The sequence below is a fragment of the Engraulis encrasicolus genome, chromosome 4, assembly GCF_034702125.1.
Source record: "Engraulis encrasicolus isolate BLACKSEA-1 chromosome 4, IST_EnEncr_1.0, whole genome shotgun sequence".
NCBI lineage: Eukaryota > Metazoa > Chordata > Actinopteri > Clupeiformes > Engraulidae > Engraulis > Engraulis encrasicolus.
Window position 1 is genome coordinate 1,355,001 of NC_085860.1, and position 132,500 is coordinate 1,487,500.

General features: G+C 44.3%; 6 protein-coding genes across 12 annotated transcripts in view; 5 read left to right on the forward strand and 1 right to left on the reverse strand.

The window, feature by feature from the left end:
- The first annotated feature begins 27,103 nt into the window (after positions 1-27,103).
- phf21ab (PHD finger protein 21Ab) lies at positions 27,104-60,871 on the forward strand. 5 transcript variants are annotated; one of them, XM_063196451.1, is made up of 19 exons: positions 27,104-27,560; positions 31,080-31,116; positions 34,460-34,558; positions 37,928-37,960; positions 38,104-38,169; positions 39,372-39,602; positions 40,039-40,338; positions 41,415-41,513; positions 43,887-44,045; positions 44,501-44,659; positions 47,467-47,577; positions 48,681-48,732; positions 49,083-49,162; positions 49,488-49,548; positions 50,732-50,913; positions 52,284-52,439; positions 53,003-53,078; positions 53,215-53,318; positions 53,712-60,871. In XM_063196451.1, exons 3-19 carry the CDS (start codon positions 34,502-34,504, stop codon positions 54,786-54,788), a joined length of 3,003 nt encoding a protein of 1,000 aa, XP_063052521.1. In that variant the 5' UTR covers positions 27,104-27,560; positions 31,080-31,116; positions 34,460-34,501; the 3' UTR covers positions 54,789-60,871. The 5 variants fall into 5 exon arrangements, with proteins under 5 accessions (XP_063052521.1, XP_063052520.1, XP_063052524.1 ...); XM_063196450.1 differs by lacking the exon at positions 27,104-27,560 and adding an exon at positions 27,637-27,825; XM_063196452.1 differs by lacking the exon at positions 27,104-27,560 and adding an exon at positions 27,832-28,122.
- A 500-nt stretch (positions 60,872-61,371) lies between these two features.
- prdm11 (PR domain containing 11) lies at positions 61,372-97,295 on the forward strand. Of its 2 annotated transcripts, XM_063196456.1 has the most exons (14): positions 61,372-61,610; positions 63,086-63,186; positions 68,179-68,267; positions 68,548-68,810; positions 69,645-69,709; positions 70,702-70,889; positions 74,829-75,515; positions 77,004-77,500; positions 78,751-79,033; positions 79,500-79,879; positions 80,322-80,510; positions 82,341-82,540; positions 90,110-90,416; positions 90,938-97,295. In XM_063196456.1, exons 2-14 carry the CDS (start codon positions 63,122-63,124, stop codon positions 91,250-91,252), a joined length of 3,528 nt encoding a protein of 1,175 aa, XP_063052526.1. In that variant the 5' UTR covers positions 61,372-61,610; positions 63,086-63,121; the 3' UTR covers positions 91,253-97,295. The 2 variants fall into 2 exon arrangements, with proteins under 2 accessions (XP_063052526.1, XP_063052527.1); XM_063196457.1 differs by lacking the exon at positions 74,829-75,515.
- Positions 97,296-100,706: 3,411 nt separating this feature from the next.
- Positions 100,707-105,653, forward strand: LOC134446630 (CD59 molecule (CD59 blood group)). The gene is made up of 3 exons (XM_063195936.1): positions 100,707-101,052; positions 102,637-102,741; positions 103,596-105,653. The coding sequence occupies exons 1-3, from the start codon at positions 100,995-100,997 to the stop codon at positions 103,793-103,795; spliced, it is 363 nt and encodes a 120-aa protein (XP_063052006.1). The 5' UTR covers positions 100,707-100,994; the 3' UTR covers positions 103,796-105,653.
- A 4,804-nt stretch (positions 105,654-110,457) lies between these two features.
- Positions 110,458-117,114, reverse strand: kcnj11l (potassium inwardly rectifying channel subfamily J member 11, like). 2 transcript variants are annotated; one of them, XM_063196459.1, is made up of 7 exons: positions 117,071-117,114; positions 116,485-116,905; positions 115,926-116,115; positions 114,257-114,490; positions 112,934-113,203; positions 112,380-112,587; positions 110,458-111,296 (listed from the first exon to the last, which is right to left on the reverse strand). In XM_063196459.1, the coding sequence occupies exons 3-7, from the start codon at positions 116,082-116,084 to the stop codon at positions 110,815-110,817; spliced, it is 1,353 nt and encodes a 450-aa protein (XP_063052529.1). In that variant the 5' UTR covers positions 116,085-116,115; positions 116,485-116,905; positions 117,071-117,114; the 3' UTR covers positions 110,458-110,814. The 2 variants fall into 2 exon arrangements, with proteins under 2 accessions (XP_063052529.1, XP_063052531.1); XM_063196461.1 differs by lacking the exon at positions 117,071-117,114 and having other exon boundaries at positions 116,490-116,713.
- Positions 117,115-117,209: 95 nt separating this feature from the next.
- Positions 117,210-119,437, forward strand: bet1l (Bet1 golgi vesicular membrane trafficking protein-like). The gene is made up of 4 exons (XM_063196462.1): positions 117,210-117,411; positions 117,688-117,773; positions 117,885-117,941; positions 118,035-119,437. The coding sequence occupies exons 1-4, from the start codon at positions 117,390-117,392 to the stop codon at positions 118,200-118,202; spliced, it is 333 nt and encodes a 110-aa protein (XP_063052532.1). The 5' UTR covers positions 117,210-117,389; the 3' UTR covers positions 118,203-119,437.
- Positions 119,435-132,500, forward strand: part of deaf1 (DEAF1 transcription factor) — a 22,196-nt gene continuing 9,130 nt past the window's right edge. Inside the window, exons 1-8 of the mRNA XM_063196458.1 lie at positions 119,435-120,474; positions 120,918-121,018; positions 124,872-125,001; positions 125,735-125,881; positions 126,641-126,780; positions 127,266-127,331; positions 128,126-128,173; positions 129,452-129,575. Coding sequence (XP_063052528.1) covers positions 120,273-120,474; positions 120,918-121,018; positions 124,872-125,001; positions 125,735-125,881; positions 126,641-126,780; positions 127,266-127,331; positions 128,126-128,173; positions 129,452-129,575 — 958 coding nt within the window. The 5' untranslated portion in view covers positions 119,435-120,272. The remainder of the gene's footprint in view (positions 120,475-120,917; positions 121,019-124,871; positions 125,002-125,734; positions 125,882-126,640; positions 126,781-127,265; positions 127,332-128,125; positions 128,174-129,451; positions 129,576-132,500) is intronic.

A 132,500-nucleotide genomic window follows, 5' to 3' on the forward strand; every position in this document is an offset into this window, starting at 1 on the left:
CGTGAAAACAATGTCCTTACCCGCTAGGTCACAAATGTCACAAGACAGCTGATCCTCATACAGGGAAGCATCAGGTCACACATGGAAACAAACTGATCTGAAACAAAGCAAGAAATAAAGTCTGCATCTCTGTTCTGCATCCTGTCCAAGAAATTGCTCATATGTAGCCCTGGTAAGATATGAGAAGAATACTTGGGATTTTTGTATCTGTGTTTGCATTGTCTAGTTTAACAGTACAGCCATATAAAAACCCCTTAAGACACTACCCCTGTTATAAATGAGCTGTTATGAGAATGGCAATGACCAAGTTGTAATGTATTACTAAAGGCCATGTGCACGGCCATAGTGTTGTAGTACTATGGTGCGTAGTTACGTTTTTTCAGTGACTATTACAACGTCTCAGTGGCGGGACGGTGTCTGGTAAGGGGCTATGCATAGCATTGGAAGTCTATGGTACCAAGTTAAACCTCATCACATGTACTGATAAACCACTTTAAAATGAATGGAAATTTCACCAGAGTGCCAAACGGCAATTTAATTCCGTCCATTCATCCCTTGTGGCTGGATGGGTGTTGAATTAGCACAGCAAAATTTGTTGAAGTTTCGGTTCTTTGCCCTTCATCAACAAAACAGCCCAACTGATCCGCAAACAGCTTTTTTCCTCCACATGAAGCAGATGTGGAAATGAATACACAGATCTGTCAGCTGGTCTTCTTCGCCCGGCTCGATATGGACATAAAACGCATGCGGGTCTGCCAGCTGAATCTGAGGCATCGGGAGAGTATTTATAGAGCGTCGGGATACTGCTGCTAAACCAGTGCAGTGCCTCAGAGAGCAGTAGGAGGAGGAGGAAGAGGAGGAAGAGGAAGAGGAAGGGTAGGGAGATGAGGAGGAGGAGGAGGAAGAGGAGGAGGAAGGGTAGGAGGAGGAGGAGGAGGAAGAGAAAGAGGAAGGGTAGGGAGATGAGGAGGAGGAGGAGGAGGAAGAGGAGGAGGAAGAGTAGGAGGAGGAGGAGGAAGAGGAAAGGTAGGGAGATGAGGAGCAAGAGGAGGAAGAGGAAGGGTAAGGAGATGAGGAGGAGGAGGAAGAGGAGGAGGAAGGGTAGGAGGAGGAGGAGGAAGGGTAGGGAGATGATGAGGAGGAGGAAGAGAAAGATGAGTAGGAGGAGGAGGAGGAGGAGGAAGGGTAGGGAGATGAGGAGGGGGAGGAGGAGGAGGAGGAAGAAGAGGGAGATGAGGAGGAGGAAGAGGAGGAGGGAGATGAGGAAGATGGAGATGAAGGGTAGGGAGATGAACAGAGGAGGAAGCTGAGGAGGAGGAGGAAGATGAGGAGGGGGAGGAGGAAGAGGAGGAGGAGGAGGAGGAGGAGGAGGAAGAAGAATTGGGAGGGAAAGTAATCTCATCGCCCCCTGCTGGCAACGTTCCAAGCCCCTGCAACAAATGAATGTTTTTTTTCTTTGAAAAATTACATCTCGGCCCTGACGACGAAGTAGAAGTAGTGGCAGTCATATTATAGGCATGTTGGCCCGTTTCATCGAATCAGGTGGTAAAAAGTTCGTTTTTTCACTGATCTGAACTGATTTTAATATTCTTTAAAAAGCTAATACAGAACTACACTGACTGGCATGTGTGACGTGTTTACTCCATGTAATTAGCATAGCCAAATTAGCATAGCCAAACATGAGCCAGAGAGGTGGTTACTCGTCACTACAGAAGCCATCATATCTACTAGAGAAGTTAAAACCAAACCAAAATGATCGCGTGTATATATGTGTAATAAGAAGACAATGTGGAACTCACAGGATTACAAGAATGTGAAGATATGCGAAGAACTTGCGTTCATTCGCGTTCATTTGTTTCTCTGTGTTGTCAACGAGGCGCGAAGCACAGCATGCTGGGAGCTGTAGTCCGTTTCCGACCAGATTTGCACAATTTCTATTTTTCTTAAAAGGGCAAAAAATGACTTAAGATTTTCACAGGTAGTAGTTCATCCTATTGCGTACGCTGAAAAATGTGTCTGGTGTTATAGGTCCTAATCATATCTTTGTGGGATTTTTTTTAAAACTCGTCTATGGGAGTTTCAATAGGATTACTCTGGTGTTTGGAACGTAACCGCTAGGATCGCTGTTTTCCACTTTCCCTCCCAATAGTAAAAGGATGGAGGAGGAAGTGGAGGAAGAGGAGGAGGAGAAAGATGAAGAGGAGGAAGAGGATGGGGAGTGAGACACAGAGGAAGATGAGAGAGAGGAAGAGGAAAAAATTGCCTGCTATAAGCTATTGTTTCCTACTTTGTGTGTACATGTGTGCACATTTATATTATATCATGTTATTAGTGTCCATGAGATTGCACATTCATATACATGTGTGTGTGTGTGTGTGTGTGTGTGTGTGTGTGTGTGTGTGTGTGTGTGTGTGTGTGTGTGTGTGTGTGTGTGTGTGTGTGTGTCTCCCCTAGTCCTCCTCCTATGTCCATTGGGGTCAGGGGGACAGTGACAGGCATTACCATGGCAACACCAGGCCCCGTGGGTCATTGCTGGCTATTTCCTGTCACCCTGGCAAGACTTCCTATTTTGGGGCCGTGCTCAGGGGCTACTCCCATGTCATGCGTCACCCACGCACCTGTCATGTCAACAGCCTTGATTGGCTTAAAGGTCTGTCCTGTGGCTATGATTGACAAGACTGACAGCCATAACCCACCCACCCCAGCAGACACACACCACACCCACAAACACACACACAGATACGTATGTACATGTGGGACACGCCCAGAGGCTGATGGACTGGATGGAGAAAATGAAGGTCCTGCCATGTGTACATACCTGAGTTCTCAACACACCTGATTTCACTAATTGGCTCATCTATCATGCTTTCAGATGAATGAATTAAGTGGGTTATTAGCTGGAACAAATTTGCGGCAAGATTGTTACGTTTTTTACAACCTGGAATGTCCCTGCATTCAGGTATCCAGGCCGCGCCCTCCTAGTGACGCAACACCTTCAGTGTTGCTTCTAGTCAGGGGTGTGTTTCTTGAAAGCGTAGTTGTTAGCCAGTTAGCAACTTGGGTAGTTGTCAATGGCAAATTGCATTGCAAACAACAAAGTAGCTAACATGGTTAACAACTATGGTTTCGAGAAATCACCCCCCAGGCCAGGAGCAATACAAATATTGTTTCTGAGCTCCAGAAAAATTGGGAACTCCTCCCACTTTGCTGGGAAGCAAACAACCAGTAGAAAACCGAGGGAGGTGGGTCAACCATGCCATTTGGGAAATTGTTATGCTCTTGGTCAGACCAAGTCTCTCTTTCAAATTCGGCAATGTTGCTCGTCCACATATCCACATAACCACATATCTGACGAGAGCCAAGTTACACTAGACCAGTCGTTCTCAATCTTCTTTGAACAAACGCCCCCTTGAGCTCGTCAAAAGTTTCCCAACACCCCCTTGAACTCATCATGAGCCTGTCCCCCCTCTCAGCTCTCTCCTTATCAACACCCCCAAATCAAAAATACTGAATCAGAGCAAGATATCGCGAAACACGCCCACTCAATGCAAAAGCGCGTGCTCAAGTTGGGTCTCCTAAGGGGCGTTGTCCCCTACTTCTTCTTCTCTTTTTGAGGTGTTTGCGCAAGACGTGTGCTACCGCCATCTACGGCGCTAAGGGGACTTCATTGATTCTCAACCTCAGGAAGGTCTCCTAACCGAAGGTGTCCTAAAGGGGCGTTCACCCGACATAAAGTGGATACCGGAAAAGAAACAAAATGACGCTTCTTGTTAGATCCACCTTCTTTGCCCAAATGGCTCCCCAACGACCCTTGGGGGGATGTAGAGCTATCATTGACAAACACACAACGCTAGACCCACAGATAGCATCTACGTATCTATCTACCTTATTACCATGGCAAGCCCGCTAACGTCGGCCATTTCAACATTTTTCATGCTACGACAGGTGTTTTGGTCTGCTAGTACCTGTTAGGTTGCCCATTGCCTTCCTGATTTCGATTTAACACTAGCAACTGCTACCAAAATAGTAATGGTGCCCCGGTGGATAATAAGGTGGATACTAGGCCACTGTTTGACCTCATCTCAGGTGAACCATGTGGTAGGCTGCTTCAGCACTGCAGTGACGGACAGGGAGCCTGATTCTGATTCTCTCCTACTCTCCTCCTCTTCCTCTTCCTCATTCTCATCCCCCATCCGCCTCACCTCTACTCTTTTCTGGCTAGCAGCCATGTGTGTGTGTGGATGTGTGTGTGTGTGTGAGTGTGTGTGTGGCTTGCGGCCGTGTGCAGATGGGAACTCCTGATGCTGAAGAGAAGCTGCCACGTGTGTGTGTGTGTGTGTGTGTGTGTGTGTGTGTGTGTGTGTGTGTGTGTGTGTGTGTGTGTGTGTGTGTGTGCCTGTGTGTGTGCACGGGTGTATGTGTGTGTGTGTGTGTGTGTGTGTGTGTGTGTGTGTGTGTGTGTGGGCTGTGCAGAAGTTGAACTTTTACTGCCTCTGATGCACGGCACAACTTATATAAAAAACACACGCACGCACACACACACACACGCTCGCACACAGCGCACTTCAGCTATCCTCCGACACACTCCGCACTAGGCCTTACATAAAGACGACACACACTACACTACACTACACACAAAGTAGAACTCTTATAGATGCCAAAACTTACATAAACACACACACACTCACAGTGGTACTCTTATAGATAACAATAGAACTTACATAAAGCATCAGTACACACACGCACGCACACGCACGCACGCACACGCACACACACACACACACACACACACACACACACACACACACACACACACACACACACACACACACACACACACAGGCCCAGAACAGAAGCTCCGTGAGGTGAAACACAGCATAGTTGAGTAAGCTGCCCTGGACAACAGTAGAGGGCATGCTCAATACTTTGCAGAGGTTCCTTATGCAGCTCTTAGTGCCAAAGTCAGCTTGCTAAATCGGAATCCAAAATGGTCTGTTGTTTCCTACACAACTGACTAGTGAAGAAAATAAATTTCCCTACATATTGTAGAGCCCTATGACGCGCATATTTCAATGATCAGCCAGTAAGTGTGCACCATGCTACAAGTAAAACTACAGGCACCTGTGACCTACAGAGGTCAGGTATTAGAGTTAAAGCAGACCGTTCTGAAACCCTGGATGTATGGGTTGGGGCAGGTGCACCAATAAAGGGGGCAAAGGGGTCAGTTGTCGTGGGCCCAGGAAAAAGAGAGGGCCCAGAATTGGGACCCTATTAAATTGTATATATAAAGAGGAGGGCCCGTTCAAATGATTTTGTCCCATACTTGGTCAAAGCTGTCAGTGACCCGGAGTTCGGGGGCATGGACAATCAGCGAACAGAGGTGAAAACATGACTTTGGCGTTGCCCATGCATCCGGGTCTGTTCATCAGCACTGGTCAGGCAGTTACATAAGTCACAATCACACAGCAGCAAGTAGTTAAAAATTATCTCAAGGGCGCTGGCCTCGGCTCAAATGGCTAAGGCACCCAAATTCAATTCCGGCCCGAGGTCGTTTTCCGATCCTCCCCCGTCTCTCTCTCCACCCGACCATTTGTGGTTCTCTCTCTACTATCCTATAAAATAATAAAGGCACAAAAGACCAAAAAAAACAGCCTAACGTGACAAACGATTCCGAATGCTGCAAGGTCAGTCATCTTCCACAAAAGAGAAATGACAGTGGCTAATCACGTGGCAGATGACGTAGCATTAGGTCAGGAATAATGTAACAGTGGGAGTGAATAACCAGCGCTCTCCTGCACAATCATCTATGGCGGCAGGCAGCGTGAAGAGCTCTTGAGCTCGGCTCCAAGAGCAGAAATAGCATTACAAAGTGTGTCTAGTGCTGAAACGACCTAATGAGTTTAGTGTTCAGAGCTCGAGGATAACAACAGCTCTTCGATTCACTCTCCTCTCTCATCAACCTCAGACTCAACTCAGAGGCTAATTCCCTAATGACTTAGTGGAACAGGGTCCTTAAATCTCTGGTGTTTTAGGCCGAGATGAGAGTCCCCGCTTGATCCCTTTGTGATTTAGAGGAAGATGATGATTCCTGAAATGTTTTTTCCTCGAATTTTCAGGAACCACTACCCGCCCACTACTCATAGGAAAACGGTGTTGCTCATTAGGCCTAGTGTATATTACAGTTTCTCATTTCTATACGATTCTGTGATCAATTGTTTCAAGGAGATCGAGTTGAGATAATCAGTTGAGCAATACTTGAGAAGAGGGATGAACAGAGGAAGAGTCTTCTCAACTCTAAATCATTTGTCTTAGTTATGACCTGTGTCTTTTAATTCTCTTGCTCCTAACGTGCCCTGAGTGAACACAAGAGTGAATGTCAGTTTTCCTATGGGCAGATTCTATTCTGCCCTGGGTGTGGAATGTAGTGTAGGTACTGTGAAGTTGGTCAACACTGCAGAAAAAGTATTGTTAAAAACCCTTTCATATGAAGGTTGGGTGTGTGTGTGTGTATTCATGTGTGCTGTAGATGCAGCATGCATGTGGTTTACTGTGTCACCAGGTGTGTGTGTGTGTGTGTGTGTGTGTGTGTGTGTGTGTGTGTGTGTGTGTGTGTGTGTGTGCGTGTGTGTACATGTGTGCGTGCTTGTGTGTGTGCGCATGTGTGTTTGTGTGTACTTGTGTGCATGCTCGTGTGTGTGCGCATGTGTGCGTGTGTGTGTGTGTGTGTGTGTGTGTGTGTGTGTGTGTGTGTGTGTGTGTGTGTGTGTGTGTGTGTGTGTGTGTGTGTGTGTGTTTGCGTGTGTGTTACCAGGTCTGTGTGTATATGCGTGCTGCTGGGCATGCAAAGAGCTCAGGAAGTGGAGGCCTGAGCTGTGTCTCCTTTCATGCGGACAGCTTTCATGTGTTGTGTTGCTGGGCCTTTTAAAACAAGGTGGGTGGGGGTGGGGTGGGGTAGTGACTGGCACTGTTTGAGGCTATATTCTGATGGATGGGGGGCAGGGGAGCGATAGGTGTGGTCTAGGCTTGTTTGAGACTATTCTGATGAGAGGGTGGGGAGGAGGGGCAGGGGTGTCTGGTCCTGTGTGAGGCTGTTTTCTGATGGGACAGAGGATCTGGTGCTTCCTAATCACCGTACGTCCCTTTGATCTTCCAGCAGCAGGTGTTTTCTGATCAGCAGGTGTGTGTGTGTATATGCGTGCGTGCGTGCGCGCGTGTGATGACTCATGTTGTCTCAAACAACCTACAGCTACTATACATCATCCGCATAGTAGACTAACTCCTCAACACTGCACTTTGTGATTATTAGCCATCTACCAACAGTTTAACAGCTACCTGCATACTGCCACAATCCACCATCTACATTTCCTGAAGCTCAGCACCATTAACCAGCTTCCTGGAAGCTTTGATAATAAGCCAATGGCGCAGTTCAGTGGAAAAAAACCCTTCTGGAATGAACACATCTTTGAGTGTCAGAGTCACTCTGTGATAAGCTGAATCAAACATCCCCAATATCACACCATGAACTAATAAAGCAAATTCATGCCAAAGTTTCTTCAAAGGTTTTTGATCAAAATCTCATTTTGTTCAAATGTCTCAATGTTCGAAACTAGGGATGTACTGAATACTGATTTTTTACGTTCTGCCAAATAGGCCAACTGAATCCACTGCTCATGGTTCAGCCCCATCCGAAACCGAATACCAAATCCTACTCCAATCACCGAAACCGAACCATGTCAACAAGGCAGAATCCGGCCGAATTCAAAACCGAATCTCAGATTCGGTATATCCCTAAGCAATGACTTAAAGTTTCTGCCAAATACCGAATCCACTGCTTAAGATTTAGCTGAACTCAAAACCTAATAACGATTCCTACTCTGATCACTGAAACCGAACCCTGTCAACAAGTCAGAAACCATATCTTGGATTCAGTACATCCCTTGAAACTTAGGCTACTGTACATGGAGTGAAATACAGGTATATGGCATAAACATTTTTCGAGCTGAAAATTTTGAGTGCTGTGCTGTGACGTTTGTGATCGAAACGATTCTTATGAGTGGCTAGATGTGAACAATGGGATCCGAGTCGTTGTTTTGAGCATGTGGCCTTCAAGTGAGTGAGTACTTCCAATTTGGGAAGACCACTAATGTCTCTGCCTCAAAGAGTGACAGGAACAGTCTTAAGAAAGAGGAGGACAGTCAATTGTTTAGGCAAAATGAGCCGGAGATGGCTTCTGAAATCCTATCTTCTTCACACTTAATGAAGATGTATAAAAAAGAAACTTTCAAATGAGCCAATTTTTGAATGGCTCTTTGAAAAGAACGAGTAACACAGTCACGTGTGGAAAAAGTTCAGAGTCCGGTATGAACACAGGCGGTTCGGAGATGAGCACTTTAGTGCCGAACATAACTGGTGCGGGCACGGGCACCGGCTCCGTTCTGGTCGGCCTGAAAGCCCTATCTGATTTGAATCCCATCAAAGAGCCATGAATCCCATCTCTACTGGATTGACCCTTATATATCTGCATGTATGCATGGTCACATACATCCACAGCTCTCTGGTGAAAATAGAGTCTTTGAACTGGCCAGATCCAGATAGATATACAGTATCTAAGCATCCCTGTGTGTGACGTGTGTGTGTGTGTGTGTGTGTGTGTGTGTGTGTGTGTGTGTGTGTGTGTGTGTGTGTGTGTGTGTGTGTGTGTGTGTGTGTGTGTGTGTGTGTGTGTGTGTGTGTGTGTGTGTGTGTGTGTGTGTGTGTGTGTGTGTGTGTGTGTGTGTGTGTGTGTAGACAGAGCAATGGGGTTGGGAGGGAAATTCAGTAATCACATTTCGGCATCCCAGATGGCCTGTAAATGATCACTATACATTTGTACAAAGCAAGATGATGTGGAAGACATGGGCCAGACTGATCTGCTTACCAACACCAGAACTTGCATGGCACAGGCCTCCTCATCACCACTGCCCTTTCATGTCAGCCGATCACATTCAAATGCTCTCTCACTTACTCTCTCGCTCTATCTCTCTTTCTCTCAATCTCTTTCTCTCTCTCTCTCTCTCTCTCTCTCTCTCACACACACACACACACTTTAGTTACACACACACCTACTTTAAAGACACTGATGAAAGGGTATGGAGAGATTTCCAGACCACACACACGCACGCGTGCACGCACGCACGCACACACACACACACACACATAAACGCGTGCACGTACACGCACACACACCAGGGCTTGATACTGGCACCAGTGTTTGCCCTTATTGTTTGTCCCTTTTTAAGTTCAAGAGAAAGCTCTGTTACTACTTTTTTTAAAATTTAATTCCAAGTACAAAGCTATGGACTCATCTTCTTGCTTTAGCACTTCATCTTCTGAGGCTAGATGTACATTGTGAAAAACCAATATCAAACTACAAGTAGAAATGCACTCAGAGAGTGCAGACCTCAGCCAAGGAAGCTGTTTGATAGAGTAAGAAACTGGAATGTCAAAATTCGCCCTATCCCACAATGGTGAAGAATCTTTAAAAAAAAAAAATCCTGGATCTGGATCGCGATCCAGATCACCACCAAAATGTAATCACTTGTTCCTTTGGTCATTTCCAATAACTCCACAAAATCTCATCAAAATTCGTTCATAATTTTTTGAGTTATCCTGCTGACAGACAAACAAACAGACAGACAAACCAACGCAAACCTTAACGGAGGTAATAATTAGCGTCAAGTAAAATATCTGAATGGCAAGTGACTCTGGAACACGCGCGCACGCACACGCACACGCACACGCACACACACACACACACACACACACACACACACACACACGCACACTCAATTGAAAGTACTGTATATTCTTCTTTATGTTGTCTGTTCTTTTATCACAGTACTAGGATCAGCTGGTTTGGTGACTAGTTTTACTTTACCATGGGCAAACCTATGGACAATTGCCTAGGGCCTCACTAAATGTGTTCCTTCACAGCAAACACCAACAAAAATACTTCACAAATGACTTTTGAGGGCTCCACATCTACGGTAGTCAATATTTCACCCAGGGCGCTCAAATGGCCAGAACCACCCTGGATTTCCCCATCTCCCCATAACATCTTGAGTTGGGCCTTAGGTGGAGTTCAGCAGAGTTGTAGATATAAAAGAGTTGCCCTAATCTTTGATCTTTGGTCACATGACGTTATGCTAGCCTTGAAGGTTCCGAGTAAACCCATCTCTGCCATGAGGAGTTTGGATTATCTGAATGTTTGATCCGATGGCTTTCAAACTCCCTGTGTCAGAGAGTCCAGCAGGTGAAGGTGGGCTCTACTCTCACTGACAAAACCATCACAAATACAGGCTCCCACGAAGGATGTGTTTTATCACCATTACTCTACATACTGTACACCAATAACTGCTGCAGCTCTTATCCCAGTCATAAAGTTTGCTGATGACTGACACCGCATTGGTCAGCCTGCTCAGAAGTCCAACCTCCTGCTCAACACCTCTAAGAGAAAAGAAATGTCCATTGACTTTAGAAAAGTCAAAGCAAACAACCCCACTGTCATCAAGGGGCAGACCATACAGTTTGTCACTGAGTGTAAATATTTGGGGATTATTCTGGACAACAAGCTTAGGTGGGAACAGCACACTGAGGCCATCCAAAAAAGGGGCAACAAAGGCTGCACTTAAAAAAAACAACAACAAAAACTGGTGTCTTTTGGTGTTAACCCCAGAATTAACTAAATGTTTCATAGTGCATTTGTGGGAAGTGTTTTTACATTTGCTATTATCTTTTGGTTTGGAAATGCTACAGTTGCACAAAAAGGAAGGCTAAGGAAAACAATAACAACTGCAACAAGCTGATTATGATTGACATAAAACTTAAGAGCTTCGAGATGATCTATACAGAACGCACACTAGGTAAAATGGACACGATTTTAGCAGATAACAGACCCTCTATTTTATACTTTTGAATTATTGCCATCAGGGAATAGATTTCACTACCCTGCTCTCTCCAAGAACAGAACCAAACAATCGTTTATTCCACAAGCATTAGCTTTTTTAATAAGCAAAAAAAACCCATCTTAATTTTGATTTTATTTTTAATCATGATTGTGCCTGAGCCTGCCTGAGCAGAGGAGCCATATTTTTATTTTATTATTTGTATTACTATTTTAGCCCATTCCATTCTATTGGGTATACATTTTTAACTTTTAAGGGTTTTATTCTTCTAAGGTTGTTTTTTTAATTTCCTCTTGCTGTTTGCACATTCCTCTAGTATATACTGTACTTTATGTAGGATAGGCCTACTTGGTGCTATTCACTTCCCCTAGCTAATGTACTTGCACAGCCAGCGTTGTTTTGCACACCATTGCATTTGGTCATTGTGTGATACCAGTGAAGTTGAAAGTTGAGTGGAACTGTTGAATAGTGTGTCCTGTCCTGCCTATTGTTATGTCATGTCTGTTATATCTGGGTGATCTTCGTTTTATCATGTCATATGCAATAAGTTACAACCTGCCTGGTGTTTGTCTTAATTGCTGAAAAAAAATCCCCATTGGGGACAATAAAGTTTCTAACTAACTAACTAATATGTTTGTGTTAGCATGGCTAGGTTACGTCTACTAATTGTACAAAATTGGCTGTGCTGCAATTGTCCTGACACAAGTTATCATTTAAGGTCAAGTAATTGAGTCCGTTCATGAACTTCATATCATCACCAGTGCCCTATTCCATTCTCCGCACAGTACACTGTGTACTGAGATGCAGTGCACTTTCCGCCCTCACGTAACAGCAAAATTTGAGGGTGAAGTGCCGGTCCAAACCACGTTCCGTCTGATACACTTCATGGAAATGATGGTTGTCGTGTGTCATCACAGTTAACCAACTGCCAATATACAATTAATCACAGAAGACAGTGTTTGGTGACATGTTTTTTAGCCCTGTCTCTTATACAGATGGCGATTGTCTTTGGAATCAAAACTAGGCAGTTATTATGGAGAGTGGGCAGTTTGACAGATCTGACACTCAACTATGTTGAGTGCGAAAAGTGTACATCAACTCCACACTTAAAAAAATGCCCGGTTTGAGGGCGTTATCCAGGTAGTTTACAGTACATTTCACCACCGCGATTAGAAATCTAACGCCCTGTGTACCCAAACACAGTGCGGAAAGGGTGGTACAAGTACGGAGATTGGAACAGGGCACAGGTCTCCTATGGGAATCCTCTCGATGCACTGCAGCCCACAAGGCTTTTTTGTCATTGGAAGAGTGTAAAAAGTGTACTGTATGTATAACTAGATATACTACTATACTATGTATCAACCTTATTAGGTACAGTCGAATAGCTGTTGTATAAACTACAGTATACAAGATGTACTAGTGTACTTCAGTAGTACTTCTATTTCTACTTTAGGGTATCCACTTCTGCCATTTTGTATAATATACGCCCACTGCCTGCCCTACAGCATCAAAACACAACCACTACACCCACCATAAGTTATCCATCCATGTTATAGGTTAGCCACCCTAGTACAAAATGTCAAACCCTGTCGGAGACCCAAGTGGTGTTTATGCTGACTAAAACTATGAAGAGAGTCTTATGACTGTGAAGACTGTCCGTATCATTTACCTGTGTCAATAGCCTTTTCAACATGGGTTCATACTGTAGTTCAGTGATGAGCAAACTGGATTCATTAGTTTAACACGGTGCCACATATTCCATGACCTGTTTTCACCTGTTCAATTCAACCAATTATCGCCTAGTTAAATTGGACAGGTGAAACCAGGGAATTTAGAATATGTGGCACTGGATTATATACTAATGAGTTCAGTTTACCCCTCACTGCTGTCGTTACTTATGGTGCTTCTCTGGGACATGTGAGGAGAAGCCATGAGATCCATCTCCTTCTAAATGAAAGGAGATATCTCCCTCTAGTGTCCAAAGACGTACTTCACTGATTCTTGAGAAAGCGGCTAAAACATGTCTCAGCAATAAACTGCCAATTCTGTTGAAAATAAACTAGATTTTCATGAACAAAATCAATCCAGGTAAAGACCCAGGGGTCTGTTACACAAATGTACAGTCGTTTGAAATATTTAAGTGTAATTTTATTACTTTTCATGGCTATAAACCTGCCCACACCCTGTAAAAACCGCTGTCCCAAGGACAGACGTCATCATTTCAATTGACTTCAAATGTAAAAATCACTGATATTATTGAATAATATCACCATGATGTGAAAGTCCATATTGAAGTGGTTCTGCAGATATGCGCATAATGCGTGCAAAGCAATATTTACTACTATTTTCTGATTGCTCAAAGTTTGTCCAGCATATTAGTCACCACCGTCAGATTTTTTTTAAAAGACAATAAAATCAGGTATGCACAAGGTCATTGTCCTTACTTAGGACCCCTTTTCAAACCTTTAGCTCTACTGAATACTTCACCATCACTGAAGCTCCTGTAAGTTTACTAATTTCTCCTCAATTTGTTAATTTGTTTGGACACGGGTACTGTCCCAACCATAAACTGTCAACACCGTTGGGGGTTTTAATAGTATTATGTTACATTAATTAATTATAATTATACTTATATTATATATGTTAATTATATATACTTTTTCAGAAGCGGCATTAAGCCCCTAAGAAACAGAGCGAAAACGAAGTGGCTAATGTGAGCAAAAAATGCATAATATGTAAAAGAGTGTTTTTTCTCACACCGTCAGATGTCACCACCGTCAGATTTTGTTCCGCTCATCATCTTGTTCCATATTTTACTAAATTGTGCTGGTTAATGAAACATTACCAGACATGTTAGTAATAATTGTGACCCAAACTTATACTCCAGCCTCCACTGAGGTGCATTTGGAGGGTTTTTTGTCACAAAACCTGACGGTGGTGACATCTGATGTAGTTCACAAAAAAGCATGTGTTTTACATGTTTTTGACAAGTTTTAAGAATATGCTTCCAATAAGTATCTACAATAATGTTGAATTGTAAAAGTAATTCACTTAAATACAGTAAACATATTTTTTTTTTACTTCTAATTCTGTCTGACGCTGGTGACAAAACCAAGAAAGAGCCCATTTTATGAAAAATGTAAAACATGGGGAGCTTGGCCAATAAATTAACTGCACAGCCAAGACCCTCATCTATGATAATACACCTCTATATTTTGGATTTGAACAACTTAAAACCTGTTTATGCCACATTTTCAATAATCTAGGCCTACTTCGTAGAGTATCTAACAAATGAAGAAAAAACACACGCACAAACATACTGTGCACACACTAAAATAAAGTGTTTATGCTAGATGTCATTGACTTGAGAGGGCTCTTTATTCTGCTAAATGTAGGTAATAATTAGGTCACTTTCACCACCTTCAGATTACTGTCACCACCGTCAGTTCTTAAGTCACCACCGTAAGAAGGAGTTTTGACAATTTTAAATTAATGTCCTTACAAAATTTTCCTTTGCGAGTTGTTGAATTATCAAAGTAATAGCAAATTTAAGCCTAAACGAATTTTTGTGAAATTACAAAAAATTGTTTGATCTATTTAGGCGTTAAGTAAGCATTGTCTGACAGCACATAATTTTAAATTAGAACACATGAAGCAGTATTAAAATAGAGTGAAAGTGAATTTTCAACATTTAAAGGCGTATTTGTGAACCAAAAAACACACACAATCACTTAAAAACTCCAGATACATATGCAACCAAATCAATACACTTTTTGTTGCTTTTAATTGTATCTGACGGTGTTGACAAAAAACAAGGTATGATCGGCGAAAAACCTGATTTCTGAAAAAAAATAAAAATGGGGAGATTGGCCTTGTGCATTTCTGAAAAGCCAAGACCTTTGTCTACGAGGATATACCATATTATTTTGTAATTCACTTCGTTTTTTTTCTTTCAAGATTACAACCTGTTTTAGCCACTTTTTCAAGAATCAGTGACTTACATCACATGGAGCCACACTAAGTTATATAGGCCTACTACCAAAGGTATATAGTTAACAGGATGATGAAGCACAAACTGCATCACCAATTCAACAAAGCGGGATCCATTCTGGTCTACAAACTGGGTGTGACTTTCCTATTGAACTCAATTTATTCCAAGCGCCCACTTGTCTTCTAAAGGGGCATATATAGCAGTCATAAGTACTGTATAACCGTCTCTTCCTTATCGATCGTCTCTGATACTATACTGCTCCATCTGTGTACTTCCACTGTGCTGATGAGCTAACCCAATGTGTGTATCAAATAAATCCCACTGTCTTTCACCCAACTACAGGTATGTCACAATAAGAAGAGTTTAGCCAGTTCAACAGAGTAACATTTGAGGAATTTGTTCATTACATACTGTACATACATAGCCTACTACCTACCTACCTATACCTACATACATACACATACATACATACATACATACATACATACATACATACATACATACATACATACATACATACATACATACATACATACATACATACATACATACATACATACATACAGTGATACCAATAAGCATTTGATCCCATCCCTTGCTGATTTGTTGGTTTGCCTACTAACAAAGACACGATCAGTCTGTAATTGTAATGGCAGGTGTATTAATGTGGAAAGACAGAATATAAAAAAGAAACTTTAGAGAATATATATATTATTAATCAATCAATCAAAATTACTTAGATAGCACATTATCATTATCATACATAATTGTCATTCAATGTGCTGATTAGAGAAAGGAGAAGAAAAAGAAACAATATCGTGTCATAGATAGATAATTAACTAACACCAAAGGCAGATGATAATAAAGCTGTTTTTAATTTGTTTTTAAAACAAGATACTGTTGGGACAGTTCTAATTTGGACAGGCACAACCAGTAGATGAGATTCTGAAGACCTAAGACATATATTAGGATGATAAGCTTATTGCTCAAGCATATATAAACCATCACAAGAGTTTTAAACTCAATTGTAAATCTCACTGGTAGCCAGTGCAATGACCTAAGCACTGCAGTGATGTGGTCTCTTTTCTTTAGTTTAATTGATGAATTAATTGATTAGGGTCATTTCACGTGAAATCAGACACTTTGGGACCCGACCGACCCGGATTTCAATCATACTTGGTGTGCCTTTTTAGTAGCAAGGTAGCACCCTAGAACTGCATTGGTTTGAATCTGACACTAATATTAAGGGAGAAACAGACTAGGAAAGGTTCACATGTGGGGGTAGGACACTATACATTCAGCCTTGAATATATCAGTCAGTGTTAGTCACAAAAAGATGCCTGTGGTGTTATTTGAAAGCTCTTTTCTGGCTCTACATATTACACAATCAGCTTGGAATACAACAACTCTCAGAATATGAATTATGATAAATTGAAATATTAAAAATGGAATATCTAAAAAAACTATATTTTAAAATGGCCAGTTCCTTGTCCAAACGTAGCCGGCAATGTCATTAGCAACACCTCAAATGCTGGTGTTCGGTTTTTTATTCATTTCAGAGAGAATTTGACTCACAAATATGGCATCATACAGACCACTTACTAATAATATGGTAATACCATAGTAGCATCACATGACAAAACAAAAACAAAACAAAAATGGTCAGTTTCCATGGTCCCAGGTTTCAGAAACTAAGGCAGATGTCCATTTATACACACCAAATGATGATATGTGAATGTTTGAACATTCCTTCTCTGTGTACCTGTGTCATCTTCCCTTTACCGTACTTTAAAGAGATAATCAATGGCTACACTCTCATTTTGTACTCTACCAGTGCATTTGAAGAAGCAGCTGTGTCTTTTGTAGATAATGTATAAGTGCGTCCCGTTGCAGTTACAGGTTCCACTACCAGAAGCACATCCTGATGATCCATGACAAGTCTATCTGGTCTGAATGGAAAAGTGAAGAATGGAGATGGTCCATGAGGATGCAGGAAGTTCAGTTTCACCTCTCCAGTGCTCGGCATACATTCCTCAACACATGCTAGCCACCAGTTGCCATCATATACAGCTACAACATACCCTTTGATGCTTGAAAATGTAACACATTCCTTTACTGAGCTCACTCTTTCAACTCTGCCTTCTCTGAAAGCTGAAAATGGCCTAACTTCCACTGTGTCCATTGACAATGGGCAGAAGCAGTGTAGTTTTTGAGTACCTGGAATAGTTCTTGCAGATTCCAACCTTTTCAACAGGTTCTCAGCTTCATGATGGTACATCTCTGTTGTGGCAAACTGGCAATGGATGTTCTTGAGAGAGATGCACCATCATGAAGCTGAGAACCTGTTGAAGAGGTTTGAATCTGCAAGAACTATTCCAGGTACTCAAAAACTACACAGCTTCTGCCCATTGTCAATGGACATTAGGCCATTTTCCGCATTCAGAGAAGGAGTTGAAAGAGTGAGCTCAGTAAAGGAATGTGTTACATGTTCAAGCATCAAAGGGTATGTTGTAGCTGTATATGATGGCAACTGGTGGCTAGCATGTGTTGAGGAATGTATGCTGAGCACTGGAGAGGTGAAACTGAACTTCCTGCATCCTCATGGACCATCTCCATCCTTCACTTTTCCCTTCAGACCAGATAGACTTGTCATGGATCATCAGGATGTGCTTCTGGTAGTGGAACCTAACTGCAACGGGACGTACTTATACATTATCTACAAAAGACACAGCTGCTTCTTCAAATGCACTGGTAGAGTACAAAATGAGAGTGTAGCCATTGATTATCTCTTTAAAGTACGGTAAAGGGAAGATGACACAGGTACACAGAGAAGGAATGTTCAAACATTCACATATCATCATTTGGTGTGTATAAATGGACATCTGCCTTAGTTTCTGAAACCTGGGACCATGGAAACTGACCATTTTTGTTTTGTTTTTGTTTTGTCATGTGATGCTACTATGGTATTACCATATTATTAGTAAGTGGTCTGTATGATGCCATATTTGTGAGTCAAATTCTCTCTGAAATGAATAAAGAACCGAACACCAGCATTTGAGGTGTTGCTAATGACATTGCCGGCTACGTTTGGACAAGGAACTGGCCATTTTAAAATATAGTTTTTTTAGATATTCAATTTTTAATTTTTCAATTTATCATAATGCATATTCTGAGAGTTGTTGTATTCCAAGCTGATTGTGTAATATGTAGAGCCAGAAAAGAGCTTTCAAACAATACCACAGGCATCTTTTTGTGACTAACACTGACTGATATATTCAAGGCTGAATGTATAGTGTCCTACCCTAAAATGTGAACCTTTCCTAGTCTGTTTCTCCCTTAATATTAGTGTCAGATTCAAACCAATGCAGTTCTGGGGTACTACCTTGCTACTAAAAAGGCACACCAAGTATGATTGAAATCCGGATCGGTCGGGTCCCAAAGCGTCTGATTTCACGTGAAATGACCCATTATTAATTTATTTCTATTTCATTGAGGAAAATAGGTGAGCTTATTTGATCCTCTGCCAACTGTTACAGGGATTAAAGCAAAAAAAAGTCATCTGACTGAACTTTTTTTACCGGTTAGGCACCCGATCGAGTATCACTCCGTAACCCAACGAAAACCAATGTAGCCAGGCTCTGCCCTCATAACGAAACATACACTGGTTTTATGCAAGGAACGGTGCCAGAGCCAACACTAGGCATAGGCAGACAGGGCAGTCGCCTAGAGCAGAATAGGCCTATGTCTTGAGGGCGCCAGTAAAACCAAAAAGTGCCACAAAATCAGAACTTCAACCAACATAAAACTTTACACTTCACATTAACAATGACTATTCATTATACACTCAGTAAGCCTATATACACACTCAGTATGAATGTACCTGTAGGTACTAGATCAGATGTGCTCAATCAGATGTAGGCCTACAATGCTATGTTTACAGATGCCAATTTCTAAATACAAGAAAAAGGAAAGAGGGAAAGGGGCAGGCCTAGGCCACCAGATTGACTAGAAATGGCCGAGAATGGAGGGATAATGGATACTATATCAGACTGCAACATTGAACTGCAATTTGGTTCATGTTTTGGTTATTTCCTCTTATATCTACCCATTATTTATGAATTGTTCACAACATTATGCAGAATGGATTCACAATGAGTGTTGCTTCAAAATGGTCTAGCTGATATCATAGAATTATTGAGTTGGAATTGCAATGCGTTGATACAGTGATCCCATTATGGGTTTTTTTAGTAGTAGGCTATATTTTTCTTTCCCATCAGGTGCGCATTGCTTGCAGTATTTCTGACATTTAAAAAAATAATGCACTGGTCGTAGCAATCAGAGGGAGAAAACTAGTTGTTGGTTATTTTGTATGTTTTTCACTATTTCATCCTGTAGTCTACCTCTTGTGTTCTACCGTTTTGAAAACCTATGGCTACCGGTACTTTTTTGCTTCTCGTGCCAGGCACACGCTTACCATTGATTTAAAAAACGTCCCCGATTCCTACACGCACTCGTGTTCTCTCCTACAAGCGGACACGACACAGTCACAGACATACGTCTATCGTTTAACAAAAGTAACACACTTTCCCAAGCTTGTCGCGCAACTTTCCACTCGAATCAAGACAAACCACCCACCCATCAGTCCTGAGTGCGCAGTGCGCAAATAACTGAACTGAAACGAAGCGTATAGTCCGAGAAGATGGGCACAGACGTTTAGCCACTCAAAAACAAGCACACACACAACTGTTGCTGCACACTACTCCAGCATCACACAGTAGCCTACAACAAGCCTTGAAAGTGAAAGAAACACCGAAACGGCATTTATTGACCATGAGTCCACCCATCAGAACACTGTTTCCCAGAGCAAGACGTGGCATAAAATATTGGCTCTGCCAGGGTTATCCTCCGTGACCCCTGTAAAATGCAACCCATTTTTAACTTATTTCTTAAATATATATCGGCAACAACAAAGTTAATAAGCTATGGTTACAAATGAGACTGTACATTATCCGTTGTCAGAAAGACAAATAGAGCTAGTTCTACACGTAGCCAGTCAAACGCCCTAAACTTTGAGGATGAAAGGCATGGCATATCCTAGCTAGCTGCCAATGATAGCCGTCCCATTAGAGCTATGAATAATGTTAGTAAAAAGTCACAATGCTTAAAAAGGCAACCCCTTCATGAAAAGGACATCATGCGCAGTCGAAGTAAACTATTCATTTTTTTCTAACTATCCGCCACGGCAGGTGCAATGATAATGGAAACATACGTGTCCTACCTTCTTCAAGCTATGCATTCCATGCATATGCATTATTAGCCCATATTGGAATATCAGTCCAACTCATTTAATGATTGTCATTTCATGGCACTTTAAACATAGTATTACACTTATTTTCTTTTCTGCCATCAGCAACAATGTTGGCTATTTGTTTTTTTTTAATCTCTCGCGCTGCGCCGCAACCGAATTGCTGACCGCTCGTGTACTTTTTTTTTGTTTTTTTTGGAACACGGAAGAAAAGGGGATGGCTCAAAACTACTGAGTGTAATCTGTTGTATGGCGCGTGTATAACTAAATCCGTACACCAAACACACCTCTCCTTCCCTTCTCATGACCAGGAGTGCTCTCGATTTGAGTTCAGTTGGAAAGTAAAAATTGTAAATTAATTGACATGAATTATAAAGACGGAAATCCGTCCAAACGAAAATCCAGTTGACGGAAATCCGTCATAGCGACGGAAAACTTTAATCCCTGCTGTTAACAGTTCCGGTCCCACAGATAGGCACTTCCAATCAACTTGTCATCTGTACATACTAACATGCATTGAACCAGCAGAATCAGTCCATAGTATGAGAGAATCAACCAGACTCTAACCTCACCAAACCAAAGACCAAAGAGCACACAGCAAATTCCAGAGTTAGAATAAACTATATGAGTGATAATCTTAACCAAGGGCGCCTGGAGCCGTACGGCCGTACGCACTGTGCGTACCTTCACCAGTGGAGGAAGTTTTTTTTTTTTTTTTAAATAAATATTACGCCTATTGTGTCTTCTATGAATGTTGTGACAATGCAACATATTATATGAGAAGAAGCAGCATAAAGCAAATTAAAGAGCAGAGACTATGGTTGGGCACCATTAATTTACAAAGGCAGATAGCCTGCTTTTTGCTTCTGTGCGTAAAACTCGCGCGCTCCTGAAAAAAAAGATACAGTAACAAGTTATAGTTCCATCAGCGGAATTCTAACTTGAGCGGCTACCTCCAGTCAGACATAGCCCACAAATTTAAGTCTAGTAGTTCTAGTTAGCAAAGACAGCTCTCCATTTCCCACTTGGAATAACACATAGCCTATGTCGTGGCGTCGCTGATGGCAGAAAAATCAAATAACCGAAGTTAATGTCTTGAAAGTGACAAGTTGCAATCGTAGCCAAAATCCAGTTGTCATGTGGGCTAGGAAGAAGGCATTGGATGGTAGCAGTACAGGTAGGCTAAGCTGTTTCATTCATCACTGAGCCCGCCGCGGCAAATATTATAGGGTACTTTGCTTCTGGTGTCATATTTAAAGTATTTTGGTTACCGTTCTGTGTATTGTGGCTTTCTACAGAGACGGTTTTAGGAGAGGTACGGAACTTTGCTTTGTAGCCTACTAGCTTCGGACGGCAGCACTGACAGCTGGTTTATACATTATGTTCGGGAAAGCATTCGTTCTAAAGCAATTCTGCATGTTTTGATGACATGCAGTTTGGGTGTTTTCTAATGCTTATTGCGCACGTTTTCCTGTTTGCTGACATGAACAGCATTCTGCGATTTGTGTGCGAGTGCGTCGGTGGTTCTCTTGTGCTCTGTCTCTATTGCGCATTTGTTATCAGCCTGGACTAACATTCAGTGCACTCCCCGGTGGGTTAACAGGCTGATGGAGTCGCTTTCTGCCTTTTCTTGCACAACGTGCCCGGGCTTTTTATGGTCCCAGCTCAGCCATTGTGACGTGAACTTCATTCATCATGCTGCAGCAGACACCTCTGCGCCAACTTTCTACCCGAGTCGAAAAGTATAACGCTTGAAAAGTTGTATCTAATGATATGGCGTCATAGCCTACTTGTTTCATCCCCATGCACGAGAGAGAACACAAGTGCATGCAGGCCTTCGTAGTAGCATAGTCGGGGAAGTCGCTGCAGTTCAATGTCGCAGTTAAAAAAATAAAATAAAATAGTAATAGAAAGCGTATGCAAGGCTGCACCCAAAGAAGTGAAACGCCAATATAGCCAAAAGGTTTTCAAAACCGTATAGGCCAACACCTTGTCAACATCAACAAGTTACCTTGTTTCCTAAAAGCAATAAGAAAAATTGACGACTGATAAAGAAAACCACTCCAGACATACTGACTATACTCCAATCCTGTGTTTTTCCCCTCCGCTGTCATTTCTCCGGTGTTTTTTTTTTTTGGGTGGGGCGGGGGGGGGGGGGTGGTTGGTGCGTACCTTATTGGTCAAGTCTGCAGGCGCCCCTGATCTTAACACTATGAAAGTATATTGTCCCAATCTGTGGAGTGTTGGTAGAACACTCCCAAGAGTGTTAATACTCAGAGAGTTGCAGTAACTCTAAGCAGAGTTAGTTACTCAGAGAGTTGCAATAACTCCAAGCAGAGTTAGTTATTAACTCCCAGGTAACACCAAATAGTGTTAAATTTCCATTACACACTGCATAGAGTTACAATCAGACAACTAATTGGACAGATTATACGCAGGTGAGTCCAATTATAGAGTTACAATCAGACAACTGATTTGATTGATTATACCTGTACTTAGGTGAGTCCAATTAACCTCAGCCTAATTAGATACTTAAAATTAATGCCTAATTAATTGTCAGATTCTCTAGCGCTGTCAGGTGGACCAGTCTAGTATCATCAATGGAGGGTATGCGAATGCATTCCTCAGATAATATTAAAAATGGCCTGAAATAACCTTAAGGAAAATGTAGGCCACAGCTAGCTGGCAAGCAAGCTAACAAATAATATAGCAAGCCATACAGCCACCCTTTTACAACGTGACCAGCTAGCCGGGCCGGCCAGCCGGCTGGCCTTACAGCCAGCCAGCCAGCTAGCTAGCAACCAGTGAGCAGTACAATGCAACAGTACGTTTTAAATAAATGTTCAAGTGAACCATGTGACCTGAGTGATGAGGCGTTTGGCAGGTGCAGGCAGTAACTGAATCATTGCATGATCGCCCTTAGCACTCAGGTGAGGTCAGGAATTGATTGACAGATTGATTTGGATGAGGTAGAATGACAGTTTCAAATAGACTGGGCTACTTCTAAGACTTAATCAAGGGATTACTGTCCCAGGTAGACTTGTTCAAATTATGCTAGCCTATAGGTATATTTTACACATTAAATGAGGCTAAACTGTTCATAGACTGTTACCAGAGAAATATATACGTTACAGTGAATTACTGCAAACTGTGCAAACTGTTGCCATTTGTAGTCCTTAACTGTTGTACAGTTTATTCAGTTGGCAGTTTCACTGCTGGATACAATTGGAAATCTACAACGTGGAAGCACCAGTAGCCAAGCAGAGAGGCAATCTGTTTTCTGTGGAGTTAATTAATTAATATTTAATTCATTATAACCTCCATCGCTTTCTGTTGGGTAGGAAGAATGTAAAAAAGGATATTCTGAATTTTGAAGAGGTTTACTGTGTCAATTTGCCTCTCAATCAAAAAGTCTGATGGCAAAGCCTCAAAGTACAAAACGAGAATAAATATTCGCACACAGCAAAAGCTCCCTTTTCGTGATTTTAATGTGAAAATGGCACAACGTTTCGACAAGCAAGGTCTTCGTCAGGTGTCAGCCTCAAAGTCCAATAGGAGAACAAATTGTTGCAGTGGAGAATTTTGCGCAGGATGAACTAGAACACATGTAGAAGGTTGTACTCTAAGTTAATGCTCATTGATGGCTACAAAGCCACACGAAAGAGACTGGGTACTAAGGAGCCAATTGTTGGTGCATTTTTTCATGCATTTTTTTGCATGATGCATGCAAATTGGGTTTTGTGATGACAATTTTTCAAAGTCAGAGAAAGTGATGAAGGGCCAAAATAAATGAGTCTCACTCCCAAAGAAATAGACTTGAGAACATTGCAATGTCATCTTTAACTCACCACCCTTGATCAATCCTGTAGGCCCAGTACAGTTGTGTTCGAAATTATTCAACCCCCACTGAATTTAAGTGTTTGCGATGGAGTTGCAAACTAAACAAATGTGACTTAAATTATAAAAATATTTCTGGTTATATACCAGCATGTCCTTTCTGTGCTTACAACATTATCAGAATAACTAAACCTCTTTGTCACACATACATCCAGTGGGCTACTTACTACATCATTTGGCAGTTAAAACTTCCTTCAGATGTGAAACATAGCTTAACATGAGTATCTTGCAGCGATCCATAGGCATCTTTGGCACATTCATTGAGCGGAAAAGGCTCCTGTTCATTCACTTTCTGGGCCCACGTGCAGTATCTGCCTTCTTCTGGTCCCACCACAGATGTTCAATTTGGGTTCAAGCCAGGCACATCCAGAATATTCAAACCCAAGCACTGGTAGATTTGGTGGGATGCTTGTGGTCGTTGTCTTTTATGAATGCCCAACATCTTGACTGTCTGCCATTTGCACCCATGAATCTCCTGTATAGTAATTAGAATCCGTCGTACTTTGCACACAGAGAAGATTTCCTGTACCTAAAGAAGCAAAATAACCCCTAAGCATGACTAACCCAGCATTATGCTTCACAGTAGGCAAGGTGTTCTTTTCTTCATGCGCCTTGTTCTTCCTCCTTCAGGCAATACTATTGATCCACAAAGAGTTGCAGTTTTGTCTTGTTTCAGTTCATCTCAAATCATCCTTGTTTCTTGCTTCGGGTCATCTCAAATCATCCTCCTCCATGACTGAGGTACCCTGAGCATGGTACCGTCCCGCCACACTGCTCCCTTGGGGCACCATTGGGGGCTGCCCCCTTGCACGGGTGAGGCATAAATGCAATTTCATTGTGTGCAGCGTGCAGTGAACACTTGTGTGCTGTGCTGTATCACAATGACAATGGGAGTTGGAGTTTCCCAGTTGGTAAAAAAAAACTGTGCGGTTTATCCTCATCCTTTTTGACATCCTGGAGTTCACCCTTCTTGTTTTTTGGAGTGCAACTGGGGATTTTGGTATGGAGACCTTCATATTGCAGTGTGCGTCTTATAGGCTGAGCTGAAACCAACTATCACCTTGTCAAAACGCCATTCACAGTTCCTCAGCAGTCACCCAAGAATTTTTGTCCACCTTTCACTTAACCCAGCAAGACATGGCTATAAATAAGCTGTTACCAAAATGGCAATGATCAAGTCGTAATGCATTGCTAAAGGCACTGTGCACTGTCATAGTGGTGTAGTACTATGGTACTAACGTTTTTCAATGACTGGTGGAACGGCGTGCGTTAAGGGCCTATGGTAATGAACAGCAGTCGCCATCAGTGTCCTTTTTGCCACACACAGATACTGTTTCAACTGTGCCTTTAATTTGAAACCTGTGAATAAGACTTTCCATTGTGTTTCTTGAAATGTTTAATGTTTTCGCCATGTTTTTATATCTAGAATCCTTTTTATGAGGACAAAATGACCTCCTCACTGGACTTCTTTGACCATTCTCTGACTTCATCAAGTGACAGTAGGCCTATCAGATACCAGTGGCAGAAGGAACTGAGCATCACAGTCCTTTCAAATATGCTCCATTATTGCTCTGTATTGTTCTGTTCACATACTGGTCTTATCAATAGACCTACCTGATTGAAAATACTTGGTTGAACCTAAAGAATGTTCGTCTTTAAGGGGTTGAATAACTGTGAAATCACAAAAAAAAACATTTAATGGGCTACTAAATTTTGATGTCCTTAGGTTGAAATTGAACTGAACTGAATTGAATTCCCTAAAAGCATTGGGGGTTGAATAAATTTGAACACAAAGACTCTGTCGAATATTTGAAAAAGGTGTAAATGTTTTCCCCAGAACACTGAATATGCCCATGACAGCAGATGACACCACTCAGTCTCATAAGAAAAATGGGCTGGAAAGGACTGCGCCTAAGCAATCAGAAAAGTGTTTTGAGAACAGTTACTCCCTCTGGTGTCAGCTTCCGGTTCTTTGTAACTTCGCCGTTTTCTTTGGCCTACTGCTTGAAGCGTGTCTTTCACAAAAGCTAATTCTGAGTATGAATCTGGGAAGCGGAAAGCATCATATTTTAAGACAATTGTTGCCAATGCAAAATTACTAACATTTTAACAAATATCTGAACATTTGGTTTGATATCGAGTCATTTGATAAACATGGGACAAACAAAATAAAACGGGTGCTCTCTCTGCACAACATAAGCTAGGTCGGAGTTCGAGTATTACCATCTGTGGCGCCGCACTATTTTACACTTCACAAATCCTGTACTGACTTGATTCAAATGTGTGCGTTATATCCCGTATCCCCTCCGCATCGCTACCATATACACTCAGTGCAGACGAGCAAATATCAGCAGAACCTTAATGGATAAATCCCCCAAATTCTAACCAATTGTCCGTGTACGCGATTTCTTATTTCTTATTTATTTCACGCTCTCTTGCACGTGCATTCCTTCTCACATCAAGTTCCCTAGTTTTCTACGGCGTAATGGCGTAAGCTACTCGTGGAAAAAACGCTGCCCCGCCACTCTCTTTCTCGCTTTCAAGTGAGGTAGGCAGCCATCTCCCACTCTCGCTACAAACGGAGTAGTCTGCCACCGGTGTTCTGCGCTAGGCCTATATAAAATGGACTGTTTTCTTTAATTTAGTAACCCGTGAAACTTAAAATTATTTATTTCCATCCTAGCGAATTTCACACATCTTACATTCAGGCGATTATGCGTGCCATGTCCTGCGACCCGTTTCACTGGGTTATGGTTTTATAGGGGAAATGAACTGCGCTGAGGAGACAAAGTCGCTGGATCGATGGATTGCTTTGCGCACGTACTTCGCCTTGTATATTGAGTTGCACTGAGTTCGCATTCTACTTCTCTCCAGATGAGTTTCACCGAGTTTACATCCGGGTTTTTTCCCTAGGCAATGGAAGGCATAGTACCACTGTTCCTTAGGCAAAGTGAAATAAATTCGCCGCACCGTCACAGAAAGTAGTTCTGTTGTAAAACACATTTTCTTTCAGTTATTTAACCCATCTTTCAGCACATACACCCCATTCAAACTCACTATACTACTTTGTAGGAGATCCAACGTGTTGGGACGGTAAAATAACCTTTGTACAGTCCACTTTCCTTACCCCCTTCCTCTCCCTCTTCCTGCGCGCATTGATAATTCTGGTGCTGTGGCTGTGGTGAATGAGATTGAAGAAGAGTTCTTGTTTTGTATCTCAGTTTCTCTCTTTTTTAAAACATAAATTCAATTTGAAGAAATTACAAAATAAAATAGACAAACTGGACGTTACCAAATGTAGGCTTGTGAACCCGCTAGGGTAGTAATTCTACCGGCGATCCTGTATCGACTTGGGGTGTTTGAAAATATTTATTTAAATAATTTGTGAGGAGAGAAGGACTACTGCTCAAGTGAGTAGAGGAGGGTAAGTGCACCTTGGGATCTTTTTTTATTATTATAAGAACTTTTCTTTTCTCTGTTTCGAAACTTTGATCGCTAACAGAATCATAGAAGCATTTTGTTATTCAAGGCATCCCAGTCTCAAGCAAGGCAAACCCATCAGAAGCCTGTTTTTTTGTTCATTTATCGTTATTCTAGGAGTTGAGTGGTATTTGTAAGTGCATTGCTTATTGGAGGGCAGCGAGCATACAGCAAAGGGGCCGATTCTAACTTGCCATCATCAGCCTTATGTACGTGATCATGATGTTCTGTAAGCTAAGAAATTTAATGTTGCGGCTTTACATGAGTGTAGATGTTGTTGTGATGGAGTGCAACGGGTGTTCTTATCTTTTGGCTAACTCGACAGCTAGCTTTAGTAACAGTTACCAGTAACAGTTTTCTCTGCGGCTTCAATAGGCTGTAGCCTGCTAACTGACAATATTAGCAAGCTAGGTAGCTAGCTGTATCTGGTTAGCTCAATGGCTAGAACCAGCGATGTAATATTAGCTTACTAAAAGCTTGTAAGGTTGCTCGGAAAGCTGGATAACGTGAGTTATCACTACTAACCCGGGTTATGGAGTTATGCACTTCTCTGGATTCCATTAATGAACTTTGTGGTGATGCTAGCACCTTGTGTTCTGGGTTGTTTGAATAATCTTAAAGAGCACATTTTCCGTCTTTTCAGACGCTCATCAATTCTTCACCCACTTGTGATTTTTGCTACCAGCTATGGGGTACATAACATTAGCTAGCTTGCACCAACTACTAGCGAGAGTAGCTATGGAACCTGCAGATTCTCATAGAGCGAAGGAAGCGTGCGACAGCTATCTACATAGCTAAGAAGTAACGTTAAGTGAACAAGGGATGAGCTCTCTCTTGTTACTCAAAAGTTGACTATCTTGGAATGTCATTGTAATTGTCTGTAAAAATGCACTCAGATGTTAAGAGTTATTTGCCAACACAGATGAGTGTTCGGCATTGCCATATAATTTTGGTACAGAAGGCCCATCAAGTGAACTTTTCCCCCATGATATCCTCAAACGCTGCCGTACTCAGCCGGGATAAAAAAAAATGTGCTAATATTTTGCTAACATGAAATTGTTCCTTTCACGCGTGAGTAGTTCAAAACAGTTGGCTCTGTTCAATGACACCCCATTTTTGCGATTGTGATGTATGGACTAGAAACATTTGACTGGTGAAGAATTTGGACAACCCTTTGATTTGGGACGCGCCCATTGTTTTTCATTCCTACCTGTTACTTGAGTCTAGCAGCCAGGGATGGTGCCATCAAATGAGCTGCCGGCCCGGCGATTCAGGCTAGAGTCAGAAATTCGAAATGGAGATTTTGTTGCCTTGCCATTGCTACAGTTCCTGATAAATCTCGAAAGGATGCGGTCAAGTAACTGGCTGTCAGCGCAATCGCTTTGATTTAGTTGAATAAACTGCTCTGGCAAATCTGTTTTTGCTGCAGGCCTGTTTCCTTTTATAACTAAGAACTTAATCATTTTTCTTAATATGAAAATAAAAAAACACATTTTTGGTTAAATATTACTCACATTCAGTGCACCTTTGGCATTATGGTTCAGTTATATTTACAGGCAGCTGTTTGTCAGAATATCTTAACTATTCTTTCGTTTTCTGTGGTCACATAATGAAATGAGCATGTGTTTTAATGCTCTTGGTACTTGCTGTTTGCTGACTTATGGAGATAAGAGAGGCTCTACACTATAAAATCAAGACAACAGTATAGTGTGCATGCATGTCCTGCTGTAGACTGTAGTCCTGGGTTGACCTTAGAGGACTTCAGAGTTAGTACCTCTGAGCTTTTAGACCGAGTTGTCATGTCATAGAGCCAAGGTCTTCTGAGTACACTTTTGGGTATTGGCCCACATTGTTACATGTCTGCATACCTTTTTTTGGCTCTGAGTCGAAATGGCAAGCAGCCTTTTTTTGGAGTCTTTTTGAGTTTGTGTGTAAAATGAATGACCACCATGTGCTGTGAGGTTGTAATTGTCCTAGACATTACACTTCTGTAACTAAGACGAAACATATGAGAGTTCAGCATAGACCTTCCATTAGTATGAGCCTGCAAGAGACTACATTGGTGTCTGGTCGGGGCGGAAGGTCGTGCAGTATGCCGCATCAGTGGAATGAGTTGTCTGATGTACACTAAAGTGTGTCCTTAGCTTGCCTTCCCATTAAGATTAGTGAAGTTTCTCTGTACTCTATGACCCGCAGGGCAGTCTGAGGTCTGAGATACAGCATACGAATGGACTGCTAGGCATCAGAATGGGGCTACATCACTTGCGCCTTGACTTTTCAAGTGACATCACAATATCGCCTAATCGTTCTCACAGTTTTTAACTGGGTGCTGAATTCCCCATGAAACATGAATGGATGGGTGAAGGAAGCGAAGGGCGGCACTCTTCAGATTTTTCAGGCAATTCAGATTTTTTGAGGGGGGCGAATAAACAAAGAAGAATCTGAAGCGTGCTGTCCTTTGCTTCCTTCCTTCATTCAGCTACATCACTTGTCCGATAGTGTGTCAGGTGGTGGTAGAACCACAGGCTGATCCTTGGAAGCATGTTACATGGAGTCTGAACTATGAGGAGCCTGTTTTCCCTCACAGACCTAATGGCATTTTGCGATGCTAAATGTTAAAAAAAGTTATAGCCAGTGTGCTGTGTACACCCACCTTGACATGTACATGAAATTTGTGGTGCTCTATTTTTATTCTGTGGTGCTGCGCCACAGAATGGTCTGTGCATGGGAAACACTGAGTGATGGTATGTCAGCGCTAGGGGTGGGCGATATGACTATTAAACCGTGAATCGTGATATCGAGTACAAGATCGTCTCAAATCTGCCAAAGTGAAGAAATCATATAGATCGTCTTGCAGTGAGGATGTTAAGTATCAGTATCAAAGTGACGTTTACTTACTTGTGTTGTTGTCTTCACTTTTATTCTTTACATTATTGTATTCTAATTGTGCACTTTATTAGTGTCATCAGTGTATTAACAATTTATTAACTGCAAATTACAAATTGCAAGCATATCAAAATAGATTTTTTTTGTTTTTATATTTTGGATGGAAGTTTGTGATAAAAAAATCTAAATCGAGATTTCATGTTAAAAAATCATGACCTGACATTTTTTTGCCATATCGCCCACCCCAAGTCAGCACTATGGTCAGGCTTCAGGCAGTCATTGCAGTCTGTGGAATTCTGATGGCCGTGAATGGTCTTGACGGTGTACCATTTGGTGTGCTAGTCTTCTGTAGTGTGTGTGTGTGTATAGATGTTGTGCCCGGAAAATTCTCCACCGTGTGTGTGTGTGCGCGCGCGCGCACGTGCGTGTGCGCTTGTGCGTGTGCGCTTGTGCGATCGCAGGTTTTGGTGTTCTTAGCGGCCCAGGACCTATTCTTTCGGACCAATGATTACCGTGGGTGTGTATCAAAACCCTGAACGTGTCAGTCTGATGTATGTTCTGTGTGGTCTTTTCGCAGGGAGCTGGAGGGAGGAGCCCAGATCATTGGCCAGGTGGTGAGTCCTCTTTTTAATAACAAGTCTGTTTTGTAATTTGATTGGTCAGGTGCTGAGTTTTTGTCCCCCTCAACTTTTATGATTGGTCAGCATCTGCCGAGTCTTGGGATTATCCCCTCGTGATCGGGTGGGTTCTCAGTTGGCATTGCATGCTGTTCTTATTTCCTCCTTTGTCGTTGGCTTGGGAATGAGAGAGCAGTTATTGCGTCTCTTGTGATTGGAGAGGGCCACGTTTGATGCTGCAAAGTTTTGTTACAGTTACAGTTATTGAATGGCATGGCTACCTTTTGTGTTGTGCAATGATGAGCAAGGTGTTCAGGTGGTTGTCTGCGGGTATATCTCAAAGTGAAGTTTTCTAGCCTTGCTAGATCGAGTAGCGCCCATTTTTTTTTCGCGGATTTCATCAAAGAATATCCAATAACTAATGCTAAGTGTAATTCATAATTGGATACAAGGAGCGCAAGTGGCCGATACTCGTTCATGTTCGATGCTACAAAGTTTTGTTACAGTTTCCCTAATTGAATTATATGGCTAAGCTTACCTTTTGTATTGTATGGCAGGTAGCAGGCTTCACTCAGGTTTCTTGATAAATTTTAAGGGTGCTGGCCCAAATAAAAACTTAGAATCAAAGAAAAGGGGGCGCACCTTGCATCAAATTGTTTTCTTCATTTTTGTGCACAGACTCGTTTCGACGTGTGCCTTCCTCAGTGTGCAGGTTGAGGAAGGCACACGCCGAAACGTGTCTGTGCACAAAAATAAAGAAAACGCTTTGATACAAGGTGCGCCCCCTTTTCTTTGATTCTACTTTTTGTCTTGTGCAATGATGAGCGAGGTTTCCAGGTGGTTGTCTCTGGTTTGGTTGGCATGGGGTGGGCGACGACTTGCGTTGGGATGGGTGGGCCCATGCTGGTGCCTGTTGTGGCGATCTTACAAGGACCAGGGCTAGACCAACTCGCCAAGCCAAAATATGTCCGGCCAGTAGTCGGGTTTGTCTAGTTTACTAGGTGGTAGACTGAGGAAAGGCTTGTGTTTCCATTTGTTATGTGAATGAAACCCAAGTAATAAAAGTTATAAGCTTATTATTGATGTGCATTAATGGTTGGATGGTTCATTATAAAGTAAATATAGAATTGTGTTGTGCTGTTAACATTTTAACATTGTAATCATTATTTGTATAATTTGGAGTCATAACTCTGCTGGAGCACTACTAGCTTGTGTGTAATTTGGTGAGGTAGGGATGAGGTGGGTGATATCCGTCGTCAATTGTGACTGGTGACTTGGCATCACATTGGGAAGCAGCCATCATACGTTTTGCTGATTAATTTACTATTGGTTCCATTGTAAAACTTTTATAAAGTTAAACTATTAAATCTTCCTCTAGGCCTATACTGTATCATGCAGTACATTGCATATAAGTGTATATGGACACTTTGATGCAGGCTGCCATTACCACATGTCTTGTCATATGATTCAGTCACATCCAGTAAATTATTTTTAAAATATGACATTCCAATGTCCAGCTCTGTGACTGTTTGTAAATGGACATTGACCAATATGGAAGAAATATAGTGTTACCATGTTGTTGTTGTTGTTGTTGTTGTTGTTTTGCTGTTTGTTTTTCTTTGCCTTATCGATCAATCAAAACATTTTAGCAAATAGAAAAGAAATTTGCCCAACTTACAACAAGGCTTCACGCCGTCCCATTTTATGTAAGGATGATCGTCTGTTGATGTATTTTAAAGACACTCTTTTCAAGACACTCAAAGACTCTTTACAGAGCATAGAACATAAAAACAAACACATTTCAAACACAAAGACATACAGGGACTCAACAAAAGTACAACAAGTAGACGGAGTGGATGGTTTTAGGCTCATTGTGATATGGAGCTGTAGGTGTTGTGGAGAGGTTAGCAGACGATGGGGGCAGAGATGAAATTAGTTCTACAAGGGGATACAACGATCCAAAGACCCCATCGCAGCAGCGAGTTCAGCTGAGGGAGGTAGCCGAACAAGCAGGTGAAGTCACAGCTGTGAATTGCCACAGACGGAGCCGCGGACACGCTGACCAGGGCGGCAGCTTGTAGTGGCTTTCATGGCCTTAACCAAATGTGTTGTTAATTCTGAGTTCCTATGTATAGGGAATACTTTATGCTACATAGCGCATGATGTATGCAAAACAGGCTTGTCCTTTCCCTGAGATGGCAAGCATGGTGTTGCAGCTTCAACTTATCATTTGTGGCAGGCAGGCAACTCCACAGAGTGACGAGATGTTACGAATTAAGACATCAGACATGGCAAAATGTCATTGTTATCTATGGCAAAAAGTCCCAAAGATAACTTGGGTTACATTTAGAGAAAATGGAAATGTGCAGGGTAAGTGTAGAAAGGCAGAAACGGTGATTTAAAAAAAGGGCTATATAGTACTGTAGCTTGTAACAGTAGGGGGAATACTGCACTGCACTGCGCTGCCAGCTCCAGACAGCCCTTGTGTCTGATTCACCAAGCGACTCTTTTTAATTACTGGCCGTACCAGACCTTGGACACATCTCTGACACTGTTAAAAAAAATCTTCTGTGAAATGGTGGAATTAATGCTAAGCAAGCGATGAATACTGTAAGACATTTGTAATTAATTAGTTTGTAGTTCATAACATGGTTTAGAGTTCATTTGTGAAACATTAACGTCGGACCATGTGTGTAGTAAGTGTTTCAGCTGCTGGAGAGGCTGCAGGCGTTACAAGTTAACCCTTAAAGGAGTACCATCACAAATATGTGATTAGAATTTTGCCAAAAAATTCTCATTACGATGTCATAAGTGCTTTGCGAGATTTTTAACACAGACTTCTATGGGAGCTGTAGAGTGTTCAAGTAAAATTCTAGAAGAACGGGGAATCCTCAAAGGGTTAACTACCGAAGGATTAAGGAGTGGGACTAGTTAACTAGTCTACAGACTACAGTGTGGACTAGTTAAATTAACAGTTAGCAGAGCTACAAGTGAGACTAGTTGAGCAATGGTAGGGCAAGGGTAGTCTTGTTTGCTTCTGTCTCAGTTCCCACAACACGTTATAGTTGCCCTGTGTATTGTCACCTTCAGCCTTAAACCCAAAAGTCTTTAGTGTACAAAAAAGGACATTTGCGTTTTTTGTTGTTCCAATACTTATGGAGGGGACTGTACAGGGTAATGGAGTCAACATCAGTGATCCACTGGTCCAGTACACAATCATGAAGTTTGCAGCACTTTTTGATGGATCACCACCATAAGTGACTAGTGAATGTAGTAAGTGTGATTCTCATTCACTCGGGGTGTGTGCGCGCGCGTGTGTGTGTGTGGTGTGTGTTTGTAGGCAGACGGTATTCTCGCGCTCTCTGTTCCACTGACGGCATTCATGATGGAGCTGCAGAGCCTACAGGAAGCTCTGAAGGTGGAGATCCAAGTTCATCAGGTGAGCCCCACAGCCACTGGACGGTGCACACCACCTTCAGATCTTTGTGCGCACTTGCATGCACTGAGTATTTTGGCTCCAAACGGAATATTACCTGTGTGACGGAGATCATCTTGCACCTGTTCACCCCCCTCGGGGATCGAACGTGCGACCTCGTCAACTACAACGGTTCGGCAATGGGAGACACAGTACGATACCGCTGGGCCAAGAGACTAGTCTCTCGGCCCAACGGCACGAGACTGTATGAGGCTATCGGAGGGAGGTTTACCAACGTTCCACGCCAACTCTGTGCTAGTTAGCCTCCGTTACACTCTCCCCCTTAAACCTCACTCCCATCCGGGTCACGGCACCACTGTGACGGAGGTCATCTTGCACCTGTTCACCCCCCTCGAACGTGCGACCTCGTCAACTACAACGGTTCGGCAATGGGAGACACAGTACGATACCGCTGGGCCAAGAGACTAGTCTCTCGGCCCAACGGCACGAGACTGTATGAGGCTATCGGAGGGAGGTTTACCAACGTTCCACGCCAACTCTGTGCTAGTTAGCCTCCGTTACACCTGCATTTTCTTTAAAACAAGTTCCGCTTGCATTTGTGGAACAACATTCTGCGTCTGTTATAATCCTGGAGCATGGCCACATTCTGAATTAATAAACTTAACATGACTTGTGTGCAAACCGAATACCACAGCCGTTCCATTTAATAACGGAATATGCCTTGCATTTAACTGCGCTCTGTTCAAAAAAGGTTGAGAACCACTGTAGGAACAGGGCATGTGTTCACTGCTGCTTACCACTGTAAAAATATGCAATCTGTAAAAGTCTAGAATAGTCTTCACACGCTTTGTTATTCCCACTCAGAACTCTTCCTTAACTTTTCAATTTTCCTCATGGAGGTCCTCCTAATCAGTCCTGTCCCGAATGCCTGCTCTGTTGAAAAAGTCATCATACTTTGAATCATTGCATTTTAGAATCCCACATAATCATCAGATTTTGTGTTTCTGTCTGTCTCCCCTAATAATCCACAAGGCATATGCCTCCCATATTCACATAGACCTACTCTGACGGGAGCTTTCAGAGCCAAGTTCCAGTGTGGCAGATGCACCTGTAGCACATCCCTGCACCTGAAGATGGCAGTATTTCCTTGCTATAGTGTCAATGTGCAAAAGATGGAATTCCACTTATTAGGAAGAAATGATGGTGTATGAATAAGGCAAGAAAGAATATGTAATGGGTAAAATAATAGTAAAAAAAAACATGTAATGCAATAATATTGTTGGTAAATTATTTTATCTAACATATTTGGCAGCCATGGCCTAGTGGTTAGGGAGGTGGTCTAAAAATCAGAGGGTTGCAGGTTCAAATCCCACTCTTGCCTCTACCTACACCTTCATCCATGGCTGAAGTGCCCTTAAGCAAGGCACCTAACCTGACATTGCTTCAGGGACTGTAACTAATACCCTGTAATGCAATGTAAGTTGCTTGGGATAAAAGCGTTCCAAGTATGTTCAACTGCAGTGTGCAGGGCGGGGGGCAGGTCTGGATCACATCTCCCTCCTCCCCCCTGAGCACATCTTCCTCCTCCCCCCTGAGCACATCGAGTGCCTCCCCCTTGTCATTCAGCGGCAGCGCTAAGCTTCTACATGGGAAGAAAAATAGCTCTGGAAGTCACTGCACCGTGCAGAGCAGAGACGCAGAGTTTTCACGAATAAAATCGTAGATCCACTCTCTCTACTCCACTAATGTATAATGGTTTGGTGAGTGTAGGAAACACGAGCGGGGAGCTTTGAGTGAACCGCGCGATGAACAGCACGCGACCCTGTTTAGTATAATTTATTAATCCCGAGGGAAATTAATATAAGATATTATTATTATTATTAGCTAATATAAGCTACATGTAGTATTTGTTAACGCATGGGTCTAATTTGAATTAATATTAAGTGTCTCTTCTTAGTATCTTAGTTTGAAGACCAGATATTTGGTGCCAGTTTCTAAAATTCGAAAGATGGGTAGGCTACTACAAGAAAACTAAAGTAGGCAGTAAAACGCCTGTGCAGTGGCGAATTAGGCTACTCCATGTGTGATCCGCTCGAAATTAAACATAGGCCTACCCATCATTGAAAAGCATGAGCACATTCTTCAAAGTCCCAAAGCCTGGATGCTGTCGCCACAATCTCTTTAGGATTGGGGACTGGACTCTGAGCAGGCCATTGCAGTAGCCTTTGGTAGGCCTATCCTTCGTGCATCTGCCCCGCTTCCAAACTGACACCCTGACACATTTAGCATTAACCTTTTGTTTTTAACCGTCTAACAGCGCTTAACATTATAATTAAATCAATGGAACCTAAAGCAGTTGCAGAGACCGTTTCAATCTTCTCCTTTACTATGAAAGAGAAAGTAAGGTCAAGGACAAATTATTCTATGTAAATGGAAATAAACACTCATGCAATTGGAACGTGGAAAATGAAAATTAAATATATAGTAGGCTAAATATAGCCTATTTAATTAGCACTCCAAACGAGGAGACATGATACAAGCTGTTTGCATAGAATACAGTGTAGCCAACTACGCATTCACTATTATTGATGAATGATTCTATGCCCAGTGTTTAGTAAATGTAGGCCTATTTACTTAACACTCCAAACGACGAGACACGATACAATCTCCCTAGAATACAGGGTAACGCATTCGCTATTGATGGATGATTCTATGTCCAGTGTTTAGTAGGTCTAAATATTTACTTAACACTTCAAACGACGAGACACGATAACAAGCTGTGTGCATAGAATAAGCCTACTGCATTCGCCAGATAATTTGGGTCCATTTCTCATGGTGCGCTATTATGATTGACGAATGATTCTATGTCCAGTGTTTTACTTAACCAACGACGAGACATAATACAAACCACTCCACACCGCAATTATCCTACATAGGCATTATTATTGTCCAAAGCAGCTAAGAGTCATCAATGTAGGCCTATGCTGGTGTGCTACACTTGGGCCTACCGCCATCGAATATCCTATTACGATTGATGAATGATTCTATGTCCAGTGTTTAGTAAATACATTTATTTAGCACTCCAAACGACGAGACACGATACAAGCTGTGTGCATAGAATAGTGTGCCTAGACTATGCATTCGCCGGAGAAGACATTTGGCGCAAATTCTCAAATAGGGTGACGTCGGGATGGTGTGGGACTGTACAGACTACTATAATAGGAAAAATAGGAGGGGCGAGATCCAAAATGGGAGGGGCGGGATCTCAGAAATCCAGACCTGCCCACTTCTGCAAACTGCAGTTGGATGCTACTCAAGCGTTCGCTAAGTGTAATGTAATGTAACATATGAACTCTTTATTTCCACTTGTAGAAACTGGTTGCTCAAATGAAGCAGGATCCTCAAGTAAGTATGACTTTGTTGTATCCCAAACCTGTGCTGTGTAGTTCATGTTGTGGAGCCTTTATTGCGGTGGTTTCTATCAATGCAGATGCGGCACACATACTGTACTGTAATAATGGTGCGTGTGCGTGCGCGTGTGTGTGTAGAATGCTGACCTGAAGAAACAGCTCCATGAACTCCAGGCCAAGATCACTTCTCTGAGTGAGAAACAGGTGAGTGACCCACACACACACACACACACACACACACACACACACACACACACACACACACACACACACACACACACACACACACACACACACACACTTACGCTCTCACACTAGCTCACATGTACGCTCACAACGACAGCAGACAGTTGGAAATTTAGTTGGAAGCTCATGTACGTCTGTGTAGATAACCTCCACCGTAATTGTATGCATGCATGTGATTGACTAGAGTTTGCTTTGGGCCAAAACCTTATTCAAATGAGCTGTATGCAAATCTAGTCTGGTGTAGATCAATGTTCTTTTTCCATTCAACGGTTATAGAAACCCTCCATTACCTCTGCCAACTTCTCAGCCCCAGAGCTCTTCATAGGCTCCTGGTTAGATTTAAACCCATCCCCGGCTCTGCCGTGGCCAACCGGTAGGGCACTCGTCTACCATGCGGCTGACCTGGGTTCGATTCCCGGCCCGGGTCCTTTGCCGACCCCTCCCCGTCTCGCTCCCCATTAGCTTCCTGTCCACCTCTTACACTATCCTGTCAAATAAAGTTGACAAAAATCTTGAAGGTGGTGGAGCAGTTACTTGAAATGCCACATCTGTCTTCAGACCACTAGCTCTAACCGTACCCCCATATCATTCTTCTGACTTCACCCCTAAACAGTTCTAGCCCCTCCTCCCTCTCTCCTCAGAAAAGGCCTCAGTAATGCAGGCGAATGCAGCAGTTTGCTGTCAGAAATGCATTTGTTCAATATCTTTCAAATTTTTTGACAAATCGTGGAACTAATATGCAACGTTTTCAGCCTTGGTAAATGGTGAATGGTTTTCTGATTGCATACAGCTGCATCTTCTTCTAGAAGTCAAATGGAGCCAAAGGTGGGACAGCTTACTCTCTGCTCAGACACAGTATTTCAGTGTTAATTGTATAGCTTCTTCCCAGCTACATTCAGACTGATGGCAAAACAGAACACAGAACTGAACTGAATATTTGACTGACTTACTGGCTTTTTCTACTTGGATCACTTTTTTAATGTGTTTTGTCTTTTTCTTTGTTATTGACTCCGAGGGCCTGCACAAGAGTTCCTATGTGCCTGGACTACTAGTTCATGCACAAATGGCAAATAAAGAGCTTTTGACTTTGACCATTCCCAGTTGGTTATGGCCCTGCCTTTGAGCATTTCTAACCCCAACACTGTCTGTCTGCCCCTCAGAAAAAGGTGGTGGAGCAGCTACGCAAGGACCTGATGGTGAAGCAGGAGCCGGAGCTGAAGCTGCAGCTGCAGACTCAGACAGCCCTGCCCCTGCAGACGGCCCTGCAGAGCCAGACCACTCTGCCCCTGCAGTTGCAGACGCAGATCCCAGACACCAAGCACCTTCAGCTACAGCTCACCGCGACACCGGCCCAGCAACCCACGCCACCACAGAACACAGGGGTGCAACAGGTAGGAGGCACGCACTCACGCACAGACCTTCTTTGAACACAATAGCTCAGTCAGAACACAAACACTCTCTGGCAAAGTACTCCAGCAACCCACACCACCACAGAACCACAGGGGTGCAACAGGTAGGAGTCACGCACGCACACTCACACAAACCTCCTTTGAACACAATAGCTCAGAACACACACTTATACACTCTGGTAATGTACCAAAGCAGGGTGAGTGGTGGAGAGAGACTGGGGAGGTATCAAACCCGGGTAGCCCGCGCAGCAGTCCAGTGCCCAGCCGACTAAGCCACGGCTGGGCCGATAGATAGACTTTTTAACCATATAGGACACGCTTACATACATTTAGCCAAAGTCAGATGATCTCATATACACACACAGCTGCGGTTGATGAGTGATGATCCATGTGTGCATCTGTGTCTCCATCTCTGCAGAAGACCCTGACGGTCACCCCCCTACTCACCACCAAGACGCTACCTCTTGTGCTGAAAGCTGCCACCACCATGCCGCCTGCTGCTGCGATGCCCGTGATGCCAGCTGCAGCTGCCGGGCCCGGCCAGTGCCCGCCCACGTTGGCTATGGTGACCACCGCCCTCGGCGGCGTGCCCGCCAAGCCAATGGCCAACTCCGATTCGCCAGTCACGGCCACCCCCATGAACCTGCAGTTGGCTGCTGGCAAATTGACCAGTCAGAACTCGGACCACTTACGCATCATCGCCAAGAACGCCATTGTGGTGAGTGCTGCTAAATTTTTTTGGCTCCACCTCACTCTCTGGAGCTCCCAGCATGCATTGTGCCTCATAGGCACAAAATCCGGGAAACGGCTCGATCTTCTTCGCCCCATAATGATGCATCACAAACTTTCCTGTTGACAAGATTTTCAACAGATTCTCCTTACAGACATCATCCGAGAATAGCCTGTCACTGTATACTATCCCAGGCACTAATCTAACGTAAGAAGAATCCGTTGAAAAAATCAGGGAAATATGCTTCAAGGTTGACTGTCGTGTGTAATGTTTTTTAATGCCTCCTTGTTCGCATGTGCAGACCAATGTGAATCGGATTGTGCAGCTTTCCAGATTGCGCACGGACCCTTTCTGTAGCACTTAGAAAAAGCAATATCACCTGAATTCTAGTGCGCGCGCTTGTCTGTCTGTCTGTGGGTGTGGGCGTGAGTGTGGGTGTGGGTGTGGGCGTGGACATGAGTGTGTCTGTGTGTGGGTGTAAGGGTGTCTGTGGATGTGAGTGTGTCTGTCTGTGGATGTGAGTGAGTGTCTGTGTGGGTTTGTATGAAGCTGTAGGAACTTCAAACAGCTCTCCTCTCTGAGTGTCTTTATTTTAGTGTATGTATGCGTGTGTAGGAGGATGGGGTGGTGGCACCTGCCCATTAATGCAGAGTGGTGAGGTTTGCCTACAAATGCCTATACCTGTACACACACCCTAAGCTCGTTTGTGACGAAGCAGTGCTGCTTTTGCTAAGCAGCGAGCATGTGCATGCACATGCCCACTGCCTAGCAAAGGCAGCACTGCTTCATCACGAACAAGCCCACTGACACACACACACACACACACACACACACACACACACACACACACACACACACACACACACACACACACACGATTGTTCTCATATACTTGGACTCACCCACTTGCGTACGTACATGCAGTACTTGCACACACACTTAAGTTACTTACACCGACTGTACAAGTAATACTAACAAACAAATGCACGCACACTCACACAACATCCAGCAGATGCACTGCATTGTGGGTACGGTCCCAGAGTAAACAGGTGGTCTCATCGCAGGTGCAGGCCGCCACCACCACCACCTCAGCCCAGCCAATCAAAGTTCCTCAGTTTGTCCCTCCTGCTAGAGCCACACCTCGGCCCGCCTACCTGCCTCAGGTGCGTCTACTTGGCCCCTCAACCGCCCGCCCGCCCGCCTACCCTATCCTCTCCCCTCCCCTCACCTCGCCCGTCCCTCACTTCCTCTGTCTTATGTGTGCTTGTGTGTGGTGTGTGTATCCGTGTTGTTCAGCCTCGCTGCCACTAGAGTGCGCTCTTCTCCCACACACACACACACACACACAAAGCCGCAGGCTGAAAACTCCTGATAAGACTGGTCCCACTGTAGCTGCTGCTGTGGAGGATGTCTGCCTCTCTCCCTTCCTACCTCCTCCTCCTCCAGCTGTTCTGGAATAGAACACCGTGGCACATGAGAACAGCTGTTGCTCTGCTGTTCCATCCAGTAGAGCTCAGTTGGTCAGCTGATCAGCTACAGTGCGTCTCTTGGCAACAGAATGGAACTGAGAGTTCTTCTCGTCACTTGTTATTGTGGATCGCTCCGCGAACCCTGGCCTGCACGGTGTCACTCTAGTCACAATCACACAAGAAAAGTTCAGTGTCTGCATTCAGTGGTTAGTCCATTCGCCCAACACCAGTGTGGTTCGGAATTATAACTTTTAACCCTCTGACTGCAATAATGAGCATGGCACTGCTCTTGACACAGTACTCAACCTGCAATGGCTTCATGCGTCCTTCAATGAGATGTGTTGCCCCTTTGCATCCGTCCCCTCTATCTGTTTTCTATTTGTGTCTATAACCGGCTGTGGGTGTCAGTTCTGTGCGTCTCTGTGTCTTGTGATGTTCCTTTGTCAAGCTTGTGCATATGTCTATTTGTCTTTTGTGATTTTTTTTTTGGTGTAGTGGCCTTGCAGGAGAGCAGTGGTCCATCTTTCTTTCCTTCTATCTGTGTGTGTATGTGTTTCTATGTGCTTGAAAATATTTTTGGCAATTGCAGGATTTGCAATCCAACTCAAGCACAGTTTTCACATGTATACACACATACAGTCTTCTGTCACTAGATGACTCCAGATGGAAATGGCAATGCGTGGCTTCTCCATGGTGGGGTGTCTGGAGATACATGTTCTGCTGCTATGGGAATAGCATCACATCTGCCGTCTGGCAGGAGAGTGACACATCATTGACGTATATACATGGACTGCGTTCTTTTGTTGTATTCCATTCAACAGTTTTGAAGAATCCGCGATTGATCTACGAGAATTCTCCCACCCCAAATGTCCGCCTTCGTTCCTTAGCAACGCTCTTTTCATTGACCAATCAAGTCAACTAACAATGCTCATTGGTCATTTAAATATTTTAAAAAGCTCTCTAAAATAAAGGGTCAGCAAAAAAATTATATTTGGCTTGTTTGAAAACTTCCCATTGCCCGAAATAGAGTAGACTCGGCAATAATTGGCAAGGAGATGCATTGGCTCAAGGCCCCCATAGAGATGAATGGGTATTGGCGAATTTCTTTCCGTTTCCGGGTCTAGTCCCACCCCCCGCCGTTGCTTCACTTCAGATTAGAACGTAGGCTATCCCTTCTATTCTGTATCATTGTGACACATTGATGTGACTTCCTGGATGACTCTTCAAATATCTTCAGAGCTTTTATTTTATGTTTTTTTTTTTTAAAGATTTGTTTTTTGCTTTTTCACCTTTTGTGAATTGGTATTCAGACAGGACAGATGAGAGACACAGGAAATTATTGGGGAGAGGGCGGGGGGGTTAACAGCAAATGATCTCGAGTTGGAATTGAACCGGGGTCACTAGCGTAATAGTATTGCTAGAGATTTTTTTAATATAGTAAGATGAGTCAAACTCCACCCACCCAGTGCAAAGGAGGGTGCTCAAGTTCGATCTCCTAAGAGGGTGTTGTCCCCTCCTTCTCTGTCTGTGACATTTGGTGACTGCTTGCATAAGATTTGCGTTGCCACCATCCATCTCCATTTATTCTCAACCTAAAGCCTCCAAAGATCTCCTTACCGCAGGTCTCCTAAAGGGGCATTCACATGACATCACATGGATCCAGGAAATGCACAGGCTTGAATCCTCTTCTCTAGTCTACTCTCTTTGGCATGGCGTCTTGGCTCATGGAGCCACCGTGCCCCTGTGGATCCATTCTTGAGTTGAGTGAGTTGACCTCCAACCAGAAAACGCAACATTCCATTGATGGAAAACATGAAAACTATGACCTACGCAATAATAAAGGGGCAATTTGCTCTCTCTTGCATCAGTCTACTAGTGTATCGTTGCCCCGCTGCTGTGTTGTCATTTCCCCAGTGAAGTTTACTGGTCTTCCCCCTCCCCTGTTTTGACAGGCTATTTCCCAGTAGCATGGCAGCTGGAGAGATACTGTCCGTGACCTTGTCCGTGGACTTTTGACCTTTTGTCTGCCATGTTAACTTTACCCACTACTGTTTCTGCCCAAACCAGGTAAGGCCCAAACCTCCGGCATCCAACAACATCGTGCCCATCGCCCCTGCTCCTGGCCCCACCTCGTGCCCTCCCCCTCCCATGGTTGCCGCGCCGACACAGATGCTCCAACGGCCTATCATGTTGGCCACCAAGCTAAGCCCCACCTCTCTGTCACAGGTGATTTGCGTCTTATTGTTGAAAACGTCCTATTCCTTACTGATCATGCTATTTTATTGAACCTTTTATTATGTGTTGTTTATTATAATCTACTTGTGAAGTGTTCTAAGACCATTTCTATGGTGAAACCACACTATGACGAGTTGAAATTGCTCTGTATATTCCTTTCTGTGTTGTGATTTGCATCTTCATGTTCATTATTACTTGGGGCCGTCTGTGTGGTTTTAATACCTTCCTACAAATGAATTTTCCCTTGAGTTACAAAGAAAATGGACTTGACTTAACTTCACTTGACAGAGAAGAAGTAAAAGTAGAAGTAAAATAGAAGTAACCTTCAACCACCTAAACCTCCACTAGATACGCATCAGCTCTAGTAGAATAACCGGTGTAACAACTGAATTATCTTCCCCTAATGTAACTTCATCAATCTACCTGTACTTTATACATGTCTGCAGACCACCACACCAATCCATCAGGTGCGCATTGTCAACGGCCAGACCTGCGCCGCCCTGGCCACCAAGAGCCCGCCCAGCGGACAAGTGACCGGCATCGTCACCATCAGCGCCCAGCCCGCTCCCCAGCTGCATATCAGTAGCCTCCCCACAGACACCAAGGTGAGGGCACACCCGCAGTAGCTGATACTAATGTCACAAATAACAACAGATGAAAATTATAGAAGAAGCGCAACACTGCTACAAGTGGTCACTCTGATGAAGGTCTGACTGACCGAAACGTCAGCTTTCACATTAAAACCTTGACCGTAATTGTAGCAGTGTTGCGCTTCTTCTATAATTTTCGAGATTTCCATTGAGATAGCTGCACCTGCAAACAAAGATTCAAGGTGTGCAGGCCACCTCCATTCCACAAATAACAACAGAGACAAAAACAAATTGATCAACATTAGCTATGATGCTGTTTGGTGACAGCCGTCGCAGCCAATTGGAATGTCGGAATGCTTGCATTTTGCCTTTAGTGGGCATACTTACTTCCAGGGCTCTAAATTAACGCACGCCAACACGCCAAATGCGGGTGAAAATCAATTTTGGCTAGTAGAAAAAATCATCCACTAGCCAAATTGGCCGGTAGACTCTAGCGCGCGCCCGAACGTCAAAACCGCTGCCAGCACAGTTCTGTGGCTGACTGCCGTCTGATGAACGTAAAACGGCGCCTACATTACCCATGAACATTAGGCCTACCGTCATGATGTAGCCCACACCCATTGGCTGGCCGTTAATCACAATAACGCAGCTTCACATTCATTGGCTGCGTGTTAGATGCCCGCGCTGGAACTAGGTACTGTTGATCAAATATTTTCAATGAGCGGACTAGCGCGGATTACTTCGGTTTTGTAGGTTTTGTACGGGTGAAAAAGAATGTGGCAGTGGTTAGAGCAAGGTTATGTGTCGGTGAATGCAACTTGCAACTGTAGTGACGCTGAAATGGAGTGGTGGTGGTGGAGCGAAAACGGCATGAGTGGAGGAGCATGACAGCTGTCTGTCAAAACTGTGTAGCCCTGCTGTCAGAAGTCGTCTGATATTTGCGAGGTCCTCGCAACTACCTACGATGGAGTTGTCGTTTCCTAATAATGCCCACGCCATCGGAAAGACCATGCACGAGTTTGACATGGATGAATGAGTAAGTGGAAAAAAAAACGGTAACAAAAACCAGCGACGCTATGAAAGTAGCAAAGTAAGCTGGTGGTCTCCGTGATGTTATTGGATGTCTACTAGTTTAGACATAGCGTCGCCTAATTATTGTCATTCCAAGCGCATGATATTAGAGTGAAGCAAGTATTAATCCTGCAGGAACCTAAAGGTGTGAAGCAGCAGCAGCAGCAGCACAAAGAAACACACAATGCAGACATCATACACATCGCACTGAGTTGGCTGTGTGTGTGTGCGTGCGTGCGTGTGTGTGTGTGTGTGTGTGTGTGTGTGTGTGTGTGTGTGTGTGTGTGTGTGTGTGTGTGTCCTCCTCTTCTCCTCCCCACCCCTCTCTTCTGTCCATTGTCCATTTGGCCTAGTGTGTGAAGTTTAAGTGATACTGTGTGGGGGATATGAGGTTTTGTAGTGTTTGGTTGTGTGTGTTTGGCTAGTGTATGTTGAAAGTCTGGTATGTGTGCAACATGTGTGTTGAAGGCATGCTGTTTTTGTGTGAGGTGTAGGCCTATACTACATGTGAGGTTTGAGTGATGGTGTAATAGGCTAGTGTTTGGCTGTCTGTAGTATATGGTCCAGCGTAGGTCTGGTATGTGAGAGGCATGTGTGATGCAATTCACTGTTTTCAGAGGAAATTGAATAAAAAATAATGAAAATGCAGGTAATAAAAAATAATTACTAAATAATTATAGAATAAACTGAACAGTGGAATATGTTGAGTATAATGTTTATATTGTTTATCTGTGTTGAGGATATAGTTTAATGGAATAATTAAAAGCAACATAATTAACGCATGGTTTATTTTGGTGAGATAAAAAAAATGGCTAGTTGACCTTCCATTTGGCTAGTAAGAAAAAATGTCTACTAGCCAAATTGGCTGGTGGTGGAAAAAGTTAATTTAGAGCCCTGCTTACTTCCATCGCTCGCCATGAGCACAGTCCAGCGACTTAAGCTGAGGAGCTGAGGTCTCCTCTGGTGTGTTTGCGAGGTGATGGTGGCGGTGGCATCGCGCCAATGTCTTTTTCTGAGCGTTTCTCTCAGTGCGAAAGTCCAAAAACAGTATGGCAAAAAGGAAGAAAGGAGTCGCACACGAGCTGAATGCAAAATCAAAACTGTATAAAAGTAAATAAAATCTTTAAAAAAAAAAAACATTTCGGGTCTAGCCCATCATCAGTGTTCCCTGTTTGAAATAAGTCACAAGTTATTTCAAACTGGGAAGACTGATGATGGGCTAGACTAAGTTTTATTTACTTTTGTTTACTTGTTAAATACAGTTTTGATTTTGCATTCAGCTCTCGTGTTCGCGAGGTGACAGACACAGACACAAAGCTAAGAGAACACCTGTAGCAGCTGACACAAACACAAAGGCATAGATAGGACAACACCTGTATCCGCTGTAGATGCTAAGGTAAGTTTGTTTCAACATCAGGAAACGAGGTGAACTGTGATGGAAAACTTCAAGTTCATTCAGGTTGCACATGGCAAGATAAACAAATACAATTGCACCAGTAGCTACGGACATCAAGCTACACTAAACTTCACTCCACCTGTAAATATCGACAATAAGTTGGTACTCTTATGTCAAAACAAAACTCAGAGGGCCTTAATGTTCTAATCTGTCTTTTTGTGTTCTGTTTCTCAACAATGTCATTGCTAACTACGATAGAAACTTAGTTGGTTACCAATGGAAAATTTGCATTGCAACCAACTAAGTTGCAATTAAGTAACACTTTCTGATCGCCTCTGTAATGCTCCCAAAACAGACTGTTAAATCTCAGGAGAGGGCCGAGCCGGTTCGGGGAACCAGCACCCCATCCTCCACTCCCCCGCCTCCCCCACCTGCAGCCAAACCCAGACGAGAGGAGAACCCTCAGGTACCGTACCCTCCCATCTCTCTGGGGCCACCTGATCTTTCCATACACACTCCAGGGGGGGTATTTCATGCAGCTGGCTCAGTATTAAACCAGGTAGTCATCCTTCAGTCGGCAAATCATCTAACAGAAGAGCCTGCAGTCTTCACTAAATGTTGCCTGCAGGCTATACTAACAGGCTTACTACTTCCTGTAGGAACGTGGCCAAGTTTATTGCTTAACCTCTCTTTCCGTACACATTCCAGATTTGTGAGTCATTGGCACCTGTAGTTTGTATTATTTACACACCTGTGGTCGTTTGTACACATTTAATCTGTCTGATGTGAGATGCCTTTGTGCATCTGTGTGTTGTAAACCTGTTGTCCACACACCTGTAGTTTCTGCGGGCCTGTAGTTTCGATCAAAGCAGTGTGGTTGTAAGCAACCTGACCTTTTTTTGGAGCTTGAGCTGCATCTGTAGTTTGACCTAAATGCAGGTCTGATAGTGTTCAGGCTCAGAGCCTAAGTTCAGTTATGACCGAGTTGATTTCCCCCTTATCTCCTTACATTACACTTAGCTAACTTTTTATCCACAGCGACCTCCACTTATTTTACGTACTTATTATACGTATTGGTAGGTACCTCTCTTAAGGGCACCTCAGCCATAGTGAGATGGGGAGGGGTAAGGTAGGATTTGAAACCCTCTGAGCTAAAGCCCATTTACTCAACCACGAGGCCACGGCTGCCCCATATTTCAAAGTGTTGAAGGTTCAGCCTCAGGATTGTCATCTACCATCAGACCTGTTAATGTGACATGTGGAACAGCAGAGAGACATGAGTAGGAAGCGAGTGGGATTAAAAAGATGTACAAACACACACTCACTCTGCTTCTCAATTTCAAGAGCAATTTCAAACTTCTGTGCTAACCCTGTTACATAGATTTTTGACAAAGGACTCTTGACTCTTCTCTAAAGAGTTCAGTAGTAAGTAACTGGATTTTTGCTTTTACAAGTTGAGAAGTGAGTTGTCGAAGTAAAAGTTGTCTTAGTGAGTATTCGTCTCCAAGTGGGACTAGAAAGATCTGGAAACATGCACACCAACTCAGCCTGTGCCCTTTTCTCCCACAGAAACTTGCCTTCATGGTGTCACTGGGACTGGTAACGCACGACCACCTGGAAGGTACCTGCACATTACACTGCATACTTTGATGTGTACTCTACTCTATAATGCTCTTCAATATTGTATAATATAGTATATAATATATAATATTCTGTTCTCCTATCACCCACCAACTTGCCAAATGCTGATTAAAAAAAACAACAACAAAAAACGGTTTAGCTGATAGAAAATAAACATTATTTGCCACTTTGACTGGTAGTGAGTGTGTTTTGGCAAGTAAGGTTAACATCTACTTGTCAAAATCTCTGAGGGATGGAGAAAAGTTAATGTACAGCCCTGTACACATACACACACAAACTTAAACATACTGTACATGCCTACAAACACTTCATTACTTTTTTGTGTCACAGAGATCCAGAGCAGGAGGCAGGAGCGGAAAAGAAGAACAACAGCCAACCCTGTCTACAGTGGCGCAGTGTTTGAACCAGAGGTACGCACACGCACACAGACACACACACGCACACACAGACAGGGCTTTGAAACTGTAGTAAATATTTAAGGTCTGTTGACTGAAAGCACAGATTTTGAAGGTCTGATGACCGAAAGCTTGGCCATTACATTTGGAACAAGCGTTCCTAGACCATTTCAAAATGTTTTTTTTATTATTATTATTTTAATGTCAGGGGTGGGTTTTAATTGCATGTGCGGTGTAACACGTTCACTGTTGAAGCAGTGGTGCAAATGTTCACAAAGGCATAACCGCAGTCAACGAGTGCGTAACACATGGTGTTGACTAATGGGTGTGTGGTTTGCAGAGGAAGAAGAGTGCTGTGACCTACCTGAACACACCGCTCCATCAGGGCACCCGGAAGAGAGGTGAGTACAGCTCGCACCTATTGTGTTTGTGTATGCGTGCCGTGCGTGTATTTTGGGTTGTCGGGTCATGTTGTATTACCACAAACTAATATGTAGTAACTGCATGAAGTAAAATTAATCTTATGGCAGACTAATGTTGTATGCTACTCTAACTAAATCCTAGTGCTGCTCTATTCTAACCATGATGAAGAGTACTAGTTGAACTGTGCACAATTTTTCTCTGTTAAATCACTACATTAGTTTAGTTTAGTTTAGTTTATTAGGATCCCCATTAGCTGGGCGCAGACCCAGCTATTCTTCCTGGGGTCCAACAATAAAATCACACACCGTTAAAAGTTCTACACAAATCTGTACATTCATTTAAGCACCATACATTGAAAAAAATATATGATATGATATCCAGGCTTACTGTTTTATCTTGGGGCCTAAGCTTAAATCGTTTCTCTGATCTCGTGTGTTCATTTATAGTAATTCAAGTATAGTAAACCATCTCTCTGAATTCATTGCTAACCTGTCGTGTAAATCTGTGTCTGTGTCCTAATAATCAGGCTGTGCAAAAGACTAGTGATCTCTCGTTGTACTACTGTACTACTATAGAATGAATGTATTTCACTAGTTTGAGAGTGAGTGTGCGTCCCTACCTTCACTTTATACCTGTGTGTGTGTGTGTGTGTGTGTGTGTGTGTGTGTGTGTGTGTGTGTGTGTGTGTGTGTGTGTGTGTGTGTGTGTGTGTGTGTGTGTGTGTGTGTGTGTGTGTGTGTGTGTGTGTGTGTGTGTGTGTGTGTGTCAGTGCACTTCCTAAACCTACTACCAAGTGAGCTCAGTTTGTGAGTGAGTGCCCTTCTGAAGCCTACTGTGTACTACATACTACATCAGCTGCTGTGTGACTTGAGTGCACTTGCTATCCTAAGCTTACTGCATACTAAGGTGATGTGCTGAGTGCTCTAACTGCTTTTCTCTTCCTTCACCATTCTTCACCCGTCGCTCCCTCTAACCCTAGCCAATGAGGACCCCTTGTGTAAGGTATGTGTGTGTTGGGTGCATGAGAAAGTCACATTCGTTTTTTCCGTTGTCCCATTCTTTTTTTTCTTTTTCTTTTTTCTGTTTTTGTTTTCCTTTTTTCTGTTCTGTCTCCTTTTCTTTTCTGTTCTTTTCTTTCCTCGTCTGTCTCATTTCACCCAGGTCGCCCTCCCAAATACAGCAACAGTGGCGTGGAGCACAGCGCCGCTCCACCTGCCATTCGCCCCCCCACCTGCGGCCCGCCCGCCTCCCTCACCCCCGAGCGCCTCGACCCGGGGGGGCTGACCTTCCCCGCACACCCCCACCACACTCTCCCTCCACCACCCCCTCCCAGCACCGGGGAAGTAAGTAGCAGGCGGAGAGACAGAGAGATCGGGCCTTATATTATACCAATAATAACAACAACCCATGCCCCACTGGCCTTAGCACTGACACACTCTTACACGCACACACTCACACTCTCAAGGGTCTTCAAAACATTCAACAGAATCACACAGACACAAACACAAACACACACCTTTAGCCGTCCCCCTAAAGCAAACACACACACACACACACACACACACACACACACACACACACACACACACACACACACACACACACACACACACACACACACACACACACACACACACACACACACACATACAGGCTCTCAGGTAAAGCTGCTACTCACTCCCCATCCTCATTGAACTGGTCACTCATTCACACATGCTCATCTCATGTTGAATTTGTTTTTGTTTTGTTTGTTGTTCAGTTGTGTATGTGTGTTCATGGTGCCATGCAGTCTTACAAAGTGAACAGTCATAAAACAGCCACCCTAACGCCACAGCCTACAGTACCACGCCTTCCCACTCAGGAGTTCAGGGCAGCCAGCCATCATAGTTGCAGCATCTCACCGGGGTTAACGTTGACCCAGGAGTTCACAGCAGTTACTCTAGTGGTGCCAGTTTACGGGGCAGTTACTTGTGGGTGCAGAACTTTAAGGAGGTGGTTACCACAGATAATGCTAGGTTATGACCTTAACCGCAGCTAACAACAGTTTACGTCAGTTACCACATGTATAGCAGTGGACCGTTAGCATTATTGCTAGAAATAAATCTGCCAGTGGACCTCAACCTTTTGCATTTACCTGAACCGTGACATGCCAGTTCTTGGATCTGTTCATTAGTCGAATTGCACAGGTACCACCGTGGAAAACGGGTGATTTTGCTAATGAACAGAATCAAATGCTATGTGGACTGCTAGCTGTTTTTCTGCAAAAAGGTGAGGACTACTGCTGCAGATGCAGCGGAGATGATTATGATGGACTGGGGAACTCTCATTCTAGAGAAACTAATGCAAACTCTATCCAGAGTTCCCATTGATTTATTCCAGAAGCAGTTCGTTTAAGTTCAGCCTAGATGCAGGAATTTATTCCAGATACTCACAATGCACTTCCATCAGCTTCTCTTGGTTTGCATTTCCTCTCGGCGTACAATTGATGTAGGCTCACTTATATCAACTAATGAATCCGTTGTCAGACATTTTTGCAGCCAGAGATCATAAGTAAAAAAAAAAAATCAGCTCTCCCTTAAAAAGGGTCTTTGAAGCAATACTTCCCCTCCTCCTCCTCTCCCGTCTTTATGCCCAAGCGTGATTGGCTGGCCCCGTCCAGGAAAAGATGCTGGCATGCGAGACACTGACGACTGCCATTGGTTCTTCCTGACAGGGAGACCTCCATGAGGACTTTTGTGCCGTGTGCAGGCGCAGCGGCCAGTTGCTCATGTGTGACACCTGTTCCCGGGTCTACCACCTACCCTGCCTGGACCCTCCTCTCAAACACATTCCCAAAGGCATGTGGATCTGCCCCCAATGCCAAGACCAGGTAAACAGCCTGCCCTGAGGGTCAGACTCGGGTCTGTCTGCCGTTTTCCCTTAGAAGAGAGATGAATGTAGCGAAGGGGAGTAAGAGTTGCCCAATCCGCCTGCTGGGACTCGCCAACTCTACTCCACTTCGCTACAGATTGTTAGCCTCCCCACACCCCCTACTCTTCCCCCTTCCGAAAACAAAACAAAACAAAAAAAAACACAGTAGGACTAGCACTAACCTTACCCCTCCTCTTCCTCTCTATGCCCAGTAGCGCCGTACTATTTCCCCCCTGGCCTGAGTGATCCACACACATATGGCTGTTCGGGGCTTTGTAAGCTTCCACCCCACTGTGCACAGTGCTCATCATGCCTTTATTTTTCCACCCACCCTTACACGTAGTGTGTGTTGCCATTCAGTTGCTTTTGGTCGTCTCATCTCCACCACAGCGTTTGTGTCTAGCCGTGCCAGTCCTCTTCCTACTCGTCCCTGAGCAATGGTGGATACGCGTCTTCCTCTCTGTTGCTAACTTTCCCATCCCCCACCTCATCTCCTCCGCTAACTGCACATTGCCCCCACAGATCCTCAAGAAGGAGGATGCTATTCCCTGGCCTGGAACACTTGCGATCGTCCATTCCTACATTGCGTACAAAGAAGGTATAGCAGCAAGCGCATGACCTTATTGACCTAAATGTTTTGCAGGGTACATGGAGTGTGTGTGCTCCATTGCTGTACTACAGGAGAGTGATACGTGTGTGTGCGTGTGCGTGTATGTGTATGTGTGTGCTCTCAGCTAAAGAGGAGGAGAAGCAGAAGCTGATGAAGTGGAGTGCGGAGTTGAAGCTGGAGAGAGAACAGCTGGAGCAGAGAGTCAAACAACTCACCAACTCCATTACGGTACTGTACAATTGAAACTGGATTAAATTATTGAATTCCGGTTCATAGGACATAAGAATGCATGTCACCATTTTCTGTTTCGAATGCATTGAATCAAAGGTGTCTTCTATCACAAGAAAAATGCACATTCGCCGACTTAACTATACTGCACACACATGGTCAATCATTTACCAAATAACATCTGGCGTATAAACAGTTACACTGTCATTTTCGTTTTGATATTCCAGTTCTCAAGAGTGGCATGTGCAGAAAAAGAACCAAAAAAACCAAGATGCCCTAAATTCACATGACTATCCTCTCCTTTCTAAGCTTTTAGTTGAATTATCATTTTGGGATTCTAGGAAATTGGCCTTTCCTTGACTTCATCCATTGGTGTTTGGTTGTCTTTTACAGAAATGCATGGAGACCAAGAACACCATCCTGGCCCGTCAGAAGGACATGCAGGCCGCGCTGGAGAAGGTCAAGCACCTTATCTGCCTCATACAGAGCTTTGAGCGAAGCCAAACAACCCTGCAGCCCGAACCCGCACCTTCTCAACCCTCACAAGCCGAGGAATCCTCAACGGCAGTCACCCCAGAGGTCAAGATGGACGTGGCGACCTTGGAGGTCAACATGGAGGTTTCCTCGGGAACCGGGACGGAGGTCGCCTCCGAAAGCACCTCCTCCGAGGCTGCAGTCGTGGTTGATTCAGAGGTCAACTCTGATGTTGCCATGGAGGTCAGCACAGAGGTCGTCTCAGAGGTTAGCACAGAGGTTGCGGCAGAGGTCCACATGGAAGTCACCTCAGAAGACAAGACGGAAGTCTTAGTCACCTCAGGTGTTGACTTGGCGACTGTCTCTGGTGTTGCCATGGAGACGGTCTCAGCTGTCATCATGGAGGTTACACCTGGTGTCGCCATGGAGAATGCCTCTTCTGTCGTCATGGAGCTTACCTCGGAAGTGAATATGGAGGACGTGTCCCAAACGGACAGTGCTGAGCCTACCTCTCGGGCTGAGCCTGGTTCTGAGGCTACACCAGAAGCTCAGGTGGTGGAGCCACCTGGTTCTGAGGTGGGATCCGTGCCTGAACTACAACTCGTTCAGTCAGAGGCTAGTTCTGAGGCAGAACCTGCTTCTAAATTACCACCAGGTACTGAGGTGAAGGCTGGGACAAAGGTGGAGGCTGACGCTAGTTCTGAGCAGCAGAGTAGTACTGCTGACGCTGAAGCCTCTGGTACGTCAACAGAACCTATGAAGGTTTCGACCAATGGAGAGACAGGACCTCACATAGAGAGCTCAGTAGACAGCCACTCAGGTGCTGTGACACCCGAGGCAGCCGCACCTCCACTGCCCAGTAGCAGTCCTGAAAAAGTGGACAGTGTGGGGTTGGGGGAAGGGGTAGAGAAATCTGACCAGAACAACTCCAGTAATGGCAAAACCTTGCAACAGCTCCCCGAGCTCCCTCAGAATCAAGCGGAGTCCCTTAAATAACAGACGGCCTCTTCCTGACAACTCCCACAGAACTCCACTGCACCCAAGAGTGGTGCACTACGTTGCCAATCTCTATATATAAATATGAGTATATATATATTTACATATATATATGTGTATGAACAGTTTTCTTCTTATTTGGTTGGACTGGTTCTGTAAGGCCTTGTCAGCAGCACATCCTGGGTCTGTGATTGCATACATAGACCACAGTGCCCTCATTGTAAGACTGTCATGCCAACCTCTGCCCAGTGGGGGGCACCGAGTTGGACCAGTGTGGGGTGGAGCATCCCACCAGCATGTGCCTGCAGCTGATTACCCTGAAACCAGGAAGTGGCCCATAGATTGGTCGATGTGATCTGTCAACCACCACCGACACCAGGTGTTGACCCATGATTGATTGCTAAGTAACAACTGAAACTAGGGATGGCTTGTGAATTCCTGCTGCAGTCCATCGGTTGGATAGGCAGATTGGTTTCAGTGATCTCCCCTCAGCCACGTCTAAGACTGGCTGGTCGGTGAGTTGCATAAGCCTTTTGGGTAACATCTGCAGTCATTAGGGTGACTGACTTGGTAGGTAAGTCTCCTACTCCAGCAGGAGCAGGTTGCACATCGCCCACTAGATCCCACACATTCGCCCATGTGGCTCCATGTGTCCTAAAAAGGTGTCTGTTCACTGACAGGAAAGCATCAGTATTTGCTGTCCAGGCTTCAGGGCAATCGCTGAGGTTAGAATAGCTACTTCCTCAACACCAGTGGAGGCACCACAGCAGAGAGAAGAGAAAGCACTGAGGAGAAGCTGGTCTTTAGCCTCCAGCGAGACTAACGCAAGGGGACGTCCCATAGGGGGGAAAAAATCCAGAACAATAGTTGGAGACGTCACGTGGGAAGATCTCGAAAGGACAATGTGTTAGATTAGTTGTCAAAAAGAATGACGTTTTGAAAAAAAAGGAAAAACAATATGGTGTTGGTCCTGTGTAGTGAACACTTTTTGTGTGTGAATTGGTGTATCAGTCCTGAGCGCTAAATGTGGACAGTTGCAACCTTTGCAACGCCACGGTCACAGTATGGCTTTACGGTGTCATTCTGTCATGGTATGACACCATGTCCATTTCTGGGGAGTATTGTTTTTTTTACATAGAGGTGAAAATATGCAGGTCTTCCTAGTCTTCAGAAGTACAAGTGCTTTTTTGTTAGATAAGTCATGAAGTACAAGTGCTTCTTTTGTTTGATAAGTCATTCATTTTTGAAAGGTGTTGACTGGTGCAGATGGTGTAGACTCCTGGTCTAGTGGGAGGCCTTAGGCTTCTGAAGAAGGCCCATGTTGGCTTTTGAACTGCCAAATATTTTTGTATCCAAGTCAAAAAAAAAGGACACGTTCTTTTCTAAGGACCAGGTCAGACAGTATCAATTCTCATTTACATTAGCATGAATGTTGCACTGTCATTGCTAACACGTGTGCTTTCCAAATTTCTGTCTAATTTGATGGTTGAAAAGGGGATGCATATATTGCTGCAATCTCTGAACCTAAAGCACAAAGTTGGAAGAAAAAGTGGAGATTGCATACACACTTGCAGTTGCAGACACACTTGAACATTTTTCCTGCTTTTACGTCAAGTGTTAGCGTGTGTTTGTGAACGTAGACCTTATTGTCGATTCTGTATCTTGTTCTGCGCTTGCCAATAATTCCTTAATGTCCTTAAAGAAGTTGGAGACAAGGCCTTGTCCCAGCTTTACTTATCAGTGCAGGGAGTGCTTATATACTCTCCCTCCCATCTAGTCCCAACGTTAGACCCTCTTACAGAAACGGCTCCTGACCGTATGCCACTGAATGACTATCCTCTTCATGTTAGTCAATGCATTTCCCCACCGTTAACAATTAACTCTGACACAATCCTGATGTTAGTACCTCGTTAGAACAGCTTTGGTCCACCAGAGGTCCCGGTAGTCTAAATGTGTAGATACTCCTTAGTCTTTTGTTTAACCACATGACTGATGCTAACATGGCTTGCAATCCTCCTTTCCATGGGAATCAGCACAGCTCTTTTTGACATCATTGGTTAGATTACCTTGGGCTTTTTGTGAGTCTTTATAATGAAGTCCTGACACTAGGCTGGACTCGTCATCTGCCCTTAGGCAACTGCAGCAGATCCTCCAAGGAAATCTTGAAATGGCTCTGATGTGAGGCCTGACAGTAGTCTTCCCCTTGTAGTCATCCTGATGCAAGTCCTGGTGAGTTGTCAAATCAATAACAGACAAATAAAAACCTAACTCTATCAGGTTCTGGCCCAAAGTTTGGAATGGTCTTTTCCTTGCATATCTCAGCTACGTTTACTTGTAGCATCAGGTCCATGAATTCATAGTCTGAACAAATTCTGCTGTCGTTTGTTCTTTGTATTGCCGATCTGTGTTTGACCGATTCTTACATTCCTTAACTGGAAACCTTTCCCCATAGTTTGGAATTGACCAGTCCTTGCATTCCTTGATTTGATTTAGCCAAGCGTGACATTCCTGAACTGGAAAATCTCAGAAAATCAACTTCATTTCTCGGTCTCTCTGTGCCAGTAGTGGGTTCTAGTTTTTGTCCATTTCTGGTCTTTCAGCATCCCTAAATTGACCGCTCGTGTGTCTTGTCTTGTTGAAGTATATCTGTGCAGCTGGCGGTGTGTATCATGTTTACATTAATTCATGACCAATTAACATATCCTAAAAATGCTTTGGATCAAGGGGGAAACTAGGGCCAAGGACCATGGCCAACAGTGGTTTCTCTTAAAATGTTATTTGAACAGGTTCTTGATGTAATTGCACAATTTAGAAAAAGGGGATGCCGTTATAATGTAGGTACCGGGGGGGATGATGGGACCATTGGTCATCATTGCAATTTGTTAGGAGCTTTGACTTTGTACTTCGGTTTTGAGATTTAGTGGCAAGAGCTAAGATAAATGGGTGGTTGCCCTCATTGAAATAACGACTAACGGCGGAATTATTACTGTTGCAAATGAGCTGCAAACTTGCACATTCAGTACTGTGAAATTGCATATCTTCATCTCACACGCATTGGCCTGTGTCTTGGACATCTTATGGTGGGAGTGGTGTATGTCTGCTATTTTGTGTCCCACTTTGAACCCTCATGTTCTGTTTGGAGCAACATCACATTCCCATGTTGAAAGATTCCCTTCTATTCCTCAGTCAGATCGTGTTCCACAAATAGGTACCCAGAGTGCCTTGCCCCGCCCTCCTCTTTAAAATGCCCCGCCTTCTTAAATTGCCCAACTTCTAGTCTCCGCCTCCTGAAGTGCTCATTTGTGGTTTCTCCAGCTGCACTGTGAGTTCCATGGCCATCTCCCTAAAGACATCCATGCACCTTGATCACTACTCCCCTTAAATAGTACACCCCTGTGATGACCACTAGCCCCTTAACACCCCACCCCTGTAGAAAGACTAAGCAATCCCCCTCCATGGGACCTGAGATCAACTCCCATTCATTGTGGGTTTTTCTTTCTTTTTTTCCTTTTTTTGTGCATTTTTTGGTACCATGGAAAAGCATGTCTTAAGCGGTCCATCATCACCACTTTCCTTATATACCAGGGCCATGGCTCCTTGGATCACCACTTGGTGATATGATCACCCCTACATTGCACGCCCCTTTTAACCACCGTTCCTTTTACTTTCCATGCCTCTTTGACCACCATGCCCCACTATGGTGGCCAGTCAATCCCTGTTGAGATGTGTTTCCCCATCGAGTCTGGCTTCCCCCCTGGTCCTGAAGTTTAGATCTTAAAGCACATCCTGCTGCTCATGCTCTGTAGTGAGTCGGGCTCTGAGAGAGGTGCTCTTGTCGCCAAGAACCCCAAGGGGTGCACGTAGCTGTGGTGTTAGCCGTTAGCTTTGAGTTGATTTGATGAAACTGCCTTAAGTTATTTTTATCCATGATGAAATGTCCAACATTTTAAAAGGAAAGGAGGAAAACTAAAATAAAATAAAAACTGAGGTGGCTTAAGAGTCTTAAATTGTGGTTAATGTGAAGGTGTGTGTAACAAGAGGTGCTTCAACTTAAGCCACCATCTCTACAGTTTGCGAGATCAAACTCAAGTGTGAACATTTTTATTTTTATTTCTTTTGTAAGTGGAAACTACTTAGGTGTAATTTGTGTACATATTGACCTTCATGTATGCACTTTTTATAGCCCAGTTTGTTTTTAGTTGGCCTCCTGTCTTGAGCGCCTTGGTCTGTCTGCCCCCCCCCCCATACGTTAGACTCAGACCAGGGAGTGAAAAGTCCTATCTCATTCTCAGGTCCCAGTGCCGAGACCGACTCCTCTACAAACACCGCCCCTCCCCCTCTCTCTCACAGACAAACAAACACACACGCACCTGACGTCCTGAGGAGTGCCTGTGCTTCTGGAAATATCTACACACCTCTTGTTATTAGTCCTCATGGCCACAATCTTTCAGCCTCGCATTCCCCTCTCACTGACTCATTCATTAGCTCACTCTGGGCTCACTTTGCTTTGGGTATCATCAGGTGAATTCACTTCAGACTGTGAAGAACTCTTATTGTTGGTTTTGACGAGCTGCCTGTTATTGTTACCCGATCTGTGATCTGACAAGATGGAAAGGTCACAGAAGGGTCCCCCGGAGAGCATGCCTTTTTTATGCAAGTGTTTTTATATACGATTATTTTCAGGTCTCTCTTTTTTAATATGCATTTTACTTTTATTGTTCATGTTAAAGCTTTATGCAAAAGTGTATCTCCATTTATTTTTTTGTTGTTTTCTATAAACACACTGGCAACATAATGCCAAATGTAAAATGTCGAAAAACAGACTTGTCATTCTCCAGGAATGTGATGATTTTAAAAAGAACAACAAAAAAAACATTTCAGATGCAGCATCTCAGAGCCTGTGCGTGTGCGAGCGTGTTTTCAGTCATGCGGTCATCCGACTCTTGTCACATGCAGGAGTGTGTCTGTGTGTTGTATCTTAAAGTTATTGCAGGAAAATTAGACACTCTCCATTCGACACTTACTTTGACATCAGTATACCCAAAGAGATGGACAATTCCCTGTTATTTTGGCCATTGGAATTGTATTCATCCCAACACTTACATGCCCTGCACACATAGATTACGCCGTTTCTGGGACACTTGAGTTTCATGCAGTCACAAGCCATCATGTCAAAGCAAGGACCGGTCGTGGGCAGCATGAAGGCAAATATGATGTTTCAGAGTGGGGTGGGCTAAGAGAGACCGTGTGTATGTGTGTTGTTTTGGGGATGAGGGGGATATAGGGGATTGGAAGATGGGGGGCAAGGGAGGAATTCTAATGGCGGGGTGCTGCCTTTCTTGAACCTTGTCTCAGCCCCCCTTGTTTGGGCATTCCATGGCCTTTTTTGACTTTCTATTTTGTACATGGCACATCTGACTACATTCCACGACTTTTTTTTGGTTTTCTGTTTTGTTTTTATGTTGATGTCATGTCATTACTGTGGCCTTGTCTTCTGATGCATTTCATCTGATGTTGTAATAATACTGTTGACATCCTCACCGGTGTAGCCCTGAGCGCGTGCGGTACCTTGTTTGCAGGACACACAATTGACTTTTTCATGTAAATTGTGCAAAAAAAAGGATTTTAAAAAAGAAGAAAAAAACCTCTTCCACTTGGTTTCCTCTCAGATGGGGCCGCACAGTAGCGATATTATAAACCCTGCTCAGCTGCTGCGCTGAACTCTGTGTAAATTGTTTATTACACAATCTGGATATTTGTAAAATTGTTTGTATTTTTTCATGATGATTTTAAAGAGATAAGAAGTGTGATTATTTTTTGACTTTCTGTTACAGATCTTTCTTTGTTTGTTTTTTTTTGTTTGTTTTTTTTTTCGTTTTTTATTTTGCGTTGGCCTGACATTGTGAGTGAACCTGCTGGGTTTCTTACCTCCTCTCGAGCCGCTGTGATAAGTTATTTGTATGCAGTGTTTAGAAAAAAAATACTGTAGGGAACGTGGGGATAAGTTGATATTAGGAGCATTTGATCAATTTGTATTTATTTATTTTATCATTTTGTTAATAAATTGTTAAAATGAATCATTACTCTTCCTGCGTTGTGTTCATTTAGGCGGGTTAGGGTGTGTTGGTTGCTATCGCTCGCTCATAATTTGTTCTACCAGTTTTGGCAATAGGCGCACTGGTATTTGAGCCCCCAATAGTAACTGGAATGTATTGAACAACATAAAACCCTTCGTCTTTATTCACTTTAGACTTACTTAATCCTCTTCCTCTGAATATGTGGCGATTAGGCTACTTTGATCTAAAATGACCCCCGTCAGGATAATGTGCTGTAGCCAATGGTTTTTTAAGTTTGTTACCTAATAATTAAAAGTATCCTCAGGCTACGTCCTGTGTTGTGCAGCGGGATCCTGAGCTGCAAGCCCAAACCCTGCAAGTTTATGTCTGTGACTGGTGCAGCTTGCACGGACGCTGGCAACTCCATGCAACCCCCTCAAAGCCAGTTAAACATTGATGTTGGGGGAGGGGGGTCCTAAACGGAATTTATTCTCCATCTATGATAAGTCCGCGGTTGTACACTCAAGTTGCTTTCTTCCGTTTTCCATGTCATTTCCTGTAATAAAAAGATGGTGGTCAAAGCAGTGAGAGAGAAGCAGCTGACTCGTTACAATAATGTGAAATGATAAACTTTACATCGCCCTGGACTAGTGAAACCAAACATTGCCGCTGCGTCATCGACAGAATTGACCGAGCGCAAAGCTCTGGGGTCGTGCATTAGAAAGTCCTGCACAGACCCCCCGACGGACTGCGGACTCGACAGAAGGTGAGCTTGTCTTACTAGCCAATGTGGCCAATGAAAATGGCTTCCGAAAGCGTTAGGCAAATTGCCAATCGCCTGCAGACTGGAGGCGAGGAAATGTTGCGTCGGCGCGCTACTGTCAGTGGCGGACTGCTGCACTTGAGAGACACGTATCCATTGCGGAGTTTGCAGCTTGTTTCGAGGCAACGGCAAACTTTCGAAGGGGAAAGCAAGTTTGCGTTTGGAGATCATTGTTGCCCCATTTGTTTCGCCCCGAGCTTGTCAATGTAATATACGGTCTCCTCTGAGCGACGGTTAAAAAGACCAATCAGAGTCAAGTTTATGATAAGAAGGACCAATCATGATTCAGTTTTGCAGACCAAATATTTTGGATGTCGGGCTCTTCTCGAGCGTCAGCAGCATCGTGATGCACGTCTGTGCGGAGGGGGGCAGACGAGTCCGCTGTGTGAAGTACCGTTGCGCAGCCGCATGGCTTTCCTTTTAGCACAAGGAATCTTGTTGAATAAATATGTGAACATTGAAATGAGGTCAACCCCCTCTGCAAAGTCACAGACTGGCATTCGTGGTACTAGTGCTTCATTAGTTGAAGGCAGTAAAACATATTAAAAGTCTGCAGCTCCCTCTTGTGCGCAATGACCAGCTGAGCCAAAGCCGAGGTTAACCCAAGATAAGCCAGGGTGCGTCGGCGTACCTTACATGGTAGAGACACCTGTCTATGACTTGACACTTCCCCCAATGTAACGCCCAAGTCTGCATCTGAAAGTGCCTTTGCATTGTATACATCTCAGTGTGAGTGCTCGATGAAAAGTCTCCAAGTTAACCCATTCATATCCAGACCTCATGGATAATGTGTGTGCAAAGCCGTACAATCCAGTGGTTCATAGATTACTATGTTTCAGCCATTAGATGCTCTCAATAAGCTCTTCCTCCAGGTCTGTGAGTTAATTAGAGACATTATGTGTGTTAATTGCACAGACGGAAGAATGTTGCTTTCTAAATCAGCATTTTAAAAAAAGCTTGCACTGCTGTTAAACAATGGCAGATTTTGCTTGCTTTTTTGTTGTTGGAAAACTGAATATTAATTATTATTTTGCACATAAAAAACACATGCTCCCTCATTGTCGTGAGGAATGTCTCTTTGCCCTTGTGTGTGTGTGTGTGCCTGTATGTGTGTGTGTTTGTCTTTGTGTGTATCTGAATAGTCTGTGAAGAGTGTAAGGAGTTCGTTCTACTTGGAGGAGTGCGTATCCCACGCCCCCCGTGTTTGTCCCTTACACCCCCGTGGAGGTGGGGGAGGGGGGCCGAGCGTGTGCACCCTGCCCTTTATTTTAATGCAGTGTGCATTATTTTGGACATAAAAAACATGTGCTCCCTCATTGTCAGGAGGAATGTCTCTTTGAGAGAGAGAGAGAGAGAGAGAGAGATTGAGAGAGAGAGAGATTGATATTGAGATGCTGATTGCAGTACTGTTCCCTCAGGAGGTGATGGACTGAGTGAGACCAGGGGACCCCAACATGGCTGACACTCCAACATTCAGCTGCGAAGCCTCTCTGGAGAAACAGCCGGACTGCAGCAGGAGGTACATAACACTACTACTGTTGGACACAGACTCTAAGATATTATGCCACCTTGGCTATCTTGGAATGAAACTGGGCCTGATCATGCATTCAGGCACCCCTAAGCACAAACCCATTTCACATCTCCTGTCAAACGTCAGGCCGATTTTCTTCTCCAGACAACCACCCTGACAGCAGCAGGAGGTATAGGAATGAGTTGAATTATATCTATACTATTATTAATTGCTATTAATTACTATTATTACAATTACTGTTATTACTCTCCATCATATGCCCATGATGATGATGGCCATCAAACAGGCCAGGACTGATAATATGCCATGCAGGGCATTTTCCTCAGGGGAAGATGCTGTTGGGCTTCTTCTTCTTCCTACAGACATCTCCACAATTTAGAGGGAGAATATTATTGGCCCTAGCCTGGGAAATCCCATGCTGCTTTGCACAATCGTTCCGATCTGAAAGACAGCTTGGATTCTATCCCTTAGCGAGGGATCCAGATCTCCAATCAGAGAGCGGGTAGGGGTGGAAAGGCGATGACTGCACTTTGTTTGAATACAAACCCCAACTCCGGTGAAGTTGGGACGTTTGGTAAACTGAGAATAAAATCAAAATGCTATCATTTTCAAAACATTCAATACATTCCTTAGATGGAGAATAGTGAAAAGACAACATATCAAGTGTTAAAACCGAGAAAAGATATTGTTTTAGGGGACATATGTACTCATTTTTACTTTGATAACTGCAACACGTCTCAAATAAGTTGGGACGGGGATCAGTGAAATGTTATAAACATCCAAATAAGATAAAACAAAAAGGAAGAACATTTCAAAATGAATTGTACTGATGTACAATTTGAGTGTCCAGGTATAAGACAATCACAGAGAGGCTGAGTCACTCAGAATTAAAGATGCAGAGGGAACATTTACCATAGTTATTACATAAAGTTTTGAATTCCTTTGATTTACCGTGATTGAGTGTATATAAGACATATTTGTGTCATTAAAATCATTGTATAGGTTCATAACATCATTAAATATATATTGGCTGTGGTCTCACTCTAACACTCCGAGAATTACAGCTAGTTAAAACTTGACCCATATTAAGGACGCTTCATGTGTGCAAATGATAGAGGGGTTTAACATTCCCCTATCCACCCGAGCTAAAAAAAATAGACCCAGAAAACATGGGAAACTGTAATTTACCTGCAGAAGTTGCAGAAGTCAATTCTTTTTGAAAATAGTAGTCTTGCACATCCTGTACTACAGTGAAAATTGACCATGCAACTTGTGTTAGTGCTAACTTCAAAAGTCAGCCTCCATGATGGCATGGGGGTGCAGTAGTACATTGGTTAAGCTGTTCTAACTCACCTGTAGAATTGAATACTGTACTGAATGAAATAAATGGGTTTTAAACAGCATGGAAAGCCACTCGTGCTTTATATTTTGAAGGGAGATCTTCGATTACTGCCACATAGTAAGGACAAATTGCATTCTCTACTATGTTTTAACAGTTTAACTCCAACATAAGTACCAGCAGGACATTAAATGGCTGACTTTTGGTCAAGACCTGCCACACTGTAAGCACTACAGAAAGGAAAACATTGCAAAACATGACAAGGAATACACCTGCCATTGAAGCTGTTGAAATCATGTCCAAGATAGGAATCAACATTGTTTTTATATAAAATCATCTCATCGGTTAATGCTATTAACTGTTAAGTGTTGTCCTTTGTTTTGTTTTTAGTCTTCCTCGACATGTGCTGCCTTTTATTGTCCCCGTTCCAATTCTTTTGAGATGTGTTGGATTTACATATTCATGAATATCCCCCAAAACAATAATTTTGGTCAGTTTTGATGGCTGATATATTTTCTTTGTACCGTTCTCCAACTAATGTCAGACCCAGACTTTTTGAAAATGGCAGTATTTTGTTATTATTCACAATTAACCTTGCGTCCCAACTTCTATGGAGTTGGGGTTTGTACATACAACTTGACAAGATTGGCTATGGGCTATGTATATGACGCCTTCGTAATGCCCAAATAAACGCCCATGGGCAATCGCAAACCACCAATTGTATAGGTAGCTTCCAGACTATCTCACTTGTGAGACCGCTAAGCACAAAACCATATCACATCTGCTGCCAGAATTCAGGCCGATTTTCTTCTCCAGAGAACCATCTTGACTGTAGCAGGAGGTGTCGGAGTACATTGAATATTATCTCTATACTATGCTATACGATATCTCTATAGGATACTATGATGATGGGCATCAAACAGGCCTGGACTCAGTGACATGGAGACATTTTGTGGGCATGTGCTCGAGGGGTGCGGAGGGCACGTGGAACTTACAGTTGAGGACGATATTATTAGCCCCCCTCCTGAAATTAGACATATCTCTTCATTGATCATTGAGAATGATCATTATTCATAAATGTGTGTTATACTGGAAACAAATACACCATGGAGATAGTATCCAATAAGTTAAATTTGGACTTTTCCATTTTCACAATGAGTTTACAACAATGAGTGTAAAAATGGCAAGGACAAAATTATTAGCCAATACAGTGCCATTTATGAACAAAAATTGACACCAGGCACTTTGATTAGTTGTTAACTATGTTGGCACATGTTCTACTAGGGATTTTGGCCTATTTTTTTCATCGCAAATAGTTAAGCTGGTCCAAATTGCATGGATGTTGAGGATGGACATTCATTTTCAGCACTCTTCAAATACTATTGGATTGAGGTCTGAACCACTCCATGACCAGGGTTTTAGTATCCTTGAAGAGCATTTGAACTATTTGGATACAAGTTTTGGGTTATTATCTTATTGAAAGATCCAGTGAAGATCTTAGCTCCCTCTATGAGCATATTTTTGCAAGGTCACTTTCCACATTCTATCATAATTTTCAGTTTTTGTGGTGCCGTACACCCAAACAAGGTTTCCTGTGGCTGAGGCTGCCACAGAATGATGCATCCACCACCATGTTTAATTGTGGAAACCATCTTATAACGATTCAAGGCCTATCCCTTTCTTCACCTGACAGAAGCAGAATTCATGCATCAAAGCAGGTGCAATTGAATATCATCAGATGAAAGCAGAGACGTTCAAAACTCATTTTTAACTTTCAAATGTTCACAGGCAAAGCTCAATAACACTCTGATATGCACTGCCTTTAGTAAAGGGGTTCTTCCGTGATGATGGCCCCAAAGCCCAATATGATGACAAGCCCTAACAACTGTCTTTCTTGGTGGGGGAAAAAACTCCAGGTGAGGCCAGGTCAATAACAATCATCTAGGCAGGTGTCCAATGCTTCTTTGGTTTAATGAGGCTAAGAAGTTTCCACAGTTACACATAGTGGTGGGGCATCAAGTTTAGTCTGTTATTCAGCCTCAGACACAGGGAGTCTGGGTCTGAATCTGGATTGCTGGGTCTTCCAACGACATTGTAACCCAAAGCATACATTTAGATTAGTTCAGAGATTCTTCAAGGACACTAAAACCATGATATTGGAATCACCCGCTCATAGTCCAGTCCTCAATCCCACTGAGAGTCTGTGGTTAATGTCTATGCTCAGCATCCATGCGATTTGGACCAGCTAGAACACTTTGCAGTGAAGAAATGGGCCAAAATCCCTAGTGGGGCATGTGCCAACCTAGGTAGCAACTTATCAGAACCTGTTGTCAGTTTTGGTTCATAAATGGCGCCATATTGACTATTAATGATCAGGGGGCTAATAATTTTGTCCTTGTCATTTTTGCCCTTTTTTGTTAAAACTCATCGTAACAATAGAAAAATCCAAATTCAACTCATTGAACATTATCTCCATCAGTGTATTTGTTTCCAGAATAACAGAAACGGTTAATAATGGTCATTCTTACTGAGAAATCAAGAGAAATGTCTAATTTCAGGAGGGGGGCTAATAATATCGTCCTCAACTGTATGACAGCCTTACTAGAGGCTGTACCAGAGATATTATAGACAGTGATACGCCATTCTAGTTCTTTTCCGGTCGGGTGATCGCCCCTTTAGGAGACCTTCGGTTTGGAGACCTTTGCAGTCCTGAGGTTGAGAATAAATGGAGTCCACTTAGCGCTGTAGATGGCGGTAGTGCACTTCTTGTGCAAACACCTCAAAAATAGAAGAAGAATGATGGGACAACGCCCCCTTAGGAGACCCAACTTGAGCACTCTCTTTTGCATTGGGTGGGTGGGTTTTGATTCCTCTTTATTACCGGTACTATATTATTTATATCGAGGCATTATTGTCACACACTTTTGATGGTCAAATACTTGTAGATGATCATGTCAAGAGAGACCAAAGCACATTGTGAGAATTTTTTTTCAAAAAAGGGCATTTTTTTGTGCAGTCGGGCAGAGGGGCAGGTGCTTTAGCCTATGCCTGGACTGATAATCTGGTATGCAGAGGCATTTACCCGGTGGTGGGCCAACCGTCCTCTGGGGTAGATGTTGTTGGGCTTTTTTTTTTCTTCCTAGAGACAGGCCCACAATTTAGAGGGATACTAGCTATAAAGGTACATTGGAAATATACAGGTTCATTGGAATTTTGTGAGGGAAGGCCTTTTTCAGCTCTTAGGTCAAATTTAATTATGGCCATTTTATGGAGTCAGGCACCCATGAGCGCAAGCCCAACTTGCTCCCCCCAGTGCTCAAAATTCAGGCCGACTTTCACTTAAAGTCTGAGGAGCATTACATCATAAGTTGGGAAGGTCTGCTTTGGAATCGCATATTTGCAATAATAGTGTGGCCCGTCTAGAATGTTCAAGTCACACTGCCGTTCCCGCCCCCTGGCCCTTGGCTTAAGAGCGTTTTAGGGGGTGAAAATACAGTAAGTCTGGAGAATTGTGGGAAAACAAAGACACTGTGCGTGCGTGCGTGCTTGCGTGTGTGTGTGTGTGTGTGTGTGTGTGTTTGTGTGCGTGATGACATTTTGCTGTGAGTCACTGATGTAATGTTCCTCTACTGTGTCCTCAGAAACATCCCTACAGAGGAGGATGGCAGGAAGCTGAAAGCAGACGATGTGCTCTTTTCCACCGAGGCCCAGCAGGGGGCAGACTTCTGGTGTAAGACACCCCCTCCCCAGTTGCAATCAGTCTGACTCACTGTACACTCCATCGTTAACAATCAGTGCAGTTTCCTGTGTGCACAGAGGCAAGCTCACGGTGTGTGTGTGTGTGTGTGTGTGTGTGTGTGTGTGTGTGTGTGTGTGTGTGTGTGTGTGTGTGTGTGTGTGTGTGTGTGTGTGTGTGTGTGTGTGTGTGTGTGTGTGTGTGTTTGTGTGTGTTTTGTGCGTGTGTGTGTGTGTGTGTGTGTGAGTGTTTGTCTTTGTGTGTATCTGAATAGTCTGTGAAGAGTGCAAGGAGTTCTACTTGGAGGAGTGCGTATCCCACGGCCCCCCCGTCTTTGTCCCTGACACCCCCGTGGAGGTGGGGGAGGGGGACCGAGCGGCGCGCACCCTGCCTGCAGGCATCCAGCTGTTACGGGACGGCGAGCAGCAGGTGGACGTCTGTTGTGCTGACCAGGACATCCCCAAGGGGGCGCTGTTTGGCCCCTACCAAGGGGAGCTGGTGCCAAATGAACAGGCGCCCGGTCCCTTCTGCTGGGTGGTAGGTACACTACACTATACCAGGGGTTCCCAAACCTTAACATGACAAGGCCCCCCATATAACAGAAGATTCCAGCCACAACCCCCCAAACATGGGCTGTGCACCCCCTTTCACAACCATAGTCTATGTCTATAACGAGAATAGTAGTAAATAATGCTCAGAGATGCAATAGGTTATTTTAATGCAGTTCTTAACTGATCAGCATATTTATAGCTGTTTTGTTTATTTTGGTATACATTTTTTTCTTGTTTCTCCATACTTTTTCTTCCACCTTGCAGCTTCTATTATAAGCTTGTTGTTACCAAAATTGCAATGCCCAAGTCTTTATCTGTACTCTTTGTAATGTCATAACAATGTCATAATGTAGGTTAAGTTTTTTTTTCAGCAAACAGTAAATGCATAGGGAGCATCCTTCAGGGTGAGAAGCCTACCCAGGTGTGACAGGTGTGGCTGCTGTGGCCCAGTGGTTAGGGAGTTGGACATTCAATCTGGGGGTTGTAGGCTTGAATCCCACTTGACCTCTCCCTACACCTCCATCTATGGCGGAGGTGCCCTTGAGCAATGCACCTAATACCCACGCCGCTCCAGGGACTGTAACCAATACCCTGTAATAACTGTAAGCTTCTTTTAAGCATCAGCGAAGTGTAATGTTATGTAATTAGGGCTGTGAATATTGACAAGTTAATTGCAAATAGATTAATTCATTTTTTTGTAAATTGTAATGTAATGCAAATGAAACCCACCTGCGCCAAAGGGCTATAATACTGAAGATGAATTTAAACACGGTATTCTTGTGGAAAAATGGCAAAACAGCACACTGTCTTTCTGTTTCAGATTGTGCTCAAGAACTCCTACAAGTGTATCGACGGCAGTGATGAGACCAAGGCTAACTGGATGAGGTGTGTTTCCATATCCCCCTTCTTGGACATTCATATGTGTTTGTGTCTGTGATCATACATTCCCACTAGAGCGTCCACATGATCTGTGTTTATTTTTCAAATTGTGTCTAGTACTATTATTAGTACTGTAAACATCTATGTTTGATTGCGGAAATATCTTTCTATCCTTATATACATGTAGGTGTGCGTGCGTGCGTGCGTGCGTGCGTGCGTGTGTGCGTGCGTTCGTGCGTGCGTGCGTGCGTGCGTGCGTGTGTCAATACATCAATATGAGTGTAAGACTAGGAAATCCGAGGCATTTAAGATCACAGTTTTTATATTTCATTGGCTACAAAGACACCTGCGAATTTCTGCCTCCATGGCCTTCTTCAGTACTCAGTACTCCATATTCCTGTTCATTTCCTGATCAATATGAGTGTGTGTACTGTATGTACTGGATGTAGTCCTGAACACAGATGCAGCCAATGAGTCATGTGAACACAGCCCTGGGCTGCGTTTCCCAAAAACTCTTTAGTGGTACTCATTCATTTTCTACACACACTATTTTACCTCGCACATGCACTTTGTGCAAGCACTTTATTTGCATGTGCGAGAAAAAAATATTGTATGCAGGCCTATAAAATGACTTTTGTGATGTGGTTTATTGCCTATAGGGGGCACCTCATACTTAAGTAATACTTATGCTTAACCTCTTAGCGCAAAAAAAAGTCTATGTCATAACCTTACTGTCACCAAAATTGTAATGGCTATGTCTGAATCTGTTACTTAACGTTCTCTGTATTGTCATAGCAATGTTGTTATGATGTAGTTCGATTTTTTTCGGCAAATAGTGAATAGGTCTGCCGGCGACCGTATGCCTATGGGGAACGTATCCCTGGTTGGTAGTGAGATTGACAACCTGGCTACTCACTCAGATCTGACCTTTGACTTTGACCTTTGACTTTGACCTCGACCTTGACCATGACCTGCTCTGCGCCCTCTGCTGTTGGCAGGTTTGTGCGGATGTCGTCCGACTGCGCCGAACGGAATCTGAGCGCCTTCCAGCACGGGGGGCACATCTACTTCCGTGTGTGTCGGCCGCTGGCGTCCGGCGAGCGCCTGCGCGTCTGGTACAGCGATGAGTACCTGAGGAAGCTGCAGGGTGTCCTGCAAGACGGCATGCTGAGACAGCTGGACATAGGTGAGGACCAGTGGCGGAACAATTGCACAAAGGGCCCCAGGGCAAGACACTTATAGGGCCCCCTATACAGCTTGCCAAGCTCACAATAGGGCCCCCACCACCAATACGGGAGGGCCCTGGGCCCAGAGGCAAGTGCCCTGCTCACCCTCCCTATAGCTCCGCCCCTGGTGAGGACCATGGCAACGCTGTTCTGTTCTGCTCCCCTCACCCTCAGGCTGTGTGGCCGTGGTGCCAGATCAGATACTGTAGTAGTATGTCCCTTCATGTCTGCCAGTGTGAGGTAGAGCACGCATTGGCTGCGTTTACATGAGACATTTAATTCAGAATGAACTCACAATAAAGCTTAATTCCGCTTTGAAAACGCCATGTAAACACTTCACAACATTTAATTCGGAATTAAAAACGTCATGTAAACGTCGCCATTGTCACACATACGTCTTTTTAACATACTATGTGGCACATAGTATGTGCATGTGACTGAGATTGCACTCTGCTGTCCTCCTTTTCCAGCTTCTGTTTTGAAGCAAAGCAGATACAGTATTTTCAACTACCAGTTTCAAGCAGAAAACAGTGGTGTGTATGTAGGATATGTCTATGCCACCAGATGCTACTCACATGTACAGTGAGTCCAATTTGTATTTGATCCCTTCCTGATTTTGTTGGTTTGCCTACTAACAAAGACATGATCAGTCAATAAATGTTATGATAATATGTATTCTAATATGGAGAGACAGAATATCACAAAGAAAATCTAGAAATTAACTGAAGAGAATATATATTAATTTATTTCCATTTCATCGAGCAAAATAAGTATTTGATTCCCTGCCAACGGATTACAGTTCCGGGCCCACAGACCAGATGGGCACTTCCGATCAACTTGTCATCTGAATTAAAGACACCTGTACATACTAACATGCATAAAAGACACATTGAATCAGCAGAATCAGTCCATAGTATGAGTGAATCAGTCACACTCCAACCTCACCAGCATGGGAAAGACCAAAGAGTGGTCAAATGATATCAGGGACACGATTTTAGACCTGAACAAAGATTAAATGGGCTGCAAAGCCACAAGAAAGAGACTGGGTATTAATGACCCAGCTGTTGATGCATTTCTTCCAAAATGTGAGGAATACAAAATGACTATCCATCAGCCTGTCTGGGGTTCTATACAAGATTTGACCTTTTGTAGGGATTTGATAATCATGAGAACAGAAAGAAATCACCCTAGAGCTGTACGGGATGAACTAGGCAATGATATCAAAGCTACTGGGACCAAAATCACTGAGAAAACTACTGGTAGCACTTAATGTCACAGAGGTTTAAAATCCTGTAGTGCACACATGGTACCTCTACTTCAGAAGGAACCTGCGCAGTCCCACTTGAGGTTTGCCAACGGACATCAGACTGGTTTAGGATATGATAAGGTGGTGCTGTAGTCAGATGAAACCAAAATCAAGCCGTTTGGCATTATCACAATTCAATGTGTTTTGAGAAAGAGTACTGCTGTCTATGATCCCAAGAACACCCTCCTCACCATCATGCATGAAAGTGGTATCATTATGGTTTGAGGGTGTTTGTCTGGCCAAGGCACAGGACAACTTCACATCGTCAACGAATGGATGGAGGGAGACATGTGATGTGCAATCCTGAGTGCCAACGTCCTTCCCTCCACCACTACACTGAAGGGTGGGCCATTTTTGGATCTCCCAACATGACAATAATACATAACATACAGTCAAAGCAACGAAGGAGTGGCTCAATAAGAAGCATATTAAAGTCGTGAAGTGGCCTAGACAGTCTCCAAATATTAACCCTATAGTAATTCTATGTAGAGAACTGAACCTCCCATTTGCCAAGCTACAGCCACAAACTATTAATGTTTTACAGATAATGTGCAAAGAAAAATGGGCAAAAATATTTTCTACAATATGCACAAACATTGTCATTAACTAAAAGAAGCATCTAACCTCAGTGCTAGACAACTAGGGCTTTGCCACAAAGCAATTTATCTTCTTTAGCTAGAGGGGTCAAATACTTATTTGCCTAAATTAAATACAAATAAATTAAAATATATTATTTTAAGTTATTTTCTGGAATTTATTTTTGATATTCTGTCTCTCCATGTTTGAATACATATTATCATAAATTTATAGACTGATCATGTCTTTATTAGTGGGAAAACCGGCAAAATCAGCAAGGGATCAAATACATATTGGAGTCACTGTATATGAGCTTTGAATGCATTGAAACAAAGTTGTCTGATGCCGTGTCATGTCATGTATGTAGTAGTTGTCTGTCCTACTGGTAATTTGTATCACAGAAGTCATTGTAGCTTTTTATTATTGCAGTGAAGAAAGTTCAGCTATATAAGTCGAGTGGTTGGGAAAATTCATTAACAATCAGGTCTTACCATATGTTCTTATCCCTACACAGGTGGCATGGCTTACTTTTTGGGGGATTTTTGTGTCTTAATTGTTGATGGAACAGTTGAGAATATGGGTCATTTCATGTCAATCCACACGCCCTCCCCAGGTGGCCCTCCCCAGGTGACCCTCTCCGATTTGCCTGATATCCCACATACAGGTACCTTTTGATGTCAATTGAAGGAATACCAAGATTTAGCCGTCTAATGGTTGCGGAGATGAGGCCCTCCACATTTTGGGTGCCACGCTGACTTTTCAAGCCTGTGAATTGCATACAAAATTTACAAGTAGATTTTGACACTTCCAGTTTTAGTTTGAAGGACGATACAGGCCTAAAGAATGCCATGCCCCCTCAATATGACCCTGTATATCAGATGATGTACTTACAAATAGCATACAAATAGCATAGCTTTCCAGATATTAGAAACTATGTATGCTTTTGGAGTTATAAATTATTTTCCATCATGCAAAATATTCCATTGGCATCAAAAGGTACCTGTTTGTGAGATTCTAGGGAATCATGTGAATTGACATGGAATGACCCATATGACCGGAAGAGAGTGGGAGAGGGAGATGGGGCAGGGCAGACTGGAACTTGGGCCACCATGGGCATGCAAGCCCATATTTGGAGGGGCGTAGCGCGCCGTGCCACACACTGCCCAACATGCCTTACATTTTTCCACACGCTTCACACTGTCACACATGGGTAGGTTTCTCAACCTGAAGGATGTCAGGATCTCAGCATCTTTTCCTGTCCCGTATAATGCATGTCTACGAGCTGTCTTGCACTCACAGACACCATGGGTTGAACCATGTCCCGTTTTCAACCTCAAACTCAATGCCAGAGACAAAAAAATGAGACAAAACCAGACAATACATAAAAAAACTAACATCCAACCACATTATTGACCAACAAATCTTGGATCTAATCTATTACAACCAATACATTAAGCCCAATGTATACGTAAACCCAATATATTTGTAACTGAGTAGACACCAAATATATTTAATTTATTTTGCAACTAAAGATAGTTTGTTTTTATTTGTTTTTAAAGCCCTCTTTGGCGTACATGTACACTGTCAGGATATTTTGTACTGTGCGAACAGCCTGCTTAGTTTACATTTTCACCCTAGCCTCTTCAACCTGTTGTCCAGTAAACTAGCTCAATGATTCACCCCCTTGTCCCTTCAGTAGCCTGATGTCTGCAACTTAACTTGGCTTAATAATTACGCTAGTCTCTGACATGTTGCTTAGCTAGCCAGGTTACACGTTTGCCAGCAGCAGTAACATGCGTACCAGAAGAAAAGCCACCTGACTCAGGCTACTGAAGGTGAGTGGAGTCAGTTGTCTCATTATCAGACATTGTCAGAAAAAAATGATGAGTGATTATCTCTGTTTGTTTGTTGTTATCATGTGAGCAAAGATCCATATTTATTAATGAAATACAATATTCAGTGCTCCTCTTGGCTCAGGCGATTTGTAAACTCCATAATGTCCCTCTTCACTCTGCAGGGGCAGTGAAATCAGAAGACGCAGCTCAGAACACAGACAACAGCAGGGAAGATCCCACACCTAAGAGCCCGCTTCTAGACAAGGGCCCTGTTGAAGTCAAGGCTCCTGCTGAACACAAGGGTCCAGTGCTCCGCTCAGCGCTGCACAGCCGCAGAGGCCTGGCCAGGCAGCAGCACCACCACCCGGATGGAGAGGGCGACGGCCAGCCTCAGGCTAAGAAGAAGAAGATCGACCTCATCTTCAAAGACGTCCTAGAGGCATCTCTGGAGGCTTCTCCTGGTCCGGAGAACCCCCTGAACACGACCCTCTCCCTGAGGCAGCAGAGTCAGGGGTACTCCGCTAGCAACCCCCACCACGGTCGCCGCCACCGCCACTCCCAGTCCCACCAGAGCCCTCACCACCCTAGCTCTGCTCAGTCTCCCCTGGAGCAGGACTCCAAGGAGGCCCCTGGGTGTTTCTTTGACTTGAGCTGCCTGAAGAGGGAGGAGGAGGATGAGGAGGAGGCTTTGCAGACTGTGAGGGAGGCGGCCACTTCCTTCTGCCCCAACTGCGTGAAGCTGCGACAGAGGATCAGGGAGCTGGAGGCGGAGCTACAGCAGCTGAGAGGGGAGGGGTCAACAATGGAACCTCCCATGAGTGCAGTGGCACCTGCCCTACCTGAGCCTCTCTATGCGGATGAGCTGACAGGTAAGCATCCAGTTAGACTTTAATACTGCAATATCCAGCTGACAGGTAAGCATCCAGTTAGACTTTAATATTGCAATGTCCTCCACCCGCACATAATAAACACTTAGTAAATATTCAGTCTCTATGCAGATGACCTGGCAGGTAGGCATCCAGTAACACTCAAACACCTGAACAGTAATTACTCAATAGTTAATCAACACTCAACACTGCCACTTACCGTGCATTCATGTGCTTTTGGAATGATGGTAAATACCAAACGCCGACATGGGAAGGACACAGGAACGTCCACCTTGTGGTCCCACTGGACAAATTTTATATATGAGTTTCCGAGACTGGATCATATCTACTTCCGAGAGCACTTGAAAGGCACATTAATAAACACTCTATAAACATTCAGCCCCATCTGAGTAATTCATAAAAACTTCATGTAGTCAACAACTCAATCAATATGCTATGAACTATCCAACACAGCTCCTCAACATTTCAACAATTAGCACAACACTTAACTCTAAATCTCAGCTTTTAACCTTTCTGTACTCCTTCTTGGACACATCTGTTTTATTACTTTTGCTAATGCATTACATTCTGTATTTAGTGTGAACAGTACAATAAGTAGTGTGTAACATGTTGTGTGTATAGGATGGTATACACTTTGCATGATGAATACTTCAGGTTGCTGTAATGCATTTGCTGCTTACCGGTGCTGTCATGCTGAAACTGTATTCACTTTCTGTCTAATTCATTGCCAAAATTAAATCCTGTTTCCTTGCCTGCTGTGTCTTATCTCCTCCTTTCTTATACATGTTTTTTTCATTCATGGTATGCAAGAGGAAGGCTTTTCATTGACACACCAGGCTTTCTGTTCAGCTGTGATTTTATAAAATTCAAGTCAATTGGTTGCAAAAACACACGTGCTCGAAATGCTAGTGTACTGTCTCTACAGCTGCATTTGTGTTGCATTACTCGTACATTGTGGTTCAACAACATCTGTGATTTAAAAAAGAACTATTTTACATTAAGAACTATTTTACACTGTCTACACTACGCTGTCTGTTCTTTGTGCTTGCATGAAAGTGTGTGACATAACGTGCATGCATGATCTGCGGCATAATATACATATGAAGAGTTTTGTTGTAAAACGACGTAAGCACCACTTTTGCATTTTATTTTTGGAAATGACTGTTCAGACGTCCTATCATCTATCTGTGAGTTCTTGGCGTTCAAATATTTTGAGAATATACTTTTTAACCCTCTATAAAAATGCATTTTGGAATGTAATGCAATGCCCAATACAAAAATGTCAATTTTCTAAAATGTTTGAAAAATTGATGTCATTTTGCAACAAAGCTCTTTGCAGTACAGTATGTTGTGTATGCTGTGTGTGATCTGTTCTATAATGTACATGTGCAATGTGTGTGTGTGTGTGTGTGTGTGTGTGTGTGTGTGTGTGTGTGTGTGTGTGTGTGTGATCTGCCATGTATTTGTCAGGATCCGAGGCCTTGACCCCCGCCCCCCTGGTCATGGACGAGGATGACCCAGAAGGGGACTCTGCCGACGAGTCCATGTCTGCCGACCTAATGGTCGCCATGGACGATGCGTCCCGGATGCCTGCGGGTCCCGGCCGGCGCATCCGGCGCTTCAAGCAGGAGTGGCTGAAGAAGTTCTGGTTCCTGCGCTACTCGCCCACGCTCAACGAGATGTGGTGCCACGTGTGCCGGCAGTACACCGTGCAGTCCTCGCGTACCTCCGCCTTCATCGTGGGCTCCAAGCAGTTCAAGATCCACACCATCAAGCTGCACAGCCAGAGCAACCTGCACAAGAAGTGCTTGCAGCTCTACAAACTGCGCATGCACCCCGAGAAGACGGAGGAGATGTGCCGCAACATGATGCTGCTCTTCAACGCCGCCTACCACCTGGCCGTGGAGGGACGGCCCTTCTCTGACCTCCGACCCCTGGCCGAGCTGCTCAAGAAGTGCGAGCTGAAGGTGAAGGACTCGTTTTTATTTTACATTGTAAAAAAATAATAAAATAAAGCATGGCTTTACAAAGCAACTTGCAAAGGTTAGTGTCTGGGCTGGCTGACTTTTGTACGTTGACCAATCTTACTGTTGACTTGTTGTTTGAAATTCCCAAAACTTACTATTTCTAGTATGGTCAACTTACAAAATTCAGGCAGTTTGAACAGTTTGTGTGCAGGGTGGCTTGTGTCCTTGGTGATCACCAGTGCTTTGCGGGTGAGGCGAGTGGTGTAAATGTCCTGCAGGGAGGGGAGTGGTGCTCCAATGATCTGCATCGCTGTGTTCACAATGCGCTGGAGCGTCTTCCTGTTTTGCTCCGTGCAGCTTCCTCCCCACACTGTGATGCAGCTGGTCAGGATGCTCTCGATGGTTCCTCTGTAGAATGTTGTCATGATGGAGGGTGTAGCACTTGCCTTCTTCAGTTTGCGCAAGAAGTAGAGGCGCTGTCGTGCCTTCTTCACCAGTGATGATGTGTTGGTGGTCCAGCAGAGGAATTTTGTGCTGCTCACTCTCTCCACAGCATCACCATCGATGGTTGTTTTTGGCCCCTCTTCAAGTTGACAACAATCTCCTTGGTCTTGTTGACATTCAGCAGGAGATTGTTATCCTTGCACCATTTGGCCAGCAGGTCTACTTCATCTCTGTAATGAATCTCATCACCCTTAGTGATGAGGCCCACCAGTGTTGTATCGTCCGCAAACTTCACCAGATGGTTGCTGCTGTGGGACGTTGTACAGTCATGTGTCAGCAGCGTGAACAGCAGGGGGCTGAGCACACAACCTTGTGGCGCCCCCATGCTCAGGGTCAGAGTGCTTGAGGTGTTGTTCCCGACACGTACTGCTTGTGGTCTCTGCAACAGGAAGTCCAGCAACCAGTTGCAGAGGGTGGTGCCTACTCCTAGCTTGTCCAGTTTGTTGATGAGTTGTTGTGGTATGATGGTATTGAATGCTGAACTGAAGTCAATTAACAGCATTCTCACATATGAGTCTTTATTGTCCAAGTGGGTGAGGGCGGGATGAAGGGCAGAGCAGACTACCACCTCACCCTTCTGTTTGGGAGCAGGGAAGCAATCTGTAGAAAAGGACGTACATATGGCCTGTTAGACAGAGTTGGTTGAATTGGACTTGTGTGAGGTCTTCTGCAACGCTCTCCAGCCTTTTGAATAAACTGCAGTGCTCACACCTGAGTTGTCTGTTGCCAATATTTTTTTTCTCAAGGTGGTGGACCAGTACATGAACGAGACTGACTGCCAGGGCTTGGTGCACCACATCGCACGAGCCCTGAAGGAGGACCTGGCGGAGCGCTTAAGGCTGTCGCCCTTCCTCAGCATCATCATGGACGGCCAGCACGAGGACCAGCTGGCGGACACGGTGGCAGTGTACGTGCAGTTCCTGACGGGAGAGGGCGCCCCGGCAACCGAGTTCCTGTCGCTGCAGCGGCTAGCGGGGACCGGGGCCGAGGGATACATACAGGCTGTGGACCGAGCCTTCTCTGTTGTAGGTACGTATGTGCGATGGGGTAGCAGTCTAAAGGGTTCTAGAAGGCTGTGTCCAGGGCCTCTCTGCTGTAGATAAGTCAGTGTGGTGGCACTACATGCAGGCCGTGCACTTGGTGGACTGCACCTTCTCAGTTGAAGATCAGTGTGGTGAAGCAACCATACGTTGCAGATGGGGTCAATCACAGCCAATTCTGGTACACAAGTTGCAGAACATGCTCCTCCTACTGTTGGTAGTTTTAAATCTAGACTTGCTCTGAAATAGTTTCCTTTAACGTACTGTATTCTTTTTTTCGATCCTTTTTGTAGTTTCACTTTTTGTGCTTTTATTTTCTTAACTTGCTGTATTCTTATTCTTAAATTTATGGTGAGGTGCATTGAACCCTCTCTGTGCACGAGATGCGTCACACAAATAACCCTGCCTCGCATCATCTTGCATCACCTTGCCTTGCTTTGCCTCACCCTATATAGGCCTCCGTCTTCAGGAGAAGCTCCTAGTAGGCCTGGGCATCGATGGCGCCAACATCCCGTCCAGCCTGCGGGCCAACATCTATGTGGGGCTGCGCAAGGCGGCTCCCTGGGTGCTGTGCGTGCCCGTGATGGTGCACCGGCCGCAGCAGGAGGTGCTGGACGCCATCAGCGGCAAGGAGCTGTGCTGCCTGGAGGAGCTGGAGACCAACCTGAAGCAGCTGCTGAGCTTCTACCGCTACTCGCCGCGCATGCTGCTGGAGCTGCGCTCCACGGCGCCCACGCTCTGCGAGGAGGCCGAGTTCCTGGGCGACATCCGGTCCGTGCGCTGGATCATCGGCGAGCCCAACGTGCTGAACGCGCTGATCAAAGACTACTTGGAGGTGGTTTTATTAATTTTATCTGGCTTTCTTTGTTCTGTGTGTTGTCGTCAATGGCGTAATGGTTAGAGAGTCAGTCTTAGAATTGTAATGTAAGGTTACAAATGTGAATCCCATTTCATCCACGGTTCGCAGTTCGGCTTAGAATATTAGTAAACCTCCCTCCCGTGCTGTGCCTCCCATGTCCGAACTGGAGTTTTGACTGGTAGGTCGTGGGTTCGTGGGTCCCTGAGTGTCGAACTAGCACAAGATGACCTCAGTTATACCCTTGAGCAATGCACCTAACCCGGCATTTCTCCAGAGACCACAACCAATACCCTGTAAATAACTGTATATTGCTTTGGATAAAAGCATCAGTGTATACAAGTAAAACAAGTAAAACACAACACCTGTGAGCCATATTTAACAACTCGTCTCTTTTTACTGTAATTTGCTTGTTAACTAGGTGGTAGCTCATCTGAAGGACATCAGCAGCCAGACTCAGAGTGCGGATGCGGCGGCCATTGCCCTGTCCCTGCTGCAGTTCCTCATGGACTACCAGTCCGTCAAGCTCATCTATTTCTTGTTAGACGTCATCGCGGTGCTGTCGCGACTCGCCTTCGCCTTCCAGGGAGACTACCTGCTGGTGTCACAGGTGAGAGGCTTAGCCAGGCTGTGCCCTCCTAGTGACGCAACACTTGCAGCATTGCAACTAGTCAGGTCAAGAGCAATGCAACTACTTTCTGAGCTCCCGAAAACACGGGAACTCCTCCCACTTTGTCGGTGAGCAAACAACCATAATCAAACCAAGGGAGGCGGGTCAACCATGCCGTTTGGTAAATGTTAATTGTTGTGCTCTTGGTCAGACCAAGTCTCGAAGAGATTTGAACGTCGATGATAATCAGGCTGGAGAGGCGGGTTCTTGAGCTGTGTGGGTTTGTGTGTGTGTGTGTATGTTGGGATGGGGCTCCTTTTATGAAGGATGTGTATGCATGGGACGGATTTGTAGGTGCACGTGGGTTTGTGGGCTGTGCGTGTGTTTGGGGAGGGGGCTTTTATGGATGAGATGTAGGGGGGGGCTTTTATGGATGAGGTCTATGCAGGCGGGGGGGGGTTATGGTGTAGGCGGGGGAGGCTTTTATGGATGGGGTGTATTCCGGGGGGGTGGGGGAGGGGGGGCTTTTATGGATGAGGTGTATGGGTGTGTGGGGTGGGTTATGCTGATTTAGATCTTTGTATTGTGCTTGTGTGTGTTCGTTTACAGTAGTGGTGTCAAACACATTTTGGTCCGAGGGCCACATACAACCCATGTGATCTCAAGCGGGCTGCATTAGTAACATCATCTTAAAAAAAAACCTTAAAGCAGAGGATTAGTTTTCAGTACTATCACCTTATCTTTTCAGCATGTTTTAAAAGTGTGTTGAATATGTAGAAAGCAATGCGAGACTGACAATCCTATGCAGAATTTCATTTATTTCATAATTTCAATGTCCTACACAACTAGGGTTATCAACTGTCAATGAATAAAATAAAGGACAGTTCGTTTTGGCAAATTGTGTATTTCTTAGATGTAAGTTCCTGCATTTTAACATGTTTTAATATCCCGTTTCCCGTTTGAGCTCAATACAAACCCGTGCTTATAAATAATACCATATTTCAAGGGATGGTTGGCAACCCTATACACAACTGAAATTTTGTAAAAAGTGTCAACATTTGGTAGGTCTATATACGAGCTTTATCAAATGCCTATCACGGTAAAAACTCCCCATCTATAATAAAAGTGTGATGTGCTCTTTATTACATAAGAGAGAGATAGAGAGGGAGGTTTGGATCATTGGGTTAATGTCCCAGTGGTGGAATTGTGCATTTCGGTTATTTCTTTGACGGGCCGTATGTTTGACACCCCTGCTTTACAGTGAATTAAAGATTCTATTCATCATGTGTTAGGGAAGGTGAAGCACTCTAAACTCTAGAACTTTAGGTCGGACGCCCGAGGGGAAGAGACCAGGAATACAGAGCATTGGGCAGCTGGTAGACGTGCCTGATGGGCCTAATTGGGCAGTCATGGGTAAGCGGTTAGGGTGTCAGACTTGTATCCCAAAGGTTGCTGGTTCGACTCCCAACCCACCAGGTTGGTGGAGGGAGTAATTAACCAGTGCTCCCCCCCATCCTCCTCCATGAGTGAGGTAGCTTGAGCATTGGTACCGTCCTGCCGCAATGCTCCCTTGGGGCAACATTGGGGCTGAGAGAACCGCGTGCTGTGGAATGCTGTGTCACAATGGAAATGGGAGTTGGAGTTTCCCAGTTGGGCTTTCACTTTCACGCTTTCACTTCCACTAATATTAACTATTAACTATTAACTAACTATTAACTCATATTATATTATGATATTCCACCATTTTTGGGCTATACTGTATATCATATCACAGAACAAGGGTAAATAACCCATTCAACCACTCTCCATCACCTTTAAACTCTACTCCAGGTGGACGGGCGTGTGGAGGAGGCTATCCAGGAGATTGGGGGGCTGGTGGACGTACCGGGTGAATACCTCCAGGAGTTTGAGGAGAACTTCCGAGAGAGCTTCAACGGCGTGGACCTGAAGAACCTGCGCGTGGCTGAGTCGAAGTTCCAGTCCATTCGGGAGAAGATCTGCCAGAAGAGCCAGAGCGTGCTGGCACAGAGGTGCTTACTGTTTTGTTTTGTTTATGTTTTCTTCTCCCTTTGACAGTTAATGCGTGTGTATGCAGATATTGTGTGGGCAAAGGAGTATGATGATCACCTGCTGGTCCTTATGATGGAGCCAAACTGTTACAACATAGTAGAGAATGGAATTTGTCCTTACTATGTGGTAAAAATAGAATATCGCCCTAAAAAATATTGTGATAACCCGTGTTTATTGTGTTCTATTAATGTTCTGTTACTGTTATTGTTTGTGCTATTATTGTGTTAGTGCCTTGAGCTAAGGGAAACAGGGGCGCGTGTCTAGGGGTTCTATGGAATGTGTACAGAATGTCTAATTGTTGTGGAATGATTTACCGTTAAGTTGGAGAGTTGGACTGGAAATGAATGCGTGAGTTGTGGCTGTAACAGCAGCTCTTTTTGACAATAAACGCCTTAAAGAGACTACCGCTCTGGTCTATTACACTGGTGTCAGAATAAAACACTCGGTAGGTTACGAATGAAATAGAACTGGCTCTGCCTGACTCTGGGAAGACCAACTCGTTTTGTTTTTGTTGTTAGCTAGCTGTCAGTTAGCATAGGCGGTCGGTGTTTCGGCTCGATAAGATGTTTTCCAGCGCGGGCATGAAGGAGGGAGAGGAGGTCGGAGATGAAGGGCTTACTTTCGGTCACTGGAGGGAGCAGAGGCAGTTGGGCGCTGAAGTGATGAGGCTTCGGAAGGTGGTGGAGAGGATGGCCAGTGAAGCAGGCTTCGGGCGAACACCGCAAGTCAAGGCTGAAGCCACTAACCATAATGCCACTAACGCTAGAGGTACGGTTGCCATGGGAACCAGCGACGCAGCCAGGGATCAGAGTGAGAATGTAAACAAACATGTCGCCGCCCGTGCCGCCGCGGATACTGGAGCCATGAGAGCCGTAAAAACACCGAAATTTAACGGGAAGGTGAGCTGGGAGGCATTTAGTGCCCAGTTTGAACTGTTGGCTACAGCACATAAGTGGCCCAATGACATCAAAGCCCTAGAACTGGCAATGTGTTTGACTGATGACGCTGTAGACTGCCTTATGCTGCTGGATCCCAAAGATAGAGGGGACTACGAGGCGTTGGTTGGGGCACTTCAGAGAAGATTCGGGCGCTTCGGGGGAGTGGATCTCCTGAGAGCAGAGCTGAACAACAGGCACCGACGACCTGGTGAGCCCCTCCGTCAGCTGGCCAATGAAATAGAGAGCCTGACGCGCAGAGCCTATGGCAGCATGCCTCCAACTGTACAGAGCGAGCTGGCACGCGACCGTTTCGTCCAGGCCCTGTCCCCAGCGGAGCTGCGAGTGGAGGTGCAACTCACTCATCCTAGCACCCTCCTGGAAGCGTTGGAGAGAGCATCGGAGAGGGAGGCGGTACGTGCACACATCAACACTGCTGGCCATGAGCATGCGGGCCCTGCAGTCAGAGCAGCAGCTGCGGAGACCTCCACACCGGCATGGGCAGCAGAGCTCACCGAGCTTGTGCGCGCGACCACGATGGGCACTCCAAGGAGACCTGACCGCAATCCCAGGCGGTGCTGGGGCTGTGGCGACGCTGGACACCTGCTTCGTCACTGCCCTGCGGTGAGGGGACATCAGGGAAACGGGACTGGGTCCGGGTAGCCCCGACACCCCGGACCCCGTCAGCCACTCCCAGGGGACTGCAATTTTCTTCAGAGGAGGGGGAGTGCATGGACACGGTCACACCCACTGACCCTGTCATAACCGTAGGCTGGACTGAAGTGGGTAATTTATGTCATGTTCCAGTGTTGGTGGGAAATGTGTCTTGTTCAGCTCTGGTGGACACTGGGTCCACTGCTACACTCATCAGGCCTGACGTTGTTCCAGCTGGGACCGTCTTAGAGCCGACCTCTGTGAAACTGCAAACAGTTACCGGGCAGACCGCCGCCATGAAAGGTAGGGGAACTTTTGTCTTCACAGTGGGGGGGGTAGCAGTGACTTTTCCGGCATGGGTGGCAGATGTGCGTGATCCCTGCATTCTTGGCCTTGATTTCCTGAGACTCACAGGGTGTGCATTGGACCTGGGGGCGGGAGTGTTAGTCCTGCCCGGGGGTCAACATGTGCAGCTTATGTCGCCCTCACAGCAGGTGACGCAGGTTGTACCCACCTACAGTTTGACTGCAGACCCGGAAGTAGGGTTACAGTCTGGCCAGTTAGAGTCAGCGGGGGGTCAGAGAGTTGTGCAACGGCCCATGGACATGGAAGATCGGGCTGGGGCGGTCAGAGGCATCTGGGAGAAGAACTGTGATGGTCTGGATGACCAGCAGAGGATGCAGTTGTGGCAAGTGCTGTGGGAGTACAAGGACATTTTCGCCCTCAGTGAGGATGAGGTGGGGCTCACTCACCTAGTAGAACACCACATAGACACTGGCGGGGCGAGGCCGATCAGAGTGCGCTCTCGCCGCCTACCCTGGGTGAAACAGGAGGCTGCGGACCAGGAGGTTCAAGCGATGTTGCAGGCAGGCGTCATTGAACCCTCCAACAGCCCCTGGTCGTCACCAATTGTAATGGTACGAAAGAAAAACAGCCCACGGTGGAGGTTCTGCATGGACTTTAGAGTGCTGAACAATGCAACAAGGAAAGACTGCTACCCCATTCCACGCATTGACGAGACACTGGACCTGGTTACTGGGTCTTCGTGGTTTTCGTCACTCGACTTGCGGAGTGGGTACTGGCAGGTCCCCCTCTCTCCAGAGTCGAGACCTAAGACTGCCTTTAGCACACGCAGGGGGCACTGGCAGTACAAAGTGCTGCCTTTTGGACTGTGCAATGCGCCAGGGACATTTGAGAGGCTTATGGACAGTGTGTTGGCCGGTGTCCCCCGCCAAGAATGCTTGGTGTACCTGGACGATGTGCTCTCTCATGGGAGAACTTTCCAAGCAGCACTAGACTCCCTCAGGCTGGTATTGGGCAGGATAGCTGGGGCGGGGCTGAAGCTGCACCCAGAGAAGTGCCACTTTATGCAGAGGGAAGTGGAGTTACTCGGGCATAGGGTAAGCGGCGAGGGCATCAACACGCTGGAGGAGAAAGTCCGCACCATCAGAGACTGGCCTGTCCCCAATGATCAGACAGAACTGAAAAGCTTCTTGGGGCTGGCTTCCTACTACAGGAAGTTTGTCAAGGGATTCTCCTGCATTGCCGCACCACTCTTTCGCCTACTCCAGAAAAACCAGCCATTCACATGGTCCAGGGAAGTCCAACAGGCATTTGCCTCTCTGTAACAGGCACTCACCCAGGCACCAGTCCTCATCCCTCCAGACCCGACTTTACCCTTTGTGCTGGACACGGATGCCAGCAACGTTGGCATGGGGGCCGTGTTGTCACAAACAGGGCCTGAAGGAGAGCGAGTGGTGGCCTATTTCAGTCGTGTCTTCAACAAGAGCGAGCGCCGCTACTGCGTGACAAGGCGTGAACTGTTGGCCGTTGTTGCAGCGGCCCGGTACTTCAAGTACTACCTCTGTGGCGTACCCTTCACCATCAGGACAGACCATGCAGCACTCCAGTGGCTTATGTCCTTCCGAGAGCCAGAGGGACAAGTAGCACGCTGGCTCGAGGAGCTGCAGTCGTTCCACTTCACCGTGGTACATAGGGCTGGGGCTCAGCACGGCAACGCTGATGGCCTGTCCAGACGCCCTTGTGCCGCGGATGGCTGCAGCTACTGCGACAGGAGGGACGCCAGAGAAAGGGAGCTGCGAGGGGAAGAGGTAGACATTGAACCTACCTGCTGCGCGCTTCAGGTGGTGGAGGCGGCTGAGTGGGCGACCCGCCAGGAGGAAGACAGAGACCTCAGGCCCGTGCGACAGTGGGTCCTCGATGGACAGAGACCACCATGGGGGGCAGTGTCGGGCCTGTCGCCAGCCACAAAGGGGCTCTGGAGCAAATTTGGGGTGCTGCGGCTGTCTGACGGTGTGCTGCAGCGGGCATGGAAGGAGCCGGCCACGGGAGAGGAGGTGTGGCAAGTTGTGGTGCCAAAACGCCTCAGGAAAGCTGTGCTGGGGGCCTGCCATGGAGCCGCAGGCTCAGGGCACTTTGGCACCTCCAAAATGCTCCGTCGGCTACAAAAGGCCTTCTACTGGGGTCAACACCGCCGGGATATCGAGGACTTCTGCCGGGACTGTGATGACTGTGTGGCGCAGAAGGGACCCCCGGACCAATCCCGAGCACCACTGCAACAGCAACCGTCTGGGGCGCCTATGGAAAGGGTGGGGGTGGATATAATGGGGCCATTCCCTGTAACAGAAGGGGGAACAAGTATGTGTTGTGTGCGATGGACTACTTCACAAAGTGGCCTGAGGCCTATGCAATTCCAGACCAGGATGCCGAAACGGTTGCTGACGCCCTAATTGGGGGCATGTTTAGCCGGTTCGGGGCAGCAGAGGCCATCCACAGTGACCAAGGTCGCAATTTTGAATCAAGGGTGTTTGCTGCCATGTGCGAGCAGTTGGGGATGGAGAAAACACGCACCACACCATTGCATCCACAAAGCGATGGGCTAGTGGAACGTTTTAACTTAACTATGCGACAACAGCTAGCCATCCTCACAGCTGACCACCAGCGAGACTGGGACAGACACATTCCCCTTGTTTTAATGGCCTACCGCTCAGCTGTTCAAAGTTCCACATGTTGCACCCCTGCTCTGCTCATGTTGGGCAGAGAGATCCGAACACCCGCAGACCTAGCGTTTGGTAGGCCGCCAGACGCTGAACCTCCACCGGGTCCAGAGTATGCCCGGAAACTCCAGGATCGCCTCGAGAAAGCCCATGCGTTTGCCAAAGACCAGCTTGAAAAGGCGGGCATGAGGCAAAAGAGGAATTATGACGTGAGGAGTCGAGGCAGAGACTTCCAAGCGGGGGAACTGGTTTGGGTTTACACCCCCAAGCGAAAGAAGGGGCGAAGTCCTAAGCTGGACTCTCACTGGGATGGGCCATGCAGGGTCATTGAGCGGGTGGGCGAAGTGGTCTACAGGGTTCAGGTTCCACCGAGGGGCAGGAAAGTGGTACTGCACCGGGACAGGTTAGCGCCATACAGGGGAAATGCTGCTCCACTGTTTGAGCTGGGGCCCAGTTCACAGACTGTCCACAGGGCCTCGACAGACACTAGCCCTATGGCCGCCCCTCCTCTCTCACCCCCGGGCCCGAGTGGGCTGTCCCAATCACCCCCCGGACCAAGCGTCCCTCCCCAGTCACCTCCCGGACCAAGCGTCCCTCCCCAGTCACCTCCCGGTGCAAGTGCCACTGTCACTTTCCCCTCACTCTCCCCAATGACTCAGCAGGACAGTCCACAACCAAGCCTGAGCAGGCCACGCCGGCAAAGGCGGAGGCCTCCACGGTTTAATGACTTTAGCATGTCCCCTTGAGGACAAGGGGTTGTTTTTAAAGGGGGGGACAGTGTGATAACCCGTGTTTATTGTGTTCTATTAATGTTCTGTTACTGTTATTGTTTGTGCTATTATTGTGTTAGTGCCTTGAGCTAAGGGAAACAGGGGCGCGTGTCTAGGGGTTCTATGGAATGTGTACAGAATGTCTAATTGTTGTGGAATGATTTACCGTTAAGTTGGAGAGTTGGACTGGAATGAATGCGTGAGTTGTGGCTGTAACAGCAGCTCTGTTTGACAATAAACGCCTTAAAGAGACTACCGCTCTGGTCTATTACAATATAATGCATTAGTTGCTTTTTATGCTGTTCAAAACCCATAGCCTATATATCATTCAGCACTGTATTTAACTCTACAAATGAGTGAGAACAGCTTAACCAATGCACTACTGCACTCCCATGCCATCATGGAGGCTGACTTTTGAAGTGCGCACTAACACAAGTTGGATGGTCCATTTTCACTATAGCACAGGATGTGCAAGACTCTTTTGGGAAGGAGAGTGGAAAATAGCGATCCTAGCGGTTACGTTCCAAACCCCAGGGCGATCCTATTGAAACTCCCATAGACGAGTTTTTAAAAAAAAAATCCCACAAAGATGTGACGCTGAACTTGCACACCAGACACATGTTTCAGCTTACACAATAGGATGAACTACTACTTGGGAAAATCTTGAGTCATTTTTTGCCCTTTTAAGAAAAATGGAAATTGTGCCAATCTGATCGGAAACGGACTACAGCTCCCAGCATGCTGTGCTTCGCGCCTCATTGACAACACAGAGAAACAAATGAATGCAACTTCGCGTTTCTTCATATTCTTGTAATCCTGTGAGTTCCGTATTGGCGTCTTATTACACATATATACACTCGATTAGTTTGGTTTGGTTTTAGCTTCTCTAGTAGATATGATGGCTTCTGTGGTGACGAGTAACCACCTCTCTGTCTAATGTTTGGCTATGCTAATTTGGCTATGCTAATTACATGGAGGAAACACGACGTCACACATGCGAGTCAGTGTAGTTCTGTATTAGCTTTTTAAAGAATATTAAAATCAGTTCAGATCAGTTAAAAACCGAACATTTTACCACCTGAATCGATAAGCATGCATATTATATGACAGCCACGACTACTACTTCGTTGTCAGGGCCGAGATGTATATTTTTAAAGAAAAAAAACATTAATTTCAGGCTTGGAACGTTGCCAGCAGGGGGCGATGAGATTACTTTCCCTCCCAATTATTTTCTTAAAGAATGACACTTTTTGACTTCTCTAAACGAAGGACAGTTTCCCATGTCTTCTGGGTCTGTTTCAAGTGAGCTCGGGTACATAGGAGAATGTTAAACCCCTCATCATTTGCACACATGAAGCATTCTTAATATGGTTAAGTTTTCAATAGCTTTAATTGTTGGAGTACTGGAGTAATATATATTTCAATATGTCATGAACCTATACAATGATTTTAATAACAAAAACATGTCTTATATACACACAATCATGGTAAATCAAAGGGAAATCAAAACTTAATGTAATAACTGTGGTAATTATTCCCTCTGCATCTTTAATTCTGAGTGACTCTGAGTGACTCAGTTGTTTTAGCTTCTTTGGATGTTTATTACATTTCACTGATCCCCTTCCCACCTTATTTGAGACGTGTTGCAGTTATCAAATTAGAAATGTCCCCCAAGACAATATTTTTTCTCGGTTTTAACACTTGACACATGTTGTGTTTTCACTATCCTCCATCTAAAGAATGGATTGAATGTTTTGGAAATGACAGCATTTTGATTTTATTCACATTTCACCAAGTGTCCCAACTTCACCGGAGTTGGGGTTTGTTGTATAGTAGAGTACACACGCATACACATCATGTCAAGAGTCTGGCCGGGGACTAGGGCAGCTCAAACATTAGTATAGTAGGTAGTCACGAAAGAGTCTTTACTTGCTTCTTGAAGGCTGAAAGAGATGAGCCTGGTCTTGCTGCCTCTGAGAGACCGTTCCACCACTAAGGAACAACGACGGAGAACAGCCTTGACTGGAAATGCTTAGAGCGAGCAACTTTTGCTGGAGGGCCGTAGTTCTCTTCCAAGAACATAAGTCCTCAGTATGTCCTTCAGATTCAGATATTATGTACTAACTAGCGCATCTCTTCTCTACTACTACTAGGTTCGACCCTCAGAGCCGTCCGGTGGTGAGGGCATGCCGCGTGCTGGACATGTCCTGCTGGCCACATAGCCGCGAGGACCTGCAGGCGTTCGGGGAGGAGGAGCTGCTCTTGATATTCGAGCACCTGGAGACCATACCGTCGGTGCGCTGCGAGACGGGCCACGAGCGGCGGGACGCGTGCGGCAGCCTGGCGGGGGAGTGGCGCGACCTCAAGGCCGACTACTACAGCATGAGCGGCTTCAGGGATGTGCTGAGCCACATCTGCCGACACCGCCAGCGCTTCCCACTCCTGCACCAGCTGCTGCAGGTGAGTCCAAGACTACACTGGGTCTCCAAAAAATCTTTTTTTTTTAAAAACAAATCAATAAATCCATTAAAAAGCATTATAGCAGAATATCATAGTCAAGATCATGTGTTTTAAAAATAAGTACATGAATAATTAATTGTAAAAACAGTTCTATAAGTAATTCTACAAATGAATAAATATTCTACAACTTATATTTTTCTACAACTTATATTTTTTCTTTCTTTTTAACTTTAACATTTCCTATGCAGAAAATAAATAAAAAAACATGCATTACTACCGTATTTTCAACCAATTTTATTTTTTTTGTGTGTAATGGAAATTGCAATTGATAATACAAAAAAATGTGTATGACATATTGACATTGTGTAAAGGGAGGCTTTAAATCTCATTGCACTGTGCATAATGGCAACTACGGTATTCTGTTCTGTTCTATTCTATTCTGTTCTATTCTATTCTATTCCATTCTATTCTATTCTGTTCTGTTCTGTTCTGTTCTATTCTATTTTAAATTGCTTCTGCAGGTGGTGCGTGTGCTGCCCAGTTCGAGTGCTTGCTGTGATAAGGGCCGTGCCTCGCTGGAGAGGATCCGCAGGAACGGCCGCTCTCCCCGCCTCCCCCTCGAGCAGATCAACAACCTGCTGACCCTGGCCGTCAACGGGCCTCCCATCGCCAACTTCGATGGCAAGCGGCCGCTGGACAGCTGGTTTGAGGAAAAGTCTGGCGGCGGATACTCCGTCCCAGCGGTCGATGTACTGAGCAGGATGTCTGCCAACGATCAAAAGCCTTTTTTGCACCAGGCTGGGGAGATGCACTCTGACTTCTACGCCGACTGTTGAGTTGAGTTGAAACTATTTGATGCGAGTTGACAGTGTTCTGCTTTCAAAAAGCCATCCCATTGGTTGAGGACTGATCAGGGCTGTGTGTGATTGGCCAGGAGTATTAGGAAGGAACTGGCCGTGCTGCTAAGATGGCCTACTAGATCAGACTATACAGTACACCTTTGGGGCATTCTGCTCCGATGTTGAATGGAGTGGAAAAAAGCACATGCCATGCACAGCTGATCTTTGCAGTGTAGCCTATTTGAGGCGACCAAGACAATCTGACAATCTTCTCTACGCACACATACTGTAGATATTTTAAGAAATGCACAGTCCCATTGCCAATGCCAATGTCAGGGCCACAGTCCCATTCCCAAACATGTATTGGAATCAAATTTCTTGTATACGCAAGTATACTTGACCAATTAGTGGATATGTTAAAGGATAACACCATTATCAGTGCCACTGTCCCAGCCCCAAACATCTACTGGAATCCAATTCCTCATATACACAAGTATACTTGGCCAATAAAACATATTCTTATATTCTGATGTTTCTTAGCGCTCTTCTAAACTGTGTTCTCTGGTTCAAGCTGAGCATTACCTTTTCAAACGTTTTGAAACAAAAAAAAGGTGTCACTGCTGGCATACTCATTCAGGAGGGGGCATATGTTGCTGCATATCTTACTCCTTTGCAGACCGCTTGTACAGTTTGAGCCACTTGTATAGACAGCATGGTGATCTTCTCACAAACATACTGTTGTGCCATTCTCTTCATCGAGACTTTTTCCTCAGTAGCCAAATGTTCATCTAGTACTGTACAGTAATCTCTACTTAATGAGGTAATCTTCGTTTAGCGCCGTAATCTTCATTTAGTTCATTCTTAGCTTAGAGCACTTAGTCTGATTATGACATCAGATTGCTGGTGTTTGCGAGTGTCGTACCAGTGGTAGGCTATAGTATTTACTTTAAGATCAAGCAAGTGCAGCCAATATCATTGCTGGTGAGTGTGTTGCAATGGCTTTCAAAATATTTTTGATCAAATCATTACGTACTATATGTTTAAGATGCACTTAACAATGTATGCATTTTTTACATTGTTTCATGTTATATAGGTAAGCTGTAAATATTGTGGTGTGTAACCTCCTTTAGTTGTTATATCTTGGATCTATAAGCTGGGAATGTGCCAATAACCATTACGTTAGGCCAATGCTGACATACTCTTTGTAAGCTTGGACAACATGCTAAAGCTGCGCTGTCATGTTCGATCATGTGTGTTCAGTTGAGGTCGTTATATTACTCTTACTATACTCTTACAATCACTATTGTCATATTACTATCATTTGCAAACACATCAATTGTACCAGCTATTTATAAGGACTTTGATGTAAGTAAGCAGAGAATGTATCAAATCATCATGGCAATGTGACCAAATGTCTAGGTGAGATAGTCTGGAGGCCACCTATGCAATTTCTCGTAGGAAAGATGTGGCCAGCGTTTTGGGAGGGGCAACCGTCCCATCTTTCAGATCAGAACGATCGTGCAAAGCAGCATGGGATTTCCCAGGCTAGGGGAGGTCCAGTCTTGGCAGTAGTTTAGCCATATTCTAGACTGTTATGGTGTTGTGGAGCCCTGGGTTCTGTGACTGTAGCTTCCAAAGAATGTGACACATTGCAAGCCAGGTAAACGTGAAAAGGTAAGTTGCCCTGCTGCCTTAAGTTTGTAAGTCAACTCAACTCGTGGCTTAACTCAACTTGAGTTAACTTACATACTTAAGGCAGCAGAGCAACTTACTTTTTTACGTTTAACTGGCAGCAATGTTTTACAGTGTGCTTATGGTTGTGCCATACAGTATGTACCATCAAGACCCAAGCAAAAGTGGAAGAGTTACATGTACTTGTTTTCTTGCCATTTAATCCAGGCGATTAAGGATGACTAGAGCAGCTACTGTACATGACTATCTCATGTGTGAAGAGCAGAGGGGCTTACTAAGCCTCATTTAAGATGCCAAAGGTCAGTCTCACTGTGGACTGGAGGTGCTGACATGCCAACGGAGCTTGGCTTTGTGGTGTCTGAGAAGCTATTAGAGAAAAGAGCCAAACATGGCCAGCTCTTGCCTTGGCCAATGCCACTAATTTAACAAGATCAGCTCTTGCTTTGTAAAAGTTGAAGCAGGCTTCACCCAAACTCATTTCTTCTCTCTATTAAGGTGCTGACCAAAAAATAAAACATTGCCGAAAAATAAGAGGAAAAGGTTGCACCATGCATAAGCCTTTTAAAGGTGCACTGTGTAATATTTTATTTCCAAAATTCTTGCTGCTCATTCCCAAATGTTTTTATTATTATTATTATTTAGGGGCTTTTATGCCTTTATTTGATAGGACAGTGTGAGATGGTGACAGGAAGCGAGTGGGACAGAGAGACGGGGTGGGATCGGGGAAATGACCCCGGCCGGACTCGAACTGGGGTCCCCGTGGGCATGCAAGCCCAAATGTGGGGGGGCTTAGCGCGCTGCTCATTCACAAATTTTACCTTTTTAACGAATACTTAGCACCACCATCAAATTCTATGTATTCATTAAAACTGAGAAAATTGCCCTTTGCCTACATGAAAAGGGGGGATCTTGTCCATGGCTGCCATTTTGAATTTCCAGAAATAGACATTTTTAGCTGCACAACTCACTGTACTTTGGTCATACCAGTAAATATTAGTTAATTAATAGTAAATACTTATGAAAATATCAAATTTGGCAATATGCAGCACAGTTTCAATGAGCAGCATAGTTGCAATTCCTACTCTGGCCACCATCCTACACAGTGCAACTTTAAAAGAATGGCTACACAGATGGGTTAAAGACAAAGCACGTCTCTGTGTAGCACATTTTTTAACGGGTATGCATGGTGTGAACTTTTCCTCTTATTTTTCATCTTCGATTTCGCCATTGCCACTAATTGACAAGGTCAGATCAGGCATCAGTGCTCCTGTGAATCGTCAGTGAAATTGATGTTGACTTTCTAAACAGTATAGTAGTCAGAGAGCCTGTGACACTGTGTGCGTGCGCGCGTGCGTGCGTGCGTGCGTGCGTTCGTGGGTGTGTGTGTGTGCGTGCGTGCGTGCATGTGCGCGTGCGTGTGTTTGACATGAATGTAAATGTGAATGGATGGGATCATGTCTCATCTTGATTGTGGCTGCGGGGCATGGCGAGGACGGAGAATATAATACACAAAAGGAGTCTGTCTCTGTTGACTTTCTTTTGCCCGGCAATCTATTGAGTGTCATAGATTGGGATGCGATGAATAGGGAGACTGTCAGATGGTTGTGTGTCTGTGGTGGGTGTCTGTCAGTGTGACTGGCGTCCATGCAGACTGCTAAATACCACCAGAGATGGTCTGCCATTGTGCTTGTGTTTACAGCTCTTTTCATTACGCCGCACTGCTTGTTTTTTTCTCTGTTTATTCAAGATTCTTGTGTCGAAGAATCATACTTGTTGGTACACAGAACTATAGTGTACAGTATCTAATAGATTTCAAGTCCTGTAGTAAATATAGTCATACATATGAATACAATATTGTAATAGACATATATTCTTCATACACAGATATGTACATTTTAATCTGGAAAAGAGTGTCAAAACATTTCTGTACGGCCTTCTGAATGGCCTTGTTCCAGCATTATGAAACTGTGGTCTGGTTGATGGGATGCACTGCTCCACCTGTGAAGATTGTGTAGCGTAGCTGTACACACACAGTCGTAGATATTGCAGTGTGAATTCAACACTTCCGGAGTAGGGCAGGGGTTTCAACCTTTTCCAACTCGGGGCCCACTTGAAAAGTTCACAAATGTTTAGGGACCACCCCAGACCCAATAAACAATACAACTCAAATAATCAACGGCAGCACACACGTACGCACCAACCCACACACACAAATATTATTTTGATTTTCAGAAAATGATTTCAAGGCCCACCGTTTGAGAATCACGAGGGGATAGAGATAGGGTGTAGGGATTCACTATCGAAGTGCAGGAATGACACTGGAAACTTAACTGTGTGAGATGATGTATTGCCTCTAGACTTTAAACAAGATGGACGTCAGTGTTTATGTCGTTCTATCAGCCCATGTTCTCAGCATTTCTGCTCCGAAACAGCTGTTGAAAACGCCTCAAAACCATTGAACGGAGAGCAATGCAACTTCGGGGTCCGTTATTGTATACAGTGTATGGTATTGCCTCTAGAGATTATAAGGCTGTTGTGTTGTCCACAATAGGAACCACTCATTTTGTGCCACATTGTCTTGAATACACCACGATTGATCCTTGCAAGGTCCAGCTAGAAAGGCCTAGGAAGTCTCATGGAAGTTGCCTGGTATGGTATGTGCATGGCACGAGGAAAATAAGTGTCTCCTACTGTAGAGCTGTGAAGGTGGCTGTGTGGTGACTACATACCTGTGATAGCTGGGTGTTGCCTGGCTGTCAAGCTGTGAAGGTGCTTATTCAGCCTATAGATCAGGGGTGAGGAGCCTATGTCTCGAGGGCCGCTTAATGCCCTTATGGCCGTTGTGGTGCCCCCAGCATAATTTTAATGTTATGCTGTTTCACATGAAATATGTTTTGTACAGACATGTTAGAAATGACATGTACATTTGCAATACCATTCAGTTACATTGTCACACACACACACACACACACACACACACACACACACACACACACACACACACACACACACACACACACACACACACACACACACACACACACACACACACACACACACACACACACACACACACACACGGTTCCTCACCCCTGCTGTAGAGTCACTGTGTGTAGGCACCTATTGGCATGGCATGGCCCCTAACTGTATGTAGCTGTAAAGCTTGATGCCTGTATAGGGTTGTAACGGCTGTGGGGTGCCTATATAGGGTTGTAACGGCTGTGGGGTGCCTGCACAGCAATAAAGGCCTGTATGGCTGTAAAAGCCGGCGTGTGTGTACCGTATGCCAAGGCGCTTAGCTGTGTCTGCGAGGGCTGGTGGGATGCCCGTGTTGCTGTGAAGGCTGGCGTTTGGCCTCTAGAAATGTGAAGGCCGGTGGGCTCATGAGGAAGTCTAGCGTGAGGGGGCGCTGAGGAGACAGGAAGTTCCCCTTTTATACACAGCAGGAAGCCAGAGGCACAGCCAGAGCCACTGAAGCCATTTCAATGTGATTGTGCCTGCCTGCAGAGAAAGCCTTAGCTTTACCAGTACCATGGTGGCTCAGAACTATGAACACAGTTATATAGATGAGGGCAATCAGTTGGTCCTTGTTTGACATGGAATTGCACCTTTGTTTTTTGTTCACTTTATTTTTGTAGCTATCATGTATCCATACCAAATGTTAATTCTGTTGATTTTTTTATAATGAGCATATTGCATATTTGTGTGTGCGTGTTCTTTTTTTAAGTTTTGTTTTTTTTATTTTTTTATTGGTACATTTGGTTTTTTTTCCTATTATTTTTATACTTCATGAAATTGTTTATTATGAGGAATGTTGAAATGTTACAATATGCCAAAAGTAAGCGTTGAATGCAGTCATTATATGTGTGAATATGGTAAGCTGGATGTAACATTGATAAGCTGCCATGGTTTGGAAGCCATCCATTTGAACATTTCGAATTAAAGTGCTAAATGATCGTCATCGATGGAACAATGTTCAATCCCAGCGCTGATGGGCGGGACTGACTGTGGAGTGAAGTGGTTGCTTAGCGATGCATCACAAAGGACGAGTTTCTTCAGGATCCAACATTGAGCTGTTCCCAAAATGGAGAGGCAGACTGTGTGTAATCCATCCATACTCTTTCAAATCCATCCCATTTTTAAAACCATATAACACTGGATATCGCATAACTCTGATTATATGTGAAGATGGATGTATGTGAACAGTGCTGGGAGATGACAGTGTAGAGATGCTCTTTTTATCCACTATAAATACACAGTAGTATATTACAGAAGTAAGGCTTTAATAAAACACTTTTGTATTTCATCTAACCTGACTCCTGTCTGCCTCTGTTCTCCTTTGTGCATCAATAAGTGACATACTAATGTTTGGAGGAAAAATACTTTAGTCTTTAGATGGAGGCCTAATTCGTGGACACAATGTATGGAACCATTGTGACTAATAAGCTTAGTTTTAAGGTTCAGTATTTAATAATGTTGTTTGTGCCATATCTAGAATAAATTGAAAGTGAAAATGTGATTTTATGATACCTTAAGTTTTTTGTTACACAGAGACTTTATTCCTACAGGTCTTTGACTCTTGCAGGTCATTTCTGATTCCTGGCTTTGGATGTAAAGGTTTGACTCCAACAGTTTTGTTGCCTGGCCCTTTACTCTGTTTCCAGACCTGTAGGCGTAAGGCGGGTCTGGTCTGTCTCCTGGTTTAACTCAGACTCAGAATTCAGGCTCCTTATTGAACTTTTGGGGCTAAATTATCTCTTTGGGGCATTGTTTTTTCCCTCTCTCTATGTCAATGTGGGGCCAGTCTGAGTGGAGTATTATGCAGTGTGTGTGTGTGTGTGTGTGTGTGTGTGTGTGTGTGTGTGTGTGTGTGTGTGTGTGTGTGTGTGTGTGTGTGTGTGTGTGTGTGTGTGTGTGTGTGTGTGTGTGTGTGTCTGATGGGTATTGTTGTGGTCTCAGTGCTTCTTGGCAGTTATCAATACAAGCCTACATTCTGGCCAAACAACACCATATCAACTCACCAACACACACATTCCACATTTTCAACAATACACCCACAAAGCATTGGAGCATTTGAAACTAGCTTTTTGCTATAAATGATTCGATGCTTGCTGTTTGGCTGCTATTCAACCTACATGCTTTGTATCTGTCCCCGAGAAATAAACAAAACGAAACTAAACTAAAGTAATGCGAACGCACACACACACACACACACACACACACACACACACACACACACACACACACACACACACACACACACACACACACACACACACACACACACACACACACACACACACACTAAAGGCACCGTTATTATCCTTTCAGGCTTTATTGTGGCTATAGAGCGATTTGTGTGAGTGACTGAGAGCAGAGGCGGGCTTAACATTAAGCAATTGCCTAGGGCCCTGACCAAATCTGCCCTCCATAGGGTCCCCCAACTGTCACACCAGTCACGATAAACACACAAAAAGTGGGCCTAATGTTAATTTGTCACTTATGTAAAGTAATCGAAGATATATGAGACAAAACACTAAAATAACACCCTCGCTCCTTCCATGCCAATTGGTGACGTGTTTAAAGAAGGACTTTTGAGGGGCCCATGTTTATATTTCGCCTAGGACAGTATAGTAGTCAGAGAGCAGTGTGTGTGCGTGTGTGCGTGCGCATGTGCATGTGCATGTGCATGTGCTACGCACGAAAAGGAAAGTGTGATTGGTGGGCTGCGCTGTGAGCCTCTGTGTCTGTGATGACAGCTCATACAGAGTTGGTATTGTGGCCCACAGCTGTGGAGGGAAGAGGCGAACTGGTGGAACTGGTGGCCCTTTATGTCAAGCCTCTCTCTCTCTCTCTCTCTCTGTCTCTCTCTCTGTCTCTCTCTCTCTCTCGCTCTTTCTCTCTCTCTCTCGCTCATTCTCTCTCTCTCTCTCTCTCTCTCACTCTCTCTCTCTCTCACACACACACATGCACACACACACACACACACACATTCACACACACACACACACTGTGAGCATCTCCACTGTAAAAGCGGACGCCTATATTGGGTTAAGGGTCACATTCGAGGCCACAGAGCAAACCAACACACACCCTCACACATGCACATCACATGCAGACAGGCACAAATACATGCCAACACACACACACACACACACACACACACACACACACACACACACGCACACACACGCACACACACGCACACACACGCACACACACGCACACACACGCACACACACACACACACACACACACACACACACACACACACACACACACACACACACACACACACACACACACACACACACACTTCCCATCCACCGATCACCATCCCTCCAACAGCCAACCATCAACTCCCCATCACTCTGTATATTTGCAGATTTGGTTCTGGTGTGCAGTATGTGGCTTTTCATGTGTGTGGTGGGTATGTTTGGAATAAGGGATGCAGCATGCTGTGTATGTTCAATGCACACGTAGTAGTGCATCTGTGCATCAAGTATCTGGTTTGCAGTAAATATGTATGTACACATAAATGTGTAAATGTACCTTGTTTGGTTTGGTTGTGCATTTTTATGTTTTGCAGTTGGGTCTCTGCGTGTATGAGTATGCACATGCGCATGCATCTGTGTATGTGTGTGTGTATGTGTAGTATGTGTATGTGTATGTGCAGTATGTGTATGTGTAGTATGTGTATGTGTATGTGTATGTGTATGTTTATGTGTATGTGTAGTATGTGTAGTATGTAGTATGTGTATGTGTATGTTTATGTGTAGTATGTGTATGTGTATGTGTATGTGTATGTGTATGTGTATGTGTATGTGTATGTGTATGTGTATGTGTATGTGTATGTGTATGTGTATGTGTAGTATGTGTATGTTTATGTGTATGTGTAGTGTACACATATTGCATATGTAGGCTATATGTGTTAGTTGCACTCGGTTTGCTGCATGTGTATGTGTATGTGTATGTGTATGTGTATGTGTATGTGTATGTGTATGTGTATGTGTATGTGTATGTGTATGTGTAGCCTATGTGTATTTGTACTGTATGTGGTGTGGTTGGGTTACCCAGAGTTTGACTTGTTGCATATGTAGGCTATATGTGTTAGTTGCACTCGGTTTGCTGCACGAGTATGTATTTATGTGTATATGTGTGTCAGGACTTTATACTGGCACCTGTCAACCAGCCAAATGCTGGTAAATCTGGGCTGTGGCTAGTAACAATTTCAGTCTCACCAGCCACTTTGGCAGGTAACTTATTCTTTGGTGTGACAAGTCATGTTAGTTGCATCAATTGTTTGTAAAATGCAAGAATATGACAGCAAAATGACAGCAATACTATGGCTAGCAGAAAGGCAGAATGGCTAGTGACTCTGGAAAAACACTAGCCACAGTGGCCGGCAAGCAAAAAAATGAAAATCAAGCCCTGATGTGTGTGGGAAACTGGCAGGCTCCAAGTCAGGCGGCAGGTTACTGGTGGGGAGGGCAAGGATGGAGGGTGGACGAAGGAGAGGGGAGAGGGGAGGGGTTGGGTCCTCACACAGAGCCTTTGTGGCTGGGCTTGGCTGCTTTAATGGGCTCTTTCAGTACCTCCCTCCCTCTGCCCCCCCCCCTCCCTCTGCCCCCTCTCTCTCTCCCTCTCCCTCTCTCTCTGTCTCACTCTCCCTCTATCTCTGTCTCTCTCACCCTCTCTCTCTCTCTGTCTCTCTCCCACTCTCTCTCTCTCATCCTCTCACTCTCTCATCCTCTCTCTCCTTCTCTCTCTCTCTCTCTCTGTCTCAGAGCCTTAGTGTGGCATACTGGATTGAGTTCACCCGTGAAGCTGCCCGCGCCCGTGCCACCCTGTGCAGCAAGAAGGAGATTATTATGATCATCAATCTCAGATTATAATTTCTGGGCAGGATAAGTGAGCCAACTCTATCTCCATTGGAATAATCGGAATCAGAATCGGAATCAAGACTTGGAATCGGACTATTTGGAGTTCTGATCTAATTGGACTTGGGTTGGAGTCGGATGTGCTGAGGAGGTGTGTTTGTGTAAAGATGAGCTCGTCGTCTGCTGTGTGGTGTCTCGTGCTACTCGCTACCAGCCTCTCAGTTGGTGAGTTTTCTGAACACACACACATGCACACGCACAGAAAACACCTCACACACACACTTTCATTTCCTCACAAACTTTCACTTGGCAATAAACATCCATTCTATTCCTCACACACACACATGCACACTTCTCCTCTACACACACATATGTAATGCGTCACACATCTCACACTCCCGCATGCACATCACTTATTCCACTCTAACACACTGCTCTCTCTCACACACACAATTCATCATACACACACACACACACCTCTCCCTACTTCCCCACTCACACACACAAATCACATCACACATGTGTCATCACATCACACGCCACAGACGCACGCACGCGCACACACACACACAGGCACACACACCACTTACTCCGTAAACATTGCGTGCCTCTCAGACAGACATCACACACCACACACACAGACCTCTCTTACCCTATAAACACTGCGTTCCTCTCTCACACACAAACGTCTCTCTCTCTCTCTCTCATTCACTTCCACTTTGCTGTTGTCCTCCTGTCCCCTGCTCCCTGTGCCCTGTAATTGGCTTCTAGGAAGTGCATTAAGTGCATTAAGTGCATTGGCATTACCAAAGATTTCCTGGCGGCTTAGTATCCAACACGTTTGCATGTACACATATAGACCAGCCAGACGAAATACACTCATTTGAAAATGTGCCAGTGAGGATTGCGGTGTGTGTGTGTGTGTGTGTGTGTGTGTGTGTGTGTGTGTGTGTGTGTGTGTGTGTGTGTGTGTGTGTGTGTGTGTGTGTGTGTGTGTGTGTGTGTGTGTGTGAATGAGACAGAGAGCAAGAATGAAAGAGAGGGAAGAGATACAGGTAGTATTGTTTCTAATGATTGCATGTATTATGGTGTACAGCAATTTCTACTGCAAGTGAATGCTGCTGGGTGTGCGCCATGCTGCGCATGCACATGCTTTTGTCTCTCTCTCTCTCTGTATGTGTGTATGTGTGTGTGTATGTGTGTATGTGTGTGTGTGTGTGTGTGTGTGTGTGTGTGTGTGTCTGTCTGTGTGTGCGTTTGTGTGTGTGTGTGTGTGTGTGTGTGTGTGTGTGTGTGTGTGTGTGTGTGTGAAAGAGGGAGAACAAAAGACGGTGCTGTCTGAATGTGTTCATTATGTTGCAATGGGTGTGGTGGCATGACTTGTAATCATACACGTGATTCATTTAATGAATTAGGCCTAATCATTGTGTAATAGCAAGTGTCTTATTGTAAAACATTACTTTGTACAAAGTGTGGCCCTCAATAGACTTAAAGTGGTCTGTGAGGGGATTTCTGCAAAGATAGTCACAGTTTCCAAGGTAATTAAGCGACGGCATAGTTTGTGAAATGCATTGTTTGTCAAGGTTTCGGCCATTTTTAGAAGGATAAACGTATCTAAACTTGCTCTTGCCCTAAATTACAACAATAAAACATAATTTATATATACATAACAACGAGTGATCTGCATCCAAATTTGATCTGCCGTATCTAAAACTTCAGCGTGTCAATTCAGTAGTCCTTGGTCTGAAAACGTTTGATTAACACTGTTGTAAACTGCTAATTGTGTGTGCGTTGGTGTTCTTGTGCTAGGCCACGCGTTGCGCTGCTACCGCTGTCATGGCTACAGCACAGTCAACTGTCAGAATGAGCAGGAGTGCAGCTACGAAGACTCCTGTCTGTCCCTGAGCGAGAAAGGTACACACGCACGCACACACACGCACGCAAGCACACACACACAGTCTCTCTCTCATACTCCTGTCTGTCCCTGAGCGAGAAAGGTACACACGCACGCACACACAGTCTCTCTCTCATACTCCTGTCTGTCCCTGAGCGAGAAAGGTACACACGCACGCACACACAGTCTCTCTCTCATACTCCTGTCTGTCCCTGAGCGAGAAAGGTACTATAGGCCTACTACTGCACTACTACCACACACACACACAGTCTCTCTCATACTCCTGTCTGTCCCTGAGTGAGAAAGGTACTATACTACTGCACTACAACTACTACCACACACACACACACACACACAGTCTCTCTCTCTCATACTCCAGTCTGTCCCTGAGCGAGAAAGGTAGCCTACTACTACTCATGCATGCACTGACACTACTACTACTACCACACACACACACTCTCATACTCCTGTCTGTCCCTGAACAAGAACGGTACTACTACTAACGCACGCACGCACGCACGCACACACACACAGGGCCACTGACAGCTTTGACTGGGCACGGGACAAAATCATCTGATGAGGCCCCGCTCTAAATGCACACCATGTTATGAGAACCCATTTCTGGGCCCCTTCTCTGCCTGGGACAACTGACCCCCTTGTCCTCCCCTGTCAGCTTCCCTGCACACACACACACACACACACACACACACACACACACACACACACACACACACACACACACACACACACACACACACAGTACTCTCTCTCTCTCTGCTCTCTGTAGTTTCCCAGTTGAGCTTTCACTTTCACTTCACACACCTTCACTCTCTCATCTGTGCTGTACTGTACTGTGTCCTGTCTTGCGTTTCAGGTGGCAAGACCATCCGCCGCTGCATCCGCTACACAGACTGTGACAACCTGCGTCTGACTCAGATGTTCCCCTCAGTAGACGGCTTCAACTACCGCTGCTGCAGTAGCAACCTGTGCAACAGTGCCGCCCTGGGGGCCCGGAGTGCACCTGTGCTCCTCATGGGGGCCCTCTCCCTCCTGCTCTGCTGCTGGCTACTGTGAGGCACTGTAAAAAATGAAAAGTTCCCTGAAGAGCCCTCTGTTGGCCACTGTGGGGGAAACCCACACACAAAAAAACCTTTTCCGAGCAACCTAAAAGTTCACAGAAGAACCCATAGATGATAAATTGGTTCTTTGAAGGTTTTCTTGAAGCTTCCTCAGAGAACCAAGGAACCTTAATTGCCCTTTGAAGGATCTTCTATTCTTCCACCTTGCGGTTCTTCCCAGAAAGTTAGCGGTTCCCCCACAGTGCTACTGAAGGCTCTTTGTGGAATTTTTACTTTTTTTTACAGTTTGGAACACCGGAGCACTGGAACTAGCTCCTCAATGGACGTCTGTGCTGCTAGAACAGAATGCACTGAGTCAGTCGCCATTGCGCTTTGGGCTCTCGGTGTTGCATCATGTGTGATTGGCACTGAGGGTAGTGCATGGTTGTATCCTAAATATCCACTTGTTGACTGCTCCCTACGTTTTGATCCCTACATAGTGTCTTATGTAAGGAATGGGTTAACATGTCTGATTCAGCCCAATACATGTGCGATTGGCCCTGAGCATAGTCCATTTGTGACTGCAGAGATATCTGTGTGGTGTCATGCTAGGTCATGACTTGGTAACATTTTCTATGAAGTTTGTATGAATTAAGACTAAACACATTCATAAAGGCTTATGAGCTTAATAATAGTGGTTGAAACAAACGTTAATAACTGTTTATGCATGCTCATGACTGCACTCATAATTGTGCACTATATTAGCATGCCTGTCACTTGAATTGGATTTATGTGTATAAATAGTTACTTAATGATTCATTAATTATTATGAGCCTTTATGAATGTCTTTGTAAATGTTTGGTCATAAGGATGATTATTAAACTTCGTGGAAAGTTTTACGTCCATACCATCTATCTTATTTCAAAGCTCATATTGTCAAAAGGAAAACTAACATTGTTCAGTGATTTCAATATTATTGTAACTATATGCACCATTGATGATAATTTTAGCTTTTGTCATAAGTTTAACATGTGGGTTTTTTTCAGCACACCTCTGCTGGTAGGTGCACAGGAGATGGCCCATAGGTCACTCATCAGAAAATTTGAACACAGATCATTTCGCTATTTGCATTTCAGTCCTAGACCTTCATCCATCGGGTAAATGTACCTGATGAAGGCCTAGGACAGAAACGTTGTGTACGAAAGAAAACAGCGAAATGATCAGTGTGCAGACGTCCCCCCCCAAATTGTCTGATGAGCTATTATCATAAGAACATGGACTATTTCTGATAATGAAGCCATTTAATTTCATTAAAACAACTAACGCTGAAAAATCGTAGCCATTCATGGTGTGGTACTGTTTGTTCAAGACATTGTAAATAACAGAATAAAAAAAAGATTATTTGTAAGAACAATTATGTGGTGATATGTCTGCATTCTCATGACTATATAGCCTTCTAGCTGCACACAATTCTCTGTGATCTTGCATTTACCCACTCAATGTGAGTTCAAGTCAATATCGTTCCTCCAGTCGCTTCCTACGTCCTCCGGCCTCGTGCCCCTGTGTCGCCCCTCCTCCCTCCCCTGTAGGTAACAAAGAAGGAATTAAAGCAAAACGGTGGACATTTTTGGAAATAAGATTATTTCATAATTAAATGTTTGAGTTGTACCGTTCTCCTGTACTTTTACGTTCTCTGAGTATGGCAGTGCAAATTGAGAATGAGGAGTCTCTACAACTGAAATCCTTTTTGTGCATTTTCCCATAACAGAACTGCATTTGACCATTGAGATCATTTGGACAGACACAAACAGGCAGAGTCAGTCTGAAGAAGACTTCAATGATCGAAACGTACAAACCCCAACTCCGGTGAAGTTGGGACGTTTGGTAAACAGTGAATAAAATCAAAATGCTATCATTTTCAAAACATTCAATCTATTCATTAGATGGAGAATAGTGAAAAGACAACATATTGAGTGTTAAAACCGAGAAAAAATATTGTTTTGGAGGACATATGAAGAGTTCAGATGCAAAACCCCCTAAGTGCCTTTTCAGAAAACAATCTTAATTCATTTTTATTTAATACACAGCCATCAAAATTGCATATTTTTCTATTTCATTTATGTAATATAACTATTTATATGTATTATCAAGTACATAAATGTAAACCAAACCAACAACAGGGTTCTCTAAAAATATAGAAGTGCAGGTCTTCAGAAATGGAGTTAGGGGGTTTTGCATCTGAACTCTTCATATGTACTCATTTCTAATTTCATAAATTCAACACGTCTCAAAAGAGTTGGGACAGGGACAATAAATGGCAGCAAATGTCGAGGAACACTAAAAACAAAACAAAAGACAACACTTAACAGTTAAATACATTAACCGAGGAGATGATTTTATATAAAAAACAGTGTTAATTCCTACCTTGGACATGATTTCACCAGCTTAAATGGTGGGTGTATTCCTTGTCATGTTTTGCAATGTTTTCCTTTCTGTAGTGCTTACAGTGTGACGGGTCTTGACCAAAAGGTTTTATCACCTGCTGGTCCTTATGATGGAGCCAAACTGTTAAAACATAGTAGAGAATGCAATTTGACCTTACTATGTGGCAGTAATCAAAGATCTCCCTTCAAAGTATAATGCATGAGTGGTTTTTCATGCTGTTTAAAACCCATTTATACCATTCAGCACTGTATTTAACTCTACAGATGAGTGAGAACATCTTAACCAATGCACTACTGCACCCGCATGCCATCATGGAGGCTGACTTTTGAAGTTAGCACTAACACAAGTTGGATGGTCCATTTTCACTGTAGCACAGGATGTGCAATGCTCTATTATTGTCAAAAAGAATGGACTTCTACAACTTCTGCTGACTTCTGTAAGCAAAGGACAGTTTCCCATGTCTTCTGGGTCTATTTCAAGTGAGCTCAAGTGCTTAGGAGAATGTTACACCCCTGTATCATTTGCACGCATTAAGCATTCTTAATATGGTCAATTTTCAATAGCTCTAATTCCTGGAGTGCTAGAGGGAGACTACAGCCAATATATATTTCATGATGTCATGAACCTATACAATGATTTTAATAACAAAAATATGTCTTATATACACTCAATCGTGGTAAATCAAAGGGAATTCAAAAATGTATGTAATAACTATGGTAATTACTCCCTTTGCATCTTTAATTCTGAGTGACTCAGCCTCTCTGTGATGATCTTATACCTGGACACCTATATTGTCCGTCAGTACAATTCATTTTGAAATGTTCTTCTGAAATGTTCTTCTTATTTGGATGTTTACTAAATTCCACTGATCCTCGTCCCAACTTATTTGAGACGTGTTGCATTTATCAAATTAGAAAAGAGTACATATGTCCCCCAAAACAATATTTTTTCTCGGTTTTAACACTTAATATGTTGTCTTTTCACTATTCTCCATCTAATGAATAGATTGAATGTTTTGAAAATGATAGCATTTTGATTTTATTCACTGTTTACCAAACGTCCCAACTTCACCGGAGTTGGGGTTTGTAGTTCTGCCATGGAATAACACAGACAAAAAAGGATTTCAAGTGAGCAGACTCACTCTAAAACATGTTAAGCCTTGCAGCACAAGGCTAGAGGAAGTAACTGAAAGAAAGATATTGATATGTGCTCTGTGATATATAGGGTCAAATGCCCATCTCTAGGATGAGGCAGAGTGTGCCCATGCTCACAACTACAGTTGAAGGTGAAGATTGTGCACATCCCAGGAAAAGGCCAAAGGCTTACCGCAGTTTCGGAGTAAAATCCTTTTGGTTTTCTTTTATTATTTCTTTTATTATTTCATGGCTAGATTACGTTTTAACCTCCAGTCTTCATCAGATTCCAATAAACAGTGCATTTCTTCTCTCAAAGTCCTTGCTATTCCGGTATTTGTATTGGAAGGCGTAGTTGTGAGCATGTCCACTGAAAATCCTTTTTGTTTTCTTTTATTATTTCATGGCTGGATTACATTTCGACTTCCAGTCTTCATCAGATTCCATGGAATTCCCTGTAGGAGAGAAGACCTCTCACTCCGAAACAGCGGTCAATCTTTCCATAGAATCTGATGAAGACTGTTGAAGTCGAAACGTAATCCAGCCATGAAATAATAAAAGAAAACAAAAACTTTGAGACAAGAAATGCGTTGTTTATTTGTGAAAATGAATACATAACTTAATCTCCTCTGATTGTTGCAAATACATAAACACGTACAGTACTACAGGAAAATACATTCAGTTTGGTCCCTGGTTACTATTGGGTATCTATTGACCCTATCTAATGGGTAGTATCAGTAGTATAGGCCATGTGACATATTAGAGAGGCAGGAGGAAGGTAGGCAGGTTCTACTTGTATCCATGGCAGAGGTTTCAGGTGAACTGTAAAAAGATAAATATAACTCTACAAAGATCAATATAACTACAGACTATTCAATACATACAATCCTATACAAAAGGTATGATTATATCCAGCTTATAATCACAGTTACAAGAGCGGCACCATTAATGTTTTGGTAGCAGTTGCTGGTGGCAAATCATTTAGAATGGCTATGGGCAGACTTACCAAACTAGCAGACAAACGTTGACATGGACAGGGTATTAAGGTGGATTGGAGGAGGAATGTCTGGGGCCTGTGCTTGATATTGGATATTGATATTGGAGCCTGTTGTCCCAGAGCGGTATTGGACAAGTTTAGTAGGCTACATCATAAACACAATAAATAAACAACAAAACACAACAACAATCAAAAGCAGACTTGTATAGAGTAGAAGTACTCTTACAGGTGTAATTACAACACTGGTGCTATGATATTACATGGGTTCAACTTTGTGCTACTAATGTTGTAACTACATCTGTAAGAGTACTTCTACTTTATACACCTTTGATCAAACGTCCATATGCAGATATGAGGGAAGTGAAGAGAGCTGTGCTGCTGCTGCTGCTACACCACACTGGGGTTCAGCACAGGCTGAGCATGTCTCTCAAGGGACTCCTCCTGAATGTCCTCTCCACACCTAGTCAAGTTTCCACTGGTTCTCCTCTCCATGACGATTTCCAGAAAGCAGCTTTAGTCCATTACCTGTATGGGGTAATGCTGAGCAAGGGGTAAACCTGCTGGATAATAGAAATGGTCTTCTGCCAATAGATACAGTAGGGATATTGTGCTGATAGAAAGCCAATATAACGACCTTATGGATGTTTTTACAATACACTGTGTGCAGAATTATTAGGCAAACATGTTTTTTGACCATATTGTCCATTATATGCATATTGTCCGCCACCAACCTCTATGGACATGAACACCTATTGGATTTAAGCATTCCAGGTCATGCATATTGGTATAATAAGAGACAGTGTGATCGGAGGGGCCCAATACCCTATATCAGGGCAAAATTAGTGTGCATAATTATTAGGCAACTTTGTTTTCCTCTGGGAAAATAGGCCACAAAGGAGATCTAACAAACTCTGAAAAGTCTATAAACAATTTTGAAGTCTTCCAGAGGGATGTGGCTGTCTTGAAATTGCCCAGATATTGGTCATATCCGTCTAATGCACCGTTACGAAGTCATCAGTGTCACATGCATTGTGCTCACAAAGTAACTGCCAGATTGAGAGGAATTGAAGGTCAAACTATCACAAAATGATTACCCTGCAGTGCTGTTATATCCCAGAACTGAAGCCTACATCGTGTGTCCACAAGAACATTGTATTCAGCACTCAGAGACATGACCAAGGTAAAACAGGTTGAAACCTGAAGACCACTCAACAAGAAATGCAGTCAAGACTGGGTCAAGAAAGGTCTTTAGACAATTTTGTCAATGGTTTTATGAACTTGTGAAAGTGACTGTTAATGGACCAGATCGATGAGCCCATGGCTAGATCGGTAATGTGCACACTCAGATGAGTTCCTGAGTTCTACTCAAATGGCAGCAGAATACTGCATAAATACCATTGTCTTCTTGAAAGTTGCAAACTTTTCCCTCACAGATCCAGCTATGGGCTCATCCACCCTGTCTGTCAATAGTCACTTTCACCAGTCCATAATACCTTTAAAAACTCTGTCCTAGGGTATTTCTTGACCCAGTCTTGACTTAATTAACTTGTTAAATGGTTGTCTGGTGTCATCCCTTCTTACCTTTGCTATGTCTCTGAGTGCTCAACAACCTGTTCTTCTGGACACCTGATGTAAGTTTGCATTCTGGAATATGATAGCACTGCAGGGTAATAATTTTCTTGTAGTTTCACCTTAAATTCTTCAAATTTTTGACAGTGACATTTCATGTGAGACTGATGACTTTGCAACAGTGCATTTGATACTTCTGTGCTAATGTTACCAACGTCTTGCCAATTTCAAGAGAGCCACATCCCTCTGGAAGACTTCAAAATTGTTTATAGACTTTTCAGAGTTTGTTAGATCTATTTTGTGGCCCATTTTCCCAGGAGAAAGCAAAGTTGCCTAATAATTATGCACACCGGATATTGGGTGTTGGGCTCCTTTGATCACACCCCCATCTTATTATACACATATGCATGATCTGGAATGCTTAAATCCAATAGGTTTTCATGTTCATAAAGGTTGGTGGCAGAAAATACGCATAAAATGGACAATATGGTCAAAAAACATGTTTGCCTAATAATTCTGCACACAGTGTATTAACCTTGTCTATTCAAGGATTTACTACCGGTAAATCACTTTCAGTTAAATCACCGGATTTAGACACTGCCACCGAATTGGAATGAATTCCCCTCCCCATTTGCCCAACATGTGCTTATTAGTTCCTCATGTGCATGTGGCAAATGAAAAAAATAACTTTGAATTGTGCTTTTGTCAGAATTCGAATAAAACTTGTCTCGTTGTCAACTTCCCACAATGTGTTGGCTCGCATCTCGAGGCCACAAGCAAAAGGAGAGGTCAGGAGGTACCAGATTGAGTCGGACCCCTAGACTTGACTTTGTAGAAACTGTGGCAGGTTTATTTTTTTTACTGTACTTGTGAACTGGATTTTTTGACACCTCAATCGCTCATCTCCTCGATGGACTCCTGTCGAATCTCCCTGCCGATCTCCTCCAGCTTCACCATCTTCTTGTTGCCCTTCTTCAGTCCAAACGCTCCCGTGTCCTTCTCCTTCTCCTTCTCTTTCTCCTCCTCGTCCTTCTCCACGTGGGCGTACCACGGCCTGGCGGCGGCCCCCGAAGTGTTCCCGGCTCCCGTGCCCCCTCCGCGTCTATAGCCCCCCCGGCCGGCGCGCACCAGCCCCCACCCTTGTGGCTGGCCCTCACTGGGCCCTTTGACCTGCACCCCGCGCGTCACGTCCAGCTCGCGGGCGCTCAGCGCGGGCATGCGCACGGGCACGGTGTTGCCAAACTTGGAGTAGTCGACGCAGTAGCGGCCCTCCTCCTCCGTCATGATGGAGACGAAGCGGCGCCCCCACAGGATCTCCTCCGGAGTGTAGGAGGTGCGCGCCTGCATCGTGATGCCCGTGGTCTCCACCACGCCTGTCAACACACACACACACACACACACACACACACACACACACACACACACACACACACACACACACACACACACACACACACACACACACACACACACACACACAGTGTTAGTATTAATGGTGGGGTGTAGGACAGAGGTACTGTGATACAAACCCTCCAAATACATGCCAACACACACACACACACACACACACACACACACACACACACACACACACACACACACACACACACACACACACACACACACACACACACACACGTTATGTACTTTCTTTGATTCCACCTTACAAGTTAATAGGAACCTAATCCAATGAATAATCTATTAATAAACTGTTTTGACCAGCAAAAACATCTTGCTATGGTAATGCAGCCTCAGGCCAGGGAAGCATCTTCTCTTCCAGATGAACATGCTCACTACAACTTCTGATATGGAGGTGTATTTAGTAGCTAACTCTCTGGCCCTTCTTTAACTTAGTCCACAGATGTGAAGTCCACTAAACACCAGCCTATGCAACTACCTGTCAACTTTGAGCTTTAAAAAAATCGGGATAATTCCCAGATTTTACACCAAAAAACGGGAAATTTTCATCAGGCCAAATACAGACAGTCAACGGGGCGACAGTGACAGTGAATTCGAATGGTACGTTCTACTCTGCTTTTCCTGTGAAAAACGAGAAAATTAGTTGGGTCAAAATCATAACCACGATTATTAATCACGATTATTGATTTTTGCTGACTTTTAAAAAATGAAAACAAAATGAAATATAACCAAGAATGAATTATATACGGGATGAGCAAAATAAAATCAATTGTAATAATTATGTAAAAGGCAATAGCATGAAAGTTGGATGAAAAGATTTCTGGCCAGAAACACCAGCCTGTCAGTATGTTCTGGCTTCAAGGAGGCTCTCGAAGGTAGGTCACTATTGCCACGATTAAATACCGAATCACGATTTCGATATCACGATTATATCACGATTTTCAATTAATTATGATTAATTGCGCAGCCCTACAACCAAAACACATACACACAAACACACACAGACACACACGACAGGGTGATACTATGACACTGACCCTCTAGGATGGCGATGATCTCGAGGTCCTCCGTGGCGAGCGACTGTGCTGAGATGTCGTAGAGGGGGCTGCTGCGGTCGATGGTGTGGCTGACAATGAGTGGCGACACCAGGAAGATCCCGTTGCTCCTCAGGGGGTTCTCCACCTGCACGTCCAGCTGGCACACAGGTATAACCTCACCCTCCGCTGTCACGGTGCGCCGGATCACCTGAGCATGCACACACACACACACACACACACACACACACACACACACACACACACGTACACACAGTTAAACAGTACGCCACTACACACCAGGGTCACACACCACATACACCTCCAGTGTCCACACTGAGATCACCTCGCCTGGGCACACACACACACACACACACACACACACACACACACACACACACACACACACACACACACACACACACGTAGTAATACAGTAATACAAACTATACCACCACACTTCAGGATAACCTTCCAGTCAGTCTGTGCCAAATCACCTGGAGGTAGGCACACGTACACACACACGTACACACACACACGCACACGAACAGCGTTACCTGCAGTTGGATGGTGGCGGAGATGATCATGCTCTTGCGGAGGTCTCCGACGCGGAACATGAAGGTGGGCCGTCCGTTGCGCGGCGCTATGACGGCGTTGCGCGAGAAGATGAGGGTCTCGGCGCGCCGGTTGGCCTGCGCCGTCTTCATGAAGACGCAGCCCAGCATCACGGCGTTGACGATCAGGCCCAAGATGTTCTGGATGATCAGCACCGTGATGGCCAGGGGACACTCCTCCGTCACCATGCGGCCACCGAAACCGATGGTCACCTGGGGGGGCGGAGGAGGAGGGGGGAAGGGGTGGTACACTATGTCAGATTCGTCACAATAGGACATAACTGGAATGCATACCACTACCTCTTTCTAATATAAGTTCTATGTATGTCTACTGTTGCCCAGTCTTGCATTTTATATGTCTGTATGGGTATTGTATAGGCACTCAAGGTGTAATGTATGTATACTGGCTATGTCTAATTGTCTATGTCCACACCTAGAGTCTAGAGTCTAGAGTCTATGTCTGTCTGCATGGGAAAGTAAGAAACGTAATTTCAATTCTTTGTATGACCAGCGCATGTAAAGAAATTGACAATAAAGCCGACTTGACTTGACTTGACACGTGGGCAAATGGGGGATAACATTCAGTTGAGTAGGAAGATTGTGCACATCCCAGGTTAGGATGCAGGACACAGGCTGATTAAAGGACCACTGTGTAGGAAGGTGGCCAGAGTAGTATTGCAACTACAGTATGCTGCTCAATGAAACTGTGCTGCCTATTGCCAAATTTGATCTTTTCACGGATATTTATTAAATAATAAACCAATATTTACTAGTATGACCAAAGTGTGGTAGGTTGCGCAGCTAGAAATGTCTATTTCTGGAAATTCAAAATGAAATTCAAAACCTTTCATGTATGAAAACTACAATTTTCCCAGTCTCATAGGTCATACTTAGAATTTGGATTTGTGAACAAGGTAACATTTGTGAATGGGCAGCATGAATTATGGAAATAAACTACTATAAATATTACACAGTGCACCTTTAAAGTTTTCAATTGAGGAGTCTGCACGCTTTTTTGCGTTTTATTCCATGGCAGAGCTAGGCTTTGGGTGATCACTTGGCGGAGACTTTAAAAGCACTGCAAAAACTGGTGACGTATTTCAAATTGGGAACACTGATGATGGGCTAGAGTCGTGAAACGTTTGTTTCCCACTTTGTCTTTAATTTTCTCTATTTTCGGCTTTTAATACAGTTTCACTGTATTCAGCTCCTGTGTGCGACTCCTTCTTCTCCCTCCAGAGCTATGTTTCAACCATTGCATCTCACCTGGACCTCGATGGAGAAGAGGAAGGCGGAGGTGAAGGAGTGGATGGCGGTGACGCAGGGCACATGCATGCTGTGGGGGTCGCGGGGCTCCAGGTCCCCGTGGGCGAAGGCCAGCAGCCACCAGACCATGGCGAACAGCATCCAGGAGCACAGGAACGCAGAGGTGAAGATCAGCAGGGAGTGCTGCCACTTCAGGTCCACCATGGTGGTGAAAACATCCTGGAGGAAGCGCCCCTGAACACATATGGATGGATCCATGTGAAACGAGTTAGTAGAAGAAGTCGGGGACAGCCGTGGACTAATGCTTAAGAAGGTGGTCTTAAGGTCAGAGGGTTGCATCCATGGTTGAAGTAATCAGTAGGAACTGTCATCAATACCCTGTATCTAAATAACTGGAAGCCGCTTTGGATGAAAGCATCAGCTAAGTGTAGCTTAATGTTAACGTAATGTAAAATCTGAACACAATGACCTAAGTCAGCCCCTATTGGGTTTACAAACACACTCTTCAGACCACCACACAGCTCCCCCCCAACTCAACGACTCCCTGATGTTCTGGTGGGGAAGAAAATTATGACAGTTACTGAAATCAGACCATAACAAGGTTATTCACAAAGCACAAATGTTGACTCTTCAGACCTGCTCCTGTGACGGAGGTCATCTTGCACCTGCTCGAGGCTCGAACATGCGACCTCGAATTTACAACGGTCCGGCAATGGAAGACACAGTACGATAGCGCTGGACCAAGAGACCAGTCTCCTAGCACAACGGCATCAATACTGTATGAGGCTTGTGGGAGGGGTACCAACGTTCCACACCAACTCTGCTAGTTAGCCTCCTTTACACTCCCTGACGTGCTTGTGTCAAAATGGATGGACCCGGGACCAACTCTAAATCACCTATTGGGTTATGTGCTAAACACAAATGCTCACTCCTCAGACCACCACAGTTTCCCACAACTCACCTTCTCCCTGATGTTCTTGTGGGTGTGACGGAGGTCATCTTGCACCTGTTCACCCCCACTCGGGGATCGAAGTCGATGTGTGACCACGTCATCTACAACGATACGGCAATGGGAGTACACAGTATGATACCGCTGGGCCAAGAGACTAGTCTCTCGGCCCAACGGCACGAGACTGTATGAGGCTATCGGAGGGAGGTTTACCAACGTTCCACGCCAACTCTGTGCTAGTTAGCCTCCGTTACACTCTCCCCCTTAAACCTCACTCCCATCCGGGTCACGGCACCACTGTGACGGAGGTCATCTTGCACCTGTTCACCCCCCTCGGGGATCGAACGTGCGACCCGGTCAACTACAACGGTTCGGCAATGGGAGACACAGTACGATACCGCTGGGCCAAGAGACTAGTCTCTCGGCCCAACGGCACGAGACTGTATGAGGCTATCGGAGGGAGGTTTACCAACGTTCCACGCCAACTGTGCTAGTTAGCCTCCGTTACATGGGCAAGAAAATGACAGTTACTTAAATCAGACCCTATAAGGTTATTCACAACACAAATGACTCTTGACTCTTCAGACCAGCTCCCCTACACATTTACTCCCTGATGTGCCTGTGGCAAAATAGACCCAGGACCTATCAGACCCTATTGGGTTATTTACTAAATGCTCACTCCTCAGACCACCAACCCACAGTTTCCCCACCACCATTCACCTGCTCCCGGATGTTCTTGTGAGCCACATTGCAGGAGCCGGTCTTGGTGATGAAGCGCGCCCGCTGGGACTTGGAGCGGAAGCGGTTTGGGTGGGTGGCATCCTCAGCCAGCCGGGTCAGCAGGAAGCCGTCTGGGAGAATACCCTTCCTGGCCAACATGCCCGCGCTCCAGCCTCCTCAAGCCTCAGGTCTGCAAACAGTTGAGGAAAACTGCAGTGCATAACAGGAATACTGCATTTAAAAAGCCACCAGACTGCATTGTTTTGCATTCTGCAATAGTTTGCAGTATGGAGTTTCTCGTCTCCAAAATATGGCATTTCAGGCTACTGCACTAATACAGTGATAATGTATTATTAATACGGTATTAATACAGTAATAGTGCAGTAGCCTAAAATGCCATATTTTACTAATGCCATACTACAATGTTAATGTGGAGAATAGATATATGACTGCAGTTGTGTTAATAAAGGACACTGCCCACATTTGGTGTCCGCGGTCATGTTTAGTATTATGTTATTATTACTAGTGAATACAAATTAGTTTAGCTATAGGACCGTACCACACCCGAAATCGAGATCTTTCTTGTCGTCTTCGTTCAGACCCTTCGTTTCTTCAAACAGCCGTGCATCTGACAGAGCAACCACTGAGCAAGTGTAGCTCCTCCTGGGAAAAGATAGCATGAAAGTAATATTACGTGACAGCTTACATAAACGTGCACCAACTGGACAGGGCACATCTGCACACATTAGGTCTGCACTGATGTGCTAGCTATTCTGATGATCTCTAATTTAGCCACTGTCACAACAAGGGTAGGCTATAAAAGTTGGCATACGCACAAAGCCAAAAATACAGAGGTCAACCTACTAAGATTGACACAATAATTACTAGCGCTACAAAAATAGGCCTACTCATGGCATCCATTGTAGGTCTGTGTCTGTCGCACGTCCTCAAATATTTAGCTTTGAAGTTCGCCCGTTGCGCTGTGAGGGGGAAAGGCCGCCCGCAGCATCCCATACACATAATTCGCCAATGATACAGAAGAAAAAAGAAAATAATGATACAAGATTAAAAAGAAATCCATACTGTACACAGACAGACGACGTGTTTTGTGTGGACATGAAAGAAAGTCGACATAGGAATGGTACCTTTCCAGACGCTGCACATCCACATCAGAGATGGTACCTTGATTGACAGCCTGGCGGAGGTGGGTGGATAAACATATCCCATGATGCACAGTCGATGTTTGGCTTCTTCTTTGGTAAAAGTGACAGATTTTCCTTGTGAATATAACGGGTCGGTAAACAAGTTGATTTTACATTTTTGCACGTGATTTTTTTGGCTCAGTATTTAAGAGTTTCTTTATTACCAAGAAAGACAGCACCATTCAACCTAATTTACGTCCGCATTTACCACGTACTTTACGCTTATTACGTAACCAGGGTTTGCGGTGGTGCGACAGTGAAAATGGCTGAGCCGTGGAACCGAGGTAGTGACACGTAGCATTTTCCAATATTTTTAATTACATGGATTCGTCTGTCATGAATTAATACTTATGCGATGTGTACACATTCGTAACAATAGATTCACTTAATGTTGCGATTTGGTGGGTGTGTTTTGTGTTGTTAATTGACATTTCTTTTCTCTGGAGCTAACATGCTAGGAAGCTAGTTTTGTTGTTAGTAGACAGACAGCCCACTACCAAACTTGGTCGATAATAGTCTTGTAGGGCCTACTTTAAATGCAGTTTGTTTGGTCTTTTCAGGACATGGCGCTGTTGATGACATGCTGGATGCAGAGAACAAACTTATGGCCGACAATCTGGCGACCAAAGTCTCCAGACTAAAATCGGCAAGTCAACTTCACCTTCTGAAGAAGCACCATTACTTTGCATACACTTTCCTTGACTGGATATTTAAATGTAGAATTTTTAATGTACGGTCTTGTGCGTGTTTCTCACAGCTTGCCTATGATATTGACAAAGACGTTGAAGAACAGAACAGCTACCTGGATGGCATGGTTGGTAGAAGGCTCTTCAGTGCATTTTAACCAACATTGTTGTTGATTGATGCCTTGGTTTGACTGGTAAAGACTGTTCTTTTCACCCCCAAGGACTCTAATTTCCTGAGTGCGACTGGCCTGTTGACTGGAAGTGTGAAGAGATTCTCAACCATGGTCCGCTCCAGCAGAGACAACCGCAAGCTCCTCTGCTATGTGTCCGTAGGCTTGGTGGTGGTTTTCTTCCTGCTCTACTATCTGGTGACCAGGGTCCAGAACTAGGCACACAGCTTTCTAGTGTGCCAATCGGACATTTGTCTCAGTTTAATGAGACGTAGCCTTCATTCCACTGGTTTTTTTTTACATCTCTTATAATGGATATGATGTCTGGGAACCACCGTGGCCTAGCCTCTGGTAGGATGGACCCCAAGGGTACAGCCTTGTCCATAAAGACCACAAAGTATGACCATAGGCCTACTGGGTGCCATCAGTGAGGTCCGTGGTAGTGGATGAGCCTTTGACAATGGCCTGGGATTTGAAAGACTACATGGCTTATGGGGAGAGGAGTGTTAGGTCAGACAGTTACTAGCCAAATGCCTTGGGTCACTTTTCTTCAGTTAGCCCACAAAACTGTTTAAATAGCTACTGAAATCTATTTAAATGGTGTTATTGCAAAGACATACCCTTTGTCTCATTCCACACACTTGTGTCAGTGCACTGACTGTTAGTGCACACAGTGCACTGAGGTCGTCAGTGCATAGTGTCGTGGAAAAGTTTGAGCACTATGCACTGTGCCCTCGCTGGAAGTGATGGCTGAGCATGGCATTAGCTCGCCAGAAGATCGGTTGGTTACTGTTTACATTGCACAGGGTGTCATGCTTGCATTTACATTTCCTTCATCCCAAAGGGCAATTATCACACACACAATACTTGGGTTGGCATGAAAAGGTTGGTGTCTCAGCAACATTACTTACAGAATAAGGAGACTGCAGACCAAACTCTTCTACTGAACTGAACGCCACGTTTCCTCCGTTTCATTGTTAACATGGCGGCCGTTTACGCGTGCAGTGTCCATCATTCAAGCACTGCGTTTTTCGCCATTGTTAGGGGATCATCTGGGCGCTTCCAGTGCACTATCTCAACTGGAATTTTCAGTGTGAGCGCCGTAGGCACTGAAACACAGGCTGGATCTCAAATGGCGCACTTGTGCACTTCGGGAACTATGTTTCAGTGCGTAACTAATACGGCATACACACTGAAACATGAACACTAAAGTGCACAAGTGCACCATTTGAGATTCAGCACAAGTGCACAAGTGTGTGGATTGAGACACAGGGATGCACTTATTATGAGGACATGTTATTGGTGACTCATTGGGCCGGTAGTTAATTGTGGTAGTGTTTTTTTTTTTGAGATTTGGGTCTGGCTCCAGTGATGATGAACATATGCCAGCACATCAACCACACAGTAATCCATTCACTTCTAAAACCACAGCTATGCGGAAAGGTGTACCTGCTGATGGTGTGCATACAGAAGTAAATAAATCTGAAGTTGACTGGATTATGTGTTCATGTACATGATGTTATTGGAGAAATCAGCATGATCATCATGCCACGTGTACATGATCAAATTTATGAAGCCACCAGGATGATGTGAATGCATAAAGGAAATACTGAGCTAGTGATATTACCCAGATTATGTGCACATACAAGACCCAGCACATGGCAAAGTTATTTTTCTTTCTGACAACTTCACTCTGTTTGGGTGGAAAGGGTGTTTGCTAATTGTTTGTTAGGTCTTTTGATTCCCCTGAATTGTTAACAGATGGTTTATTTATTTTTCATGCAGTGCTATGCATAGAATTCCTATTTTAAATGAGAGATTTAATGTGAACATTATCATGATTGTTTTCCATTGTCTAGCATTGTTTAGCATCTTTAAATACGTTTATTACATACGTTTATGATTTTAAAGTGTAAAATATTTTTTTATTCAAAGACCAAAAATGTATGCAAGAAAACAAAGTGGTTGTTGAGAGAATAAACATCTTTAATACAATGTAATGTCATTGATTGGCTGTGTGTGGAGCGTCATCTCGTGTCACGTCGTGTTCTTTCGGTAATTTCCGTTTTGCCTCCTTTCTTCCTGTCATGTTCCACCATCGTTTTGGAATCGGAAGCCATTTCCAATTGTATATTTAATCTGGAAACACCTGTTGTGAATTTATTAGACTGAATATTTGCAGCTGTCTTGGAAAAAAATAACCACTAGTTTGGGTTTGTAAGCAACCTGCTTAGCCCACACTCCCGCATTTACTCTCGGATACATTCGGCTGAAATCGGCGACAGTGAAATGGACGAGTCCCACTCGGCAGCGAAACAACTTGGGCTGGATGAGGCGTCCGAAGGCACGACGGTCGAGCCGGTGGAGGAGGGGGAGGACTCGGATACTGAATCGGAGGCCGAATGCACGACGATGACTGTAATGGGAGAAGCTAACATCGACATCGGAGCCGAGTCCTTGCCGAATTCAGACGATGCACATTCCACGTTTGCAGGAAAGTTTCCTTTACAACAAACTAATAATCTTGCATGGTTTCAGGATGTCAGCTAGTGTGCTAGTGTTAGCATGCTACAGCTGGTTCTATCGGCCACGCTCTCTGTTCATCTTGCTACAAAATAATTCCCTCTCATCTCATTTAGAACGTTAATGTAACTCCGTGGCATTCATTCTACACTGTAACAAGTCCTCAGTCTCATTACTCCGTAGGCTACTTGCCTAGTCGGTTATTTATCCAGTTTAAATATGTGAGACAGTGTTGTAAGATGGTTTAGGTAATGAAGTCATGCTATAGTATAAATATTGATAAAATAGCCAGGTATATTTTGTCATCGAAAGAAAAAAAAGACCCTTCTTTTTTTATAGGCAGGCATATTACACTTCACTAAGGTAAAGTGCACACTAAATCTGTATGATAATGCAGATTTTTTTTACCCACAGATGTGACCACAGTCACGGTTGGAGATGTCCAGTCAACAGACGACAATGTCTTCACAACATCTGTGGCTACCTCTGCAACCATACCAGAGCATGTTCTGGTGAGGAACTGAGCATCACACTTTCTCAGCAGCAGTCTGTCAGGGGTCAGCTATGTTCCCACAGCCAGCCCATTGGTCAAATATACAGTTGAGGACGATATTATAAACCCCCTCCTGAAATTAGACATTCATCTTGATTTCTGATTTCTTGATTTCTGAGAATGTCATTGACCATGAACAGTTTCTGTTATGTCCAGTGAGTTGAATTGATTTTTCCATTTTCACAATGAGTTTAAACAAAAAAGGGTAAAAATGGCAAGGACAAAATTATTAGCCCCCTTATCATTAATAGTCAATAGAGTGCCATTTATGAACCAAAACTGACATCAGGCACTTTGATTAGTTGTTAACTATGTTTGCACATGCCCTGTCAGGAGATTTTGGCCCATTTTTTTCATTGCAAATAACTAAGCTGGTCCAAATTGCATGGATGTTGAGGATGGACATTTGAACAATTTTGGATGAAAGTTTTGTTTAAACTCATATTATCTTATTGAAAGATCCAGTGAAGATCTTAGCTTCCTCTATGAGCACATTTTTGGTGCCGTACACCCAAACAAGGTTTCCTGTGGCTGAGGCTGCCACAGAATTATTCTTCCACCACCATGTTTAATTGTGGAAACCATGTTATAAAGTTTTAAGGACTATCCCTTTCTTCACCTGACAGAAGCAGAATTCATGCATCAAAGCAGGTGCAATTGAATCTCATCAAATGAAAGCAGAGACTTTCAAAACTCATTTTTGACTTTCAAATGTTCATAGGCAAAGCTCAATAACACTCTGATATGCACCGCCTTTAGTAAAAGGGTTCTTCTGTGATGATGGCCCCAAAGCCCAATATGATGACAAGCCCTAACAGCTAACACCTAACTCTTTCTTGAAATAAAAACTCCAGGTGAGGCCAGGTCAATAACAATCATCTAGGCAGGTGTCCAATGCTTCTTTGGTCTAATGAGACTACGCAGTTTCCACAGTTACACATAGTGGTGGGGGCATCAAGTTTTTAGACTGTTATTCAGCCTCAGACACAGGGAGTCTGGGTCTGGATCTGGATTGCTGGGTCCTCCAACAACATTGTAACCCAAAGTAAACATTTAGATTAGTTCAGAGGTTCTTCAAGGACACTAAAACCATGATACTGGAATGACCCGCTCATAGTCCAGTCCTAAATCCCACTGAGAGTCTGTGGCAAATATCTATGCTCAGCATCCATGCAATTTGGACCAGCTAGAACACTTTGCAGTGAATAAATGGGCCAAAATCCCTAGTGGGGCATATGCAAACCTAGGTAACAACTGATCAAAGTGCCTGCTGTCAGTTTTGAGTTCATAAATGGCGTCCTATTGACTATTAAGGTCAGGGGGCTAATAATTTTGTCCTTGTCATTTTTTCCCTTTTTTTTGTTTAAACTCATTGTAACGATAGAAAAATGCGAATTCAACTCATTGGACATTGTCCCCATCAGTGTATTTGTTTCCGGAATAACAGAAAGGGTTCATAATGGCCATTCTCACTGAGAAATCAAGAGAAATGTCTTTCAGGAGGGAGGCTAATAATATCGTCCTCAACTGTAAGCCCTATGCTCTACAACTCCATGTTCCAACATTTCCAAGTAAACTAAGAGAACCAGTAGGTCTAGAAGTAATGTTAAAAATCTTAGTGATGTGGGACCAATGGGCTGTGGGAACATAGACACGCTCCCGTTTGTCATACGTGCAATGGACCTAGTTCTGCTTGCTGTAATTGTGTTGTTTTGTGTCTCGTCCAAACTCTCTTAGAATCCTTTATTCTAGGGATATGTTTTAAAACCGCGCGTGAAGTAGCCACAATATCAAATCCATTTTTTTTCACACCCACGTAACACTTAATGACCTTTTGGGATTTGTTGCCTGATTCATTATACTGTAGTATTCAGTGCTGTTTAGCTTTCGGTGTGTATTCAAATGGAGGCCCTTGGATGGCAAGGTTCTGGCCCTCATAAGGTCAGAACAAAATTTCTCCACTATGCATTCACATGACAATGAAATCTTATCTAAATCAGTGTCATAAACAGACCATCCTAAGAAATAGACTGCCTGTGCAGTCGCCTTCGACTGCTTAAGGTATATCCCCGAAACGCGACGCTTCCAGTCCCCCATCATTCCTACCACTCCCGTCCACCATTTCCTAAACGTATATGATACATACAGACGTGACATGATGTGCATAGGCTTAAAACCAAACGACTATTGTGAAAATGAAGCAAAAAATGGGGCAAATGGTAATACTGTTTTAATGGTTCAGTGGATATACCACATTAGGTACAGTGTAATAACCAGTGTAACAATATTTAATACAATGTAATTTTTTTACTTACATCATGTGTTTGTGCGTAAGTGGTATTACATGGTATTGCATATTGTTACACTGGTATTACACTATATTACATGGTATTGCATACTGTTACACTCGTTATTACACTGTACCTGATATTGCATATTGTTACACTGGTATTACACTAGTATTACATGGTATTAAATATTGTTACATTGGTTATTACACTGTACCTAATATGGTAGATTCACTGAAATGGTGAACCATTAAAATAAGGTGTTACCGGGCAAATCAATCCACCCAGTCAGAAGTTATGGGTCAAATGAAAATTCCGCCATTTTGAAAGTGTTGTCTTGCAAACTGGAATCAGTTCATGAACCTACCCTAGAGCATTCACACACAAAATCTGGGACAAATCCATCCACCCGGTCAGTAGTTATGGGCCAAAGAATAATTCGGCCATCTTGAATTCAGCCATCTTGAAAGTGTTGACCTCCCAACTCGAAGCAGTTCATGAACCTACCCTAGAGCATTCACACACCAAATCTGGGACCAATCCATCCACCCGGTCAGAAGTTATGGACCAAACAAAAATTCGGCCATCTTGAATTCAGCCATCTTGAAAGTGTTGACCTCCAAACTCGAATCAGTTCATGAACCTGCCCTAGAGCATTCACCCAAAAAATCTGGGACAAATCCAAACATCCGTTCAAAAGTTATCGCGTTAACACGAAAGACCTTACGCGGCGGCGGACGCGGCGGACGCGGCGGACGCGGCGGACGCGGCGGACGCGGCGGCGGCGCACGCAAAACCATTACATCCCCGACGCTCCGCGTTTCGGGGATATAAATAGAGAAGCGAATATGTGTTCTGTCTGGAAAGCTATCCGCTTGTTTCGTACCCTAACCTATGACACGTACTTCTCGCATATACAGATTCTATGTTCGACCTCTTCACTGGAGGGAACTTGAAAAACTGGCCCTCTGTGACTTTTAATTGAATACACCTGCTGTGCTGTATGTGGGGTGTTATCCTCTGTGTAAGCTGAGGTGCTCTTGCCTCCTACCTCCATGATATGCGCTAGTCATGGGTGAGCGGTTAGGGTGTCAGACTTGCATCCCAGAGGTTGCCGGTTCGACTCCCGACCCGCCAGGTTGGTGGGGGGAGTAACCAACCAGTGCTCTCCCCCATCCTCCTCCATGACTGAGGTACCCTGAGCATGGTACCGTCCCACCGCACTGCTCCCCATGGGGCGCCACTGAGGGCTGCCCCCTTGCACGGGTGAGGCATATATGCAATTTCGTTGTGTGCAGTGTGCAGTGTTCACGTGTGTGCTGTGGAGTGCTGTGTCACAATGACAATGGGAGTCGGAGTTTCCCAATGGGCTTTCTTTCTCTTTTCTTTCTTTCTTTAGTCTGATGTATTGTAGTCAGAAGTTTTCTTTTCCATGTTTCCTGTTATATGTGCACTTACTGTACAATCTCATTGTACATACATTCTGTTCTATTCTACTCTATTCTTATGCGTGCTGCTCCACAGACAGGTAGAACCACGCTGCAGATCGGCGATAGCCTGAACACCCAGAAGGCCACGCTGATCGTGGTGCACACTGATGGCAGCATCGTGGACGCCAGCGGCCTCAAGGCCTCCTCATCCCCCATTACAGCAGGTGAGTGAGGACTAAACGCTGCTGAAGGGAAAGACACTCGTTTTTTTGTCATTATCTCTCAGATCACAACTCAACTGAATTCACACAAAATTAACTTTATGCTTCAGCCACTAAAAGGGGTAGTCTTTAACAGCTGCTCCAGGGTGAGGGACGAGAGTGAGGCAGGGCACCATGTTCAGTCATGGAGGAGGAAGAACACACACACACACACACACACACACACACACACACACACACACACACACACACACACACACACATGGACACATACACACACACACCCATCCCTGACCATGACTGCCACATTGCATCACCTATTGCTGCCCTACTCTTCAACAGACAGACATCCATACCATAGAGACTTGAAAAGACAGAGGTGCCAATAGCCTTTATCCAGCCACTGCATGAAATAAACAATATTTTGCAGTACTTACAACATGCAGTATTCAAATATACTGCCCATGCTTGCCTTGCACATACTGACACTGCTGATGTTATTACACTCAGCTGACGCTCTTATCCAAAGCGACTAGCAGTTGTTTACAGTGTATTGGTTACAGTCCCTCCAGCAATGTGGGGTTAGGCACCTTGCTCAAGGTCACTTTAGCCAGGGAGGGCAGGAAGGGATTGGTAAGGCTGGGGAATGAACCGGCAATCCTGTGATCTACAGTCCAACTCTCTTAGCACTACACCACGGCTGCCCCCCGTCATGATGATGTGCTTCCCTCTGTAGGCCCTCCAACCCCCTCCACCCCCATGAGCCCGGGCCACGACAAAGATGGCTCCAAGTACAACTGGGACCCGTCTGTGTACGACAACGAGCTGCCTGTGCGCTGCAGGAACACCAGCGGCGTCCTCTACAAGAACAGGCTCGGCTCAGGTAGTTGCAATTGCGACCACTAGGGGGAGGCAGAGCGCCAAGAGTGGCAAAATGAGGGGTTGAGCAGAGGACACAGGAGAGAGATTTTATTACTTTACTTTGTTTTGTGATGAGCTCCACGAAGAAGGCTGTGTTTTCAGCTGGGTGGGTTTGTGTGCAACATAACTCACCCACGTGTTTTGAAACTGACCACCAGCATGTTGGTATGCACAACAGCTCGCAATAGCTCTCATCTGATCTGCTTTGTTATTTTTATTACCTCCGCCAGGGAGGTTATGTTTTCGGTCGTGTTGGGTTGTCTGTCTGTTTGTGTGTGTCTGTCTTTTTGTTTGTCAGCAGAATAACTCTAAAAGTCATTAACGGATTTGGATGCAAATGGTGCATTTCTAGTTTACATGTTATATGTTACGTACATCATGAATTCTGTTTAGACCTGCATAATGCATTGCTAGACACATTAAGTAGGCAGACATAAGTCAAAGGACTGGAATTAGTCATTTATTTATAGCACCCTATAAACCATTTATTTATAGGACCCTATAAACCTAGCCCTAAATTGTTTAGATGGTTTTTCATTCCAAATGTCTCTGCCTGTATCCTCTCGTGTGTGTGTGTGTGTGTGTGTGTGTGCGTGCGTGCGCGCGTTTGTGTGTGTGTGTGTGTGTGTGTGTGTGTGTGTGTGTGTGTGTGTGCGTGCGTGCGCGCGTTTGTGTGTGTGTGTGTGTGTGCTTGTGCTTGTGCCCGTGTGGCCTGCCACAGGGGGCAAAGGGCGCTGCGTCAAGCACAGCAGCACGTGGTACACGCCTACTGAGTTTGAGGCCATGGCGGGCCGGGCCAGCAGCAAGGACTGGAAGAGGAGCATCCGCTACGCTGGCCGACCCCTGCAGTGCCTGATACAGGTTTATAGGCTTTAGAATCTATATTGTTTTCAGCTGGCCTCGGTCCCGGGATGCTTTAAGCTAGGTTTTCTCAACTGGGGCTGTACAGCCCTCCAGGCGTTGCAGAGCCCTAGGGGGGCGTTGAGAAATATGCAAATGGAAGTGAAATGGAAGAGTCCGGGGAGGAGGTTGAGCAGGTATTGACAGCTGTCAATCACTCAGCGGACTTCCTCCTGAACTACATTCGTAAACAACATTTTTTTGCTTGTGGAATAGGTAGTGTGCGAAATGCTCGGTTGAAAAATCAATAATAACCTCACTTTGGTGATATCCACAGCATCTGTCTGAATACTGAGGTGTGCAAATGCTACTTTTAGGGAAATGCTAAATGAATATGCTATGCTAAATGAAAATGAAAACGCTAAAGAAAATATCAACCTTATTTTGGTTTGTTTGTCTGTTTTCATATTAACGTGTGGATTTGTGACTTGTGTGTGTGTGTGTAGGAGCGGATTCTGAACCCTCACGCGGCCTCCTGCACCTGTGCGGCCTGCTGTGATGACTTGGCACTGGTGATTACGTTCACACACACACACACACACACACACACACACACACACACACACACACACACACACACACACACACACACACACACACACACACACACACACACACACACAATACTGACCTGCTGTGATAACCGGGCACTGGTGAGTATGTTTCTCTCTCCTCATCTGACAATTTAGACACACTCACACGCACAAATAGTCAAAAGTCCAAGTAACACTGGTGAATATGTTGTATAATTGCCTCTGACAAGTTAGAATCACTCTCACACACACTCAACACACTCAACTTAGATTTCACACATAACCACACACAACACTCACACAACACACGTATGCTAAAGCTACTGTATATGAACTTGCATAAGTATTGCTTGGCCTGTGTAGAATATGTGGTTGCAATTAGGTGCTTCGTTCGTAAACACGGCGCAAAGAACAGAAACAGGTCTTGTGATGCTGCAAGGCAAAAGGGGTAATTTATGGCCTGGTTTGTGGAACAAATGCATTCCTGACTCACTTCTCGCTCTCTCTCTCTCTCTCAATGCATCTCTCGTCATCGCTCTATCAATTTATTTTTATCTTTCTCTACATTGCTATATCTCACTATCAATTAATTCCCCCCCCCCTCTCTTAATTTATCTCTCAATCTTTCTGTCAATTTATCTCACTCACTTTCTCTTCAACGATCTATCTCTATCAATTTACCCCCCCCCCCCTCCATCCCTCTCTCACTGTCACACTCTCCTCTTTTCTTTTCATCTCTATCTCTTTCTGTCTCTGTCATCTGTTTTTCACAGTGCCCCAAGGACGGCTCCTCATCGTTCAGCAGTGAGAATATAAATATGGTAATGTGACTCTGTCTGTCTGTACTGGGACTGGGCTGTGTTCTGATGCGGCTGCCTGTGTGTGTGTGTGGGTGCGAATGAGTGTGAGCGTGAGCGTGACTGAGAGAGAATGCTAATTTGACGGTGAGAGTGCGAACTCTCTGAATGGGAGCGTGCTGCCGTGGCTGTGAGATGCAAATGACTGAGAGTGCTCATATACGTACGTAAGTGCGAGAGTGCTAACAGGGACTGAGACAGGCGAATAACGAAGAGGGTTAATATGCTGGAGTTCAATGAGGTTCAAATGTGCTTTATTGGCATGCCCTTCTGCATCAGCACTGCTTATGGAGAACAGTGCCATAATATTAAAGACATGAAGAACAATAAGATCATGAAGCGCATTATTAACACACACTTGATACTATAATATTAGTGATGAATAACTTAAATATGAGATGGTAATATGACTTGAGACACTCTCAGATGATTGTGAGCATATTGACTAATGTGGCAACTACTGCTACTGTGACGGTCATTGTGAGAGCGTTAATGTCACCTTGTGTCTTGCAATTGCTGATATGAATGTCTACTGACAGTGTAATAAGCTTACAAGGTTATTGTCAGAGCACATACACACAATGCTCGGTGCAGTCATTATTACACACAAAAGAGGAGGCTGCGTTGGCAGTCTGTTTGCTGGCCGACAGGACGGTCATTGTGTGTGTGTGTGTGCCTGTCTGTCTGTGTGGTGATTTATACGTCTTTTTTCTCTTACTTATACATCACAATGCTATATCATATGTATGTAAACACTCATTTCTGGTCATTTTTATCTTGTCTACCTCAACTCTTAGAGTATGTTTTTGCACATTTGTCTAATCAGAATATGTTTTTCCACATTGCCTTTTTATTTTTTCTTTAGTTTTTATTATTCGCCTCCCTGACTTTACCTGTGTTATATGTGTCTTAATGTCCATGTGTAGCCTGGTGAACCAGCGCCACCCGCTGGACGGCAAAATGTTTTGTCTACGGGTGGGTCTGGCCTCGCATAATGATTCAATGAAGTCAGAATGCCATGAATCTGGCAAACCAATTACAACGCAAAGATGTGTTTTGAATCAAAGCGGGCAGGGTTTTGAGGGAAGGTTGTTCTCATCAACAATCTTCGGATGTATTATGCATCGAGGCCAGACTAAATTAGACATCCACATTTAGTCTGGTTTATCAGGCATTTATGTAAGCTACTTGACACCTGAATTTCCTCTCGGGGATCAATAAAGTTACTCTACTCTACTCTAGACAGGGCCGGTGCGGCTGTTTGTGCCCTACAAGAGGCGCAAGAAGGAGCCAGAAAGACCTGCCTCACCTGAGAAGAAGGATAGCCCCTCCCCCAAGAACATCACGCTCACACCTGGAACCACCTGTAAGTCACACACCACATTATACACAACATCTCTAATGCCGTGTGTACACCAGAAAGGACTGAGTTTGAGTTTCGCCATAAATCCGCTTTATTCGCTCTTGACGTGACATTGACATGTTTGATTTAGCTAATCAAGATAATGGCTCTAGCTTGTCTGGAACATTCGGAGAAGTTAACTTTCCAATTGGTTTTCGTAGAACCGCATCATAGCTCATTACCATAATATTAGCTTGACTTTAGTCTCTGGTCGCCCCGGTCGCTTCGCTCCTGGCAAAATTCGCTTTGGTCGCTTTATTTGCCGACCCTCCAGGGTGGCAAGGTGAACTGTGTTAGATTTTTAGTTGTTTATTTCCGGTATTCATGACACCCTTTCACTAATGTTACCTTTTTCATGAATGCTCACCATCAACATCAAATTTCAAGTCTTCATTATGAATGGAAAATTGCATTTTTCATACATGAAAAGAGGGAAATTCTCCATGGTCCGCCATTTTGAATTTCAACAAATATAAATTTTTAGCTGCAAAAATGACTTTACTTGGGCCATGCTAAAAAATATTTGTTTATTGCTCACAAGTATTTTTTGGACTATACGTCGCTCCGGAGTTTAAGTCGCATCGGCCAAAAATGCATTATGAAGAAGAAAAAAACATATACACGTCGCATCGGACTAAACGTCGCACATTTTTGGAAGGTTATTCTATTCATGGAATCTGCGTTCGGATAACTGGCACGTGGTAGGCTACTGCTTGAAGACGGCATGGTTTTATAAACGAGCATCTGAGAAGCAGTGAAAATGCGTCCAGAGGTGGTACGGGTAATGCACCAACTATGCTGGTTCGCCAACCACCATAAAAACACAAGAAGAAAAAGAAGAAGAAGCAGTGATAACAGTGATAAAGCGCCATGTTGCCCTGTAGTCAGGACAACATTCATTCACCAGTGTTGCGTCTTTTGTTCTCATGTTTCAAAGGACGTGTACCAAGCAAACATTTCTGTTTTGAAACTGAAACGGTAGCCTATACAAACCCGAACCCCAAACATGGCTAAATGCCCACGGAAACACAGCCAAATATATACAACGTATCTTGTATTTTAAATGAACATTGCAACTGTGTTTGAGTCTGTTTCACTTTGCAGCATTGAAACATTGCGCAGCGGAGAAAAACGCTGCTAAAATGACAGACGCGTTGCGCTCTGTCACAGCATTGTTTTGCATTTGGAGGACCGAGGGAGCGAGGCAACTTTGTTCCGTCTTGACAGCACGCCAACACCACTGTAAAGTGTGTGTGTCAGTTCACGGTCTTTCTTTGCCCCCTTGTCTGAGACACTTCGGCCCATGAGGATATCAAACGTGAGGGGCACTTCATCCATGTTGTGTATGATAGTGTCAAGTTGTGCTCGGTTATTTGATTTGTCAGAAACTCGCGGAAATTATATCGATTTTCACCTGGAAGTCGGCGGACTGTCTTTGCGTTGAAGAGCGCGATAAATCCACAAGGTCCGGTACCCCCGGAAAGTCATATTCAGTTCTTTGCCAGACAGTAAAGTTCTAGACAGTTGACAGGCGTTGTTCGAGAACTTATTTTTTTTGTAGTCTATGCCTACAGCTCTTCCTCTAGACGTGGGCCATTAACCTGGTTTGCTTCTTTTTTTTCACAACATTAAAATTTTCCTCCGCTTTTCTCCAGTCCCCAACGAGTTTTCCATTGCATCCAAACTGTCGTTCAGCTGCCCTATTGCCATTTTCGGCTGCATATTTAATTACTTCCAGCTTGAATTCAGCAGTAGTCTAGGCTATATGAACTTCTTTTGGGTGGCATATTTCTATTCAGTCGTCATTGTTGTAATGCTAATTGTAATCCTAACATTTTTTCTTTCAGTGGTATTAGGCAACAGGAGTTGCGCACATACGTCCTCTAAAAAAAACATATATATGTCGTACTAGAGTATACGTCGCATGTCCAGCCAAACCATGAAAAAACTGTGACCTATAGTCCAAAAAATGCGGTACTAAACTTTCATGAAAAGATCCAATTTGGCAATAGGCAGCCCAGTTTCAATGAGCAGCATAGTTGCAGTACAGTTGCAGTTACAGTTGCAGTTTTTTGGCCATTTCCTGCACAGTGCACCTTTTTAAGAAGGTTTTTAATGTAAACAAACTTTGCCCTCATTATAATAGCTCAGATGTCGGAAAGGGCTGAGCCAAAAAATACAGCTCACCGGGTACTGACAAGTCAAGGGTAGCATGAGCAATACAACAGCGTATTGAAATTGGCAGAAGTGCTCCTTTAATCTTGTCGCAGCTGGTGTCTTCGTCAGGTAGGGCTGTAACAATATTGAACCGAGAACTTGTGATGCCCAGTACCACAAAGCTGTATCACAGTGCAAGAAGACAGAATCATGATATGCCGTTTCAAAGTTCTGTTACCCTTCAGTCCAGAAAACTACTGTATGATATGAGGTGATGGTACTTCCGAGCTTCAAATTATCATCTTCATTATTTTTAAACATCTTTTCATTTTAGTATCCTGTTTAAACCTGTTCTACATACTGTATATAACCTAGTTATTTGTAGTTATTTTATTTGTACATTTTAAGGAATCGTGGCGCATATCAAACTCTTGGGTCAAAAATTGTGAATCGTTAATCGTATCGTTACAGCCCTACATCTCTGTCTCACTCGCTCGCAGACTCACACACACATTATCTGTACCTGAGTCACAGGCTACCACAATCTCGCCTCCCCTCTCCCTCACACAAAATACTTGTGAAGCTCACTTGACACTCCAAATTAAGTCTGCGAGGTGAAAGTTCTCAAGATCTCAAAGTGTCACAAAAGATCAAAAGAAGAAGGGAGTTTGAACATGAAAAGTAATTACAAAGTGGAAAGCAATATAAATGAGAAGGACTGTAGTATAATAG

Bases quoted from the DNA above. Each gene is read 5' to 3' on its own strand.
- phf21ab (XM_063196450.1), top strand. The intron at 39,603-40,038 runs GTAGGAGGCACG...CCATCTCTGCAG, and splicing joins AGAACACAGGGGTGCAACAG to AAGACCCTGACGGTCACCCC. The intron at 49,163-49,487 runs GTACGCACACGC...TGTGGTTTGCAG, and splicing joins GCGCAGTGTTTGAACCAGAG to AGGAAGAAGAGTGCTGTGAC.
- prdm11 (XM_063196456.1), top strand. From the start codon at position 63,122: ATGGCTGACACTCCAACATTCAGCTGCGAAGCCTCTCTGGAGAAACAG. The intron at 79,034-79,499 runs GTACGTATGTGC...CACCCTATATAG, and splicing joins CCGAGCCTTCTCTGTTGTAG to GCCTCCGTCTTCAGGAGAAG. The intron at 79,880-80,321 runs GTGGTTTTATTA...CTTGTTAACTAG, and splicing joins TGATCAAAGACTACTTGGAG to GTGGTAGCTCATCTGAAGGA.
- LOC134446630 (XM_063195936.1), top strand. From the start codon at position 100,995: ATGAGCTCGTCGTCTGCTGTGTGGTGTCTCGTGCTACTCGCTACCAGC. The intron at 101,053-102,636 runs GTGAGTTTTCTG...TTCTTGTGCTAG, and splicing joins CGCTACCAGCCTCTCAGTTG to GCCACGCGTTGCGCTGCTAC. The intron at 102,742-103,595 runs GTACACACGCAC...CTTGCGTTTCAG, and splicing joins TCTGTCCCTGAGCGAGAAAG to GTGGCAAGACCATCCGCCGC.
- kcnj11l (XM_063196459.1), bottom strand. From the start codon at position 116,084: ATGTTGGCCAGGAAGGGTATTCTCCCAGACGGCTTCCTGCTGACCCGG. The intron at 114,491-115,925 runs GTGAATGGTGGT...ATATGTGTTCAG, and splicing joins ACAAGAACATCCGGGAGCAG to GGGCGCTTCCTCCAGGATGT. The intron at 112,588-112,933 runs GTAACGCTGTTC...GTGCATGCTCAG, and splicing joins CCGCCACCATCCAACTGCAG to GTGATCCGGCGCACCGTGAC.
- bet1l (XM_063196462.1), top strand. From the start codon at position 117,390: ATGGCTGAGCCGTGGAACCGAG. The intron at 117,412-117,687 runs GTAGTGACACGT...TGGTCTTTTCAG, and splicing joins GGCTGAGCCGTGGAACCGAG to GACATGGCGCTGTTGATGAC. The intron at 117,942-118,034 runs GTTGGTAGAAGG...TTCACCCCCAAG, and splicing joins ACAGCTACCTGGATGGCATG to GACTCTAATTTCCTGAGTGC.